This window comes from Halichoerus grypus, chromosome X (genome assembly GCF_964656455.1).
Source record: "Halichoerus grypus chromosome X, mHalGry1.hap1.1, whole genome shotgun sequence".
In the NCBI taxonomy this organism is placed as follows: domain Eukaryota; kingdom Metazoa; phylum Chordata; class Mammalia; order Carnivora; family Phocidae; genus Halichoerus; species Halichoerus grypus.
The window spans coordinates 87,446,083-87,590,261 of record NC_135727.1 but is presented as its reverse complement, the minus strand read 5'-3'; the positions used below and the strand labels follow the sequence as shown (position 1 = coordinate 87,590,261).

The 144,179-nt window shown below is 44.7% G+C and overlaps 1 protein-coding gene across 16 annotated transcripts; it reads left to right on the top strand.

Moving 5' to 3' along the window:
* Positions 1 to 80,627: 80,627 nt before the first annotated feature.
* On the top strand, positions 80,628 to 122,206 carry LOC144378686 (protein FAM156A/FAM156B-like). Of its 16 annotated transcripts, XM_078064525.1 has the most exons (8): positions 80,649 to 80,715; positions 88,892 to 89,066; positions 89,761 to 89,810; positions 93,493 to 93,557; positions 101,588 to 101,635; positions 102,152 to 102,331; positions 105,811 to 106,002; positions 120,748 to 122,206. In XM_078064525.1, the coding sequence occupies exon 8, from the start codon at positions 120,869 to 120,871 to the stop codon at positions 121,508 to 121,510; it is 642 nt and encodes a 213-aa protein (XP_077920651.1). In that variant the 5' UTR covers positions 80,649 to 80,715; positions 88,892 to 89,066; positions 89,761 to 89,810; positions 93,493 to 93,557; positions 101,588 to 101,635; positions 102,152 to 102,331; positions 105,811 to 106,002; positions 120,748 to 120,868; the 3' UTR covers positions 121,511 to 122,206. The 16 variants fall into 16 exon arrangements, with proteins under 16 accessions (XP_077920654.1, XP_077920651.1, XP_077920650.1 ...); XM_078064524.1 differs by lacking the exon at positions 89,761 to 89,810; XM_078064526.1 differs by lacking the exons at positions 80,649 to 80,715; positions 89,761 to 89,810 and adding an exon at positions 80,722 to 80,912.
* Positions 122,207 to 144,179: the final 21,973 nt, after the last annotated feature.

Genomic DNA, 144,179 nt, shown 5'->3' with positions numbered 1-144,179 from the left:
AGTGTGGAAAACACTAGCCTGTTTACTGGAAAATTCCCAATGACCAACAAATGCTGTTATAGAAGTACATGCAAATACATGTGAGAACCTCCATTTTGTCCTCATGGAATTCAGTGTTGTCAGACACAAAGGACATCTTTGATATGAGCCACAGGGCTACACAAATGTATAGTTGCTGATGGAATATAAGCTCCATCTGCCAAGTTTCACATTAGAATTCAGATACGGGGTTTAAGGAGTGCACTTGTCATGATGAACAGCGGGTGATGTATGAAATGGTTGAATCACTATATTGTACACCTGAAACTAATAAAACACTGTATGTTAACTAACTGGGATTAAAATAAAACTTTAAAACAATTCAGATAACAGTGTTTTGCAAATGTAGGTGTCAGTTGGTAAAGACGGGAACTCACAAGCAAAAGAGTCAGCAGGTGCATATGACTTCTTATACTGCCGGCATCCTGCGGAGAGCTGGGCTTGGGCTGGGGTGCAGCTGAATGCCATACATTGTTGGGTTGTAGCTAAGGGACCCCATTTCCCTACTGTGCTCCCATTTTATGAGGCAAGTGTGTGGTTTGCATTGCACATGGTGGGGAATAAATTTGACCTTAAGCACCAAGCAGGTTAAACTTAGATGTCAGCACTTTAGGGGCCTCTGGGAAATGCCACTGCCCAGAATCTGTGAACACTGCCCCTCAGTCCTGTAGGATTTTAAGCTTGTTCTTAGATTCTCTTGGTTGGATGAAAGGAAGCCTCTGCTCTTGTGGGAAGTTGCAGCTGTCCTGCAGAAAGAGGGCCTGCTGTCAGTCTCGGCGGTAGCTCCCTGCTTAGCAGCCAGAGAAAGTTCCTGGGTCACCTATCAGGCAATTTTTCTTATCTCCACAATGTCTTCTATACTTTCTGTGGCATCCAGTGTATCACAAGAGCTACCTCACAACTTCCTTTCATCCAAATTCAAATATGGACATATAAATTCATTGAGTTGGCCAGGGCTTAAAGTCCACAGGAGCAATACAGGAAGTTAAATATTGGCATCAGGTTGAAGTCTGCCCCTTGAAGTTGGAAGGGAACAATTTAGAAATCAACAAAGCCCAGGTTCTCATGACCCATAAGCCATCCAGGCATTGGATGAAATGAATTTTGCCATATGCTATTTAGGTGTGAGGAGAAAAAGTAACTATCTCCCAGTATTTTTTGTTACTTCCTGAGTGCACTGCACTAGGAATAGCGATTAGGATGGTAAGAAAGTAAAACTTGGTAGTAATGATAGTGTCTTTGCTGAGAAAAAAAAAAAAAAAAAAAATATATATATATATATATATATATATATATGATAGACTAAATGAAAGACTGGGAATTGTGACTGCTCTCATTTAAAAAAGAAGAACCACAACTCCTTTCCAAACTGTTTTTACAAACATACACACACACACACCCCTCCCTTTCAGAATTCAAGGTATTTCTTTAAGTTAGGCCTAGTTGAGTGGAATATGTGAGTCAGCTTAAAAATATATTCTAATTTAATTACAAAAACTACTTGCTCATCAGGGTATTCTTCCTTTCCTTCATTTCCATATACTACCTGAAACACTCAACTGATAAGTTACGTAGAAGCAAATAATAAGAGAAATCACACACACAACTTACTAGCTACATCAACGAGAGTTTATGATTCTGTGGGCTTCATCAACATAACTTAGCTATCACAAGAATCTGTTGCCTAGGAAGATAAAAGTTGAAAAATAACTTTATTGTCCATTGCAGGAACTACCTGAAGATCCATCAACGCTTCAATAAAAAGTGCAAAATGACATTTTTCAACCACAAGAAGCTTTGAAACTTTGTCTTAATGTTCTTGCCTTGCTGTATCCACCAAACCTAAACCGTCCTAACACTCTTTCCACCCAATCTTAATCACACCCTCCCCCAACATTGAATGACCTGTTCTACACCAACTTCGAAATCTGAATAAATATCTCTCCTGCTCTGCCACCTCAAATAATCTGCTAAGGCTCTGTCCAGGTAGTACTTTCCCCGACAGTGTTATTCAATAAAGTCAACTTTGCTTATCAAGTTGTTTGCATAACATTTGGGAAGTATAATATATGAGCAGCATAGTCACCACTACTGAACACCAACGTGACAGTGGACTGGGCTTAAATCTCAAGACCAGTATCTACAGAACTTTCTGAACCAAACACTGACTGAATGACTGCAGATACATACAAAAAATTAGTAACCAATCCAGTGATTTAAATGTGCAGTTACACAGCAAAAAAGCAAAAAGTTATTAATGTATTTTCAAGGTGAGCAAATACATTCAAGTATGACAGAAAATCCAGAGCATAAAAGGAAATGAATAATCAAAACGTATAAAATAGGTATTAAAAAATAATATCTATTTTCGTCACAGTTATCTTTCTGATAAACATTGGGCACTAATGGTGATTTGCGGCGCTCTGTCCAAAGTACCTGGCTCCATAGGAGAGATTGGGTGGGGTGAACAACAGACTGTTCAAGCCCCTTTTCTTCTCCTCGGCTGACCCGCGTGGCTGCGAGTCTCTGCAGCAGCACAGGCGGGAAAACCTCAACCCACCCTGCACGCGCCCAACGCTGTGCGCATGCTCATTGCTGTGAGCCAACAGTGCGCATGCTCCTTGCTGTGAGCCACTGCTGCTGGGCATGCGCATTGCTGCCCGCGGTCTGGGAGCCGAGTTGAGATCCATCCAGGCAGCGTGTTCTCTCTGCCGTGAGCTTTCTCGCTAGCTGAATTCAACTGGTAGGTCCCCAGATCAGTCCTTCCAGGAGTTTAAGTGTGAGCGAGGATGGGGAGGGAGGCAGTGGGCCGGGGGCAGGTGGGGACAGTAGATCTGTGGCGTCCTAGGTGGAAGTGCCGAGGAGCTAGCGCCCTTCTCCTCACAGGCGTCGCGGCCGCCGTGGCGCTCGTCCTCGTGGTGGGGCCAGGGCAAGTGAGGATGGTGGGTCGAGGAGGGGACGTGAAGACGGGCCGAGGCCTGGCGGGGCCGGGGCGGCTAGTTGAGATATCGGAGTCCTGGAGCACCTGCAACTGCCAGCAGAACGCGGAGGCCAGGATCCTCTGTGGGACCCGGGGCAGGGAGCAGACCAGGCGGTACAGAGAAGGCCAGGTAGCGGGGAATGCTGGGGGCTTGTGACTGGGTCCGCGAGATTTGTCGTGCACTGTGCAGTGTCGAGGCAGGAGCCGGCCCGTGGGTCTGGTTCGCGACTACACGCCTGCGCCCTTGGAGTGCCAACACAGCCAGAGGCCCTATGCAGAGGATTGTTTCTTTCTCTGCGTTCCAGCCAAACGTTATTGAAGGCGGTAAAATGAGCCTAGTGAATGGGAATGTGACCCAAAGCAGTAGTGACTCAGGTTTAAATGTCCAGCACTGTTTTCTCAAATGCCTTTGTATTGTAGTGGGGAATCCAGCTGTGAGACTAAGCCTCGTGTTTTAGCCTGTCCATAAGGCGATTTCATGGCCAGCCTGGCTGATGTAAATGATCTTGCAGCCCGTGTATTTGGTGTGACCACAGCTTGTACGCTATACTGATGCTAGGTTGGCTCTCAAAGTGTTTTCAAAGTAAAAAAAAAAGTCAAACCTTTGGCCTTGGACGTGGGATACCTCTCCATTAGAGTACATTTTCCAAATACCAATATTCTACTTTCAGGGTGAACTATGAGTGGCTGAGTCAGATCCAGGTCCAGATCCAAACAAAGAAAAGATGATCCAGGGTCTAACCAGCACGTGGCTGTGAGTACTTCCATATTGGATGTTTTCCATTACCGTCCATTTATTGCTCTGAAAATTTTGTTGAGCTGCAGACATAGAGATACAGTGATAAAAGCTTCTCTGCTGATAAAGGGAGGGAAACATTGAACCAGAAGGATTCCATATTTCTGTTGCCTATGGAAATACACCCCATGGCTTCTTTGTCATGCTTATTAACGACAGATTGTGCATATCCATCCCAGCATAGTTTACGGTAGACTCCAAAGTGCTTGTGGCTACCTTTTGTTGGAGTAGCTGCTCTGTGGGAAGAGTCACTTTTAAGAATAAGCGCATAGAATCCTGATGTGGGAGTGTCTTTATGCTTATTCATTATTTGATCTCAAAATGTATAATGTATATTTATACTGTTAGCATGTATTAACAACACAACTTTTTATTTGCGCACACACACACACACACACACACACACACCCTTAGGAGCAGCAGCCCAGTGGTGAGCAACTGAAACAAAAGGACGCACCTCCTGAGAGTCAAGATACTCTACCTGATCAAGGGAAGGAAGTTGAAGGAGGACCTGTGGCTCAAGGTGAAGGGAAAGGGAAGGAGAATGACTGTGGGGGCAGGGGGTGTACGTGTGCATCATGCATAGTTATGACAAACCGTTACAGGAGGAAAGAAAACATTGGAAGAGACTCTCAGTCATTTCCCAAAAATGGGTTGAAAATGTGAAGAGTGTATGGTGTGCAGTTTCATGTAGTCCTTCACCGTAATGAATTTCCCCTTTTTCCTCGAGAATGAATCGGTGTGCTTGAAAATGCTGTCTTTTCTAAATAAGAGGAGAATGTTTAACTACAAAACTATACATCATTTCACTAGTTTAATTTGTTCTTAGAACATTTTTGTGTGGCCTTTTCACTCATTTCAAAATATCAAAAGCGTAAGCACTATTCAACAGCATAGGCAGAGTGCCGAGTCAACATATCCTATAACATGAGGATAAAGCCGATTTGCATAGGGATGGGAGCCTCATTTTATAAATGAGAAAACTAAGGCTCAGGGATTGTGGCTTGCCAAAGACTGCTTGACACATGGAGATATACTTCATATTTCAGTACAAAGTTTGCGTTCTTGGGGAAGCTGGCTGGCTCAGTCGGTAGAGCATGTGACTCTCGGCGTCGGGGTTGAGAGTTCAAGGCCCATACTGAGTGTAGAGATTACTTAAAGTAAGAGTTTTTAAAGAGGTTTGTGTTCTTCCTGCCATTTGTGTTGTTGTACAAACAAGTGAATGGTTTTGTATGGAATGCTTAGTAGTCAAATGTGTCTGTACTGTAGAGTAGCTTATTACGGGCACAGGAATCAGTCCAGTTCAGTGGAGCAGGAGAGAAACTCCAGAAAAGAGCTCAGTGAATGATAGCCACTGTCTGATTAATCATTTGATACGGTACGTTTCGGAAGAGCTGCAAAATTCGGGAAACTGGCATTAGGGTGACTATGTTAATATGATTTTTAAGCGGCTTTAAAAGGTGTTTAAGTACTTTTACGATTAGGAAAATCTAAAGGATCTTAAAACGATCATGAAACAAGAAAGGAATGTCTTCCAAATTTAGCATTTTCATCAAGTACTTGTAGTGAATTATTGACACCGTTCAGGCCATGGAGTGTGTTAGGAATTCGCTGTTAAGAGGTTTCCACAATACGACTGACGACAAAGTCCATTAATTTCTTTCCACCCTACTTGTCCCTGCTGTCTCCCTGCAAGACAGATGTTGGACTGTTAATCACTAATGTTTTGCTGTTACTTTTGGAACTTTGCTCTATACGTGACTCCTTTATCCTAACTTATACATAGAGGGACTTTGCACTTAAATCTAACTAGTAAAATTTGACAAAATACCCTGCAGGTTGCCCTAATAGGGAATGGGTGTCACTAGTATAGGATTTGTTAGAGGCCCACGAATACACTCAGCTTATCCTTCAGAAAACTACATTGTACTTTTCCATAAAATCTTCTGCGTGGTGTAGACTTGATTTCGCAGGTCTAGTTGATGCTCTCTATTGTAAGAACACTATGGTAATATAAAGGAAATGAAGTGCAGTGGGCTTTATCTTTAGAATGTCACTTGAAATAAAGCAAATCGTACTACAGGAAAACAAGGGTGTGAAATGCGTTTTTCCATCCCATTTTTTTTTTTTTATCACCCTAGCCTATAGGCTTTTATTGACTTATATTTCATATTACTGCTTAAATCGATTACCTTTGTGTTTTAAGGATTGGACCTGGAAGCTGATCTCCAGGAGCTGCCTCAGGCAAAGGCCGGGGGTATAACTGAAGGTGACCCTGATGTCAAGGGGCCAAGTATGACCTTTTTAGAGCCCGTTAAAATGCCGGAAGCAGGTATGTTATCCATTGACAGTGCAAAGTATGAGGGTCTTTTCCCAAATATTATATTTTTACTTATGCAGATACAACTTTAATGATACATTTCTAACAGAGTTTACATATGAAGATACTTTCCCCAAGTAGTTCAAACCGGAACATCCTGACGGCCTGACTTATACACTAGTGGAGATAGGAACAAATTGGGTCAAAGCCTTATTAAATCATAAAATCTGAAACCATTTTCGTTTTTTGAGTATAAATACTTCAATGAACAGCTAATAATATTCAGATCCTTCTGTAAGTTCTGCTTTTATCAAACACAAAATTCATTTGGATTGAATATCAGTTTGTATGAAATATGCTGAGGCACTGAGGTAGGTTCTACCAGCAGCTCTAATATAACGTGTGTGATTTTCCGACAATCCCTTAACTTCTGAACCCATCTTTACTCATCTGTATATTGAATTGAATTCTGATATATTACAATCCTTTTTAAAGCTGCTATTTGTATTCTGTGGTTCTGTTGGATACATAGAATACAAAGATGTTCCATTTTGCATGCTTTTTTTGATCAGATAACATCTTTGGTCAAATTTTAACATGTGAATTGAGATGTGACTGCCACCGAGAACAACAAAACACAATGGTTGCTGTTTGTGTTTCTCTGTGGAGATCTGGACCCCTATTCCTGTTTTTGGTTTCAAATGTTTATTTAATTTCTATGTAGTTATTAACACATAGTGTAATACTGGTTTCAGGAGTAGAATTTAGGGATTCATCACTTACATATAATACCCAGTGCTCATCACAACCGGTGCCCTCCTTAACACCCATCACCCATTTAGCCCATCCCCGACCCATCTTCCTCCATCAACACTCAGTTTGTTCTCTATGGTTAAGAGTCTCATGGTCTGCCTCCCTCTCTCTTTTTTTCTGTCCCATATGTTCATCTGTTTTGTTTCTTAAATTCTACATATGAGTGAAATCATGTTATTTGTTTTTCTCTGACTGACTTATTTCCATTAGCATAATATACTCTGGGTCCTTCCACATCATTGCAAATGGCAAGATTTCATTCATTTTGATGGCTGAGTCATATTCCACTGCATACACACACGCGCGCGCGCGCACACACCCCACCTCTTCTTTATCCGTTCAGCAGTCGGTGGACACTTGGGCTCTTTGCATAGTTTGGCTATTGTTGAAAATGCTGCTATAAACATTGGGGTGTTTGTACCCCTTCCAGTCTGTAATTTTGTGTCTCTTGGGTAAAAACCTCCTAGTGTAACTGCTGGGTCACAGGTCGTTCTATTTTTAACTTTTTTAGGAACCTCTATACTGTTTTCCACAGTGACTGTCCCAGTTTGCATTCCCACCAACAGCGTAAGAGGGTTCCCCTTTCTCCACATCCTCACCTACATCTCTTGCTTCCTGCTTTGCTAATTTTACCCATTTGACAGGTGTGAAGTGTGTGACCATATAACCTATTCGACAGACTGGAACGTCGTTAAGGCAAACACTGTTAAGGCACACGGTTAGCCTACTTAATCAATGACATAAGGGACAAACTAGCTGACAAAAACAGATTTCCACTTAACCATAACAAAGAATAAATTACATGTGGTACTCGTTTCTCTACTACCATCACCTCAGCAGTAACCAACTCGGCATTATTCCTTCAGCAGCATATATTCACAATCCTATTTCACGTTGAGGCCTTTAAATGATACTTACATGTAAATTTTTGTTTTTCAGTTCTTTGCATGTTGTTTGGAGTTTTTGTAAAACTGCATTCGCTTTTGGCTCTCCATTTAAAACTACCTTTTAATAGGCTCATTTCATTTTGTGTGTTGTGAACCTGAACTGTCTTTTTGTATTGTTGTACCAATAGAAAGTGTGGTGTGTTCAAAAAATATTGGTAAAATATATGCTTGGAATTCTGTCTTATAAAATGAAAACTATAGTGTCCTTCCTGTACCATGAATTTACTCGACATACGATTCTGCTGAGTAATATTTCTAACTGTTACATCTACCTTACAGGTGAAGGACGACCCCAGATTTAAACAAGGACAAGCTGAAACATGCAAACTACTCTTATGTGGGGTACGTCACTGTTGAAATTCTCTCAATAAAGTTTTACAGACGTTCCACAAAGAATGTTTTGAAATCTGTGTTAAACTTATCCCAAGCAGGGGGCGCCTGGGTCTCAGTCCCTTCAGCAGCTGACTCTTGGTTTCAGCTCAGGTCATAATTCATTGGTCATGGGATGGACCCCGAGTCTGGCTCTATGCTCCTCGGGAAGTCAACTTGAAAGATTCTGTCCTTCTGCTCCTGTTCCCTCCCTCCCTCCCTCCCTCCCTCCCTCTCTCTCTCTCTCTCTCCCCCTCGCTCTCTCATTAATAAATAAACCTTTAAAGGAAAACTTATTCTAAGTAGTCGATGCTATCAAAATTAGGTCATTTTTTGAAATGTTATAGTCTGATTGAGCTGATATACACAGATATATCTGTACATTGAATTTCTGTCCAGCAACCGTGCTACGTATGCTTTAATAAGTGTACATCAACATCCCTTTTGAGTTTCAACTGCACAGTTATATCATCTTTGAACGCTGACAGTTTGTTTCTGCCATTTTAAACCTTTCCCCCTTTTTCCTCATTTTACAACATTGGACAGACCCACCCAGTACAATGTTGAAAAGAACTGGCCACAATGGACAGCCTTGTCTTATTCCTGATAAATTAGATAATATTTAACATTTTAGTCTATTTACTGTGAAGTAAAGGAAGTTCCATTCTTATTCTCATTTACCATGAATATTTGTATTGAAAATATGTTGACTTCCAATAAACACGTGTAGTACATTTATTCAGATGATTGTAGGATTTTTCCCTTCATTAATCTGTGAATGTGATGAATTACTTACATATTGTCCTGTGTTTAAACCATCCATACGTTACCGGGAGGGAATGGTCATTATATATTATCTTTCTGAATAATCTACTTCTTAATAATTTGTTTGTTTAGAATTTTTACGACTCTCCTCAGGAGTGTCATTAGCATACACTTTTATATCCTGCCTTGGATGTTGGAATCAAGGCCATACTAGCTTCATAAAATGAGTTGGTATGTAAAACGTCTTCTTCTGTTCTCTGGACCTGAAGACTCTGAAAGGCTGTGAGTAATGTAGGACTATGTTGCCCATGTTCAGCTGTGTCTGGATCGCATCTCTTTTTTGCAATCGGACCCTCCCTAAATGGCAGGTGACTGAAGGGGCACCTCCAGGTTCCCATCCTGTCAAATTTTGTGAGGGGCCCATCTTCCCTGCAAGACACCTCTAATGATGCTGTCACTCCAAAAGCTACCTGCTCCAGTTCCTATACTCTCACGAATCTTCTATAGCCAGAAAGCTAAAGGTCATGGCTCTGTTAACTGCGTGCTTTTGATCTGTGCTGTATGTTGTGAATAGCTGGCCAGCCTCGACTTGTCTACAGTTATGACCATAGGTCCATTTATTGGGCTTTTTAAAAAACAAGAGTTAGTATTAAAACTCTTATTTATGTTAGCCACTTCTTTCTCCTCCTGGGTTCCACACATTTATAACCTCATTTAATCTTCACAAAAAGGTGGGTCACAGTGTACCCAAAACTTACGTCTGACTCTAATAAGCAGTAGATTTTGGGATTTAGTTCCAAGTTAGAAGCCTTGCTCTTTCTCAAAGTAAATACTCCTGAACATGTTGGCCAGGAAAACTGACAGTGTACATGATGACGATACTGGTAATCTGATGTTTACATAAAAATTTATAGTGATTTCTTCTTATTGTTCGAGGTGAAGGGTTTTTTGTTTTTTTTTTTTACTTTAGGGATTTTATCCTTTTGAAGGAAAGGTTTTGCAAAATGTGGCAGACAGACGTCACATGGTTTTTCAGATGAAATCGCTGATTTGGAAATAAAGATTTAAATTTGTTTTAAGTATGGGGGACAGGTAATACAAACTTTTCAATTTTTAATATACTAGCACACTGAATTTACAGTGCTGTAGAAAAATATAACTCTAACCCTAAAGCAAATTGGAACAGTTTATAGAGAGAAAGATGAAGAACTCATGTCACAAGCCCCATGGCAAAAAAAAAAAAGAGATCTCCTGCAAAACTTCTGAACTTTCTTGAATAGCTTTTAAAGGCGGGATGCCTGGGTGGCTCAGTTGGTTAAGCCTGTGCCTTTGGCTCAGGTCATGATCCCAGGGTCCTGGGAAAGATTCGTGCATCAGGCTCCTAGCTCAGCATAGGGCTCCTTGCTCAGCATTCAGGCTCCTTGCTCAGCGTGGAGCCTGCTTTTCCCTCTGCCTGCCAATTCCCCTGCTTGTGTTCACTCTCTCTCTGACAAGTAACTAACTAAAATCTTTTTAAAAACTTTTAAAGGCAGGGACATAAGCCATTCTGATAGGGGTGATGTGATATCTCATTGTAGTTTTTCATTTGTCTTTCCCCAACGATCAGTGATGTTGAGCATATTTTCATGTGTCTGTTGGCCATCTGGATGTCTGCTTTGGAAAAATGTCTATTCATATCTTCTGCCTATTTTTTAACTGGATTCTTCATTTGGGGGCGTGTTGAGTTTTATAGGTACTTCATATGTTTTGGATAGTAACCGTTTATCAAATATGTCATTTGCAGATATCTTCTCCCATTCCACAGGTTGCCTTTTCGTTTTGTTGTTTGTTTCCTTTGCTGAGTAGAAGCTTGTTATTTTGATGAAGTCCCAATCGTTTATTTTTGCTTTTGTTTCCCTTGCCTCAGGAGACATATCTAGAAAGAATGTGCTAGGGCTACTGTCAAGGAGGTTGTGTTCTACTCTAGGATTTTGATGGCTTCAGGTCTCACATTTAGGTCTTTGATCCATGTTCATTTATTTTTGTGTATGGTGTAAGAAAGTGGTCCAATTTCATTCTTTTGCATGTTGCTGTCCAGTTTTCCCAACACCCTTTCTTAGAGAGACTGTCTTTTTGCCGCTGGATGGTCTTTCCTGCCTTGTCAAACATGAGTTGACCATATAGGTGTGGGTTCCTTTCTCGGTTTTCTGTTCTGTTCCATTGATCGATGTGGCTATTTTTGTGGCTGTGCCATCTTGTTCTGATCACTACACCTTTGTAATATAACATGAAGTCCAGAATTGTGATGCCGCCAGCTTTGCTTTTCTTATTCAAGGTTGCTTTGGCTATTCTGGGTCTTTGGTGGTTACATACCAATTTTAGGATTGTTTGTTCTAGCTCTGTGACAAATGCTGGTGGTATTTTGATAGGGATTGCATTAAATGTGTAGATTGCTTTGGGTAGTGTAGACATTTTACCAATATCTCTTCTTCTAATCCATGTGCATGGCATAGTTGTCCATTTCTTTGTGTCGTCTTCAGTTTCTTTCACCAGTGTTCTATAGTTTTCAGGGTACAGGGCTTTCACCTCTCTGTTAAGGTTTATAACTAGGTATTATATGGTTTTTGGTGCAATTGTAAATGGGATTGATTCCTTAATTTCTATTTCCATTGCTTCATTATTGGTGTATAGAAATGAAACAGATTTCTGTACCTTGACTTTGTATACTGTGCCTTGACTGAATGCGTGTAACAGTTCTAGCAATATTTTGGTGGAGTCTTTTGGGGTTTCCACATAGAGGATCATTGCCTTCTCCAAATACTGAAAGTTGGACTTCTTCCTTACCGATGTGGATGCCCTTGTTTCTTTTTGTTATCTGATTGCTGAGGCTAGGACGTCTAGTATTTTTTTATTTAAATTTCATTAATGAACATGTAGTGTATTATTGCTTTCAGAGGTAGAATTTAGTGATTCATCTGTTGCATAAAACACCCAGTGCTCTTTACAGCAAGTGTCCTCCTTAATGCCCCTCACCCAGATATCCCATTCCCCCCACACATCCCCTCCTGTAACCCTGTTTCCTATAGTCAAGAGTCTTTTATGGTTTGTCCCTCTCTCTGATTTCATCTTATTTTATTTGTCCCTCCCTTCCCCTATGATCCTCTGCTTTGTTTCTCAGTTTCCACATATGAGTGAAATCATATGATAATTGTCTTTCCCCAAAGGCCTTCTTTCATTTAGCATAATACCCTCTAGTTCCATCCATGTTGGGGCAAATGGTAAGATGTCAGTGTTTTGATGGCTGAGTAATATTCCATTGTATATATATATACACCACACTTCTTTATCCATTCATCCATCCATTGATGGACATCTGGGCTCTCTCAGTATTTTGGCTATTGTGGACTTTCCTCCTATAAACATTGTGGTGCAGGTGGCCCTTCAGATCACTACGGTTGTATCCTTTGGGTAATTACCTAGTAGTGTAATTGCTGGATCGTAGGGTAGATCTATTTTTAACTTTGTGAGGAGCCTCCATACTGTTTTCCAGAGTGGCTGTACCAGCTTGCATTCCCACTAGCAGTATAAGAGGGTTCCCCTATCTCCCCATCCTCACCAACATCTGTCACTTTCTGACTTGTTAAATTTAGCCGTTCTGACTGGTGTGAGGTGGTATCTCATTGTGCTTTTGAATTGTATTTCCCTGATACCGAGGGATGCTGAGCATTTTTTCATGTGTCTGTTGGCCATTTGTGTATGTCTTTTTTGGAGAAACGTCTGTTTACTTCTGCCTATTTCTTGACTGGATTATTTGTATTTTGGGTATTCTGTTTCATAAGTGCTTTAAAGATTTTGGATTCTAACCCTTTATCAGGTATGTCATTTGCAAATATCTTTTCCCTATCCATAGGTTGCCTTTTAATTTTCTTGATTACTTCCTTTGCTGTGGAGGAGCTTTTCATTTTGTTGAAGTCCAAATACTTTATTTTTGCTTTGGTTTCCATTGCTTTGGGAGACATATCTAGAAAAAGTTGTATGGCTGATGTCAAACAGGTTACTGCCTGTATTCTCCTGTAGGATTTTAATAGCTTCATGTCTCACATTTAGGTCTTTAGTCTATTTGGAATTTGTTTTTGTATATAGTGAAAAAAAATGGTCCAGTTTCATCCCTTTGCATGCTGCTGTCCAATTTTCCCAACACCATTTGTTGAAGAGACTATCTTTTTCCCATTGGCTATTCTTTTTTTTTTTAAAGATTTTATTTATTTATTTGACAGATCAGAGAGAGAGATAGCAAGAGCAGGAACACAAGCAGGGGGAGTGGGAGAGGGAGAAGCAGGCCTCCCGCCGAGCACGGAGCCCGATGTGGGGCTCAATCCCAGCATCCTGGGATCATGACCTGAGGCAAAGGCACACACTTAACCAACTGAGCCACCCCCGCACCCCGGATATTCTTTTTCAAAAGATTTTATTTGTTTATTTTAGAGAGAAAGAGAGAGAGCGAGCGAGCTTGCCCAAGTGGGGCGAGGGGCAGAGGGAGAGGGAGAAGATCTCAAGCAGACTCTATGCTGAGCGTGGAGCCTGTCGCTTGGCTTGATCTCAATAAACTGTGCCAAAACTATGAGTCAGATGCTTAACCAACTGAGCTACCCAGGCACTGATCATTGGATACCTTTTTTAATAGCTTCTTCCTTTTTTTTTTTTTTTTGGCGTAGAGGTTGGAGTCATTCATATCCACCCTTTCTTCTCTTGTTTATGCACTTTAGACTATACCTTATCCTCAAGCATGACTTCATCTCCATCTGGTACAAGTTGTGGGCCACCTTCATTAATATTGGATTAAAATTTTCAGTATGACTTCTTTCAGCATAAGGTAGTTACCAGAGTATTCCTTGGTCAGAGATTTTTCAGTTCTTTCTCATATGAAATTCTACATTATCTTTCCTCTTGTCAGACAACCGATTCTTATTTCCTTTGAAGCCTGTTAAGGCTTACTCGAGTGAGCAATTTTGTTAAATGTTAGTTTACATTACTAGTATACATTAAACAAAGTGTGTATTCTGTCATCATTGTGTTTCATGCCATGTTGTTGCTTCCTTATTCCAGGAACTTCCTGTGTGTAATCTAAACCTAACACCGCACCCCACCCCCATAAGAGGAGGGCAGGAATAAAACCGAGAAAGAGGTGGATCACCTCAGATTGGTGGGTTGCAGGTTAAGAAGCAGGAAATTTGTTTACGGTTCTTATTTAGTGTGTCCAAAAGACTAGTAGATATCCACGCCTGTCCATCAATTCTTAAAAGTTTATACAGAGAGACTATGGACTCTGAGAAACAAACTGAGGGTTCTAGAGGGGAGGGGGGTGGGGATTGGGTTAGCCTGGTGATGGGTATTAAAGAGGGTATGTACTGAATGGAGCACTGGGTGTTATACGCAAACAATGAATCACGGAACACTACATCAAAAACTAATGATGTAATGTATGGTGATTAACATAACATAAAAAAAAAGTTATACAGAGGATTTAAGGTGAGTTCAGCCATGTACAGCTTCCAAAGAGTCTTTTTTTTTTTTAATTTTATTATGTTACTTACCATACAATACATCATTAGTTTTTGATGTGGTGATCCACGATCCATTGTTTTCGTATAACACCCAGTGCTCCATGCAGTACGTGCCCTCCTTAATACCCACCGCCGGGCTAACCAATCCCCCCTCCCCCCTCCCCTCCAAAACCCTGTTTGTTTCTCAGAGTCCATAGTCTCTCATGGTTCATCTCTCCCTCTGATTCCCCCCCCCTCATTTTTCCCTTCCTTCTCCTAATGTCCTCCATGCTATTCCTTATGTTCCACAAATAAGTGAAACCATGTGATAATTGACTTTCTCTGCTTGACTTATTTCACTTAGCATAATCTCCTCCAGTCCCATCCATGTTGCTGTAAAAGTTGGGTATTCATCCTTTCTGATGGCTGGGTAATATTCCACTGTATATATGGACCACATCTTCTTTATCCATGCATCTGTTGAAGGGCATCTCGGCTCTTTCCACAGTTTGGCTATTGCGGACATTGCTGCTATGAACATTGGGGTGCCTATGGCTCTTCTTTTCACTGCATCTGTGTCTTTGGGGTAAATACCCAGGAGTGCAATTGCTGGGTCATAGGGTAGCTCTATTTTTAATATTTTGAGGCACTTCCACACTGTTTTCAAAGGGGCTATACCAACTTGCATTCCCACCAACAGTGTAAGAGGGTTCCCCTTTCTCCACAACCTCTCCAACGTTTGTTGTTTCTTTCCCTGTCCATTTTTGCCATTCTAACTGGTGTAAGGTGGTATCTCAATGTGGTTTTGATTTGCATTTCCCTGATGGCTAATGATGATGAACATTTTTTCATGTGTCTGTTAGCCATTTGTATGTCTTCTTTGGAGAAGTGTCTGTTCATGTCTTCTGCCCATTTTTTGACTTATTTGTTTTTTGGGTGTTGAGTTTGAGAAGTTCTTTATAGATCTTGGATACCAGCCCTTTATCTGTAGTGTCGTTTGCAAATATCTTCTCCCATTCTGTGGGGTGCCTCTTTGTTTTGTGGACTGTTTCCTTGGCTGTGCAGAAGCTTTTGATCTTGATGAAGTCCCCAAAGTTCATTTTTGCTTTTGTTTCACTAGCTTTTGGAGATGTATCTTGAAAGAAGTTGCTGTGGCCGATGTCAAAGAGGTTACTGCCTGTGTTCTCCTGTAGGATTTTGATGGATTCCTGTCTCACATTGAGGTCTTTCATCCAAAGAGTCTTCTCACCACATTTCTATGTCAAGACTGTATCCTTAGGGTATATTCGAAGAACGGGAAAGGAAAGCAGTATGCACGTTTCAAGAACACGGCACTAGGAGGGGGTGCCTGGGTGGCTCAGTCAGTTAAGCCCCTGACTCTTGATCTCAGCGTCGTGAGTTCAAGCCCCGTGTCGGGCTCCACAGTGGGCATGGAGCGAACTTTCAAAAACCAAAGTGAAAGAGGGGACCGGGTGGATGCATATATTTATTCATTTGTGTGTTCTATTCACACACCTAGAATTTAAACCCTGACCCATTTAAAATTATTTTCATATGTGCTATAAAAATAAGTAGATCCCCATAAGGGAAGTGAGGGACAAATAAAATAAGACAACATCAGAAAGGGAGAGAAACCATAAAAGACTGTTAACTATAGGAAACACACTGAGGGTTCCTGGAGGGGCAGTGGGTGGGGGGATGGGGTATCTGGGAGATGGGCATTAAGGAGCCACTTGATGTAATGAACACTGAGGGTTATATGTAACTGTTGAATCACTAAAGTCTACTCTGAAACTAATAATACACTATATGTTAATTACTTGAATTTAAATAAATAAATAATAATTAGATTCAACCTCATGGTAACATGGGAGTACAATACTTCTTACCGTCTTTTGATTCATACTTCTTATGGCCCTTTTTCTCTTTATGAAAACATTCCAATATTTTTTGTGATTCCACTTTTCTCTGTGAGGTTGTTAAGTCTGTATTTCCTTACTCTTTTATTGACTATCACACAGCTTACACTATGCAGCCCTGAGTTGATATAGTCTTAATAATTACTGACAGCAAATGCAAAGTATGAATTTTATAACTTCCCTTATACTGCTGGATTTGTGGAATACTTTAACTTCATTTCTCCCCTTGAACTTCTACCTTATATTTACATCATGTTAATTTTACGTATACTTGAAACGCCATAAAATATTATTTTTTGGATTCTACAATGATGATGCAGTCAATATTCTTTTATATTTACTCACATAATGACCTTTCTTTGCTCCTCCTTATTTCCTATACTATTGTTTCACTTTGGAGTTTTATTTTTTTCTGCCTGAAGAACTTTTAATATTATTTCTCTTAGTGCACACTTGCTGGCGATGAATTTCATCAGTGTGTGTGTGTTTGTGAGGGAGAGAGAACTCTTTTAATTCATCTTCTTCAAGAAGATGCTTTTTTACTGCTTATAGAATCCTACATTGACGCTTGGTTTCTTAGACTGTGAAAGATACCGTTTCATTTTCTCCTAGGTTTCATTATTCTGTGATATCGCTCAACTTTAAAGGTAAAGTATATTTTTTTACCTGCTTACTTTTAGGAATTTCTGTTTCCTTGTCAGCACTCTTTAAATCTGATGCTGTGGGGGTGACTATCTTTGTCATTATTTCTGGAGGGTCTACAGAGCTTGTGATATGTATGGTAGCCTTTCATCAGTTGTAAAAAATCTGGGCTATTGTTTGTTCACACCCTGCTTCTTTCCTCTTTTTTTCTCTCCTTGCCTGTCTTCACTTACACCTGTGTTAGACTTCTATCCTTACCTTTATTTCTCTCTGGCTTCATGTTGATATATATTCAGTTCCCTAATCCTGTTGTCTGCCTTGGTCCTGACCTTGCTTGTATGCAATCTTCTGCTAACCCGACAGAGTGGATTCTTAGTCTTAAAGGCTGGGTTTTCACCATTTGAAAATGTCCATTTGAATCATTTAAAGATAGTTTAGTTTTCTGTCGACATTTTTCATCTTTCAGGATGGGAATCATCTGCAGTGGTTCCTAGGAAGTACCATTGCTAAAAGTATAGGCAACATTTTTCTTTTACTGAAACCCATCCATTTAACATATGGACAGGTACATTTCTATTAATATTTATACTTAGTGGAACAGTAAGATTTCTGTATATTAAGGAATAGCAGTTTTGATAACACCCTATGCCTATTCAAAAATAACATGAAAAATCATGTGATGTGGACTGTAGCATGGAAGAACCTGGCACTCGATGAATTTCATATTATATAGTCTCTTGCATGACTCAGAGAGTAATAGAGGTTTAATAGCCGTTGGTTACATATTGATGAAGTATAGGATAATGTCTAGCTCCATCCACGCCATCGCAAATGGCAAGATTTCATTCTTGGGTGATATGGGTAAGTTCTCACTTTTGAAAGTACTAATCCGACTTTCATTATTCAGCACACTGAGGAAATAAGAATTAGACATAAGCTTTTATTTCGGGGATGTGCCAAAATTTATGAAAGAAGTGGAACTCTGCAAAACAAGGTATGACTTTTGGTCTGGACAAAATGACAGAGACTCATTTCTTCTTGGTCTTCTCTACGAAGCAAACCTATAGATTTTGAAATCAATGCAAGAGGCAACCAAATGAAAACTCTGAAAGAATGAAATCTTGCCATTTGCGATGGCGTGGATGGAGCTAGAGATTAATATGCTAAGCCAAATAAGTCGGTCAGAGAAAGAAAAAAACCATGTGATTTCACTCATGTGTGGAATATAAGAAACAAGAGATGAACATGGGGCGGGGGAAAGAAAGACAAACCAAGAAACAGACTCTTAAGTATACAGAACAAACTGAAGGTTACTAGAGGTGAGGTGGGTGGGGGAAATGTGTTAAATAGGTTATGGGGATTTAGGAGGGGATTTAAGATGAGCACTGGGAATTGTACATATGTGATAAATCACTAAATCCTACACCTGAAAGTAATATTACAAGGTAGGTAAACAGTTAATATCCAAAACATATAAAGTACATATAAAACTAAACACCCACAAAATGAAGAATCCAGTTAAAAAGTGGGCAGAAAGCATGAACACACATTTTTCCAAAGAAGACAGACAGGTGGCTAATAGACACATGAAAATATGCTCAACATCACTATCATCGGGGAAAAACAAATGAAAACTACAGTGAAATATCACCTCACACCTATCAAATGGCTAATGTCTCTGCCTTTAAAAGTTTTTTAAAAGATTTTGTCAGAGCGAAGGTGAGCACAAGCAGGTGGAGTGGCAGGCAGAGGGAGAAGCTCACTCCCCGCTGAGTAAGGAGCCTGATGCTGAACAAGGAGCCCTATGCTGAGCTACGAGCCTGATGCACGAATCTTTTCCAGGACCCTGGGATCATGACTTGAGCCAAAGGCACAGGCTTAACGAACTGAGCCACCCAGGCATCCCACCTTTAAAAGCTATTCTAGAAAGTTCAGAACTTTTGCAGATCTCTCTTTTTTTGCCACGGGGCTTGTGACATGAGTTATCTTTCTCTCTATAAACTGTTCCAATTTCCTTTAGTGTTAGAGTTATATTTTTCTACAGCACTGTAAATTCAGTGTGCTAGTATATTAAGAATTGAAAAGTTTGTATTAACTGTCTCCCATGTGACGTCTGTGTGCCACATTTTGCAAAACCTTTCCTTCAAAAGAAGGAGAAAACCCCTAAAGTCAAAACAACACGAAACAAAACAAAAAAAAACCCTTCACCTCGAACAATAAGAAGAAATCACTATAAATTTTTATGTAAACATCAGATTACCAGTATCGTCATCATGTACACTGTCAGTTTTCCTGGCCAACATGTTCAGGAGTATTTACTTTGAGAAAGAGCAAGGCTTCTAACTTGGAACTAAATCCCAAAATCTACTGCTTATTAGAGTCAGACGTAAGTTTTGGGTACACTGTGACCCACCTTTTTGTGAAGATTAAATGAGGTTATAAATGTGTGGAACCCAGGAGGAGAAAGAAGTGGCTAACATAAATAAGAGTTTTAATACTAACTCTTGTTTTTTAAAAAGCCCAATAAATGGACCTATGGTCATAACTGTAGACAAGTCGAGGCTGGCCAGCTATTCACAACATACAGCACAGATCAAAAGCACGCAGTTAACAGAGCCATGACCTTTAGCTTTCTGGCTATAGAAGATTCGTGAGAGTATAGGAACTGGAGCAGGTAGCTTTTGGAGTGACAGCATCATTAGAGGTGTCTTGCAGGGAAGATGGGCCCCTCACAAAATTTGACAGGATGGGAACCTGGAGGTGCCCCTTCAGTCACCTGCCATTTAGGGAGGGTCCGATTGCAAAAAAGAGATGCGATCCAGACACAGCTGAACATGGGCAACATAGTCCTACATTACTCACAGCCTTTCAGAGTCTTCAGGTCCAGAGAACAGAAGAAGACGTTTTACATACCAACTCATTTTATGAAGCTAGTATGGCCTTGATTCCAACATCCAAGGCAGGATATAAAAGTGTATGCTAATGACACTCCTGAGGAGAGTCGTAAAAATTCTAAACAAACAAATTATTAAGAAGTAGATTATTCAGAAAGATAATATATAATGACCATTCCCTCCCGGTAACGTATGGATGGTTTAAACACAGGACAATATGTAAGTAATTCATCACATTCACAGATTAATGAAGGGAAAAATCCTACAATCATCTGAATAAATGTACTACACGTGTTTATTGGAAGTCAACATATTTTCAATACAAATATTCATGGTAAATGAGAATAAGAATGGAACTTCCTTTACTTCACAGTAAATAGACTAAAATGTTAAATATTATCTAATTTATCAGGAATAAGACAAGGCTGTCCATTGTGGCCAGTTCTTTTCAACATTGTACTGGGTGGGTCTGTCCAATGTTGTAAAATGAGGAAAAAGGGGGAAAGGTTTAAAATGGCAGAAACAAACTGTCAGCGTTCAAAGATGATATAACTGTGCAGTTGAAACTCAAAAGGGATGTTGATGTACACTTATTAAAGCATACGTAGCACGGTTGCTGGACAGAAATTCAATGTACAGATATATCTGTGTATATCAGCTCAATCAGACTATAACATTTCAAAAAATGACCTAATTTTGATAGCATCGACTACTTAGAATAAGTTTTCCTTTAAAGGTTTATTTATTAATGAGAGAGCGAGGGGGAGAGAGAGAGAGAGAGAGGGAGGGAGGGAGGGAGGGAGGGAGGGAACAGGAGCAGAAGGACAGAATCTTTCAAGTTGACTTCCCGAGGAGCATAGAGCCAGACTCGGGGTCCATCCCATGACCAATGAATTATGACCTGAGCTGAAACCAAGAGTCAGCTGCTGAAGGGACTGAGACCCAGGCGCCCCCTGCTTGGGATAAGTTTAACACAGATTTCAAAACATTCTTTGTGGAACGTCTGTAAAACTTTATTGAGAGAATTTCAACAGTGACGTACCCCACATAAGAGTAGTTTGCATGTTTCAGCTTGTCCTTGTTTAAATCTGGGGTCGTCCTTCACCTGTAAGGTAGATGTAACAGTTAGAAATATTACTCAGCAGAATCGTATGTCGAGTAAATTCATGGTACAGGAAGGACACTATAGTTTTCATTTTATAAGACAGAATTCCAAGCATATATTTTACCAATATTTTTTGAACACACCACACTTTCTATTGGTACAACAATACAAAAAGACAGTTCAGGTTCACAACACACAAAATGAAATGAGCCTATTAAAAGGTAGTTTTAAATGGAGAGCCAAAAGCGAATGCAGTTTTACAAAAACTCCAAACAACATGCAAAGAACTGAAAAACAAAAATTTACATGTAAGTATCATTTAAAGGCCTCAACGTGAAATAGGATTGTGAATATATGCTGCTGAAGGAATAATGCCGAGTTGGTTACTGCTGAGGTGATGGTAGTAGAGAAACGAGTACCACATGTAATTTATTCTTTGTTATGGTTAAGTGGAAATCTGTTTTTGTCAGCTAGTTTGTCCCTTATGTCATTGATTAAGTAGGCTAACCGTGTGCCTTAACAGTGTTTGCCTTAACGACGTTCCAGTCTGTCGAATAGGTTATATGGTCACACACTTCACACCTGTCAAATGGGTAAAATTAGCAAAGCAGGAAGCAAGAGATGTAGGTGAGGATGTGGAGAAAGGGGAACCCTCTTACGCTGTTGGTGGGAATGCAAACTGGGACAGTCACTGTGGAAAACAGTATAGAGGTTCCTAAAAAAGTTAAAAATAGAACGACCTGTGACCCAGCAGTTACACTAGGAGGTTTTTACCCAAGAGACACAAAATTACAGACTGGAAGGGGTACAAACACCCCAATGTTTATAGCAGCATTTTCAACAATAGCCAAACTATGCAAAGAGCCCAAGTGTCCACCGACTGCTGAACGGATAAAGAAGAGGTGGGGTGTGTGCGCGCGCGCGCGTGTGTGTATGCAGTGGAATATGACTCAGCCATCAAAATGAATGAAATCTTGCCATTTGCAATGATGTGGAAGGACCCAGAGTATATTATGCTAATGGAAATAAGTCAGTCAGAGAAAAACAAATAACATGATTTCACTCATATGTAGAATTTAAGAAACAAAACAGATGAACATATGGGACAGAAAAAAAGAGAGAGGGAGGCAGACCATGAGACTCTTAACCATAGAGAACAAACTGAGTGTTGATGGAGGAAGATGGGTCGGGGATGGGCTAAATGGGTGATGGGTGTTAAGGAGGGCACCGGTTGTGATGAGCACTGGGTATTATATGTAAGTGATGAATCCCTAAATTCTACTCCTGAAACCAGTATTACACTATGTGTTAATAACTACATAGAAATTAAATAAACATTTGAAACCAAAAACAGGAATAGGGGTCCAGATCTCCACAGAGAAACACAAACAGCAACCATTGTGTTTTGTTGTTCTCGGTGGCAGTCACATCTCAATTCACATGTTAAAATTTGACCAAAGATGTTATCTGATCAAAAAAAGCATGCAAAATGGAACATCTTTGTATTCTATGTATCCAACAGAACCACAGAATACAAATAGCAGCTTTAAAAAGGATTGTAATATATCAGAATTCAATTCAATATACAGATGAGTAAAGATGGGTTCAGAAGTTAAGGGATTGTCGGAAAATCACACACGTTATATTAGAGCTGCTGGTAGAACCTACCTCAGTGCCTCAGCATATTTCATACAAACTGATATTCAATCCAAATGAATTTTGTGTTTGATAAAAGCAGAACTTACAGAAGGATCTGAATATTATTAGCTGTTCATTGAAGTATTTATACTCAAAAAACGAAAATGGTTTCAGATTTTATGATTTAATAAGGCTTTGACCCAATTTGTTCCTATCTCCACTAGTGTATAAGTCAGGCCGTCAGGATGTTCCGGTTTGAACTACTTGGGGAAAGTATCTTCATATGTAAACTCTGTTAGAAATGTATCATTAAAGTTGTATCTGCATAAGTAAAAATATAATATTTGGGAAAAGACCCTCATACTTTGCACTGTCAATGGATAACATACCTGCTTCCGGCATTTTAACGGGCTCTAAAAAGGTCATACTTGGCCCCTTGACATCAGGGTCACCTTCAGTTATACCCCCGGCCTTTGCCTGAGGCAGCTCCTGGAGATCAGCTTCCAGGTCCAATCCTTAAAACACAAAGGTAATCGATTTAAGCAGTAATATGAAATATAAGTCAATAAAAGCCTATAGGCTAGGGTGATAAAAAAAAAAAAATGGGATGGAAAAACGCATTTCACACCCTTGTTTTCCTGTAGTACGATTTGCTTTATTTCAAGTGACATTCTAAAGATAAAGCCCACTGCACTTCATTTCCTTTATATTACCATAGTGTTCTTACAATAGAGAGCATCAACTAGACCTGCGAAATCAAGTCTACACCACGCAGAAGATTTTATGGAAAAGTACAATGTAGTTTTCTGAAGGATAAGCTGAGTGTATTCGTGGGCCTCTAACAAATCCTATACTAGTGACACCCATTCCCTATTAGGGCAACCTGCAGGGTATTTTGTCAAATTTTACTAGTTAGATTTAAGTGCAAAGTCCCTCTATGTATAAGTTAGGATAAAGGAGTCACGTATAGAGCAAAGTTCCAAAAGTAACAGCAAAACATTAGTGATTAACAGTCCAACATCTGTCTTGCAGGGAGACAGCAGGGACAAGTAGGGTGGAAAGAAATTAATGGACTTTGTCGTCAGTCGTATTGTGGAAACCTCTTAACAGCGAATTCCTAACACACTCCATGGCCTGAACGGTGTCAATAATTCACTACAAGTACTTGATGAAAATGCTAAATTTGGAAGACATTCCTTTCTTGTTTCATGATCGTTTTAAGATCCTTTAGATTTTCCTAATCGTAAAAGTACTTAAACACCTTTTAAAGCCGCTTAAAAATCATATTAACATAGTCACCCTAATGCCAGTTTCCCGAATTTTGCAGCTCTTCCGAAACGTACCGTATCAAATGATTAATCAGACAGTGGCTATCATTCACTGAGCTCTTTTCTGGAGTTTCTCTCCTGCTCCACTGAACTGGACTGATTCCTGTGCCCGTAATAAGCTACTCTACAGTACAGACACATTTGACTACTAAGCATTCCATACAAAACCATTCACTTGTTTGTACAACAACACAAATGGCAGGAAGAACACAAACCTCTTTAAAAACTCTTACTTTAAGTAATCTCTACACTCAGTATGGGCCTTGAACTCTCAACCCCGACGCCGAGAGTCACATGCTCTACCGACTGAGCCAGCCAGCTTCCCCAAGAACGCAAACTTTGTACTGAAATATGAAGTATATCTCCATGTGTCAAGCAGTCTTTGGCAAGCCACAATCCCTGAGCCTTAGTTTTCTCATTTATAAAATGAGGCTCCCATCCCTATGCAAATCGGCTTTATCCTCATGTTATAGGATATGTTGACTCGGCACTCTGCCTATGCTGTTGAATAGTGCTTACGCTTTTGATATTTTGAAATGAGTGAAAAGGCCACACAAAAATGTTCTAAGAACAAATTAAACTAGTGAAATGATGTATAGTTTTGTAGTTAAACATTCTCCTCTTATTTAGAAAAGACAGCATTTTCAAGCACACCGATTCATTCTCGAGGAAAAAGGGGAAATTCATTACGGTGAAGGACTACATGAAACTGCACACCATACACTCTTCACATTTTCAACCCATTTTTGGGAAATGACTGAGAGTCTCTTCCAATGTTTTCTTTCCTCCTGTAACGGTTTGTCATAACTATGCATGATGCACACGTACACCCCCTGCCCCCACAGTCATTCTCCTTCCCTTTCCCTTCACCTTGAGCCACAGGTCCTCCTTCAACTTCCTTCCCTTGATCAGGTAGAGTATCTTGACTCTCAGGAGGTGCGTCCTTTTGTTTCAGTTGCTCACCACTGGGCTGCTGCTCCTAAGGGTGTGTGTGTGTGTGTGTGTGTGTGTGTGCGCAAATAAAAAGTTGTGTTGTTAATACATGCTAACAGTATAAATATACATTATACATTTTGAGATCAAATAATGAATAAGCATAAAGACACTCCCACATCAGGATTCTATGCGCTTATTCTTAAAAGTGACTCTTCCCACAGAGCAGCTACTCCAACAAAAGGTAGCCACAAGCACTTTGGAGTCTACCGTAAACTATGCTGGGATGGATATGCACAATCTGTCGTTAATAAGCATGACAAAGAAGCCATGGGGTGTATTTCCATAGGCAACAGAAATATGGAATCCTTCTGGTTCAATGTTTCCCTCCCTTTATCAGCAGAGAAGCTTTTATCACTGTATCTCTATGTCTGCAGCTCAACAAAATTTTCAGAGCAATAAATGGACGGTAATGGAAAACATCCAATATGGAAGTACTCACAGCCACGTGCTGGTTAGACCCTGGATCATCTTTTCTTTGTTTGGATCTGGACCTGGATCTGACTCAGCCACTCATAGTTCACCCTGAAAGTAGAATATTGGTATTTGGAAAATGTACTCTAATGGAGAGGTATCCCACGTCCAAGGCCAAAGGTTTGACTTTTTTTTTTACTTTGAAAACACTTTGAGAGCCAACCTAGCATCAGTATAGCGTACAAGCTGTGGTCACACCAAATACACGGGCTGCAAGATCATTTACATCAGCCAGGCTGGCCATGAAATCGCCTTATGGACAGGCTAAAACACGAGGCTTAGTCTCACAGCTGGATTCCCCACTACAATACAAAGGCATTTGAGAAAACAGTGCTGGACATTTAAACCTGAGTCACTACTGCTTTGGGTCACATTCCCATTCACTAGGCTCATTTTACCGCCTTCAATAACGTTTGGCTGGAACGCAGAGAAAGAAACAATCCTCTGCATAGGGCCTCTGGCTGTGTTGGCACTCCAAGGGCGCAGGCGTGTAGTCGCGAACCAGACCCACGGGCCGGCTCCTGCCTCGACACTGCACAGTGCACGACAAATCTCGCGGACCCAGTCACAAGCCCCCAGCATTCCCCGCTACCTGGCCTTCTCTGTACCGCCTGGTCTGCTCCCTGCCCCGGGTCCCACAGAGGATCCTGGCCTCCGCGTTCTGCTGGCAGTTGCAGGTGCTCCAGGACTCCGATATCTCAACTAGCCGCCCCGGCCCCGCCAGGCCTCGGCCCGTCTTCACGTCCCCTCCTCGACCCACCATCCTCACTTGCCCTGGCCCCACCACGAGGACGAGCGCCACGGCGGCCGCGACGCCTGTGAGGAGAAGGGCGCTAGCTCCTCGGCACTTCCACCTAGGACGCCACAGATCTACTGTCCCCACCTGCCCCCGGCCCACTGCCTCCCTCCCCATCCTCGCTCACACTTAAACTCCTGGAAGGACTGATCTGGGGACCTACCAGTTGAATTCAGCTAGCGAGAAAGCTCACGGCAGAGAGAACACGCTGCCTGGATGGATCTCAACTCGGCTCCCAGACCGCGGGCAGCAATGCGCATGCCCAGCAGCAGTGGCTCACAGCAAGGAGCATGCGCACTGTTGGCTCACAGCAATGAGCATGCGCACAGCGTTGGGCGCGTGCAGGGTGGGTTGAGGTTTTCCCGCCTGTGCTGCTGCAGAGACTCGCAGCCACGCGGGTCAGCCGAGGAGAAGAAAAGGGGCTTGAACAGTCTGTTGTTCACCCCACCCAATCTCTCCTATGGAGCCAGGTACTTTGGACAGAGCGCCGCAAATCACCATTAGTGCCCAATGTTTATCAGAAAGATAACTGTGACGAAAATAGATATTATTTTTTAATACCTATTTTATACGTTTTGATTATTCATTTCCTTTTATGCTCTGGATTTTCTGTCATACTTGAATGTATTTGCTCACCTTGAAAATACATTAATAACTTTTTGCTTTTTTGCTGTGTAACTGCACATTTAAATCACTGGATTGGTTACTAATTTTTTGTATGTATCTGCAGTCATTCAGTCAGTGTTTGGTTCAGAAAGTTCTGTAGATACTGGTCTTGAGATTTAAGCCCAGTCCACTGTCACGTTGGTGTTCAGTAGTGGTGACTATGCTGCTCATATATTATACTTCCCAAATGTTATGCAAACAACTTGATAAGCAAAGTTGACTTTATTGAATAACACTGTCGGGGAAAGTACTACCTGGACAGAGCCTTAGCAGATTATTTGAGGTGGCAGAGCAGGAGAGATATTTATTCAGATTTCGAAGTTGGTGTAGAACAGGTCATTCAATGTTGGGGGAGGGTGTGATTAAGATTGGGTGGAAAGAGTGTTAGGACGGTTTAGGTTTGGTGGATACAGCAAGGCAAGAACATTAAGACAAAGTTTCAAAGCTTCTTGTGGTTGAAAAATGTCATTTTGCACTTTTTATTGAAGCGTTGATGGATCTTCAGGTAGTTCCTGCAATGGACAATAAAGTTATTTTTCAACTTTTATCTTCCTAGGCAACAGATTCTTGTGATAGCTAAGTTATGTTGATGAAGCCCACAGAATCATAAACTCTCGTTGATGTAGCTAGTAAGTTGTGTGTGTGATTTCTCTTATTATTTGCTTCTACGTAACTTATCAGTTGAGTGTTTCAGGTAGTATATGGAAATGAAGGAAAGGAAGAATACCCTGATGAGCAAGTAGTTTTTGTAATTAAATTAGAATATATTTTTAAGCTGACTCACATATTCCACTCAACTAGGCCTAACTTAAAGAAATACCTTGAATTCTGAAAGGGAGGGGTGTGTGTGTGTGTATGTTTGTAAAAACAGTTTGGAAAGGAGTTGTGGTTCTTCTTTTTTAAATGAGAGCAGTCACAATTCCCAGTCTTTCATTTAGTCTATCATATATATATATATATATATATATATATATTTTTTTTTTTTTTTTTTTTTCTCAGCAAAGACACTATCATTACTACCAAGTTTTACTTTCTTACCATCCTAATCGCTATTCCTAGTGCAGTGCACTCAGGAAGTAACAAAAAATACTGGGAGATAGTTACTTTTTCTCCTCACACCTAAATAGCATATGGCAAAATTCATTTCATCCAATGCCTGGATGGCTTATGGGTCATGAGAACCTGGGCTTTGTTGATTTCTAAATTGTTCCCTTCCAACTTCAAGGGGCAGACTTCAACCTGATGCCAATATTTAACTTCCTGTATTGCTCCTGTGGACTTTAAGCCCTGGCCAACTCAATGAATTTATATGTCCATATTTGAATTTGGATGAAAGGAAGTTGTGAGGTAGCTCTTGTGATACACTGGATGCCACAGAAAGTATAGAAGACATTGTGGAGATAAGAAAAATTGCCTGATAGGTGACCCAGGAACTTTCTCTGGCTGCTAAGCAGGGAGCTACCGCCGAGACTGACAGCAGGCCCTCTTTCTGCAGGACAGCTGCAACTTCCCACAAGAGCAGAGGCTTCCTTTCATCCAACCAAGAGAATCTAAGAACAAGCTTAAAATCCTACAGGACTGAGGGGCAGTGTTCACAGATTCTGGGCAGTGGCATTTCCCAGAGGCCCCTAAAGTGCTGACATCTAAGTTTAACCTGCTTGGTGCTTAAGGTCAAATTTATTCCCCACCATGTGCAATGCAAACCACACACTTGCCTCATAAAATGGGAGCACAGTAGGGAAATGGGGTCCCTTAGCTACAACCCAACAATGTATGGCATTCAGCTGCACCCCAGCCCAAGCCCAGCTCTCCGCAGGATGCCGGCAGTATAAGAAGTCATATGCACCTGCTGACTCTTTTGCTTGTGAGTTCCCGTCTTTACCAACTGACACCTACATTTGCAAAACACTGTTATCTGAATTGTTTTAAAGTTTTATTTTAATCCCAGTTAGTTAACATACAGTGTTTTATTAGTTTCAGGTGTACAATATAGTGATTCAACCATTTCATACATCACCCGCTGTTCATCATGACAAGTGCACTCCTTAAACCCCGTATCTGAATTCTAATGTGAAACTTGGCAGATGGAGCTTATATTCCATCAGCAACTATACATTTGTGTAGCCCTGTGGCTCATATCAAAGATGTCCTTTGTGTCTGACAACACTGAATTCCATGAGGACAAAATGGAGGTTCTCACATGTATTTGCATGTACTTCTATAACAGCATTTGTTGGTCATTGGGAATTTTCCAGTAAACAGGCTAGTGTTTTCCACACTGTGATTTGTAATCGATAGTGGGTCATGAGATTAATGTTGTCAGTCATAAGCAGCATTTAAAGAAATGAGGTAAAATAAAACAGAAAATACCAGAATGGCCTGCATATACAATATACCCATAGACCACACATACACACACACATTTCTGTGCCTACTGAATTATATCGATATGCATATTGTTCATGCACTGGGATACAAAAGTTTGAAGGTCTCTACTTTAGAGGATATCAGACAAATGCCTAGAGGCCATTTCTTCAGACATACATGAGGATGATGGGTTAAGACCTGCTCAGAATAAATTCACTGTTTTCAGTAGCTTTCTATATAATGCTGGAAATTGCCAGTGTAGTTTAAGTTGGTTCAGATTTACTATAGGCATTTGACCCTAAGCAAACTCTCTTGTGGAATCCTGAGGTTATGAGAAGAAAGAGTGATGAGTGGTGAGGGTTTCTGATTCATTATCTCTGTCATTGCCCAATTTTCTGTTGTCTCTTTCTACAGCAGTGGGGTGTGTTCATGGGTGTGCTTCTGCTCTTGTCTGATGCTGCCTTGATCCATTCTCTTTTTTCCCTGCCTCTTTATTACACTATAATGTACTTCATTGGACATCCAGTGATGGTGTCATTTATGTTGTTCAGTGTTGAGTAGAGACACCAGCAAAAGCACCCACCCAAGACTGTCCCTGGGGTGTGACTCCAGATGGGGTTCTGACTGACTGAATTCCCTTGGTGCCTACCCATTTTCTGATTCTGGTTCTCTATATTTTCTGCGGATCCTGTGAGCTACTCAATTTTTCTTCCAATAAGTTTGTTTTCTGCAAAGCTAACGTTGGCTGCAACCAAGGACCTGAACTGCTTCAGACTTTAGTACAATGCGTGAGAAGTAGGTAACTGACATTTATAGACATGGTGTGGGTGCAGTGGGGAATCTGGGCTTGATTATGTGGCCTAACTGGGATTGAAAGCAGTACAAATCCAGTCAGTATTTAGGGATGAGAATTTTTCAGCCAGTGAGAGCAGTGTTTAAATAGTTTATTAAATAATCTCCTAATATACCAAACTCATGACAGTCCTCTTACCTCTGGGGAGAGAAGGGATGAGGTAAGTAATTCACCTGGGGATGTTGTTAATAGGGACTTTTAAACTAAAAGAGCCATTTCTTATAAAAAGACTCTAAGCAAAAATGACAAGAAGTTAGCTAATTGTAGAAGAAAAGTCAGTAGTCCATGGAATGAGGTTCCTTTTGAAGGCAGGGAGAGGGGGACTAAGTCGTTGCTGCTGGATAAGAGTAGTAGGAAGGGCCTGAAAATTTGAAGGACTGAAGTATAGACAGTTTAGTGAAAAATAACCATTGTAAATCTTTAAGCAATCAGCTCAAGATCCACCTGGAAACCTCCATAATCATGCTCCAAGTTTCTCTTTCAGCTGCAGGGCTGAGGTAATTGAACAAGTTGCAAGTTTGGCACTTGTAGGTTCCCAACTTACAATGGTGAGTTGAATTCACAACCTCACTAGCTTTTTTATGTTGATGTTAAGGTAAGCAGTGAATTCACATCTGGCCGTAGAGACAATTTTTATTGCAAATCTTACATTTGCTAATAATCTTATCATTTTCCTTTCCATCACATAAGTTTAAAGCTTCTCATGATTGGGTTTGTTCCTTGTGTTGATAACCAATTTAATTCCAAAACTTGGTTTTTAAAACTTCCTAACTCTTATTTTTAAAATATTTTATTTATTTGACAGAGAGAGAGAGACAGCCAGAGAGGGAACACAAGCAGGGGGAGTGGGAGAAGCAGGCTTCCCACAGAGCAGGGCCCGACGCGGGGCTTGATCCCAGGACCCCGGGATCATGACCTGAGCCGAGGTCAGACGCTTAACAACTGAGCCACCCAGGTGCCCCAAAAACTTCCTAACTCTTACTAGGAGAAATCTCATTATGATAAGAAAGTAGCTGCAGAAAGACAGAAACTAGTTTAATTCATAAACTGTCCATGTACTGGCAATTTTAAACAAAGGATTCTGAAAGACACCTGGACTTCAGAGATAGTAGGCAGAACCTGAGAAATTCATTTTTTTACTCAAAAAAGATCTGTAATTCTGATTGGCTGCCCTTCATAATAATTTTGTGCTCTGTTAGTTCCACTTAAGTCAATACCTCTCTTTTCTTTAAGGTGCACACTTGGGAGTTTTCTCCTTCAACCATAAGAGGAACATTGACTCTCGTGCTTACCTGCTTGGAGGTAAACAAAACAAAACAAAACAAAAACAGCCCATGACTTTGTTGAAGTGCTTATTTAAACCACGTTTGTGAATCAATGTCTCATTTAAATTATCAGGGTTGTATTATTGGAGGCTTTAGAAGATTCAAGTCCCTCCAACCCCAAACCCAAAGGAACCTTCCCTGGCAGACTGAACAGCCTCTCTTCCCTTGTCTCATGAGGTTATTTTCGTATTGGTTGAGGATGCTGATGCATCCCCTTGCAAGGAAATCTCAATTCTCCTCATGTCTTGACATTTCCTATTATTTCCAAACATATAACTATAGTGGATCCCACTCAGAGGAAATATGGTTATAAGGTTATATCCTGCAGTAGAGTGTTACATAAAAAAAGAACTAAAGGTATTTGCTAATTTGTATCTCATTGTCTGGATAACCTACTTGGGAAAGGATTCTGAAGAGTGTTTGCCAAAGAGGAAAAACGTGATTTAGATCAGGAGAATATTATCAATATGAGTGTCTTTAAAAGAGGTTCTAAATTCAATATAGTATGTCACCCAGCTGACTCCTTACATCCTCATAGAGTTGGAATATATCCTGCCTGGTCTGCACTTGGTTTTTCTTTCATTGCCTGTCATACTTCTTAACACACCATCAACTGTGATCTTACTGAATGTTTTATATAATGTAATAGTATCTTGTTTGATATTAGTTCTGAGCAAGAAAATTGTTTTATAGACCACATGGAATTACTGATCTGGTTTTACCATATACCTTATTATCCAAAAGCAGCTGGCTTTCTAGAATATTGGAATAATTTACCAAAGTCCCAGTGGTAGCATCTTATTAGCAACCGAGGGTTTTCTCCCTCTTGCATGGAATATAGTTACAGAACTATAGTTATTTTTGTGTTGTTTAGGCTCCATTGTTAGGCTCCATGGTTCAGTCTCTGTTCTTAGTCGCCTATGCTGCTCCCCTCTGATTCTTTGGACTATTTTCTCTTTCACCCTCCTTCCACCTCACCCCAGTCCCATATGATGTGCTGCTGTTGTTGGTTGCCTAGTGTTTACACCAACCCGGAGATCTTTGCTTCACCCCTTTTAGATCTGTTCAGTTTTGTTGTTGACTGTGCCAGTATGGGGTGCATAGTTCTCTAATACTCTTGCAAAAGGAGAACTGACTTAGAGAAACTCTGAGAAGCAAGTGTGGCTGCATCGCCTTCCAAGTCAAATGATCACAAGAATGGATTTGTAGGTGTCAGTGGTGATACTTTGGAATTAAGTGCTTAGCTGTATGCAAAGGGGGAGCAAAAGACCAACAGCAGAACACTGGAGTCCTCTATCAAGGAGCCTCCTCGGTGGCATAGAGCTGGAAGGCTTTGCCCGCAAAGACACAGAGAAGGAATCTGAGGAGCCAGCTTGGACCAGGGGCCCTCAGGTGAGGGAAGGCAAGAGCATAAATCCCAAGTCTATGTCCCCCACAAATCTGGAGGGAAAGGCTGCCTTAGCTTCCCCATCCTTTTCCTCATGGAAGGTCAAAATAGGGCAAATTTCTTGCCCAGAAAGGAGCCCCTTATCCCTCCACTCCAAAATTGGCTTTCCTTTGAAGAAGAATTCAGAAGGTGGTAAGAACTGTCAAGCCTAGAGCATGGTTGGAGTCTTCTAAGATGGTGGGAATGATGGGCGCCTGGGTGGCTCTGTCGGTTAATCATCTGCCTTCGGCTCAGGACATGATCCCAGGGTCCTGGGATGGAGTCCCACATTGGGCTCCCTGCTCAGTGGGGAGTCTGCTTCTCCTTTTCCCTCTGCCCCTCCCCCCTGCTCGTTCTCTCCCCCCCCCCCTCAAATAAGTAAATAAAATCTTTAAAAAAATAAAATAAAATGGCGAGAATGTGGAATCCACTGTGTGTGTGCCTATACCTAGCCCAGGCTTCCTGGAGGAAGGACTGAAGAATGTTAAGAATGTTACCACCTGGGGGAAGGGTTTGTTGGATCACAGCTGTTGGGAAGCCAAAGCCCAAGAGAGTAATGTCTCCAAATATCCCTTGACTGCTAGGGCTCATTAGCCCCCACAGAGCAGAGAGGAAAAATCCATGCTGTGGCAGCCTTGTCAGCTTCTACAACCTTTTCATTGGAGAGCCATTTGAAATAGAATAAATTGGCAAGAGTTTTTACTTCACCTTTTGCCTTACTGGAGTAGTGCCAGGGATGAGGTCATTGAGAAGTTATCATCTACAACCAGGGATCAATTTTAAAGATATCTGCTTCATTTTATTCCTTTTTTAAAAAAGATTTATTTATCTATTTGAGAGAGAGAGAGAGAGAGAGAGAGAAGGGGCAGAGGAGAGAATCTTCAAGCCGACTCCCTGCTGAGCAAGGAGCCCAATGCAGGGCTCAGTCTCACAACCCATGAGATCATGACCTGAGTTGAAACCGAGAGTTGGATGCTTAAATGACTGAGCCACCCAGGCGCCCCCATTTTAATCTTTAAAGTCAAGTTTAATTTTTGTTTTCTTTTCTACACATTTTATTTAAAATTATTGTTATCCCCTTTCCAACAGTGTTCCACTATTCATCAGGCTGTGGTGATGGCAATGCACAATACAATGATACCTAGATAGATGAAAGACAGAACTCTTTATTACATTAAGCTCCAAAAGAGAAAAGGCTGCTACACAGGGCCACACAGGGGATTGCTCCCAGAAAAAAGGTAAGAGCAAGCTGGAACTGTAGAAAGCAGCTTATATATGGCAAGGAGAGTGGGGTTAGTTAAGTTTCACGGGTTTCCTGTGGATTGGGTATTTTAAATAATTCTGTGGGCCCACGGAAGAAGGGGATGTCTCTGGATATTTGGCATCTGACAGTAAGTGTTGTAATTCAGGAGTGTTAGAGCCAGATAAGGGAAGGGGTTGGACTTAGCAAACTGTCCTTGAAGCGGAATTGAGAATTTTTAGCCATGATCTCTTAACTGGGACAAGATAGAACTTGTGAAATATATTACAAACAGGTAGGGAAGCAATTAAAACCTTTCCCCTGCCTTGTTTCACTTTTATTTGTTGAACATTATTAATGTTTTTATATATTTTGCATCTTTTTTCAAAATGTCAATCTGTAGATAATACCATATGTGAAGGCTATGGGTGGGTCAATAAGGGATAGGAAATCAAGTGATAAGAGCCACAGTAGGGGATTTAACTGTTAATTACAATTGCCAAAGCAATGTGCCACAAGAAATGACTTTGTAAAGGAGTCAGTCTTTTTCTTTTTTAGTTCATGTAAAATATATTTTGTGAAACCAGGCTCATTTATGGCATAAAACACTACTTATCTTGTCCAAAAAGGAAAGAAAAGAAATCCAGTAACCTGGTTTAAAAAAAGAAAGTTATTGAATTAGGTGATTTAAACAACAGGAACTTTTCATTTCTGTTATGTTACCAGTAGCACAGATTACAAAGATTTTCTCCTATGTTTCCTTTTCTTTTTATAGTTTTATGTCCTACACTTAGATTTATGACCCACTTTGAGTTCTGTATATCTATGTAGATATAGATATATATAAATATGGTGCAAGGTATAAATCAAAGCTTTTTTTTTTTTTTCATTTATGGATATCCAACCATTCTATAGCCATTTGTTCAGAAAACTACTTTCTCCACTGCATTGCTTTTGCACTGTTGTCACAAATCAGTTTTCCATATATCTTTGGGCCTATTCTGGTCTCTGTTATGTTCCATTGATCTATCTGTCTATCACGGTGCTAGCACAGCAATGTCTTGATTATTGTTGTTTTGAAATCAGGTAGGATTAGTCCTCCAACATTATTCTACATTTCTGAAATTGTTTTGAATGTTCTAGGTCCTTTGCATTGCATATGAATTTTTTAATCAGCATGTAAATTTCTATAAAACATTTATAGGGATTTTGATAGAGATTTCACTGAATAGATGAATTTGGGAAGAATTGATCTCTTTAAAAGATTGAGTCTTCTGACTCATGAACACAGTATGGCTTTACATTTTATTTAGGTCTGCTTTAATTCCTCTCACTGATGTTTTGTTGTTTTCAGTATGTAGGTATTGCACTTCTTTTGTCAGATACATTCTTGAGATGTTCACATTCTTTGATGCTATTGGTACATGACATTTAAAAAATTCTATTCACCATATTTATATCTATGTACCCACAGAAGGTATCTTTTTATCATTTAATTGTCCTGAGATTATTTAAAATTTTATAAAATAGAGTTTAGAAAGTATTTTAGAAATGTATTCTCAGACTATCTCTTTTGTTAAAATTGAGTCATAGGGGCACCTGGGTGGCTCAGTCGGTTAAGCGTCTGCCTTTGGCCCAGGTCATGATCTCAGCGTCCTGGGATCGAGCCCCACATCAGGCTCCCTGCTGAGCGGGGAGCCTGCTTCTCCCTCTCCCTCTACCTGCCGCTCCCCCTGCTTGTACTCTCTCTCTCTCTCTCTAATAAAAAATAAATAAATAAAATAAAATAAAATAAAATTGAATCATAAAGATTTTTGAGCATTTAGAGCATATACTGAAAATGCTACTTAAGCCTTTTGTAGAACTATGTAAGCAAAACGAAATAAAAGCAAAACGAAATAAATTTGGGTAAGGAGTTATACAAATATATCTATTTGTAAGTGATAATAATAATAATTACAATAATACCAACATTTCCTACAATCTGCTGAAACAGTACTATATATTCACTTACAATTATTAAGATTTTTATTCATATGAGTAGCTAAGAAAAATCATAGACGGAACTCACAAAAGTATTTAGATGTGGATATTTGTATTTAGGGTACTTAATGGTATTAGAAGGTACCGCTAAGGGGTAAAATCATATACTGAAATACATTCCTTGAACACATGAAGTTATTTCAGCATCCCTCAGGTTCTGGTTTCTCAACAGACTCATCCCCCTCCAATTCCTTAGCTAAGACCAGGGAATTCATGGTCCCATTAAGCCTTGGGGTATAGCCCCCTGGTTTCTCTACAGTTGGCCACAACATCCTCTAGGCTTCTGATTTTCTTGGAGAAAAATATAGCACACACCAGTAGTTAAAAAAATAGAATAAAAAAATACCCAAACATTCTCATCCCTTTGTACTTGCCTCTAAACCTCTGAAACCAAAGTAAGCTTCAGAATGGTTTGTTAAACTACTAGAAACCGTCTATGCCTTATTTTCTGCTCCATAGGGTCTGACAAATTTTAGAAATTATTTTGCCTAATAATCTCTTGTCAATACTAGGGAGTAAGATAGTCCATGAAAATTTGACATATATATATACAACGGAATAAAAGCATACAAACACATATTGAAGACGTGTATTCTGTGGTTTTTACAATAGGCAGTGGTAAAAACTGATTTTTCCCCCTGCTAGGGCCTAGACACCAAAAAAGGAACGATTTACTCCTTAAAGTCATTTTAATAAATAGAATGCAAATTATGAAAGATTATAATTTTTGGTGTTGTATCTTAAATTAGAGACTACAATCCTAGCCACATCTTCAGTTGGCACTACTCTTTCTAGTAAAATATGATTGGGTTTTAAGTATATAGCTTGCATCAATAAAATTCTTCTCTATCTTATCATACTTATTGTCTATTACTCTAAAATGTATATAATATCAAACTTATTTAATATGTTAAAATTTTCTGGTTTCTTTTATTTTCAAACGTGTGTGTCTCTGTGTGTATTTTCCATCCCATTATCTATTGGATGTTACTGTTGCTATTTTGGCTTTTTATTTTCATTGTGATGAGTAAATATTTACTTTATACTGTTAGCTTGACTCTTGAAAATGTTGCAGTTAATATATTATTGGAAAAAAAAAACCCAAAATATTTTCCACTTTCTTACATTGGAAATTTTCTGGTATTTTTATTTTTAAAAAGTAGTACCCTAAATTAACATGTCATCACAGTTAAAAATTAGATAACTAATAAATACAATAAAACCTATTTCCAGTAATATGAACTTATACAGACATAGATATAACCAACATATTGCAAACTTATATTTGGCAACTGCCAGTGAGAAATAGAATAAAGGAAGTTCATTAAAAAAAAAAAAAAAAATAGAGGCACCGGGTGGCTCAGTTGGTAAGGCAGCTGGCTCTTGATTTTGGCTAAGGTCATGATCTCAGGGTCCTGGGATCAAGGCCTGCATTGGTGAATCTCTCTTGCTCTCCTTCTGCCCCTCCCCATGCGTGTGCTCTCTCTCTCTCTCTAAAACAAATAAGTAAATCTTTAAAAAAATAAAAATAAAAATCTCAATTCAATTGTTCAATGCTGGTGTATAGAAATACAATTAAATTTTGTATGTGGATCTTGTATCCTGCAATTCACTTATTGGTTTTAGGGATTTTTATTTTTTTGCAAATTTAATATGACTTTTTATGTAGAAGACCATGTCATCTGTGAATTTTACAGTTTAACTTCTTTTCCTATCTGGGTGCCTTTTATTTCTTTTTATTGCTTACTGCATTGGCTAGAAACTTTAGTAAAATGTTGAAGAGAAATGGGGAGAGAAAATCTTGCCTTTATATCTGATCTTAGAGTGAAATATTTTGCCTTTTTCCCTCAAGAATTATGTAGTTGTTGGGGTGCCTGAGTGGCTCAGTCTGTTGAGCCTCCAGCTATTGCTTTTGGCTCAGGTCATGATCTCATGGGTCGTGGGACTGAGCCCTGTGTCGGACTCTGCACTCAGCGGGGGTCTGCTTGAAGATTCTCTCCCTCTGCTCCTCCCCCTACTTGTGTGCATGCCCTTTCTCTCTCTCAAATAAATAAATCTTTAAAAAAAGGATTATGTAGTTGTTGGTTTTCCATGGATAACCTATATAAAGTTGAAGAAATTTTCTTATATTGCAGGTTTGGTGAGAATTTTTTAAAATTAGGGATGGATGTTGGATTTAAAAAAAATTTTTTTTATTATGTTATGTTAGTCACCATACAGTGCTTCACTAGTTTCTGATTTAGTGTTCCATGATTCATTGTTTGCAGATGTTGGATTTTTTAAACGAATTTTTCAGCATCTATTGAGATGATCGTATGGTTTTTTTCTTTTACTGTTTATCGATAGAGTAAATTTTATTGGTTGATTTTAAAATGTGAAGTAACCACTTTGCATTTCTAGGTTAAATCCCCCTTGGTTATGATATGTTATTCTTTCTACATATTCTTGGATTGTATTTCCTAAAGTTTTGTTAATAATTTTCACATCTCTGTCTAGGAGCATATGGGTCTAACATTTTATTTTTTTGTAATGTCTTTTTTTCTGGTTTTGATTTCAGAATAATTTTGTCTTCATTAAATGAGTTTGGAACTATTCCCTGCTTTTTAAAAAAAATTTCTTTGTTTATTCATTTGAGACACAGAGATAGAGAGAGAGAGCATGAGCAGGGGGAGAGGCAGAGGGAGAGGGAGAAGCAGGCTCCCCGCTGAGCCAGGAGCCCGATGCAGGGCTTGATCCCAGAAGGCTGGGATCATGACCTGAGCCAAAGGCAGACGCTTAACCATCTGAGCCACCGAGGCGCCCCTGCTTTTTTTTTTTTTTTTTTTTTTTTTATGTTATGTTAGTCACCATACAATACATGGCCAGTTTCTGATGCAGTGATCCACGATTCATTGCTTTTGTACAACACCCAGTGCTCCACGCAGTATATGCCCTCCTTAATACCCATCACTGGGCTAACACATCCCCCATGCCCCTCCCCTCTAAAACCCTCAGTTTCTTTCTCAGAGTACATGGTCTCTCATGGTTCATCTCTCCTTCCAATTCTCCCACCCTTCATTTTTCCCTTCCTTCTCCTAATGTCCTCCATGCTATTTCTTATGTTCCACAAATAAGGGAAACCATATGATAATTGACTTTCTCTGCTTGACTTATATCTTTTTTTTTTTTTTTTTTAGATTTTTATTTATCTATTTCACAGAGAGAGACACAGTGAGAGAGGGAACACAAGCAGGCGGAATGGGAGAGGGAGAAGCAGGCTTCCCGCAGAGCAGGGAGCCCGATGTGGGGCTTGATCCCAGCACCCTGGGATCATGACCTGAGCCGAAGGCAGACGCTTAACGACTGAGCCACCCAGGTGCCCCTTGACTTATTTCACTTAGCATGATCTCTCCTCCAGTCCCATCCATGTTGATGTAAAAGTTGGGTATTCATCCTTTCTCATGGCTGAGTAGTATTCCATTGTGTATATGGACCACATCTCTTTATCCATTCATCTGTTGAAGGGCATCTTGGCTCTTTCCACAGTTTGGCCATTGTGGACATTGCTCCTATGAACATTGGGGTGCAGATGGCCCTTCTTTTCACTACATCTGTGTCTTTGGGGTCAATACCCAGGAGTGCAATTGCTGGGTCATAGGGTAGCTCTATTTTTAATTTTTTCAGGAATCTCCACACCGTTTTCCAAAGTGGCTGTACCAACTTGCATTCCCACCAACACTGTAAGAGGGTTCCCCTTTCTTCACAACCTCTCCAACATTTGTTGTTTCTTGCCTTGTCAATTTTTGCCATTCTAACTGGTGTAAGGTGGTATCTCAATGTGGTTTTGATTTGCATTTCCCTGATGGCTAATGATGATGAACATTTTTTCATGTGTCTGTTAACCATTTGTATGTCTTCTTTGGAGAAGTGTCTGTTCATGACTTCTGCCCATTTTTTGACTTGATCATTTGTTTTTTGGGTGTTGAGTTTGAGAAGTTCTTTATAGATCTTGGATACCAGCCCTTTATCTGTAGTGTCGTTTGCAAATATCTTCTCCCATTCTGTGGGGTGCCTCTTTGTTTTGTGGACTGTTTCCTTGGCTGTGCAGAAGCTTTTGATCTTGATGAAGTCCCCAAAGTTCATTTTTGCTTTTGTTTCACTAGCTTTTGGAGATGTATCTTGAAAGAAGTTGCTGTAGCTGATGTCAGAGGTTACTGCCTATGTTCTCCTTTAGGATTTTGATGGATTCCTGTCTCACATTGAGGTCTTTCATCCATTTTGAGTTTATCTTTGTGTATGGTGTTAGAGAATGGTCGAGTTGCATTCTTCTGCATGTGGCTGTCCAATTTTCCCAGCACCAATTATTGAAGAGACTGTGTTTTTTCCATTGCATATTTTTTCCTGCTTTGTCAAAGATTATTTGACATAGAGTTGAGGGTCCATACTGGGCTCTCTATTCTGTTCCATTGGTCTATATGTCTGTTTTTGTGCCAGTACCGTGTTGTCTTGGTGATCACTGCTTTGTAATATAGCTTGAAATCGGCCAACGTGATGCCCCCAGCTTTGGTTTTTGTTTTTTTTTTCAACATTTCCTTGGCGATTCGGGGTCTTTTCTGATTCCATACAAATTTTAGGATTGTTTGTTCCAGCACTTTGAAAAATGTCATTGGAATTTTGAGCGGGATAGCGTTGAACGTATAGATTGCTCTGGGTAGCATAGACATTTTAACAATGTTTATTCTTCTGATCAATGAGCATGGAAATTTTTTCCATCTTTTTGTGTCTTCTTCAATTTTTTTCATGAGTGTTCTGTAGTTCCTGGACTATAGATCCTTTACCTCTTTGGTTAGGTTTATTCCGAGATATCTTATGGTTTTTGGTGCTATTGTAAATGGAATCGTTTCTCTAATTTCCCTTTCTACAGTTGCACTAGTAGTGTATAAGAAAGCAACTGATTTCTGAGCATTTATTTTGTATCCTGCCACATTACTGAATTGCTGGATGAGTTCTAGTAGTTTGGGGGTGGAGTCTTTTGGATTTTCCACATAAAGGATCATGTCATCTGTGAAGAGAGAGAGTTTGACTTCTTCTTTGCCAATTTGAATACATTTTGTTTCTTTTTGTTTTCTGATTGCTGTCACTAGGACTTCTCGTAGTATGTTGAACAATAGTGGCGAGAGTGGGCATCCTTGTCGTGTTTCTGATCTTAAGGGAAAGGCTCTCAGCTTTTCCCCATTGAGGATGATATTCACTGTGGGTTTTTCATAGATAGATTTTACTGGCTTGAGGAATGTTCCCTGTATCCCTATACTCTGAAGAGTTAATCAGGAAAGGATTCTGTATTTTGTCAAATGCTTTTTCTGCATCAATTGAGAGGACCATATGGTTCTCTCTCCTCTTATTAATGCGTTCTATCACATTGATTGGTTTGTGAATGTTGAACCACCCTTGCATCCCAGGGATAAATCCCACTTGGTCGTGGTGGATGATCCTTTTAATGTATTGTTGGATCCTATTAGCCAGGATTTTGTTGAGGATTTTGGAGTCCATATTCATCAGGGATATCAGCCTGAAATCCTCCTTTTTGATGGGGCCTTTGTCTGGTTTGGGGATTAGTGTAATGCTGGCCTCATAGAATGAGTCTGGAAGCTTTCCTTCTGTTTCTATTTTTTGAATCAGCCTCAGGAGTATAGGTATTATTTCTTCTTTGAATGTTTGGTAGAATTCCCCAGGGAATCCATCAAGCCCTGGACTCTTGTTTTTTGGGAGGTTTTTGATCACTGCTTCAATCTCGTTACTGGTTATTGGCCTAGTCAGGTTGTCAATTTCTTCCTGTTTCAGTCTTGGCAGCTTATAGGTTTCCAAGAAGGCATCCATTTCATCCAGATTGCTCAGTTTATTGGCATAGAGTTGTTGATAATAATTTCTAATAATTGTTTCTATTTCCTTGGTGTTAGTCGTGATCTCGCCCCTTTCAGTCATAATTTTATTAATTTGGGTCCCTTCTCTTTTCTTTTGGATAAGTCTGGCCAGTGGTTTATCAATCTTATTAATTCTTTCAAAGAACCAGCTTCTAGTTTCATTGATCTGATCTACTGTGTTTTTGGTTTCTAATTCATTGATCTCTGCTCTAATCTTAATTATTTCTCTTCTAATGCATGGCTTAGGCCTCGTTTGTTGCTTTTGCTCTAGTTCTTTAAGGTGCAGAGTTAGTTGGTGAATTGGGGATTTTTCTATTTTTTTGAGTGAGGCTTGGATGGCTATGTATTTCCCCCTTAGGACTGCCTTTGCAGTATCCCATAGGTTTTGGACTGATTTTTTTTTTTGTTCTCCTTGGTTTCCATGAATTGTTTAAGTTCTTCTTTGATTTCCTGATTGACCCAAACATTCTTGAGCAGAGTGGTCTTTAGCTTCCAAGTGTTTGAATTTCTGCCAAATTTTTTCTCATGATTGAGTTCCAGTTTTAAAGCATTATGGTCTGAGATTATGCAGGGAATTATCTCAATCTTTTGGTATTGGTTGAGACCTGATTTGTGACCCAGTATGTGGTCTATTCTGGAGAAAGTTCCATGTGTGCTGGAGAAGAATGAAATGAGTATTCTGTTGTTCTTGGGTGGAATGTTCTCGGTGGAATGGTCCATCTTGTCCAGCGTGTCATTCAAAGCTCTTGTTTCTTTGTTGATTTTCTGCTTAGATGATCTGTCTATTGCTGAGAGTGGAGTATTGAGGTCTCCTACAATTAACGTGTTGTTATCAATATGACTCTTTATTTTGGTTAACAGTTGGCTTATGTAGGGGCGCCTGTGTGGCTCAGTCGTTAAGCATCTGACTTCGGCTCAGGTCATGATCCTAGGGTCCTGGGATCAAGCCCCGCATCGGGCTCCGTGCTCATCAGGAAGCCTGCTTCTCTCTCTCCCACTCCCCCTGCTTGTGTTCCCTCTCTCGCTGTGTCTCTCTCTGTCAAATAAATAAATAAAAATCTTATAAAACAAAACAAAACAAAAAAAACAGTTGGCTTATGTAGATGCTTTCTCCCATGTTGGGGGCATAGATATTTACAATTGTTAGGTCTTCTTGTTGGATAGACCCTTTGAGAATGATATAGTGTCCTTCTGTGTCTCTAACTACAGTCTTTAGGTTAAAATCTAATTTGTCTGATAAAAGAATTGCTACCCCAGCTTTCTTTTGAGGTCCGCTGGCATGGAAGATGGATCTCCATCCCTTCACTTTCAGTCGGGATGTATCTTTAGGTTCAGAATGAGTCTCTTGTAGACAGCATATGGATGGGTCCTGTCTTTTTATCCAATCTGCAACCCTGTGCCCTTCTATGGGAACATTTAGGCTGTTCATGTTGAGAGTGATTATTGAAAGACATGAATTTATTGTCATCATATTGCCTGTGAAGACCTTGTTTTTATAGATTGTCCCTGTAAATTTCTGTTGTATATCACTCTTGGGGTCTTTCTCCTTCTATAGAACCCCCCTTAATATTTCTTGCAGGGCCGGCTTAGTGGTCACATATTCTTTCAGTTTCTGCCAGTCTTGGAAGCTCTGCATTTCTCCATCCATTCTAAATGACAGCCATGCCGGATAAAGTATTCTTGGCTGCATGTTCTTCTCATTTAGTACTCTGAATATGTCTTGCCAGGCCTTTCTGGCCTGCCAAGTCTCTGTGGGGAGGTCTGACGTTATTCTGATGTTCCTCCCTCTGTACGAAAGGAGTCTTTTCCCCCAACTGCCCTTAAGGTGATTTCCTTGTTTCTAAGATTTGCGAGTTTTACTATTACATGCCGGGGTGTTGACCTGTTTTTCTTGATCTTGGGAGGGGTCCTCTTTGCCTCTAGGACACGAATCTTTGTTTCATTTCCCAGATTAGGTAAGTTCTCAGCAACGATTTGCTCAAATATATCTTCTAGTCCTCTCTCTCTCTCCACCCCCTTAGCGATTCCAATAATTCTGACATTGGAACATTTCATGGTGTCACTTATTTCTCTGATTCTATTTTCATGGATTCTGAGTTGTTTTTCCCTGGCCTCCTCTTTTCCCTTTATCTCTATTATTTGGTCTTCTAGATCACTAATTTGTTCTTCTGCCTCGTTTACCCTACCTGTTAGATTATCTAGGTCAGATTGGATCTCATTGATAGCATTTTTAAGTTCTGCAAATTCAGCTTTCATTTCTGCCCTTAGAGACTCTGTGTTACCATTAATTGATTGATTAATTGATTCTAGCTATTGTCTTCACAATTCCTAGCCTGAATTCCATCTCTGACATCTCGGTTATATCTGAATCCATTTGTAAATCTGTGGCATAAGTCATAGTCTCTGAGTCTTTCCTATTTGGGGGGTTCCTCCTCCTAGTCATTCTATTGAGGGGTGGTTGAGGGAATGTATAGAGTCCAATTTACTGACCACAACCCAAGCAAGATGCACCTGTATTCTAGGGACCTTAGGGTTGCTGGCCTCTTGTTTTCCCAGCCTGTCTTCTGGGGGAGGGGCCTGCCGTGCTGTTACTCAGGCAACCCTGTTTGGGCAGAGTTGCCCTGCCCCTCTGGCAGAGGATGGGCTCAGTGGAAACCAGTTTTTTGTGGCTTTTGTTCCCTGACATCTTTCCCTGTTGGATTTCTGTGTCTCTTTTGAGAGTCAAAGCAGAAGAGACCATGTCCAACCCTCTGCCTCAGAGCAGAGAGATTGCAATCTGTTCTTCAGTGAGCTCTCCATGACACACTATCTCCGTTTCCGTCTGCAGCTATAAGCTGCAGTCCTGGGTTGTGCGCCCCTCAGCAGCGCTCCAAGTCCTCGCCTCCAGGTCGGGGCACGTCTCTGCCCTTTGTGCTTCTAAAACCGCCAGCTGCCCCCAGTTTGCATGCACAGCCCCACCACTCCGGGTTTCTGTCTGGGGGGCTGCCCTAAAGTCCTTTCCTTGTCCTTACCGGTCTGCGACCTGTGCCTGTCCCCAGCGCGGGAGGCTATCGCTCACCAGTGGTGTATGATCCCCATGACCAGGCTCCCTCCCCCTTCCGTTTATCCTCCAATACCTGCCGGTGGAATAACGGCTCCCTGCTTCATACCTTGAAACCAACCGCCTGCAATATTCTGTTTGTAGAGATCCAGATTTATCGTTTTACTTCTCAGGCTGTTTTCGTGGGTGTTCAGAGTGGTCTGGTAGATACCAGCTCAATTCCAGGGGCCGGTTGGATTATGGTCCCCACTCCTCCACCATCTTTTCCCTGAAACTCTGACTTTTTTTAAAAAATATTTTATTTATTTAATTAACAGAGTGATAGCAAGAGCAGGAACACAAGCAGGGGGAGTGGGAGAGGGAGAAGCAGGCTTCCTGCTGAACAGAGAACCTGATGTGGGAATCAATCCCAGGACCCTGGGATCATGACCTGAGTGAAGGCAGACGCTTAAGGACTGAGCCACCCAGGCTCCCTATTTCCTGGTTTTTAATTCTTCTGGAAGAGTTTATGTAGAATTGGTATTCCTTCTTCCTTAAATGTTTCATAGAATTCACTAATGAAGTCATCTGAGCTTGAAGTGTTCTTTTGGAAATATTTTAACATGATTTCAATTTCTTTAGTACATAGTAAGACATTGCAGGTTATCTGTTTCTTCTTGAGTAAGCTTTAGTAGTTTTATTTTTCAAGCAACTTTCCAAAACTTAATCTAGAGGCGCCTGGGTGGCTCAGTCAGTTGAGCGTCTGCCTTCACAGGTCATGATCCCAGGGTCCTGCAATCGAGCCCCGCATCAGGCTCCCTGCTCAGCGGAAAGCCTGCTTCTCCCTCTGCCTCTGCCTGCTGTTCTGCCTACTTGTGCTCTCTCTCTATCTCTCTGTCAAATGAATAAATAAAATCTTTAAAAAGAACCATAATCTAAATGGTCAAAACTATCAACATTAGTTTGGTAATAATATTTCTGTATTATCCTTCTGGTATCTGTACACACATTAGTGATATCCCTCACTTATTCCTGATATTGATATTTGTATATTCGCTCTCCTTTCCTGATCAGTCTACCTAGAGATCTATGAGTTTATTGAGTTAAATACATCTGCTTTTGGTTTCACTGATTTTTTTTATTGTTTTCATTTTGTAGTTCATTGATTTCTGCTTTTATCTTTATTTTTTTCTTTTATTTACTTTGGATTTAATTTGCTTTTCTTATCCTAGTTTAAGGTGGAAATATTTAGTTATTGCTATGAGAACTTTTTAATGCAGTTCTTATCAAAATTCCAATGGCATTCTTTTACAGAAATAGTAAAAACAGTCCAAAATTCCAAAAGACCCTAACAGCCAAAGTGATTCTGACAAAGAAAAACTAGGCAAGAGGCACCACACTTCTTGATTTCAAACTATATTAACAAACTATAGTAATCAAAACAATATGGTAGTGGCATAAATATAAACACACAGACCAATGGAACAAAATCAGGAGTCAGAAATAAAATCATGCAAGAGGGGGGAAAGATGGCGGAGGAGTAGGGGACCCTATTTCAGCTGGTCCCCAGAATTGAGCTGGATATCTACTAGACCACTCTGAGCACCCACGAAACCAGCCAGAGATGTAAGAAGATCTGGATCTCTACAGACAGAATATCGCAGGTGGTTGGTTTTGAGGTATGAAGCGGAGAGCCGTGATTCTGCGGGCAGATATCAGAGGATAAATGGCAGCGGGAGGGTGCCTGGCCGTGGGGATCCTACACCACCGGTGAGTGACAGCCTCGCGCGCTGCGGACGGGGCACAGACTCGCAGACCGGTAGCGTCAGGGAAAGGACTTTAGGGCACCCCGGGGTGGAAAACCAGAGCGGCGGGGATCGCGCACACCCGAACTGCAGCCCCACTGGACGGAAACCCGGAGCAACGGAGTCGCGCGCACGTGAACTGCAGTCCCCTGGACGGAAACCCGGAGCAGCAGAGTCGCGCACGCGAGAACAGGGAGCGGCTGGCGGTTTTAGAAGCACAAAGGGCAGAGACGTGCCCTGACCTGGAGGCAGGACTGGGAGCGCTGTGGAGGGGCGCACAACCCAGGACGCTGCAGTTTATAGCAGCACGGACAGAAACGGAGACAGTGTGGCCTGGAGAGCTCACTGAAGAACAGACTGAGGTCTCTCTGCTCTGAGGCAGAGGGTTGGAAACGGTCTCTTCTGCTCTGACTTGCGTAAGAGACGCGGAAAGCCGCCAGGGAAAGGCGCCAGAGAACAAAAGCCCCAAAGACTGATTCCCACTGAGCCCATCCCCCGCCACAGGGGTGCAGGGCAACTCCGCCCAAACAGGGTTGCATGAGTAACAGCGTGGCAGGCCCCTCCCGCAGAAGACAGGCTGGGAAAACAAGAGGCCAGCAACCCTAAGGTCCCAAGAAAACAGGTGCATCTTGCTTGGGTTCTGGTCAATAATTTCGACTCTATACATTTCCTCAAACACCCATCAACAGAATGACTAGGAGGAGGAGCCCCCAAAACAGAAAAGACTCAGAGATTATGACTTACGCTGCAGATTTACAAATGGATGCAGATATAACCAAGATGTCGGAGATGGAATTCAGGCTAGCAATTGTGAAGACAATGGCTAGAATGGAGAAATCAATTAATGGCAACATAGAGTCTCTAAGGGCAGAAGTAAAAGGTGAATTGGCAGAATTTAAAAATGCTATCAATGAGATCCAATCCAATCTAGATAATCTAACAGCTAGGGTAACTGAGACAGAAGAGAGAATAAGTGACCTGGAAGACAATATAATAGATAAAAAGGGAAAAGAGGAGGCCAGGGAAAAACAACTCAGAATCCATGAAAATAGAATCAGAAAAATAAGTGACACCATAAAGCGTTCCAATGTCAGAATAATTGGAATCCCAGAGGGAGTGGAGAGAGAGAGAGGACTAGAAGATGTATTTGAGGAAATCGTAGCTGAGAACTTCCCTAATCTGGGGAATGAAACAAAAATTCGAGTCCTAAAGGCAGAGAGGACCCCTCCTAAGATCAAGGGAAACAGGCCAACACCCCAGCATGTAATAGTAAAACTTGCAAATCTTAGAACCGAGGAAACCATCTTAAGAGCAGTTAGGGGGAAGAGATTCCTTATGTACAGAGGGAGGAACATCAGAATAACGTCAGACCTATCCACAGACACCTGGCAAGCCAGAAACACCTGGCAAGACATATTCAGGGTACTAAATGGGAAGAACATGCAGCCAAGAATACTTTATCCGGCAAGGCTTTCATTTAGAATGGATGGAGAGATGCAGAGCTTCCACGACCGGCAGAAGCTGAAAGAATATGTGACCACTAAGCTGGCCCTGCAAGAAATATTAAGGGAGGTTCTATAAAAGGAGAAAGACCCCAAGAGTGATATACAACAGAAATTTACAGGGACAATCTATAAAAACAACATCTTCACAGGCAACATGATGACAATTAATTCATATCTTTCAATAATCACTCTCAACGTGAATGGCCTAAACACTCCCATAAAAGTGCACAGGGTTGCAGATTGGATAAAAAGACAGGACCCATCCATATGCTGTCTACAAGAGACTCATTTTGAACCTAAAGATACATCCCGACTGAAAGTGAAGGGATGGAGATCCATCTTCCATGCCAGCGGACCTCAAAAGAAAGCTGGGGTAGCAATTCTTATATCAGACAAATTAGATTTTAAACTAAAGTCTGTAATAAGAGACACAGAAGGACACTATATCATTCTTAAAGGGTCTATCCAAAAAGAAGATCTAACAATTGTAAATATCTATGCCCCCAACATGGGAGCAGCCATCTACTTAAGCCAACTGTTAACCAAAATAAAGAGTCATATTGATAACAATACGTTAATTGTAGGAGACCTCAATACTCCACTCTCAGCAATAGACAGATCATCTAAGCAGAAAATCAACAAGGAAACAAGAGCTTTGAATGATACATTGGACCAGATGGACCTCATAGATATTTACAGAACATTCCACCCTAAAACAACAGAATACTCATTCTTCTCGAGCGCACATGGAACTTTCTCCAGAATAGGCCATATCCTGGGTCACAAATCAGGTCTAAACCGATACCAAAAGATTGAGATTATTCCCTGCATATTCTCAGACCACAATGCTCTAAAACTGGAACTCAATCACAAGAAAAAATTTGGCAGAAATTCAAACACTTGGAAGCTAAAGACCACTCTGCTCAAGAATGTTTGGGTCAACCAAGAAATCAAAGAAGAAGTTAAACAATTCATGGAAATCAATGAGAACGAAAACACATCGGTCCAAAACCTATGGGATACTGCAAAGGCGGTCCTAAGGGGGAAATACATAGCCATCCAAGCCTCACTCAAAAAAATAGAAAAATCCCGAATTCACCAACTAACTCTACACCTTAAAGAACTAGAGAAAAAGCAACAAACGACGCCTAAGCCACGCATTAGAAGAGAAATAATTAAAATTAGAGCAGAAATCAATGAATTAGAAACCAGAAACACAGTAGATCAGATCAATGAAACTATAAGTTGGTTCTTTGAAAGAATTAACAAGATTGATAAACCACTGGCCAGACTTATCCAAAAGAAAAGGGACCCAAATTAATAAAATTATGACTGAAAGGGGAGAGATCACGACTAACACCAAGGCAATAGAAACAATTATTAGAAATTATTATCAACAACTCTATGCCAATAAACTGAGCAATCTGGATGAAATGGATGCCTTCTTGGAAACCTATAAACTGCCAAGACTGAAACAGGAAGAAATTGACAACCTGAATAGGCCAATAACCAGTAACGAGATTGAAGCAGTGATCAAAAACCTCCCAAAAAACAAGAGTCCAGGGCCTGATGGATTCCCTGGGGAATTCTACCAAACATTCAAAGAAGAAATAATACCTATTCTACTGAAGCTGTTTCAAAAAATAGAAACAGAAGGGAAACTTCCAAACTCATTCTATGAGGCCAGCATTACCTTAATCCCCAAACCAGGCAAAGACTCCATCAAAAAGGAGCATTTCAGACCAATATCCCTGATGAATATGGATTCCAAAATCCTCAACAAAATCCTAGCTAATAGGATCCAACAATACATTAAAAGGATCATCCACCACGACCAAGTGGGATTTGTCCCCGGGATGCAAGGGTGGTTCAAAATTCGCAAATCAATGTGATAGAACACATTAATAAGAGGAGGGAGAAGAACCATATGGTCCTCTCAATTGATGCAGAAAAAGCATTTGACAAAATACAACATCCTTTCCTGATTAAAACTCTCCAGAATATAGGGATAGAGGGAACATTCCTCAAGCTCATAAAATCCATCTATGAAGAACCCACAGTGAATATCATCCTCAATGGGGAAAAGCTGAGAGCCTTTCCCTTAAGATCAGGAACACGTCAAGGGTGCCCACTCTCACCACTGTTGTTCAACATAGTACTAGAAGTCCTAGCAACAGCAATGAGACAACAAAAAGAAATAAAAGGTATTCAAATTGGCAAAGAAGAAGTCAAACTCTCTCTTTTCGCAGACGACATGATACTTTATGTGGAAAACCCAAAAGACTCCACCCCCAAATTACTAGAACTCATCCAGCAATTCAGTAATGTGGCAGGATAAAAAATCAATGCACAGAAATCAGTTGCTTTCTTATACACTAACAACACAACTGTAGAAAGAGAAATTAAAGAAACCATTCCATTTACAATAGCACCAAAAACCATAAGATATCTCGGAATAAACCTAACCAAAGAGGTAAACGATCTATACTCTAGGAACTACAAAACACTCATGAAAGAAATTGAAGAAGACACAAAAAGATGGAAAAATATTCCATGCTCATGGATCGGAAGAATAAACATTGTTAAAATGTCTATGCTACCCAGAGCAATCTATACCTTCAATGCCATCCCGATCAAAATTCCAATGACATTTTTCAAAGTGCTGGAACAAACAATCCTAAAATTTGTATGGAATCAGAAAAGACCCCGAATCGCCAAGGAAATCTTGAAAAAGAAAAACAAAGCTGGGGGCATCATGTTGCCCGATTTCAAGCTATATTACAAAGCTGTGATCACCAAGACAGCATGGTACTGGCACAAAAACAGACATACAGACCAATGGAACAGAATAGAGAACCCAGATATGGACCCTCAACTCTATGGTCAAATAATCTTTGACAAAGCAGGAAAAAACATGCAATGGAAAAAAGACAGTCTCTTCAATAAATGGTGCTGGGAAAATTGGACAGCCACATGCAGAAGAATGCAACTCGACCATTCTCTAACACCATACACCAAGATAAACTCAAACTGGATGAAAGACCTCAATGTGACACAGGAATCCATCAAAATCCTAGAGGAGAACACAGGCAGTAACCTCTCTGACATCGGCCACAGCAACTTCTTTCAAGATACATCTCCAAAAGCTAGTGAAACAAAAGCAAAAATGAACTTTTGGGACTTCATCAAGATAAAAAGCTTCTGCACAGCCAAGGAAACAGTCCACAAAACAAAGAGGCAACCCACAGAATGGGAGAAGATATTTGCAAATGACACTACAGATAAAGGGCTGGTATCCAAGATCTATAAAGAACTTCTCAAACTCAACACCCAAAAAACAAATAAGTCAAAAAGTGAGGAGAAGATATGAAAAGACACTTCTCTGAAGAAGACATACAAATGGCTAACAGACACATGAAAAAATGTTCATCATCATTAGCCATCAGGGATATCCAAATCAAAACCACACTGAGATACCACCTTACACCAGTTAGAATGGCAAAAATGGACAGGGAAAGAAACAACAAATGTTGGAGAGGTTGTGGAGAAAGGGGAACCCTCTTACACTGTTGGTGGGAATGCAAGTTGGTACAGCCACTTTGGAAAACAGTGTGGAGATTCCTCAAAAATATAAAAATAGAGCTACCCTATGACCCAGCAATTGCACTACTGGGTATTTACCCCAAAGACACAGATGTAGTGAAAAGAAGGGCCATATGCACCCCAATGTTCATAGCAGCAATGTCCGCAATAGCCAAACTGTGGAAAGAGCCGAGATGCCCTTCAACAGATGAATGGATAAAGAAGATGTGGTCCATATATACAATGGAATATTACTCAGCCATCAGAAAAGATGAATACCCAAGTTTTACAGCAACATGGATGGGACTGGAGGAGATTATGCTAAGTGAAATAAGTCAAGCAGAGAAAGTCAATTATCATATGGTTTCACTTATTTGTGGAACATAGGGAATAGCATGGAGGTCATTAGGAGAAGGAAGGGAAAAATGGGGGGGGGAATTGGAGGGAGAGATGAACCATGAGAGACTATGGACCTGAGAAACAAACAGGGTTTTAGAGGGGAGGGGGGAGGGGGGATTGGTTAGCCCGGTGATGGGTATTACGGAGGGCACATACTGCATGGAGCACTGGGTGTTATACGAAAACAATGGATCGTGGATCACTACATCAAAAACTAATGATGTATTGTATGGTGACTAACATAACATAATAAAATTTAAAAAAAAAGAAATAAAATCATGCATATATGGTCAACTAATACTTGACAAGGGAACGAAGAATACTCAGTGGAGAGAAGACAGTCTCTTCAATAAATAGTGCTGGAAAATTGGACATTCACATGCTAAATAATAAAATTGGACCCCTATCTTATACCTTTCAACATGTAAGACCTGAAACTATAAAACTCCTAATAAAAGGCATAGGGAAATAGCTTCTGGACATGGGTCTTAGAAATAATTTTGGGGGTAGGACACTTAAAGCACAAACAACAAAAGCAAAAATCAACAGGTAGAGCTACATCAAGCTAAAAAGCTTCTGCATGACAAAGGAAACAATCAATAAAATGAAAAGGCAACCTATGGGATCAGAGAAAATATTTGCAAGCCACACATCTGACAACTCAATAGCAAAAATACAAATAATCCAGTTTAAAAATATGGGCAAGGGACCTGGATAGACATTTTTTCAAAAAGATATTCAAATGACTGACATGCACATGAAAAGATGCTTAATATCACGAATCATTAGGAGAATGCTAATCAAAACCACAATGAGATATCACCTCACACCTGTTAGGATGGCTATTATAAAAAAAAACAACCCCAAAAGGTAACAAATGCTGGCAAGGATGTGGAGAAAAGGGAACCCTTGTGCACCGTTGGTGGGAATGTAAATTGGTACAGCTACTGTGGAAAACAGTATGGAGGGTCCTGAAAAAATTAAAAATAAAACTACCATATGATCCAGCAATTCCACTTCTGGGTATATATTCAAAGGAAATGAAACCACTGTCTTGAAGACATATCTGTACCCCATGTTCATTGCAGCACTACTCATAATAGCCAAGATATGGAAACAACTTAAGTGTTCATTAATGGATGAATGTATAAAGAAAATAATGTATATATATGTGTGTGTATATATATATATTTAATATTACTATTCCGTCATAAAAAATGAAAAAATCCTGCCATTTGCAACACCATGGATGGACCTTGATGGCATTACGCTAAGTGAAATAAGTCAGAGAAGAATAAATGCTGTATAATCTCACTTATATGGGAATCAAAAAAAATCAAGCTCATAGAAACAGAGATCCTCAGGGATAGGAAACAGACATCCAAATGCAGGAGGCACAGAGAACTCCCATGAAAATCAACAAAAGCAGGCGACCACCAAGACATATCATAGTAACACTTGCAAAATACAGAGAGAAGTAAAAAATCCTGAGAGCAGCAAGGGAAAAGAAATCCCTGGGAGCCTTGGTGGCTCAGTTGATTAAGTGTCAGACTCTTGATTTCAGCTCAGGTCATGATCTCAGGGTCATGAGATTGAGCCCCATGTTGGGTTCTGTGTTGAGCATGGAGCCTGCTTAAGATTCTCTCTTCCTCTCCCTCTGCCCCTTCCCCCTGCTCACACTCTCTCTCTCTGAAAACAAAACAAAACAAAACAAAACAAAAACCAAAAACCCAAAACCATAAGATACCTAGGAATAAAACTAACCAAAGAGGTAAAAGATCTGTACTTTGAAAACTATAAAATTCTTATGAAAGAGATTGAAGATGACACAAAGAAATGGAAAAACATTCCATGCTCATGGATTGGAATAACAAATATTATTAAAATACCTATACTACCCAAAGCAATCTATACATTTAAGGCAATCTCTTTCAAAATAACACCAGAATTTTTCACGGAGCTAGAACAAACAACCCTAAAATTTGTATGGAACCACAAAGACCGTGAATAGCCAGAACGATCTTGAAAAAGAAAGCAAAGCTGGAGACATCACAATTCTGAACTTCAAGCTATATTACACAGCTGTAGCGATCAGGACAGTATGGTACTGGCACAAAAACGGACTTAATGATCAATGGAACAGAATAGAGAACCCAGAAATGGACCCACAACTATATGGTTGACTAATCTTTGACAAAGCAGGGAAGAATATCCAATGGAAAAAAGACAGTCTCTTCAACAAATGGTTTTGGGAAAGCTGGACAGCAACATGCAGAAGAATGAAACTGGACCATTTTCTTTTTCTTTTTTTTTTTTAGAGAGGGAGGGAGGGAGCCAGGAAGGGGGAAAAGGGAGAGGGAGACAAAATTTTGAGCAGGCTCCATACCCAGCATGGAGCCCAATGTAGGGCTTGATCTCACAACCCTGAGATCATGACCTGAGCTGAAATCAAGAGCCTGACACTTAACTGACTGAGCCACTGAGGTGCCCCACTAACTTAAATTTAAATAAAAGCTTGAAACATTAAAAAAAAAGATAAAACTGTTTCCAAATTAATGTGTGAAAGCGTATGGAAAGTACAATATACTTAACTGTTTGAAACTAAAAACATTAATTAGATTATTGCTGAAGGTATGTTTGAGTCTATTAATTTGCTATTTAATTTCTATTTGGCTCATAGTTACTTTGTTCCTTTTTCCTCTTTTTCTAAGGACTTTTGCATTAATTGAGTTCTTTTTTTATGGTTGTGTTTTATCTCCTTTAGTCTTGGCTTATTAGCCAGAAGTTTTTGGTTTGTTTTGTTTTTCAGTGGTTGCTTTAGGTTTTATGAAGTACATCTTTATTACTATCTACTTGAAGTGTTATTATTTTGTATGAATTTTAGGGATTTGGGGACTGAGCCAGGAAATAGACATAACCACGAGGTGGCAGTAGCATGCAATAAACTTTATTTGGGCAAGACACATGTTTGCATGGAAGGGATTCCCTGACAGCAAGGAAACTCTTAGGGGAGAGAGAAATCAGAGAGGGAGCTTACTTGTCTAAGTCATATAAATTAGCAACCTGACAAGGAGACTCTGGATCAGAGAGTTCTGAAGAGCAGTGGTCACTTAGGGTCTTTTATAGCTACAGGGCTTATCTAATCTATGGCTAACAGATGTTAGGCAGTTTTGTGGGGTATGCAAAAGAGGTAGGCTCTGAATGGCTAAAAATCTGCTTATTTGGGCTATGTTTAAAACAACTGGATGTATAGGCATTTGAGTTTAGAGCCAGTGGCTTTTGAGTTAACATGGGCAAATAAATAAACAACCTAGAGACCAGTATACAGGAGTCATCTTTAACCTGTTTGTATAACAATCCATTCCCTGTTTTTATGTTCTTTTATAATCTAAGTTGTATGTTATCTTCTAATGCCTGAGTTTGGAGCCAGAGATAAAGCATTTTGAAGACCCAGAATCCTATAGGGGCAAAAACCAGGATTTCAAAGCCCCTTCACAGCCAGTCTTTCCATTTAGGGGGGAAAGCTTGGAGAATAGATCACAAAAGAAGTTTTTATTTGTTCAATTGATCAGTTCGTAGAGTAATATGGTCACTTTGGTGAATCTGTCTAGTTATCTGTAAAATTTGGTGCAAATTATCTGCCCGCATGCAACAAGATGTGTTAAGAAGTCCATAGATCCCTCACTCAGCAGCCAATAAATAATTTATGACTATGGGGTTATCTAATATCAAGGTCCCCAAAGTATGGCAAAATTTGACCAGGAGTTCTGGTCCTTAGACTGTTCATTTAATTTGTGTGGATAAGTCCTTAGACATGACTATCTATGTTTAATTGTTGTATGGTGTCCCACACACATGCTGTTTCTACTGCTTACAAAATTAGTGATCCTAAGGTATTTAGTACTAGGAAGACTATTTGGAAAGCTTGTTTGTGGCATTGGAGAGTTGTGGCTAGTGTGGTTTGTGAGGGAAAGTCCTTGGGGATTCTGCTCTTGAGTTAAAACCTACTGGAACTTTGAGGAAAATTCAAGTGAAGGAAATATTATTCAGGGTCAAATGAGAAAAACCTTGTGAGATTCACTTAGAAGGTTGACTCCCTTACAGATTTACCAGGCTCCTTCTGCTGCCTGTATTCTCTGTGTTCTTTTTTTTTTTTTTTAAGATTTATTTATTTATTTGTCAGAGAGAGAGAACGAGAGCTTATAGCTTTGCCATAAGACTTCTCATTATTGTTTCTATCTCTTGTAAAGTGTGGGTATGTATTTTTTAGTATCCCCCAGAAGAGTAACACTGGGTGGCAATCACCGTCAAATATTTCCCATGTCTTTATTAATGGTGGCCTTCATAAACCCAGCATATTTTGTAACAGCTGTAAGCAAGTAGTTGTCAACTGGAGTGGAGAAAGTCCCATGTAGAGAGTAGTTGGATTTCTCCATAGGATCAAATATATTCTTCAGAAGAATCATCTTTACTGAAACACCCAAGAGCTATGATCATCCACTGTGGGCAGCCAGCATTACAATCGTTGTACAGTCTGTTCCCATGGAGTGTTATGTAAAACTTGCAGTTGGTACTGTGATAAGATTAGGTTAGGGGAGAATTCCCAAACCAGTTGTAGTCCCTGGTTTTTTAGACATGACTTGGCCCAGATAATATTATATAATACATATTGCCTTTCTTGTACATATTGATTAGCATCCAGGAAGGAGGTCTGTGGTAAGGTGCCCTGGCCACTTGGTTAATGCAATTTCTTTCTGCCTTAATAAATGGGATGTGTGCTAGAGAAAGAGATCATTATCATCAACAGGAAAAGAGGCCAATGGTTGTAAGGGCATACATTGTAGGCAGAGTTTTACATTTAATCATCATCTGGGAATTAGTGAGAACTATAATTTTATCTCTGTAATCCCATAGGGTTTGTTGATATTGACTCTAGATTAGAGTGTTTTCAATTTGATTGCACCAATCACTAGCATCCTGGTTGTATTACTGGGTGCATACCATCTCTGGGGATGCCTTAAATGAGTCTCATAGGTAGTGGCCCATTGCTCTATTTGTTTGATGGCCCTAGTTGGTAATAATCACTTTCATCTGATTTGAAGTAAAAGTTGGCCCATGAGGTTAGAAGGTACCTTAAGTCACAAGCCGTATTTTAGTGTCTGGCTTAACCCAAATGGGTATTTGCTGGTAGTAGAGATAGAAGAAGTGCTAGCTTCAGCATTGGTGTCTGTGGTAATATTAGTAGGACTGACCAACCTGAATAGCCAACAGTGTGGTTCCTGTGGTCCTCATCCTGACCCATATTGTGTGTCACCCTGTGCTGTGCATGTGGCATGTTGTTTCAAGACAGAACTTGTCAGCAGTAGGGTATAGATTGCCAGGGTAGGGTGATCCATCAACAGGTGTGTATTCAACACTGACAAGTGTAGGAACTTCTCAGGTAAGAAAGGGGCACAGAAGGAGAGTAGGAGTGAAATTCGGAGGTTGTCTGTGAGCAGCGGTAGGAGATCTGATTGTCCCTTGGGTATCACCCAAATGGTGTTACTTGTCTGGGGGTGATTAGTTCTACCTCCTGGGTGTCAGGAACAGGTCCAGGATTGTTCCTTGGTACTTTTAGTGGAGTATATGGGCAGCAAATGAGGATACCTTTCTCTCCATAGTGGTCAGTGGCTTGCTCAGCTTACACTGCATGAAGAGGAGAAGCAGGCTGAATATTGTCCCATAGCTGGTGGTCTGCAGAAGGTCCCCTTTGGAATGTAGATATTCATAGTACCATCTGTCATCAGTGAGGTAGGAAAACCAGCCATGCTCATTGCCTTACTGCACTGAAGTTTTGTTTTCATGTTTATTTCCCTCACCAGACTCTTAACTCCTTCCTGGAAGGTTAGAAACACGCAGCTCAACCTGGTGTCCTCAGGACAGAGTAGAGGACCTGACACACGACAAGAGGCCAGTCCACATTTGTGGAATTAAAGTAAACTCTAAAAAGTAAGATGACCACACCCTGTGTCATAATAGTGAGCCAAATAGTGAGTCTGCAGAGGGTGAGAGGGAAATGCCACTGGTAGCTCTGTCTTAGAACCCATGCAACAGGCTGAGACCAGCCCACACTGTGATATTGATCTCAGTGATGCCCTTTAAGAGTCCTGGACTGAGCCGGTATACTAGTCAGGATTCTCCAGAGAAAGGGTACCACAAGGAGGTGTATATTGCCATGAATATATGTGTGTGTGTGTGTGTGTGTGTGTATATATATATCCATGCATGTATGTGTGTATGTGTGTGTGTATATATATATATTTAAAATTTAGATTTAAAAGAGAAATTTTAATTTTAGATGTAAGAACATGAATTTCATCTGAAAAGTAGTTTTGTGTCAACATCAGAATACAGTTTGAACAGTTATCTGTGTAGTGTGGCCTAACCAAATAAGCACATAGAAGTGACCATCCCAGCCAGCTAAACAAATCCCATTAATTATGAAAGACTATTTTAGAAATGCAGGTACACATGTCTGTAAGTTTCTGAGTGAACCTTTTTAAGCTGACCCATCACCAATTCAGGCAGAGCCTACTCTGGTGAGGAAATGGATGCTGACAAGAAAGGCTTCCAGGATGGGGCAGTGTTGGGCTAGTCAGGGCACACACACAGGAAGTGTAGTCTCACAGGACACAGGTGGTACTCCTGAAGCAGTGTTTACAATTGATAGGGAGCCAAGAGCCGGACATACATGAATCAGGCGATACAGGTTGCCGGGGTCCTCGTGTGACCTCCAGCAATGGGACCTTCCCCTCTAGGACTCCCTGCCCAGTTGGAATATTCATTTGAGCCCTTGGTTTCAGAGGGGCTGTAGGAAGCAGTCAGTTCCCAGCAGTTTCATCTGTCCATGACATCTGTCCATCCACTTTGTGAGGGTGGAAGGCATGTGAAGGTGCTAGAGTTTACTTTAATTCCACAAATGTGGACTGGCCTCTTGTCGTCTTGTGCAAGTCCGGGAGCTGGGGTCACGCCTCTTGTCCCATAGTCAGAGCTCTGGCAGGTGTGGCTGGAGACTCAGCAGTCTGTTGGCACTCAAAGTGCTCACAGCAGATTGGAAAGGCTGCACTGGGAATATTTGTTCAGGAAGAGAGGTTTCCAAGAATCACTTTGGAAAAACAGAGGTCATTAATGTCCTTGCTTTCTGCCTTTGCTTCTCCCCAGCTGCCATGTTTTATGTTTGCTTTATTGTTAGAAAATCATTGTGGCTTACCCTGAAATCAATATTTGACATCTCTTTAATTATCTCCTATGTTTTGTAGGAAAGGGTTGTATGAAAGAGGGGCAAGAGCATTCTTATAAAATTTTTTTCTGTAACTCAACCGGAAAGACTCATCATGTTTAGGGATTGATAAAGATAAAAATCCTAATTTGAAAGCCAATTTGAATGAGTTACATAACTTCATGTCCCTCTTGTCTCTAGCAATTATTTAGTGATTAGGCTGTAAAAGGTTAATCCATTGCTGGAGGCATCTGCATTGAATAAACAAACTTCCTTACTAAGGTGTATGCAGCAAGAAAAAGTTGAGGAAAGTAGAGTCAGGCTAATCAGTCCATTTTTGCAAACCACCATTGTTGTGGAAAAATAAAAGTCAGACCGGTGTGAGACCAAGCGACGCTCAGAGAAGTAAGAGCACTCGGGTTTATTTTACGCTGCTGGACCCAGAGGAGCTCGCACTCCGGGACAGCAGGGTTATAGAGCTTTTAAAGGGAGTGCGCAGGGGGTCAGGTTCCAAGGGCTATGCTGACAGCTGGTAGGTGGGTTTAAACTGGGGGGGTGGGGGACTGCTTTAGCAGGAACAGCAGTGCAGGAAGGCTGTGGCGGGAAGCCTGTTCACAGAAGCAGAAACGGCTGGTTATCTCTTGCTCCCAGCGGGCCTTCTGGTTATCTTTTTTTTTTTTTTTTAAGATTTTATTTATTTATTTATTTATTTATTTATTTATTTATTTATTTGACAGAGAGAGACACAGCAAGAGAGGGAACACAAGCAGGGGGAGTGGGAGAGGGAGAAGCAGGCTTCCCGCTGAGCAGGGAGCCCGATACGGGGCTCAATTCCAGGACCCTGGGATCACGACCTGAGCCAAAGGCAGACGCTTAACGCCTGAGCCACCCAGGTGCCCCTTCTGGTTATCTCTTGCTCTACCACTGAGCTAGTAACTTTCCATCTTCTGGGGCTTGCTCACCTGGGCCTGCTCTGGTTAATTTTCGTCTTCATTCCCCACTTTTGACGTCTTTTCTAACTTAGAATGGGTATTGACCATTACCATTGGGTTTCTTGTTGGTCTAGAGGTCTGTATTGAGTTACCAGCAGTAGATTCCACCAGATGCACTCTACCTATATAGACTATGGCTAGAGCGATTTTCTGTGTCCAATTTCAGTTGCCTGGGGCTGACTGAGCTAAACCCACAGAGAACACTAGGGTCACAAGTACCACTATCATTACTGGTATAGGGTGGCACTGAGACTTTAGTGTCCAAATGTCCCCCCTTGAGCTCCTCAAGCTTCCGTCATGCGTTGACCAGTCAGCCTTCAGGTTTGTGACTGGAGCAAGGTTGTGGACTCCTCAAGTGGGGGATCTGCGGGTTTCCTCGGGGCGTCAAGTCGAGCCGGAGGCCCTCTTGGCAGTTATGGGCTGCTGGGTTGTCTTCCGGATCTTTACCTTGAGGAGGTCTGTCGGGTCCCAGGTTGTCTGCCAATCATCTGGGTCTGTGGGGGCTGCTGCCTTCTTTACTCGGGAATGATGGATCCAGGGAGTGTTATCTGCAACTTTAACTGCAGTGGGAGTTGCTAGATGGGGGCCCATCCAAGTGGGTTGGAGCAGCTCCTTCTTCCAACCTTTTACTCATATCATGTCCCCTGGTTAGTGGGGATGGGCCCAATTACCCATGGGGATAGGGGTCCTTTCTAAAACTTCTTGGAAGATGTGGCATAGTTTTTTTTTTTTTTTCCCCAGGGCTTGGAGGTGTTGGGACATTTCTAGGTCTCCAATCTGTTTGAGGTCTCCTCCAAGCCTGCTTATTATGAGGGGTGGCCTGTCATAAAACCTTTGAGGTGAATTATAGCCAGGTAGGTGTACGTCCTTAAGAAGAGTAATAATTTCCAAATTGCTCTGTAAGCATGTTGGACTAGGAAAGCATATTTGGAGTCAGTATAAATATTAATTTTTAAGGCTTTGGCAATTGCCAAGCATGAGTGAACACTATAGCATACCCAGCTTTTCTTATTCCCTTTTCAATAAAACTATTGCCATCAGTAAACCAACTGTCATCTGTATTTTTGATAGGGGAATCTTTTAAATCTAGTTGACTAGCATAAACAAGATCAATAACCTCTGAACAGTTATGCTCTATAGAAGTACAGTAGTCAGGTCCAGGCATAAGGGTAGCTGGGTTTAAAGTCAAAAGGTTTTAACTATTATTTCAGGAATATCTTAAGCATTGCCTGGTATTTAATAAGTCTGCCTCCCATCATCTGTTGGTGGCCTTTGGCCTCTAAGACACTCTGGACCTGATGTGAAGTCGTTCCAGTCAGGGACTGTGCCATAGTGAGCTTTGAGGCTCTTTTTACCAGGAGCGCTGTTATGTGCTTGGCTAAAGCCTTTGTTTACAATTGTACCTCAATAGGATAAATATGACTATGAGGGATGAAATCCATCAAGAAGCCTTTTTTGTTTTAGGTTTAGACTTAACAATATCCTAATTATAAGGAATCGCTGGCAAGTGGGAGAAGACTTGTCAAGAGATAAGGGCATCCCCAAGTGCATCATCCAATCCAATCATAAAGAAAGTGGGTCATCCATTATCTTCACATGCCCATAGTTAACCCTATGGAGTGGGGTATTCTCTGGCTTTTAAGGAGTGATTTCACTGTCCCAGCCACATAGAATTGGCAAGGTACTAGTTGAGTTATATAATTGTTGGGGAATCAATCCCACTTTCCAGTTTTTTAAATAATCATATGCCAATGGGGTCCTGTTATTATCACTACAGAATAAAAAGCACAAAGATTGTCTATATGAGCTATTGTGCAATTTTCTCTGAAGTTTACCTCAAGTTGTCTAGCTTAGGTAAACATCATTAAAAGACAATCAGAACTAGGATTCAACATCCACAAAGGTGCATTATTGAAACACAATTTTTTCTCTAAAATAACCCTCATTTCAATCAGAGACAGCCAAATCAGGACTGATTTATTTGAAAAACAAGTCCAGTTTCAACAAACCTGGCCCGATCATTATATAAGCTCAGCAAAAATAATGATTAATCATGTAGATCTTTTAGAATTCACTTTGCTGGAACATTTATAAGGAATCTTTAGGTTGAACTTTTAGAAGCCTCTCCAGGCCAGAAGCCAAGCCAAGTACTTGCCATCAGACATGCCTGCAATACCTGTAGATATAGGTGGATTCCTCTCCACGAGGTCCCCAAAGTATCTTGAGGTTCCATTACCTGCCAGAAGTGACATTTTTTACTCACCTGGTGAAGCTGCTGGGAACTCTGTAAGCAAAATCTCAACCAGCAAACAGTGTGAGCTTAGTTACTAGCCGCCTACAGTACACTGGAAAATGGCAGCCGCCCCGAATCTGTAGAACTTGCCCCATGCCCACTCATCCTCAGTTCTGTGGGAATTTCAATTGCTTCCTAGATTCTCCTGCTTGCAAGAAGAGAAGCTCTGGTCCTGCAGAAAACTGAAGCCCTCCCCCACCCAGGTAGAGGAGTTTCTGGCACTCTCAGCCCTAGCTCCTTGCTTAGCAGCCCAGACACAACTCCTGGAGGCAAGAATCAGGCAATTCTTCCCGCCTCTACAGTGTCCTTGATACTTGCCGCTGCTTCCTGGGGGTCCCCGGAGCAGCTTCACAACTGGCTTTCACCTGAATCCAATTATGGCCCTATAACGAGCTGCCCAACACTTATCTCCAACAGGAATGGTGGGAGAAAGCCAAATGTTTGTACCAGGTTGAAGTCAGCCCTGTGAAGTGGACTGGAGCAGTTCGGGCATCATCAGGTCCTCAGAACCCACAACTAACTGTCCAGGCATCCGATGGCAGGAATTTGAATGTTTGCAATTTAGGTGCTCACAGAAAGTGTAAATTCAGAAATCACCGTGTCCCAACCTTTGAGCCCTTCTTGAGTGCTACGCACACCCAGAAACGGGGGCTAAAAGAGAAAGGGCCAGAAAAATTCGGTAATGATAGTCTCCTTGCTGACAATGATTTTAAGAGATAAAAAATAAAACTCTGAGGACTGTGACTACTCTCACTCTTAAAAATTCTTTTTGAAGAATCACATTTCCTATTCAGTCTGCTTCTTAGGGAGAAAGAGGCAGAGAGACTGAGAGACCTCCCTTGCTATACTGAAGCGACTTCCTTCAAAGAAGTCCAGCTAGATGGAACACATCAGAGTCACTTAAGCTCAGCAGCATATCCTAACTTATTTAGAAAAAGATACTTTCTGACCAGGGTCCCCCTCTTGTTCTCTCTTCCATGTGCACCTCCCACACAAAACTACTAAGTTATCTAAAAGTAATCAAAATGGACACCTGCACACAGCTGACTGTCTACATTAGCAAGGGTTCATATTCCCCTGGTTTCATCAACTGTCATGACCCCTCTATGAAAGCACACACAGGGGTTGTGTCTTTCCCCAGTGTCAGCTTTATGCAATCATAGAACAAAGTAAATCACCATTATAAAGCAGGTTCAGGATTCTAAACTCAATGACAATTCCCCCCTGCGATTAAGCTTGGCTTCTCAAACAGCACACAGAGCGGGACGTAAGACAAACCACACAACAAGCGAGATAACACAAGGGTGCAGGAAGTTAGTGAACCAAAGGGGAAGTCCGTCTGTGGGCATGCAGTTGAAACAAGGCCTGGGTCCGGTCCGTTCTGGTCCGGGGCAGCTCTGGGCATTACCGCTTATTACGTTCAAGCAGTGAAGGATCTCAGTTCTGTTCAGAGATCCGTCGGGCACAGCTGTCGGAGGCAGTGGCCTTTTCTAAGCGGTCAGTCATAGAGGGGTCCTGTCTGAAGAGTCTGGCAGTTTGCTGCAAAATTCTTCCCCTTTCTAAAGGGATTTAGTCGGGACTTAAAGGTCTGCCCCTGCAGACCTCCTCTGGTTCTGCTTGTTATCAGTTCTGGGGTGTCGGCTGATGCTGGTCCCGGCCATCCCTCCTAGCAGCAGTACCGTTACCTACTTGGGTCATTGCTTGACACAGGCCCCTGCTTGACATGACAGACTCCACTTTGCTCTCTACATCAACATAAATTTACTAATCCAGCAAGGCCTCGCCTAAGAACACAAGAGTCGCAAATAACCTTCTTCGTTCTGGGAACTACCTGAAAAACCCATTAACTCATCAGTAAGAAGTGTGAAAGGACATTTTTCAACCACAAGAAACTTTGAACTTTTGGTCTTAAAATTCTTGCCTTGTGGGGCTCCTGAGTGGCTCAGATGGTTAAGCATCTGCCTTCCGCTCAGGTCAGGATCTCCAGGTCCTGGGATCCAGCCCCAGGTCAGGCTCCCAGCTCAATGGGGAGTCTGCTTCTCCCTCTCCCTCTGCCTCTCCCCCTGCTTGTGCTCTCTCTCTCTGTGTCAAATAAATAATCTTAAAAAAAATACTGGCCCAGGAATCAATCGAATGGAGCAGGAGAGGGACTCCAGAAAAGAGCTCAATGAATGATAGCCACTGTCTGATTAATCATTTTATATGGTATGTTTTGTAAGAACTGGATAATTTGGGAAACTGGCATTAGGGTCACTATATTAGTATGATTTTTAAGCTGCTTTAAAAGGTGTTTAAATACCTTTATGATTAGGAAAATCAAAAGTATGTTAATATGATCATGAAACGGGGCGCCTAGGTGGCTCAGTCATTAGGCGTCTGCCTTCGGCTCGGGTCATGATCCCAGGGTCCTGGGATCGAGCCCCGCATCGGCTCCCTGCTTGGCGGGAAGTCTGCTTCTCCCTCTCCCACTCCCCCTGCTTGTGTTCCCTCTCTGGCTGTGTCTCTCTCTGTCAAGTAAATAAATAAAATCTTTAAAAAATATATGATCATGAAACAAGAAATGAATGTCTTCTAAATATAATATTTTCATCAAATACTTGTAGTGTTTTATTGACATCATTCAGACCATGGATTATTTTCAGAATTCGCTGTTAAGAGGTTTCCACAATACAACTGACAACAAAGTCCATTAATTTCTTTCCACCCTACTTCCTTTATTCTCACTGTAATACAAAAGTTTGACTATTAGTCACTAATGTTTTGCTATTATTTTTTATTTTTTGTTCTATACATGACTCATTTATCGTAAGTTACATAGAGGGATTTTGCACTGAAATCTAACTAGTTAATTTGTCAAAAAACTTAAAGGTTGCCCCAGTAGGGGATGGATCTCACTAGTATAGGATTTGTCATGGTCCCACAAATACAATCAGCTAATCGTTCAGTAAATTACAATTTTTTTTAAAAGGGACTTTTTTTAAAGATTTTATTTATTTATTTGACAGAGAGAGAGACAGCGAGAGAGGGAACACAAGCAGAAACCAAACTGGGGCTCAATCCCAGGACCCTGGGTTCATGACCTGAGCCAAAGGCAGAGGCTTAACCAACTGAACCACCCAGGCACCCCAGGATATTATGTTTTCATTATAATCATATCTATAGTATAGACTTCAGATTTCTTAGATAGCTGATGCTCTCTACTCTTAGTACACTATGGTAATATGAAGGAAATGTAGATTTAGTATGGTTTATCTTTAGAATGTCGTTTGAAATAAAGTATCATAATACAGAAAAGAAAAGATGTGAAGTCCATCTTCCCTCGCATTTTTTTTCACACTAGCCTACACGCTTCTATTTCATATAACTGAAAGAATGAATATTATCACTTCTTTATGTTTATGTTTACTGCTTAAATTGATAACCTTTCTTTTCTAAGGGCCTGAAATGAAAGCTGATCTCCGGAAACTGGTTCAGTTAACGACTGGGGATAAAAGCAAAGATGCTCCTAATATGAAGGGGGCAAGTTTACCAAGTCTAGAGTTCATTAAAATGCCAGAAGCAGGTATGTGATCCACTAAGAATGTAAAGTATGTGCTTTTCTGTTTTCTTGACTATTATATCTTTAATAATATAGGTGTTATATTACTGTTACTTTAGTAACAGAATTCACATATAAAGATACTTTGACAGGTAGTTTAAACCCTAAATGCCTAACTGCCTGACTTCTAGATGATCAGATATAGAAACAAATTGGGTCAAAGCCATGTTGATGAAGACAGGGGCGCCTGAGTGGCTCAGTCTGTTACGTATCCAACTCTTGATTTTTGCTCGGTTTATGATCTCACAGTCATGAGAATAAGCCTTGTGTCAGACTCTTGTGTTCAGTGTGGAGTTGGCTTGGGATTCTCTGTCTCCCTCTGCCCACCCTCCCCGAAGCCCGCTAGTGCGCTTGCACTCTTTCTTTAAAAATAAATAAATAAAACGAAAACATTTGGGGCACCTGGGTGGCTCAGTCGGTTGAGCGTCTGCCTTCGGCTCAGGTCATGATCCCAGGGTCCTGGGATCGAGCCCCGCATCGGGCTCCCTGCTCAGTGGGAGCCTGCTTCTCCCTCTCCTCCCTGCTCATGCTCTTTCTCACTATCTCTGTCTCTCTCTCAAACAAATAATAAATAAAATCTTTTTAAAAAATGAGAATATTTTCTTATTTTTGAGTATCAGTATTTTAACTAGCTAATAATTTTCGGAGTTTTTTAATAATTTCTGCATTTTAACAAATACAAAATGTATTTGGAATAAATATCAGTTTGTATAAAGTAGCAGCTCTAACATAAATTGTGTGATTCTTGGAGAACCACTTAATTCTAAATCCCACCCTTAATCTTACAATAATTAGTGAATTCAAATCAGATATATTACAATCCTTTTTAATGCTGATTGTTGCATTCTGTGGTTCTGTTCAAAGAATAACAAAATACTCCATTTTACATGACTTATTTGTTACAAATAACATCTTGAGTCAAATTTTATCATCTTGCTTGATGTTTTTGTGTATGGAGACCTGGATACCCATTCTTAGATTCTGTCAAATTCTGGATTATTCTGTCTATTCAAAAAAAACCTATTGCATTTCAAATTCTGTCCCCAAAGAAGGCTCAAATGACTGAATAATAAAATGGGAAGAGATAGTCAAGTTTCTAGTTTCCGTGTCTGATCAAGTAGAGAGAGTGCACGTAGTCACTAATGCTCAAGGCAGCTGTAAGATACCTATGCTAAGCACACTCCTTGTCCCCACTGTCAGTCTTCATGAGCTATGGATGGTATGATATAATCACCTCTAACCATCTCAAACATGGCATATTATTAAATTTTTGCCTTGAGGCATAAATTAATAAGATTTGAAGTCCAAAGACCAATATCTTAATAATTCCTGACAAACCAACTTAAGTATGTTTTACATGTATCTTCCAAATTGCTGAACGTTAATTATAAGAGCTTCTGAGTTTAAAGGAAGCACTTGATGTTTAGGGAATAAATTACCATGTATTAGTGTACTTAAACTTTTTGCTCTAAATTGTTGAACCATTCCTTTAGACTATTTACATTAAGAGACAGTTTTCAGACTGCTTCCAGGAGCCTATTTTACATGGCTAGAATATACTCATAGGAGGATCACAGGCTTTAAATGCATGTTTTTAAATAGATAATACATTGCATGACCATCCAATATAAAAAAAAGCAACAGAATAATCCTAATGGAAAAAGAAAGAGGTACTTAATAAACGGTATGTATCATTAGTAAAAAGAAAATACAACTAATAAATTGAAAAAGTTGCTCTTTTTAAAAATACTTATGAAGAGTATCCACTAGTGTACATAATCTTGAGGAAAATGGAAAAAGCCCAAATATATACACCCAAGTGTATGTAATATTGAAAATGAACAAGACACTGACATTGAGTATTTTATGTAATTGAAAGTGAATACATTTTTGAACTCTAATGTTTTCAAAATATGGAAGCTATTAATAAACTACTTCTGACCAGAATCCTAACCAGTAAAACAGTCAACACATACTTTTTATTCTTACATATTATATACTGTATTCTTAGAATAAAGTAATCTAGAGAAAAGAAAATGTTATTAAGGAAATCATAACTCTAATGTTTGAACTCTAATGTTTTCAAAATATGGAAAACATATTATTTAATAAATCCCAGCAGCACCTAATTATTTAAACATCACAGAGACCATAGGAAAGCTTATGAAATTTGTCAGAGTTGTCCCTCACAAGTATTTACTTTTAGTAGATAAGATGGTATTGTATACTTGAAAGGTGATGAGAATACATCTTAAGCATTCTCACCACAAAAAAAAAAAAAAAGAAAAAAAGAGTTAACTACATGAGGTGATAGGTGTGTTAATTACTTATGTTTATCTGGTAGTCACTCCATAATGTAAATGTGGAACAAATCATCATGTTGTACACTTTAAATATATACAATTATATTTGTGAATTATTCCTTAATAAAGGTTTTTAAAAAGTACTGTTTTAGAAACAAATGTCTGACTTTTCTAGGTATCTTTTTATCCCCCTCTCTCTCCCTTTTCTTCTCCCTCCCTGTCTCCATTCATTTCTTCCTTTCTTTTTTTTTACCATGCTCTAAGACAAAGTATATATGAGCTTCACATTTTCATATCAGAAATGAAGGCAATGACTCAAAACTAGTGTGATTATATAATTTATTATACAAACTCAACACTGTCAAGTGTGAAAAAAGACATTATTCATAATCACACTAGGACTACAGGTAGAAATGGGGACAAAATGGTTATCCTACTTAGCCATTCACATTAGCACTAAAGTAAACCAAAGAAACATTTTTGCACTTCTGCATAATAAAGAAAAAACAATTGTAGTACTGGAATTCCTATTTACTCAAGCAGTAACAAATGTGACATTACTGTTTTAATATCTTATATTCAGAATATTTTTCAAGTTGTTTTACTTAAATAATACTGATTTATAAATTTCTTTTATGTCAAGTTGATTTGTGTGTTACTTGGATTTTTAGTAAAAGTACACACAATTTTTGCCTTCATTTATAACTACCTTTTAATAGGTTCATTTCATTTAATATGTTCTGAACATGAACAACCTTTTTGTTTCCTTATACCAATAGAAAGAGTGGTGTGTTTAAAATACATTAGTAAAATATGTTTGGAAGTCTATCTTATAAAACAAAAACTGTGGTGTCCTTTGTATAACATTAATGTCATCTAAATAAAATTCTACTAAGTAAAGTTCCCAAATCTTATTTTGTCTTACAGGTGAAGGGCAACCACACGTTTAAATAAAGACAAGCTGAAACCATGCAAGCTGTTCTTTGTTAGATATTTGACGATAAAATTCTCTTAATAAAGTTTTAAACTATCATCAAAAAAATCTTGTAAATATTTTATTAAACTTATTATAAATATTTGGTGCTATTGAAAATTATATAACTTTTTAAAATTTTATATTCTGATTGAACTAGTAAACACAAATATATCTGTATATCGATATTCTTTCCAGAAACCTTGCTAAATATGACTTAATTCCACAAGTTTATATCTAGATTGTTTTTTATTTCAAAAATTAAGCTATAAATAAACTACTTCTGACCAGAATCCTAACCAGGAAAACAGTCAACACATACTTTTTATTCTTACATATTATATACTGTATTCTTAGAATAAAGTAATCTAGAGAAAAGAAAATGTTATTAAGGAAATCATAAGGATTTCAATTTCCCTGATGGCTAATGATGATGAACATTTTTTCATGTGTCTGGGAGCCATTTGTATGTCTTCTTCGGAGAAGTGTCTGTTCATGTCTTCTGCCCATTTTTTGACTTGATTATTTGTTTTTTGGGTGTTGAGTTTAGAAGTTCTTTATAGATCTTGGATACCAGCCCTTTATCTGTAGTGTCACTTGCAAATATCTTCTCCCATTCTGTGGGTTGCCTCTTTGTTTTGTGGACTGTTTCCTTGGCTGTGCAGAAGCTTTTTATCTTGATGAAGTCCCCAAAGTTCGTTTTTGCTTTTGTTTCACTAGCTTTTGGAGATGTATCTTGAAAGAAGTTGCTGTGGCCGATGTCAAAGAGGTTACTGCCTATGTTCTCCTGTAGGATTTTGATGGATTCCTGTCTCACATTGAGGTCTTTCATCCATTTTGAGTTTATCTTTGTGTATGGTGTTAGAGAATGGTCGAATTTCATTCTTTTGTATAGAGCTGTCCAATTTTCCCAGCACCTTTTATTGAAGAGACTGTCTTTTTCCATTGCATATTTTTTCCTGCTTTGTCAAAGATTATTTGACCATAGAGTTGAGGGTCCATATCTGGGCTCTCTATTCTGTTCCATTGGTTTATATGTCTGTTTTTGTGCCAGTACCATGTTGTCTTGGTGATCACTGCTTTGTAATACAGCTTGTGGAGAAAGGGGAACCCTCTTACACTGTTGGTGGGAATGCAAGTTGGTACAGCCACTTTGGAAAACAGTGTGGAGGTGCCCAAAAAATTAAAAATAGAGCTACCCTATGACCCAGCAATTGCACTCCTGGGTATTTACCCCAAAGACACAGATGTAATGAAAAGAAGGGCCATATGCACCCCAATGTTCATAGCAGCAGTGTCCGCAATAGCTAAACTGTGGAAAGAGCCGAGATGCCCTTCAACAGATGAATGGATAAAGAAGATGTGGTCCATATATACAATGGAATATTACTCAGCCATCAGAAAAGATGAATACCCAACTTTTACATCAACATGGATGGGACTGGAGGAGATTATGCTAAGTGAAATAAGTCAAGCAGAGAAAGTCAATTATCATATGGTTTCACTTATTTGTGGAACATAAGGAATAGCATGGAGGATATTAGGAGAAGGAAGGGAAAAATGAAGGGGGGGAATCGGAGGGAGAGATGAACCATGAGAGACTATGGACTCTGAGAAACAAACTGAGGGTTTTAGAGGGGAGGAGGGTGAGGGGATGGGTTAGCCCGGCGATGGGTATTAAGGAGGGCATGTACTGCGTGGAGCCCTGAGTGTTATATGAAAACAATGAATCATGGATCACTACATCAAAAACTAATGATGTATTGTATGGTGACTAACATAACATAATAAAATAAAATTTAAAAAAAGAAAGAAAATCTTTTAAAAATTAAAAAAAAGGAAATCATAAGGAAGAGAAAATATATTTACATTACTGTATTATCAAAAAAATCGGGGTGCCTGGGTGGCTCAGTCAGTTAAGCATCTGCCTTCAGCTCAGGTCATGATCCCAGGGTCCTGGGATCAAGCCCCATGTTGGGCTCCCTGTTCAGCAGGAAGTCTGCTTCTCCCTCTGCTCTCCCCCCACCCCCGGCTTGTGCTCTCTCTCTCTCTCTCTCTCAAATAAATAAATCTTTTAAAAAATCTGCTATATAAGTGGACCCACATAGTTCAAACACATGTTGTTCACAGGCCAGCTGTAATCAGAATAGCCCCTTTTCCTTAAAAAAATATATATCTATCCATTCAGTTATTTCCATTTTATTAAGGAGATAACAGAATAAAAGAAGATAGTATCTTATTCAAGGTCAACACATTAGTCTTTATAATTTCCTTAATCAGTGTTATGATTTTCACTGTAAAGTCTTTTGCCTCTCTGGTTAATTTTTTTATTTATTTTTGCTGTGAAAGTTTGATGGAGTATGCTTTTTTCCAAATGTTTATTTAAATTCTAGTTAGCATATAGTGTAATATTGGTTTTAGGAGTAGAATTTAGTGATTCATCACTTACGTATAATACCCAGTGCACATCATAACAACTACCCTCCTTAATACCCATCACCTATTTGGCCCATCCCTCACCCACCTCCTTCCATCAACCCTGTTTGTTCTCAGTAGTAGTCTCTTATGGTTTCCCTCTCTATTTTTCTCCTTCCCATATGTTCATCTGTATTGTTTCTTAAATTCCACATATGAGCAAAATCATATGGTATTTGTCTTTTTCCAACTGACTTATTTCACTTAACATCAAATGCTCTAGCTCCATCCACATTGTTGCACATGGCAAGATTTTGTTCCTTTTGATAGTTGAGTAATATTTCATTGTATTTATATATGCCACGTCTTCTTTATCCATTCATCTCTTGATGGACATTTGGGCTCTTTCCATAGTTTGGCTATTGATAATGCTACTATAAGCATCAGAGTGCAAGTACCTCTTCAAGTCTGTATTTTTATATCCTTTCAGTAAGTACCTAATAGTGCAATTGCTGCATCCCAACTTTTTAACTTTTTGTGAAACCTCCATACTGTTCTCCAGAGTGGCTACACCAGTTTGCATTCCCATCAACAGTGCAAGAGGGCTCCCCTTTCTCCACATCCTCACCAACACTTGTTGTTTCTTGTGTTGTTAATTTTACCCATTCTGGGGGCGCCTGGGTGGCTCAGTCGTTAAGTGTCTGCCTTCGGCTCAGGTCATGATCCCAGAGTCCTGGGATCAAGCCCCACATCAGGCTCCCTGCTCCACGGGAAGCCTGCTTCTCCCTCTCCCACTCCCCTTGCTTGTGTTCCCTCTCTCGCTGTGTCTCTCTCTGTCAAATAAATAAAATCTTTAAAAAAAAATTTAAAAAAATTTCTACCCATTCTGAGATGTGTGAGGTGGTATCTCATCATGGTTTTGATTTGTATTTCCCCTGATGATGAGTGATGATAAGCATTTTTTCATGTGTCTGTTAGCCATCTGGATGTCTTCGTTGGAAAAAAAAAAATGTCAATTCATGTCTTCTGCCCATTTCTTAACTGGATTATTTATTTTTGGGGTGTTGAGTTTCATAAGTTCTTTATAAATTTTGGATACTAACCCTTTCTCAGATATGTCATTTGCAAATATCTTCTCCCATTCTGTAGGCTTACTTTTCATTTTGTTCGTTGTTTCCTTTGCTGTGCAGAAGTTTTTATCTTGATGAATTCCCAATAGTTCATTTTTGCTTTTGTTTCCCTTGCCTCCAGAGAGATGTGTAGAAAAAGTTGCTACAGCCGATGCCAAGAGTTTGCTGCCTGTGTTCTCCTCAAGGATTTTGATGGATTCCTGTCTCACATTTAGTTCTTTCATCCATTTTGAGTTTATTTTTGTGTATGGCGTAATAAAGTGGTCCAGTTTTCCCAACACCATTTGTTGAAGAGACTTTTTCTCATTGGATGCTCTTCCCTGCTTTGTCAAAGATTAGTTGACCATTTAGCTGTAGGTCCATTTCTGGGTTTTCTATTCTGATCCATTGATCTATGGGTCTATTTCTGTGCCGCTACCATACTGTCTTGATGACTACAATTTTGAAATATAGCTTGAAGTCCAGAATCATGATGCCTCCAGCTTTGCTCTTCTTTTTCAGGATGACTTTGGCTCTTCAGGGTCTTTTGTGGTTCCATACAAATTTTAGGATTTTTTGTACTTGCTCTCTGAAAAATGCTGGTGGTGTTTCTATAGGGATTGCATTAAGTGTGTAGATACTTTGGGTAGTACAGACATTTTAACAATGTGTGTTTTTTGAATCCATGCACATGGAATTTTTTCCATTTCTTTGTGTCCTCTTCAATTTCATTCATAAGTGTTCTGTAGTTTTCGGAGTACAGATATTTTACCTCTTTGATTAGGTTTATTCCTAGGTATCCTTTTTTTTCTTTTTCTTTTTTTTTTTTTTTTTGGTGCAATTGTAAATGGGTCGATTCCTTGATTTCTGCTACTTCATTATTAGTATATAGAAATGCTACAGATATCTTTTTTCTTTTTTTTAAATTAAATTAAGTAACATATAGTGTATTATTAGTTTCAGAGGTAGAGTTCAGTGATTCATCAGTCTTATATAATATCCAGGGCTGATTACATTACATGCCCTCCTTAATGTTCATCACCCAGTTACCCCATCCCCTCACCCCCTTCCCCTCCAGCAACCTTCAGTTTGTTTCCTATGATTAAGAGTCTCTTATGGTTTGTCTCCATCTTTGATTTCATTGTTTTACTTTTTCCCCTCTTCCCCAATGATCCTCTGTTTTGTTTCTTAAATTCCACGTATGAGTGAGATCATATGATAATTTTCTTTCTCTGATTGACTTATTTTGCTTAGCATAATACCCTCTAGTTCCATCCATTATATATATATACCACATCTTTATCCATTCATCTGTCGATGGACATCTTGGCTCTTTCTGTAGTTTGGCTATTGTGGACATTGCTGCTATAAACATTGGGGTGCATGTGCCCCTTCGGATCACTACATTTCTATCTTTGGGGTAAATACCTAGTAGTGCAATTGCTGGGTTGTAGGGTAGCTCTATTTTCAACTTTTTGAGGAAACTCCATACTGTTTTCCAGCGTGGCTGCACCAGCTATTGCAAGAGATTTCTGTACATTGATTTTATATCCTGCAACTTTGCTGAATTCATTTATCAGTTCTAGCAATTTTTTGATGGAGTCTTTCAGGTTTTCTTTTTTTAAGATTTTATTTATTCATTTGACAGAGAGAAAGAGAGAGCACAAGCAGGGGAGCGGCAGGCAGAGGCAGAGGGAGAAACAGGCTCCCTGCTAAGCAAGGAGCCCATTGTGGGGCTTGATCCCAGGACCCTGGGATCATGACCTGAGCTGAAGGCAGATGCTTAACCAACTAAGTCATCCAGGAGCCCCTTAGGTTTTCTGCATAGAGAATCATGTCATCTACAGATAGTGGAAGTTCAACTTCTTCCTTGGCAAATTGGATGCCTTTTATTTCTTTTTGTTGTCTCATTGCTAAGGCTAAGATTTCTAGTACTGTATTAAATAGTAATGGTGAGAATGGACATCACTGTCTTTTTCCTGACAGTAGAGGAATAGCTCTCAGTTATTCCCCATTGAGGATGATATTAGCTGTGGGACGTTTGTATAAGGCTTTTGTGATATTGAGGAATTTTCCATCTATACATACTTTGTTGAGGGTTTCTACCAAGACTTGATGCTGTATATTTCTCCTCATTTATGTCATTTATTTCCTTCCTTAAGTTAACTTTGGACTTTCTTTATTCTTCTTTTTCTAATTCCTTCAGATATAAAGTTACATTGTTTATTTGAGATCTTTCATCTACACCCCGAATTCATGGACTGGAAGATTTTATATAGTTAAACGAACCAAAATGACTAAAGCCATCACACACACACACACACACACACACACACAATTCACCCCAGGTCCTACTATGACCATCTCCCATTTGTTCACTGCCCCCTCTCCACCACTAACAGCATGTCCTGAAGAAGAACCTTGTGATCAGTATAGACTAGTCCCGTCATTTGGTTCCAAACTCAGTGGGTCCTCCATGGTAAAAGATGAACCCTTCATCTTTCAGTTACCATCCAATGATCACTATTAATGGACAGTTAGAGGTTGTTCCTGATTGAATTCTACTACCTTCCTTGAATATACAGCTCTGTTCATGTGGGGGTTGATTATACATTCTTTTAAGAGGAATTATTGGGTCAAAGATCAGTAATTCAATGAGCATTCAGTCAGCGCCCATTATGTGCTAGGCACTACAGAGACTAAGGATATTGAACAAAAACAGTCCTTGTCCTCACGAGCCTAGCTTTGCAAGGTTTTTTCAGGTTGATAGATGGTGCCATGATACTGTTCATCACTGGTCCAGGAGAAGAAAAGCTTGTTGACTGGTATCCTCACATCTTTCTTGGGGCAGGAGCTCTGATGTACTAGACACTTACAAATTTGACTTCATCAAGATCTTCAGGGTCTAGGGATAAGACTCTTCATCTGGGTGTGTTATGGGGTGAGGAGGGAGAGAGACAGGAAAGGACTGGTCCACTAGTAATGAGGTGGAGGGAGATGGGAATCCGAGTCCACTCAGTCGTATGAGAGGAAGGCTGAGCCTGGTTAGAAATGAAAATTCCTGGACCCCACCCCTGACATAATGAATCAGAAACTCTGGGGGTAGGGCCCAGCAGTCATGTTTGAACAAGACCAACAGGTGATCTTGAAGTTTCACCTTAGCATTAGAACCACGAGAATGATCCACAGGACTTAAGTGAGAAACAGCCCCTCTGAGGTCTCACCTCCTCGGGGTGTACCGGGGATGAGGTATGAGGATGAAACTGTCCCCTGCGAGACTTAGCACTGTGGGTACAGAGATGGACCACAACCACTACAAATACTGTGTATGCAGGGGCAGGAAAGTCCACCCCACCCCAGGGTGATTAGCCCCAGCTTCTGACAGAGGTGACGATGATGCTATCTTGCACCCCAGACTGCTAGCCCAGCTGCGGGCAGACACCCATTCTAGGACATCGCCACGGGGCCACTCCAGTCCCATTTTGGCCATGCCACCTCCTACACGTCTGAATGACCTGGGAGGCGGCCAAGGGGAAGGTGGCTGGTGGTGGGATGAGGCAGACAGGTGTCTGCAGAGAGAGGGTATAGCCGCTGCCAGCAGAAGAGGGGGTTTGGGGAAAGGACGGGGCTGTTCAGAGGGACTTAAGGGGGGGAGTGCCAGAGGCAGTGAGAAGGAAAGGCCTCTCCACTCTGCAGGATACAGTATCCTACGGTGCGTGCTAAGAGATGGCAGAGACGACAGGCTCCCCAGGTCTCCTTTTATGGATCTCAGATCACCCTAAGACCCCGAGGGGCAGGATGCAGAAGTCACTATGGCCAGAGGTGAGCAGGGTGGGTCAGATAACAGGCATCCCCAGGATCCAGACCTGAGAGGTCACTCTCAGAACCCTTCGGTCCCAGAGAACTCCCCAGCCCCGGGGTGAACCTGACTTCCAGATGACATGGTGTGACTGCAGACAGCGAGGACGGCAAGACACCAGGCCTCTCGCCCACAGGGTGGACGGAACAGAGACTCCCTGTCACTGCCCTCACAGCAGCCCCGAGCTCAAGATCTGTGGCACTGTGTCACAGGGTGCAGCCTGTAGGCTCTGGGAGTGGGTGTGCGAGGCCTCTGAGCGGAAGGGCAGCTGTTACTGGGACTAGGAAACCTCTCAGCCAGTTGGCACTCTGTTGTCAGGTGTGACATCTTTGAGCTGTTTGTGGCTGGTGTCTAGGATGAGAGATGACTGAACGATCTGTGAGTCTCTATCCCAGGGTCTGAGGTCTCTGAACTATTCGGTGGGGGGGAGGGGGGGTCTTTGTCCAGAGGGCTGGGCCTCTGAGCTGTTCGTGTATCTGCATCTGAGAACGTGGTTGCGAGGAAGGCAGGATGGACCTCACCCTCACAGGGCTCAGCACTAGGCCTGGGAGCTCACATTTGCCGTGCTGTCTCCCACACCTGCCCCGCTAGCACAGGAATGAACGTTTAGTGTCCCCATCCTGGGGGGGGGGGGGGGAACCTTTCCTCAGTCCCATGCAGCTCCTAGGAGCCCGTGGTAACAATACAGATAAAAGGAATATCTGCTAACGTTACCCCCACCCCTGCTAGGGGCCAACCGCTGTCACAAACCTATGTACATGTATTAACTCAGTTAACTGACAAACCCCTAAGGAGAAGGTCATCATCTGCACGTAAGGGGGCTGAGGCCCAGGGAGGAAGGGCCCTCTCAGCTCTTGAGGAGGGAGGAACTGGATGTGACTTAAGCTCTTTGAAGGAGGCAGGCAGAACTCAGCACAGCAAGGCCTGGTAGGGGGTGACCAGGAAGGGGGAAGGGCGAGGGCTGCCCAGGGCCACAAGGACCCTGTAGCCGACTCACTTTCAGGATGTCTGTCTCTCTGTCTCTCACGCACACACCCTGTTCCCCGGCTCAGTACTTGAGGTATGAAATGCGGAGGTGGTGGTGGAAGGTAGAGAGGTGAGGGAAGCACCTCGGTGCATCAATTTGCACAAAGCCTCAAGCAAACCTAGAGACTCCTGCCTTCGCTTCCCTCCTTGCAGCATTTTTGGGCACTGAGATCAGCAGGAGGGCAGTCAAGGGCATGAGGGGTTGTGAGGAACCGTGTGTACAGCATATGCCTCCCCATAACTGAAACGTGTCCTTGTCCTGAGGGGCAGAGGGTCCCGATGTAGGACAAGGCGGTGTGACTGAGGCCCAGACCACAGGCAGCTGAATTATTACGTCAGGTGCCTCTTTCGCTCTGGAGAGACAGGCACATACATCATCCAGTAGCAGAGCTGGGGGCCCACGGGTGGGTACTAATTCAGTGGGGACAGCGTGCGGCCAGAGGGTCTCTCTGTCCTGGTCTCTCTAATGCTCTTCTTTCTCTGACTTCTCTGTGCCTGTAACTTTGTCTCTGTTGCCCACCCACCTGGGTGGGACCTCACTCATGCCAGAGGGCCCTTGCTTGGCCTTTCCTGAGGCTATCATCCTTTGACAGGGATGTTCATGGGGAACCGTGGGGGGTTGCTCATGAGTCTATGGAACTGCCCAAGGAAGGTATGTTCAGCTGCAGAGGGGTAGAAGGGAAGTTCTCCCTTGGGGCAAGCAGAGAGCTGCTCCCCATACACTGGGTGGCCTGGGCCTCTGGCCTCTGAAAGAACCTGAGGGGCTTTTCTACTACAAACAACAACAAAACAAACAAAACAAAACCAACCACCACCACCAACAAAAACCCCAAACCAAAACCTCCGGGGCTCAAACAGAGTATATCAAAGTCCTCACCAAGGCCCTGAAGGTGCTACAGGGTCTGGCCCCTCCCACCTCATCTCCTACCTCTCTCCCTCAGCCTTGCTGAGCCAGCCACACTGGCCTCCTCACTGTACCTCATACACCCTGGACGAATTTCCACTCCTGCACTTTTCCATTGGCTCTACCTCTGTCTGGGATACTTGTCTTGCAGATATTCATGTCCTCTAGGTGTCTGCTCAAGGATCACATGCTTTGAAAGACTTTCCTTGACCTGTTTCTAGAAATTGACCTCTCTATTTCGTTTTTCTGATTTAATTTTCATCGCAGCAGTTGCCAAAACCTGACAATTTCCTTACATTTTTGTGCTGTATGATCCCAATAGAATGTAAGCTCTGTGAGAGCAAGGTTTTCTTTTTTTTTCCTATGTCTGTACGATTGTATTCCTAACAGCCACAATATTGCCTGACACCTAATTTGGAGGGAATTAATGAATGAATGAGAGAATGAGTAAATAAATGCAAGGCTGTGATGAGACACATAGCTACACAGGCTAAAGGATCCTCCTAGGGAACATGTTCAGGGGTGACAGGCTGGTGACGAAGTCGGCGGTCTTTATCTCACTTTCTCAGTGTCCTTGGGGCTCCTGGGAGATGGCCCCGTCCCTAACAGAACCAAAGACCCCGCCATCCCTCTGACCTATTACTCATAGTCAACCACAGAGGCCTGCCCCACACCAGGCCTCTAACACCAGTCCGGTGCTCTAGCCTTCCTGCCCCTGCTCCCCCACCAGACCCATGCTGCATTGCCCAGGGAGACACAAGCCAGCACAACGCCCAGCACTTGAAAAACGCTTGCAACGCTCCCTGGTACAATGGTGGCCACTGGAGGGAGGTAAATTTCAGCTCAGGAAGATTTTTTCCCCCGAGTCCAAGACTGCAGCGAGCTGTCAGGTTTGCCTCCTGGCTTTGCCCTCCCTCCCTCTGGGGCCAGCCTGGAAGGCCCCTGGGCATCGGCTTCGACCAGCCATTCCAGGTTCGCACCACCAAGGGGCGCTCGAGATGGAACAGGAAGAGTCTCTGGAAGTACCTCTCAGGGGCACGGAGGTAGGACCGTCCTCGCCAGGAGGTACCATTAGGGAGGGGGCGTCCGATCTTGGAACAATCCATTGTGTAGGTGACAACACCGAAGGTCTGCATCAGCCACGGTTCCCAGCGGAGGCGCTAATAGCGCCGCCGGGTCCTTCCCCGCCCGCTGCACTCCATTCTCCTGGCCCATCTGAGCCCGAGTGGACAGCCGGTGTGAGGCCTCCGCCTTCCCTTCACTTCGCCGATTCCACCCCTCCGTCTCTACATGGTCACGTCCAGCTGAGCAACAACCGGGCGAGGGATTGGCTCTCCACTGTGGGGGGGCGGGGTCAGAGACTTTCTACGCGGTGATTGGTTCCGGTGAGATGGCCGGCGTAAACCCTTCCGGGGCGCACAGTGCCTACTAGTCCCCGCCTCCGTCCTCGCCTGCCCAGTTCCTATTGGTCGTCTGGCTGGGGTGGGCAAGACGCTGGCGGAGCTGGAACTCGGGGTGAGGGGTGTGTGTGGTGTTTGTGTGTGCGTGCGTGTGTGTGTGTGGCCTTTCAGAGTGTAGAATTTTTCTCCGAGTTGAACTGCTCACCGACCGACTGCCCCGAGGGGCTGAAGATGCTGCCCTAGTCGGTGGCGAGGTTCCGCGCAACAGCTGTGTCTGGCGGCGGACGCGCGCGGTGACCGTGCCGTCTTCACGTGAGCTCTTTCAGTCTTGTTCAGCCGGGCGCGTCTGGCGCGGTGCCGTCAGTCCTCCAGGTGCAATCAATTAATGTCCAGGGCGAGGTCTGTGCGCTTGGTTGGCGTCCCTGCCTAGGAAGAAGTGGAGTGTGTCAGGCAGTTTGGGGATGTGTATCGCTACAGGTAGGTCAGTACAGATGCAGTTTGGGTACATTTGATCTTTCTGAGGCTTTGGGGGGATTGTGAGTGAATGGGCTATGCTGTCTGAGTGGATTGTGTACGCCATGGGATAAGGTGTTTTAGGCTGTGTGTGTCTGTATATCTGGGGGTGCACTTTCTGAGCGTTTTGTGCATTGGTGTCCCTGGGTTTGAGATCTCTGTGTTGGCAGCTGCACCCTAGGGTGTGAGGTCTCTGAGCTGTGTGTGATTCTGGGTTTCAAGTTGTGATGTCTCTGAGCTGCCTGGGGTGGGGGGCACTGTCTTAAGGTGTAAAGGATCTGAGCTGTTGGGGAGTCTGTGTGCGAGGTACGTGTAGGTTCTCTCATTTGTCTGGGGGCTTTCTCTGAAGGTTCTGTGATGTTTCCGAGTTATTTGAGCTTAAATGTCTTTCTGTTTTTGGAGGTCTTTGTATTAGCTTGGGAGGTGTCTGCATGGTTTGGGAGTCTCTCTAGGATGTGACGTAGCTGAGCAGATTTAATTTGTGTCCTTAGAGTGAAGACGTTGGTCTGTTGGCGTGTGGGAGTTGTCTCAGTGTGTATGATCTCTGTTGCTTTGGGGAGTCTGTGACTCAAGTTGTGAGCTCGTTGTGCAGGGATTTTGGGGATCTTTTTTAGGTTGTGTTCAGTGATCTGTTTTTGTTGTCTCTGGGTATCTGAGCTGTTTGGGCTCTGTGTCTCAGAAGTAAAATCTTTGACCTTTGTGGTTGTGAGGTCTCTGTCCAGGAACCGAGGGTTTTGGAACGTGGCAGATATGATTCCAAAGCCCAGAGCCCCAAATCCTGTTTGTGTCATTGGGCAAGTCACCTGTCTCCTGAAGCCTGAATATGGATCACAATCAATAAAATGGGGCCAGTGCCTGTCTTGGAGGGTACCTGTGCAACTTAGAAGTGTGTGTCAGGGTCCTGACTCCCAGCCATCGTTCCCCAAGAATTTTCTGATCACCTGCTGTGTGCCTGAGTACTTTTCTAGGAGTTGGAATACAACACAGGACAAAACTGACAAAGTCTCGCATTTCATAGAGTTAGCCAGTGAGTATATGTTGATTATCAGAGGGTGGCAAGTGCTCCATAGAAAGATAAGGCGGTTAGAGGAAAGAGTATGTGGGGAGCATGTTGTTACTGATTCAGGGTGATGAGGGAAGGACTCCCTCAGACGGTAATGACTGAGCAGAGGCCTGAGGAAGTGAAGGAGCAGGCCGTGGAACCACCTGCATTGTTAGAACACTGGAGGCAGAAGGTACAGCAGCAGGTGCAACAGTGCTGAGGGGAAATCCACTGGGTGTGTTCCTGGATATCAAGGAGTCCTGTGATGCTGGTCAAAGCCCTCGTCGCTGGGTTTGACACATAGAGCTCATCGAAAGGTGTCTGGTGTTGCTGTCTCTGTTTCTCCCACAACCTGTGAGGGAGGTGGGCTTCATCCCCATTTTACAGACAGAGGACCCAAGGCTCCGAGAAGTGCACGGAATCTGCTCTCCTGCTTACACCTGAAATTGCTAAAAGAGGGGGAAACCTTGTGCTCCGCCACGAGAGACAGAGGGCTTGAGTGTCAGAGCTGCAGGGTGGATGCCGTCCACACTGGATGTCAGCCAGCCAGCTGATGTAAATGATCATACGGGAATCATGACCCTCATTACCTTTCTACATTTGATGGAGGTCAGGACTGAGAAAGAACAGGGGTAGAGAAGAGAGGCAGGAAGAGGAAGCTGGAGAGCAGGGAGGGGAAAAAAAGCACTGGCTTCATGATATTGCCCAGATTTAGCCCAGTTCACCTTAATTAACTGATTGTACTGAGGTATATTCACCTCTTCCCCTCCCCTTTCTTTCCCTTCTCTTCTCTTCTGTGCCTGAGCAGTTCAGCGCTAAAGCCCTTCGGTGCTACAGAGCAAGGCAAGTGTATGTGTGGAGGGGCATCCCCTACTTGAGGAGTCAGAGCCCAGGCACAGTGGCAAGGGCATCCATACATAGGAGCAGGCTGCACTGGGGACAGAGCCCAAGGTGGTGAGGAGGATGTCCCTGGGGGTTGGATGGGGAGAAGGCCAACTGGCTCAAGGATTCTAACTCGAGTGGTGTATGGAGGTCAAGGTCAGGGAGTGGTTCAGCAGAGCATGTGAGGGTGGGCCTCTGTCGTGCAGGAGGGATGGCTTATATACAGTGGGATTCATCAACTCAGTAAATGTGTAAAAAGATACTGGGAGACATGACTCTCGCTCTTGGAAAACGGAGTTTCAGATACAGAAGGGAAGAAAACAAACAAATTCTGAGGTGTTACATTGCGATTGGAGGTCTCCATGTGAACTCACGCTTTTCGGTATGTATGTGTGCATATAGGCATAGATCGATAGATACAGATGTTCATACGCGTGTGTGTTGGGATGGCAGAGGGAAAGGAGAAATGAGCCTGGCTCAACTTGTGGTACCAGTAATAAGGGACAGGTCAAGGAAGGATTGGCTGCTGTCAGAAGGACACACAAAATTGCTTGAAGGGGCTCCCACTGGAACATGCTGGGGATAATTCTGTTTTTTCCGCTTTATTGAGATACTATTGATACATAACATAAGTAAACGTAAGGTATACAAGGTGATGATGTGATACATGTATACACTGTGAAATATTTACTATGTAAAGTTAGCTAACACTCTGTTCTTTCACATAATGACCATTTTTTGTGTGCTGATAACATGTAAGATCTACTCTCTTAACTTTCCATATCTAATACAGTATTGTGAGTGATAGTCACCGTGCTGTCTATATACATTAGATCCCCATAACTTATTCATCTTCGGGCTGGAATTTTGTACCGAAGACCAGCGTTTCCCCCCAACCTCTGGCAAACACCATTCTCATCTCTATTTCTATGAGTTTGCTTTTTAAATTTCCACATATGTGACAACGTAAGGTATTTATCTTTGTCTGTCTGACTTACCTCAGTATAAAGCCTTCAGGGTCCATCCATGTAGTTGCAAAAGGCAGGATTTTCTTCTTTTTTTGTGGCCAAATAATATTCCATCGTGTATCTATAGCACATTTTCGTGATCCATTGATCCCTCCATGGACACTGATGTTGTTTCCGTATCTTGGCTGTTGCTGCGTAGTAAATCATAAAATTGGTGTTACTCCTCCAATTTCCTTTTTCTTTTTCAAAATTATTTGACTATTCTACTTCCTTTGCCTTTCCACCTAAACTTCGTAATCAGTGTATATTTCCAAAAAAGTCCTACTGGGATTTTTGATTGGAATTGTATTAATATGATGGATCCCTTTGGGACCTGTTGACATCTAAATTATACTGACTTTATCAACCCATGAACACAGTATGTGTCTCCATTTGTCCAGGCCTTCTTGTACTTCTTTCCTCCTCTTTTTGTAGTTTAGGGCATACGGATCCTGTGTATGTTTCGCTAGGTTTGAGGGGGGAAGCTATTTTAAGTGGTATGTGCCAGTGATTTCTGCTTTTTGTTTTGTTAGGTAATTGTTCATTGCTAGCATGTAGAAATTTGCTTGACTTTTTGTGTTGAGCTTGTATGCTGCAACAGCGTTGGATGCACTTACTGGTTCTAGGAGGTTTTTTGTTTAATTTCATGGGATTATCTGTGTACATAATCATGTCATCTGTGAATTGGAACAGTTTTATTTCCTCCTTCCTGATCTTTCTTTTTTCTTTCCTTTCTGGAATGGCTAGGATTTCCAGCAAATATTGAATAACAGAGGGGAGAGTGGATATCCTAGCCTCATTCCTGGTCTTAGGGAGAAAACATGTAGTCTTTCTCCATTAAGTAGGATGGGAGGTGTAGGTATTTTTGTAAGATGTTTTAAATCCAGGTTAAGAAAACTCCCTTCTGTTCCTGGTTTGCGGACTTGTTCTATCATGAATGGCGGTTGAATTTTGTCAAATGCTTTCTCTGCATGAATTGATATGATCATGTGGTTCTTTTTTTGATACGCTAATATAATTGATTTATTAATTGACTTTTTAAAAGATTTATTTACTTATTTTTAGAGAGAGCGAGAGTGCCTGGGAGTGTGGGGGGGGGGGAGGAGCAGGGGGAGAGGGACAAGCAGGCTCCCTGCTGAGCATGGAGCCCAAGGCAAGGCTTCACCCTAGGACCCTGAGATCATGACCTGAGCCAAAACCAACAGTGGGACACTTCACCAACTGAGCCACCCAGGTGCCCCTATTCATTGATTTTTGAATACTGCACTGCCTTTGCATTTCTAGGATAAACCCAACTGGGTCGTGTTGTATTATTCTTTTTATATATTATTGAATTGGATTTGCTAGTACTGTCTTTGTCTGATTTTGGTGTCAGGGTAATGGTGATCTGATAAAATGATTCAAGAAATGTTCCCTGTCTTCTATTTACTTGAAGGGGTTGTATAGAATTGCTGTTGTTTCTTCTTAAATGTGTGGTAGGATTTTCCAGAGAAACCGTCAGGGCCTGGAGATTTCTTTCCTGAAAGTTTTTAAAAGATAACATTTTTAAAATAATGTGTATGTTTTTCAGATAATCTGGGTGGTGTTTTGTTTTGTGTGTTTTTTTGTGTTTTTTTTTTTTTTTGGTTGAGTTTTAATAGTCGGTGTCTTTCAAGCAATTGATTGTTTCATCTAAGTTGCCAAATGTAGGTACATAGTTATTTGTTAGAATCTTTTCGCTGTAGAGTCTGTAACCTATTTCTTTCCTCATAGTGTTAAGTTGTATCTTTCCTTATCTTTCTTTCTGTGTCAGTCTGGATAGAAATTTATGAATTTTACTGACCTTTTCAAAGAACCAGCTTTTGGTTTCAATGACTATTCTTTTCCTGATAACTGTTCTAATGTCTGTTTCCCTTATTTACTTGCTTTGAGTTTATTTTCTTTTTCTAGTTTCTTAAGGGGGAAGCTTTCATTATTGATTTGGGTCCTTGATTCTTTCTAATGCAAACATTTGATGCTGTACATTTACTGCCCAACGCTGCTGTAGCTGCATCCTGCAAATTTGGATATGTTGTATTTTCATTTCCATTCAGTTCATCTGATAAGGGGTTAGTATCCAGAATATTCTCTAATTTCCCTTGAGACTTGCCCTTTGCGCGCCCCATGGATTATTTAGAAGCGTGTGGTGTAATTTCCTTGTGTTTGGAGATTTTCCTCTTCACTTTTTCTTACATACTCGTAGTTTTTCTCTTCTGCTCAGGCAACATTCTCCGTATGATTTCAACTATTTTATAACTTGTGATATTTGGCCTTCGGCTCAGGTCATGATCCCAGGGTCCTGGGATCGAGCCCCGCATCGGGCTGTTCGCTCAGCGGGAAGCCTGCTTCTCCCTCTCCCACTCCCCCTGCTTGTGTTCCCTCTCCCGCTGTGTTTCTCTCTGTCAAATAAATAAATAAAATCTTAAAAAAAAAAAACCTGTAATATTTGTTTTATGACCCAGGATGCAGGGTACCTTGGTAAAACTCCCATATGCCCTTGAAAAGAATGTATATTCTGCCGCTGCTATGGGAAGGGTTCTGTACTTGTCGCTTACATCCAGGTAGTTCACGGTGTTGTTCAGTTCATCCACATATTGCTGATTTTCTCCTGTTCCTTCTGCATATTACTGAGAGAGTGTTGAGCTCTACAGCTATCATTTGTAGATTTGTTCATTTATCCTTCCCTTCTGTCTGACTTGGTGATGCATCTCGAAGCATTGTTGTTGGGTGTTGTGCAGAGAAGAGTTAACATAGCAGGCCCGAAACCGCTATCCTTGCAGAGATCAGCATGCTGGCCCTTACCTTGCATCCGGGAACTTGAATTTCGGAAGGCTTCCCACCATTCCCTACCCGAGCAGGATGCTTTACTCTTCCTAAACTGTCCAAACAATATGTTTCATGCTAAACACCTGCTTTCCTTCTGGAAATCTGAAATCTCTGTACGTGCTAGGCAGAGAGTGCCTCTGTGTCCAGCCCCCAAAACAAACCTCAGACACGGTGTTAGTCATGAGCTTCCCTGGTAGACAGCGTTTCGTGTGACTTACCATGATTTGTTGCTGGAGGTACAAATAGCATGACTCTACTGGGAAAGGACTCTTGGAAGCTTGCACTGGTTTCCTCCAGATGTTACCCAGGGGCCCTTTTCCCCTGGGTAATTTTGCTTTGTATCCTTTTGCTGTAATAAATCTTAACCCTGAGGATGACTGTGTGCTGAGTCCTTTGGGCCCTCCTGGGGATTCACCGAAAGCAAGGGTGGTCTTGGGACGTCGGAAACAGCGGTGGTAGCCGTGGGACTCACTAGCGAGAAGACCCTGCCTCACTAAAATGTGCTGAAAGACTTCTCTGAGTAAGGGAAGGCTGACGCGGTAGAGGGGATGAACCGTTTGTGCCCAGTGACTGTGGATATACCCATGGTATGAAGCAGCAGCTCAACTGTTGTAGCCACCTTAGGACTTGGGGCTTGATTTTCTCAGGGCCAGGCAAGAGGATACAGACCTTCCCAAAGGTGAGCTTTGGGTCAGCCAAAAATGTTGAAAGTTTAACACGCTCTCTCCTCCCAAGTGGGAGGAAACAGATTTAATCAGTTCCCTGAGCCAGAAAAAGCTTTCCGTAAACTAGAGGCAAAGACGGGGTGGGGGGGAAAGCACTCCAGCCTTTTCCTCACCTTGCTTACTGCCGCTGTGGCTGGCCCTCCCCCCATTCCAACCAGGAAGCCCCCTGGCCCCTGTGTGGTCACCGGCAAGTGTCCGTTTACTGCTAGCAGTTTCCATAAACTTTCAGTGAGAGGGGAAAAGGGAGGATTTCAAAATGGCTTCGAACATTGTGGCTGTTGGCGTCTGGATGCATTGAGAAAATTGATTCAAGATGTGAGGCAGGGCCGCTGTTCAATGCAGCTGCGCCCAGCAAGGGAACGACCTTTTCTAGCCTGGTCGCTGCATGAATGAGAGAGACAAAAAGGGCAGGAGGTGATGTAAACCCATTTTGAAAATGTTGAAAATTCAGGATTTCATCCTGACAGTCCCTAATGATCACGAGTCTTTGTCGTTATGCAATAGGTTTTTCTATGCAAACGCTTTTGTCCCTTTTGAGAACAGCCCCTCCATACAAAAGGTTTAGAGGAGAGGAGGGGATAAGTAAAGAAATGTGAAAGTTCGATTTCAGAATTGTACACGCTGATTTTGTAACAGTGGAGAAAACGCAAACCTGGCACCTGGGGAGAGGCAGCGGGAGGAAGCAAAGACATTAATGACCTCTGTTTGTCCAAACTGTTCCTGGAAACTGTCTATTTTTTGTTAAGATTAAATTTATTTATTTGACAGAGAGAGCACAAGCAGGGGGAGCAGCAGAGGGAGAGGGAGATGCTCCATCCCTGGACCCTGGGATCACGCACGACCTGAGCCAAAGGCAGACGCTTCACCCACTGAGCCACCCAGGCGCCCCCTGTCTGTTTTGTTTTGAAGAAATACTCGCAGTGCAGTCTTTCCCAGTGGCTGTGAGCACTTTGATGCAAACTGGCTGCTGAGCCTGCAGCCACGCCTGCCAGAGCTCTGACTGTGGGACAGCAGGCGTGGCCCCAGCTCTGGGGCTCTGCCTGCGCCGCACTTCCACATGACCTCCTCCCTCGGAAGGAGGTGAACTGGTGTGTGGACAGGCCACACTTTTGGAACTGACTGCCTCCAGGCAGCCCTCTGAAAGCAAGGGCTCAGACGGGGAGTCCTGGAGGGGAAGGTCCCGTGGTGGGAGGCCACAGCGAGGCCCTGGTGAGCTGTATCGCCTGATTCGTGTGTGTCCAGCTCTGGGCTCCCTAACAGTTGTAAACTCTGTTCCAGGAGTGTCGCGTGTGCCCTCTGCGATTACACTTCGTGTGTGCGCGCTCTGCCTAGCCTGCCGCTGCCTCAGCCTGGAAGACTTTCAGGTCCGCTTCTGCTTCCCGCCCAGAGTATGCTGTGCCTGAATTTGTGCCTCAGGCCAGCTAAAAACAAGGTTCAGACAGACACTTAAGCAGTAAGTTATCTCTTTTACTACGTTAGACTTTTATGGTTGGTGAGAATTGTTTGAACTGGTCAAATCTGGGACCCCTGAGGGATGTAGTGGGAGATGAGTACCGCAGGCTGCTGGGACCCTGCTGCAGGGGTCCTAAGACAGGCCTGTGGCACTCGCGTCCCGCCCTCTGCAGCCTGACATGCTTCAGTCTGGACATGGTTCTGTCGTGTGGTTCGTCATTATGACGCGGGGTCCAGCCATTCCCAGTTTCCTTCAGTTCCACAGGTGTGGACTGGCCTTCTGCTAAGTGTCGGGGCCTCCGGCCTGAGGACACCACGATGAACTGGGTGTGTGTCCAACCTTCCAAGAAGGAGGTAGGAGTCTGGTGAGGGAGACAGACATGGAAGCAAAGTGGCAGTGGTTAAGCTGGTTTTGTTCGGCCGCTCCTGGCAGATCACACGATGAACATCTCCCACTGAATTCTTCCCGTCCTTTCCCAGCATATCGTGCAGAAGCTGCATCTGGTCCGTACACTTGGGTTCCCCTCATCCTGTCTCCTCCATGCACAGCCGCAGCTACCGAGCCAGAACTGGCATGTGGTCGCAGACTCAAAGCCAAGAAGGGAATGGCTTTCGCCGATGTGTTTGCCAAAACGGTCAAGGGTTATTGGTACCTTTCCGGGTAAAACAACATGCCAGTTTCCCTCCGTTTACAGGGAAGTTACATTCATGGAGAATCCAGTGCATTGAAGTCTCTGCAAAAAAGGTTTGCATCCCTGCAACTTTCCCTTCCTAAATGCCGGGACCTCCCTTCCATCATTTCAACAATCAAAATTGCCCTCTGAACTTTTCAAAATGCGCCAGTATTTTGGTTTAAATATTAAGTATTATTATTGCAGGTACCCTCCCCCCAAAGCCTCGTATTCACAACGGAAGGATAGGAATGTTGTGGTCCTTGCCTGCATTTGGTCAGAGGAAATAGTGTGGCAGCGTGGAGGAGGGCACAGTGCCCCCCAGGAAGGATTCCGGGCACCTTCCTCTTCTGTCTGCTTACTGTGATGAGAAAATGTTTCTGGGACAGCTAGGGTGTGAGGTAAAGCTTTGTTTCGGGGGTCACCACTGCCATGGGATGTCAGTGCCCAGGATGGTTTTGTGGTAGTCATGGCTCTTAGCTCCTGGACCTGGGCTTCTCCTCGTTGATGAGAAGCCTTTCCACGTGCGGACAGCAGAGGGGGGGCTGGGCTAGGGCTTGAAGCTACTGTCCTGTTTGGGCCAGCAGGTGAGATCACAGACGGACAGCTGCAAGGAGAAGAGGGAGACGATCTTCTAAGGTCAGGGGCAGGTTTCTGGCAGGGGAAGGGAAGACATTGGCCCCAAGTTCTGGTTGCTCCAGGCTGATGTGGAATGGAGCGTGGGTGCGAGAATGAACCGAAGGCTGAGAGGAGGTGGGGATAATAGATCGCATAACCTCACATCATACGGGATGCATGGTCCTCGAGAAAAGCCCATGCCGTCGTGGGATCTAAATGTCATCTCCTGTCACCATCCCCATCCACTGGCCTTGAAGAAAATGTGGTTTTGTTTTGTTTTTAAGATTTTATTTATTTATCTGACAGAGAGAGACACAGCGAGAGAGGGAACACAAGCAGGGGGAGTGGGAGACGGAGAAGCAGGCCTCCCGCTGAGCAGGGAGCCCGATGCGGGGCTCGATCCCAGGACCCTGGGATCGTGACCTGAGCTGAAGGCAGACACCCAACGACTGAGCCACCCAGGCGCCCCAAAGAAAATGGTTTTGAGATAAGACAGACGGAAGCCTTCAGGAAGAAAGGCCAGCGGGGTCATGATGTCTTCTCAGAACATGCACTGCCCTGCCCTTGCTTTGCCTCTCGCGCCGTGTTCATTATGTCCTTTCTTCTTGCCTGCTTTCACGCTGGTCTTCTCATGTGCGTGTCTGTCCAGAAAGTCAGTACCTTGGAGACAGGCTTGCTCCCAAAGGGGCCTAATAAAGTTCTTGAGTGTTTCCTAGGCAGAGTTAAAAATCCCAGATTCTAGGGCACCGTCGTAGCCACACTAAATGAGATTCACTGGGTGTGGATCAGAGTGTGTGCATTTTTTTTAAAGATTTTATTTATTCGTTTGAGACAGAGATACGGAGAGAGAGAGCATGAGCAGGGGGAGAGACAGAGGGGGAGGGAGAAGCAGACTCCCCGCTGAGCCAGGAGCCCGACGTGGGGCCCGATCCCAGGACCCTGGGATCATGACTTGAGCCGAAGGCAGACGCTTAACCATCTGCGCCACCCAGGCGCCCCAGCATGTGCATTTTTTCAGTGTTCCTGGGTTCTGACTCATGTGGGCAGCTTGTCTGGGAACTACTGGAGCAGGAGAATGGTCCTCTGTTTTTCCTGCCACCAGGCTTCTCTCTCCACTGTGAGGGTGCAGAAGCGACACCAGTTTGGTGCCTTCTCTGGTGCACAAACCCAACGCCTTTGGCTAGGAGACTGACGTCCTGTCTGCTGTTCTTAAGGAGGCTCTGAGAGTACTGTTTCCAGAAAGTCTCCTGAATCCAGTCCTGTCGAGCTTCCATCTACGTGATTGCTGTTGAAATCACATTTCTGTGTCCTGCGCGGTTCCATGCTATAAAACCAGTCTGGTCTGTGTTAGCCGTTATTCTAAATATTTTGCGGTGGCCATTGGAGCTTACCATTGATTGAAGAAATACACAGCAGGGTGAGTTTTCCACAACGCCTTCAGACCTGTGCCTCCACCACTTACAGCTGGGCGACACTGAGCACGTTCCGTAACATCCGTGAGCCTCGTTTCCTGTAGCAACATGGAAATACTAGTTAGTGGGGCAGTTTAGAGCACCTTCTGTGTTAAGACAAGGAAAGTTGTCAGGACAGCGCCTGGCATGTGGAGAGCTGTCAGTCAGTTCTAGCTGCTGTTCCTCTTGTCCTTCCCACATCTCCCCGAAGCGTGTTCCGGACAGATGGTGTCGAGACTACTTCTGACTCACTGGAGGGACTTGGCGCGATCACGTCAGCTCCTCAGGGACTCCAGAATTGAGTCGGGGGCGGGGGCACAGGGGACGGCGTATGTTTCTTAGCATAGTGAGTATTCAGCTCTCCTTATGGGTGATTATGAAGTCCGAGTGGAAACTTCTCTAGGGAATTAGACCAAGTGACCCGTTCATACGTCTTGTACGGTGGTTGGAAAAGTAAGTGGTCACTGGATAAGGATAGAACACGAGTCTGTGAATTTGCATAATCATGTCAAAGAGTGAAGTGTAAAGGCCAAAGAACCTCATCACGTGGCTTCTTTTCTTGCTGTTAGTTCTATCGAATCCACTTCTCCTGCATCAGATGGTCACAGGTGAATCCGGGAACGCTATGAAACTGTTACTAGGTCAGATTGTCATCGGTAAGACTTTATTTCTCATGGAGTTTTCACATGGCCAGTTTTATCGTGTGGATTTTTCTCTTCCACTAATATTCATTATTGATTGAACAAAAGGCCGATGTATTAATATGTTCTGAGCTCCAGCATGAGGAGATGGTAAACAGTGTTTTTGGAGAGTCTGAGGAAAGGGGCGGTGGGGAGGGAAAGGGAGAGGGCGAGGTGAAGGTATACTGGGGGCAGGAAGAGAGAAGTCGTGGCAAACAGGAGGGAAGGATGAGGGGCACAAGCAGAAAGCAGAAGTAAAGAGACACAGGAATAGAAGCTCACACGTCAGGAGGCTTACTATAGGCCTGGCATTGTTTTTAGCTCTTTCCCTACAGATAGACTTTTTTTTAAAGTCATTGACTAGTCACTGCAACACTGGGAGGTAAGTATTTTTAAGGTTGACATGCCCTGTTTACAGACCAGGAAACTGAGACACGTGGAGGTTAAGAGGGGAAGTAACTTACCCAAAGCCACCTAGCCAGCAAGGGCAGAGTCAGGGTGGTACCCAGGTCAGAGAGAAGCATAAAGAGACGTGGGATTTGGCCCTAAACTGCAGTGCACCTCCATGTCCAGTGTCCTCTGGCTCAAAAGACAGGTGAACGTGTGCAGTAGCTTAATCTGATTACACTGGATCTGGGTATGGATTGAACATGTTGTCTCTTCAGTGCATGAGACACTGTGGGGTGACAAGTCACTCTAGGCACATCACTAAGTGGGTGTCTGGTTCATATCAAGGTCTATACATGCGGACGTCAGCATCAGTATCCTCATCGTCATTATCATGATGGACAGTAGTTTATGGTATAATGTGAGGAAACAAAACAGCAGATGAAAGAGTGTAGAGGACCTCCCCACTCCAATCTCATGATTTAAAAAATGCATAGCATGAAGCCTGGAAGAGAGTACACCACATTAAGTCATTTACCCTAAGTGTGAGACGCTAGATAATTTGCAAATAACATTTTGTTCACTGTTTGATTTGCTGTATCTTCATTCTTGTTGCACAGCCAGTGTCTCTGGTACGAGTTTCCAGTCGTTTTTATGAAGACTGCGGCTTTGATACCCTTGCCAGGTGAACACCCAGTCCGGGCATTTAATGCAGAGAGGAGCGATGTGGTACAGTAGAGAGGAGCAGCGGGGGAAGCAGAGAGCTTTGGATGGAAGGTTAGCTAAGTCTGCAAGTGCTATGAAATCGCCCCAGAGGATGCAGGTCGAAACCAAACCAGACCAGACAGCAGCTTGCATGTCCCTGAGAGGAGACGGTTGTGCCGTTGACATGAGGATCTGCACTGAGGTTTCTTAGGCTTTCATTCTCTTTGGGCCCCTGCGGTGCAGCGGGGCAGCGTGTGGTTCTTATGAGGCAGCACTGCTTTGCGCCCTGCGGTGCATGAGAGTGGCAGCCTCACCTGAAGCATTCTCCTCCTGTGGGCCAGCTGGAGTACTTTTCTTGACGTCTGGAAGCTTACAGATTCAGACGAGAAAGCAGAAAGAAAATACACCGCCCCGTAGTTAGATCCAGCTCTCCTCCAGTAGACGCCTACATCGCCAGTGAGCCGCATGCACAGGTGTTGTAGACACTGGTTGGGAATTAGCAGGTTGGGTTGGGAGACTCCAAGGAGAACCATGGAAGTGAATAAAAGGTGAGAAAACACGTCAAGAGGGGACGAACAGCAGAAAACCGATTTTCTGGCCTTGCTTTTCTGCTAAGAGAGTAGCGTGCTCCATTATTGTGGGGAGAGGGCGCCCTGGCCCGAGGTCTGGGAGGGAATCACTGCACGTGGTGATGAGCATTCTGAGGACCCACCATCGGCGGTAACAAGGGGACACCGAGTGTGTGCAGGCACAAAGGTCCCAGCCTTGACCTTAGACTCAGAAAGCTTCTTAGCCCCGCTGACAGTCATGCTGCTTCACCTTACAGAAGCTCAGAGCCACCATCTAGCAAAACTGCTGGTGCTCCTCCACCTCCTGATCCCCTCAGGGTGTCTGCCCAGGCACTGCTCACTGATCTGCATGGGTATGATGGTGACTGTGTGTGTGTGTGTGTGTGTGTGTGTGTGTGTGTGTGTGTGTAACAAACACAGGGAGAGAGACTCCATTCATTTAACTGTGATTCACCAAGTCCCCAGCCACTGTCTAGACACTGTGTTGGGTGCCTGGGGGATAGAATGAATAAAGACACTTCCCTGTTTTCGTGGCGTTTGTGCCAAATCACAAGAGAATAGTTCCTCTAACCATCATACACAGAAACATAAAAATTACGCCTGTGATTAGTGGTGCCAAAGAGGTGCATTTTATGGAGGTATGATTGATAGGTAGAGCTGCATGTATTTCGTGTGTACAACTTGATGAGTGTGTATGCAGATGTCTGCCATCACTGCCATCAAGGACGTAGATGTAGCCATCACCTCCCACAGTTTCCTCCCACCCCCTTTGTTCTTGTGGGTGTGGTTGTTACTATATTACCATCATTAGTGGTAAGAACACTTAACATAAGATCATCTCTTAGCGATTTTAAGTCTACAACACGGTATCATCAGCTAAAGGCACTGCGCTGTAGAGTAGATCTCCAGAACCTATTTTTCTGGCATAATTAGAACTTTGGACCTTTGACCATCACATCCCCACTTACCCCTGCCCCAACCCCTGGCAACCATCGTTCTATGCTCTGCTTCTAAGAGTCTATTTTAGATTGCGTGTATAAGTGAGATCACGCAGTGTTTGTCTTTCTGTGTCTGGTTTATTTTACTTAAGCCATCATGCCCACCGGGTTCGGACGACATGCTCTTATCCGTAGAAAACCCTGAAGACTCTGACAAAGACCAGACCAAACCAAAACAACCGTTAGAACTAAGGAACAAATTCAGTAGTGTTGCTTTCATTTGTAAAAAGAGTTTACTGGATATGAGATTCTTGGTTGTTGAGCATTTTCAATGATTATCCCACTTCCTTCTGGCCTCCATTGTTTCTGCTGAGAAGTCTGCTGTTAATCTGATTGGATTGCCCCCGTAAGTGAGAGGTCATTTTCTCTTGTTGTTTTCAAGAGTTTCTCCTTGCCTTTGGCTTTCAGCATTTTTCCTATGATATGTCTGAATCTCTTCTCGTTTCTCCTGTCTGGAGTTCCTTCAGTTTCTTTCAGGCAGTTTCCTTTTGAATATTTTTTCTGCTCCTTTCTGTCTGTGTTGTGGCATTCTCATGCTCTCTGTGGGCGTTCCTAAGAGTGTCCCACATTCCTGTGCAGCTCAATTTATTTTCCTCATTTGTTTTCCTCTCTTTCTTCAGATTCAGTGATCTCTGTATGTCTGTCTTCAAGATGGCTAAATCTTTCTCTGGTAGTTCAACAACTGTCGATCCCCTTGAGTGAGTTTTTGACTTCAGTTATTGCACTTTTCAACTCCAGAACTTCTATTTGGTTCTTTTTGATAATTGTTCTCTCTTTATTGTTATTCTCTATTTGATGGGACATTTTCATCATACCTTCCTTTACTTCTTTGATTGAGGTTTCCTTTTGTTCTCTGGACCTATTTATAACAGCAACTTTGAATTCCTTGTCAAATCTGACATCTGGTTGCAACCACAGGCAGTTTCTGTTGCTCGCTTATTCATACCTTCCTGTTTCTTTGCATGTATCCTAAGTGTTTTTTCTTGTCTGGAAACCTGACAATCTAAAATAGTCCGGTTGCTACACTATCTAAAATATTATAGCAATTCTGGGTACTGGACCGTCACACCCCTTCCTGGGTTTGTTATTGCTGTTAGCTTGTTTAGTTGTTTAGTGTCTGGCTGGTTTATTTAGAGTCTCTTTTCACTCCTCACTCTCCCCCTAGCCTCGCCCCCCATCCTAGCTGTGTTATGCTTCAGGTTTGACTCCTCAGGGAGAGCCGACACGGGTATGCCCGCTGTCACCTTGGGATGACTGGTTTGGGCGGGGCTGTCTTTGATTGTCTCTTTCCCTGACCAAACCCAGCTATCCAGGTCCACTAACTGGGGGCTGCTTCTACTGTTTTCAACAGTGCCCTGGCTGTCTTGCTTCATAATATGAACCTGTGAAATCCCCACTCCTTTGAAGGGCCAGCTGTCAAGGTTAGTGTCTGAGATTTTGTTCTGACCCTAGGCAGGCTCCTTCCAGCTGTCTCTTCTCCCTGATTGTGTCAGGTAATCCAGCCAGCCTACAGTTGATCCTCTGTGTCCAGGAATTCCACCAGTCTCCTCCGGGTTGCCTTTTACCACAGCCTCCACTGTTTTGAAAGTGCCCCTAGGCCTAACCTTCGAAACACTCCATTGCAAATGGAATTCATTCCTCTGAGAGGAGCTCTCTGCTTCAAAACCTCTGAGCCACAATTCTGTAGTTGGGGAGTGGGGACGATGGTGGCACACTTCCCTTTCCTGGTTTTTAGTAGTATACTATGTAGTGTTGCTTTTTACAATGTCCGTTTTTGATTGTTTATGGCCGGTATATACAAACAATTGACTTTTGCATACTGATTTTGTATCTTGTTACTTTGCTAAACTGGCCTCTTAATTCAAGTAACTTTTCTGTGGATTCTTTTTATGGAGTCAGGTTTTGCCTGTGAATAATGCCTGTGTTACTTCTTTCTTTCTTCTTGACCTTTTTATTGGCTAGAACAGCCAGTAAACTATCGACTAGAAGTGGCAAAAGTACACATACTTGCCGTGTTCGCTGTCTTAGAAGGGAAGCATTCAGACCTTGACGATTCACGATTACATTAGCTTTCGATCTTTTTGTAGGTGCCAATTATCCGTTTAAGGATGTTGCCATAGACTGAACGAATATTGCCGTCTCCCCAACATTCATGGTGAAGCCTTTCTCCAGTATGATGGTAATTGGAGGTGGGGCCTTTGGGAGATGATCAGGTCATGAGCATGGAGCCCACACGAACAGCATTAGCACCCTTATAAAAGAGACCCCTGAGAGCTCCCTCAGCCCCCCTGCCATGTGAGGAGAAGAAGTCAGCAGTCTGTGTGGCAGGACGCAGGGCCTCGCCTGATGCCGAATCTGCTGGCACCTTGATCTTGGGCTTCCCGGCATCCGAAAGTGTAAGAAATACATTTCTCTTATTTCTGTAACTCATCCAGTCTATGGTAGCTTTGTTACATCCCCCCCTAAGAGACTAAGATGGAAACCCCTCTCTATTCCTGATTTGCTAGGAGTTTTTCTCAGGTACATTTTATCAAATGCTTTTTATGCATCTGTTGAGATGCTCATATATTTTTAGTCTGTTATTATGGTCGGTTAGAGTGATTGATTATCAAACACTCAACCCGTCTTGAAGCCGTAGAGCAAATGCCATTTCACTATGGTATTTTATCTTTTGTATATATCGTTGGTTTCAAACAGCTAATTTATTTTGGATTACTGCATCTGTGCTCATGAGTTACATTGCTCTTGTTAGCCTTAAAAGTAAAACAGCCAGTTATTTTACCAGCCAAAAAAAAAATGGGTCTATTCAGGAATAGTGGAGAATTAGAAATTGGAACAAGCAACCTAAGGCAAAATCCTAGGCAAGTCCAACAAACAAAGGAGAGGAATGTTATTTTATGGAGAAGGAGGAAGTCGGAAGGGGTTGTTTTGAACAAAAGTCCATTGGAGAAAAAGCAAGAGTTCAGAATGATGACAGGTTCTCATTGGCTGCGTTGCAGGGGTAATTGCTATCTTGTAGGCGATGCTGTGTTGGGGCCTGGAATTGAGGTTCTTTCATGTTGATTAGTCTTCTGTTGGGTCTGTAATGGACAGCCCTTCCTGTAATTGATGTTGAGCAGTATGGCTCTCCCTTCTAGGCTCTGAACTCTATAGTGATATTTCCCTTTATGTTTTTTCACAGTCTGTAATTTATAACAAACGTCTTGTCTTGCTTTGATGTCGGGATGTTGCTGGCTCTATAACATGCTTTAGGACGTGTAACATCATCTTCAGTTACCTGGAAGATTTTGTACAAAACTGGCATTATTTCTTCCATCTGTGTTTAACAGAATTTATTTTTTTTTTATAGATTTTGTTTATTTGACAGAGAGAGAGAGCACAAGTAGGCAGAGGGGCAGGCAGAGGGAGAGGGAGAAGCAGGCTCCCCGCTGAGCAGGGAGCCCATGTGGGACTCGATCCCAGGACCCTGGGATGACGACCCGAGCCGAAGGCAGCCGCCTAACTGACTGAGCCACCCAGGCGCCCCTGATAGAATTTAAACAATGAAGCCACTTAAGCCTTGAGTTTTTTGTGAGAGAATGGTTTTTTGTGTTTGATTTATTGAATTCATTCTCTTTGACAGGTATAGGGCCGTTCGTGTTAACTATGTCTTTTTTTTTTTTTTTTTAAAGATTTTATTTATTAATTTGAGAGAGAGCACAAGCAGGGAGAGAGGCAGAGGGAGAGGGAGAAGCAGACTTCCCCGCTGAGCTGGGAGCCCGACGTGGGGCTCAGTCTCAGAACCCTGAGATCATGGCCTGAGCCAAAGGCAGACAGACACTCAACCATCTGAGCCACCCAGGCGTCCCCGTGTTAACGACTTCTTGACTGAGGTTTGCTAGCTAGTGTCTTTCAAGGAGTTTTCCCATTTCATCTTTGTTCGGATAATATTTTTAATAATATTTTCTTATCCAATTCATCTCTAAAGGATCTTTATTGATGTCCCCTCTGGCAAAACTGATATTAGTCATCTGTGTCACTCTGCCCTCATTCATTTTTTTAACGATTTTATCTGTTTCTTTGACAGAGCCACAAGCAGGGGGAGCGGCAGAGGGAGACAGAGAAGCAGGCTTCCCACTGAGCAGGGAACCCGACACGGGGCTCGATCCGGACCCTGGGATCATGACCTGAGCCAAAGGCAGACTCTTAATCGGGCCAAGCCACCCAGGCGCCCCTGCCCTCGTTCATTTTTATCACTCTGGCTAAACCTATTAGATTTACTGATCTTGTCAAAGAACCCATTCTTAGTTTCATTGATTCCTTTGTGTCGATTTTATGATTTCTACTAAGTTGATTTCTGTTCAGACCTCCGTTACACTTTTTCCACTTGCCTTAGGTTTAAATTGATTTTGCTTTTTTAATTTCTTAAGGTGACAGCTTAGATAATTGATTTGAGACAATTCTTCTTTTCTAATACAAGTATTTAATGATAGAAATTTCCCTCAGTGCATTGTTTTAGATTCACCTCACAAATTTTGATATACTGTGTTTTCCTTTTCAACTTCTTGCGGTTTCTTCTTTGATCCCCGCGTTATTTAGAAATGTCATTTAATTTCAAAATATTTTGTGGTTTTCCAGATACCTCGCGGCAACCCATTGCTATTTTAATTCTTTGTGGTCAGAGAACCTAGTTTATATGATTTCAGTCCTTTAGAAGTTGAGATTTGCTCTGTGGCACAGCATGTGGTCTATCTTGGTGAGCTCTGTATGTGCACCTCAGAAGAATGTGTATTCCGCTGTCCTTCTGTAAGTATCAGTTAGGTCATGTCTGTGGATAGTGATGCTCCGGTGTTCCATAGGGGTCTGATTGTACTGTCCACTTGTACTGTCAGTTGTGGGCAGCAGAATGCTGAAGGCTCTCGCTATAACTGCTTTGTCTGTTTTTCTTCTTAGTTTTATTACTTTTCAGCTCTTGTGCTTTAAAAAATGCATGCGCGTTCGTGATTTTTATATCTTCTCGATGGCTAGACCTCCCTTTTCTTATGTAAATCTGTCTTTTCCCTTGTGATAATCCTCGTTCTGCAGTGTATTTGTGCAATATTAATTTAGCCCCTCCAGCTACTCATTTGATTCACGTTTGCTGGGTGTGTCTTAGTGTGGTCGGGATGCAGGAACAAAATACCGCAGACGAGGTGGCTTATGCACAAACTTATTTCTCACGGTTATGGAGGTTGGAGAACCAAGATCAAGGGCCAGCTTGGTTGGGCTCTAGTGAAGGCCCTGTTCTAGGTCACGGATTTGTGGTCGTGTGACCTGGATCTCTCTGGAGCCTCTTTTATAAGGGCCCTTGTCCCGTTCATGAGGGCTCTGCCCGAGGACCTACCCCTCCCAAAGGCCAGCCTCCTAATACTGTCATCTTTGAGGGTTATACTTAACATGAGAGTTTGGGAGGAGACACCTTCAGACCATAGCATTACCATTTTCCATTCACTTACTTTTAACTTATATATGTATTTATACTTAAAGTGGGATTCTTTTGACACTATGTAGTTGGGTCTTGCTATTTTTATCTAAAGTGTCAAATTAGGTCTTTTAATTGACGTGTAGGCAATGTACATTTAGCGTGTTAACACTTTACATGTACAGGTACCATCTGGCTGGCTGTATATTTCTATCATATGTATTTTTTATTCAGATGTTCCTATTCCCTCCATAATTTTGGATCAGTTGAACATTTGCTGTTACTGCAGTTTATCTCCACTGTTGGCTTACTAGTTATACACCTTAAAGGTTCTTTTCACATGGTTGCTCTAGGGTTTACAGTATATATTGGTGCTTGTCACAGCATGCATTCAAATGATATTCTACCACTTCATGTACACTGTAAGAATCATACGACTGTACCCCCACTTCCTTTCTCCCATCCTTGGTGCTGTGGTGGCCTTGCATTTTATTTCTACCAGTGTCTTAAACCCCATAATACATTGTTACTATTATTACTTTAGATACTTCTCTTTTAAGGAGATTAAATATAAGAGACAAAATTCCTATTCAGCCACAACTTTACCATGCCCAGCACTATTCAGTTCTTTGTATAGATCCTGATTTTTCTTTTTTTTTTTTTTTTTTAAGATTCTATTTATTGATTTGACAGAGAGAGAGGGAGAGAGCACAAGCAGGGGGAGCGGCAGGCAGAGGGAGAGGGAGAAGCAGGCTTCCCCACCGAGCAGGGAGCCCGAGGCGGGGCCCGATCCCAGGACCCCGGGACCATGACCCGAGCCGAAGGCAGACGCCTAATCGACTGAGCCACCCAGGTGCCCCAGGATCCCTGATTTTCTTTGGATATCATTTGCCTCTTCCCGAAGTACTTCCTTTAACATGTTTCGTAGGGCAGATCTGCTGGCTGTGCGTTTCCTCAGCTTTTTTGTTTGTTTTGAAGTTTTTGTTTCACCTTCATTTTTCAGAAGCATTTGCATGAATCCGAAAATTCTGGGTCGCATGGCTTCTGAGGAGTAAGTAGCCTGCCATCCTGTTTGTTCCCTTGTATGTAATGTGTCCCTCTTGTTTGCTTTTTCATCAGAGGGTGTCGGTGTTTGAGTCGATCTTTTCGTTAGTCAAGTTGGACTTCAGTTCTGTTGTGGCTATAGTTAGTTTAACCCTAGCATAGACTAGATTGATACACAAAAATCAATTCTGTTTCTATACATTAGCAGTGAACAATCCAAATAAGTAAGAAGAGAAAGCAGTTTCAGTTACAGTAGAGTCAAAAGAATGACAGATTTAGGAATTAATTTAACCGAACAGGTGTGAGAGTTAGGCACCGAAAATTACAAAACACAGTTGAAAGAGATCAAAGCATACTTAAATAAATGGAAAGACCTCCTGTGTTCATGGATTGGGACACCTGATGTTAAGTTAGCAACGTTCCCCGAATTGATCCAAGCATTCAGTATAATCCCTATCGATATTCTAACTGCAGTGTTTTAGAAATTGAGAGACTGATCCTGAAATTCATGTGGAAATTTCAGGGCCCCAGAATAGCTTAAACGATCTCGCAGAAGACAACCAAAGGTGGAAGACTCATGCATTCTGATTTCAACCATTATTTCAAAGCTCCAGTAATCAATACGATGTAGTACTGATGTAAGGATGGACATAGAGATCAACGGAATAGAACCGAGAGCCCAGAAATAACCCATACAACCACGGTGAGTTAATTGTTGGCAGCAGTGCCAAGACAATTACATGTCCCAAATGGTGCTGGGACAACTAGATACTCACATTTAAAAAATGAATTTGAATCCAAACTTCCTAGCATAGATAGAAATTAAGCCAAAGGGGACCAAAACTCAAATGTAAGTGCTACAACTATAAAACTTCTATAAGAGAGCATAGGAGTAAATCTTTGTGACATTGGGTTAGGTGATGGATTCTTAGCTATGACACCAAAGCACAGATAATAAATGCCAAATGGATGAAAATGACTTCCTCAAAATTAGAAAAAATTTTTGCTTTAAAGGACACCATAAGAATGTGAAAAAAAACGGGGCGCCTGGGTGGCTCAGTTGGTTAAGCGACTGCCTTCGGCTCAGGTCATGATCCTGGAGTCCCGGGATCGAGTCCCACATCAGGCTCCCTGCTCAGTGGGGAGTCTGCTTCTCCCTCTGACCCTCCTCCCTCTCATGCTCTCTGTCTCTCATTCTCTCTCTCACAAATAAATAAAATCTTAAAAAAAAAAAAAAAAGAATGTGAAAAAAAACAAAAACAAAGAATGGAAGAAAATATATGTGTATTAATAAGGGTCCCGTATTCAGAATGTAAAAAGATTTCTTACAAATTAACAGTAAAAAGACAACCCAATTAAAAATGGGCTAAGCATTTGAATAGACATTTCTATAAAAAAGATACACAAATATCCAATAAGGACATGAAAAGATGTTCAAAAATATTAGTCGTTAGGGAAACAAAACTTGAAAGCACAATGAATTACAACTTCCCACCCACTAGTATGGATAGAATTTCAAAAATGAAAATAAGAAGGGTTGGGGAGGATGTGCAAAACTTGAAATCCTCATACATTGCTGGTGGGGATGCAAAATGGAACATCTGCTGTGGAAAACAGTTTGGCAGCTCCTCAAAAAGTTAAACAGAATTGCTGTGTGACCCAGTTATCCCACTCCTAGGTATCTATCGAAGACAAGTGAGGACATAAGCTCTCACAAAAATTTGCATACGAATGTTCCTAGCAACATTAATCACCACAGTCGAAGAGTGCAAACAACCCAAATGCCAACCGTGTCATGAATATATCACATGCGGTGACCTATACATACAGTAGAATAATATTCAGCCAAAAAAGAATGGAGTCGTGATACTTGCTACAACATGGATGAGTCCTGAACATATTATGCTAAGTGAAAGAAGCCAGACTCAAAGGCCACATAACGTATGATCCTGTTTAGTTGAAATATCCAGAATGGACAAATCTGTGGAGACATGAAGCCGATGAGTGAATATCCAGGGTTCCTGGGACAGGGGATTGGGGAGGGACTGCTAATGGTACAGGGTTTGTTCTGGAATTAGATATTGGTGACGGTTTGCACAACCTTGTGCATATACGGCTAAAAAGGGTGCATTTGATGGTACACGACTTACAGCTCAATAAATTGAACAAAAAAAATTAAAGGATAGCATGGACCTTTGGATAGGTTTTTGGCCATTTTTAGAAATACAGTTGGCTACACCCGAAGACATAGTAAGCTGTCCAAATCTTGCCTTCGTCAGTTTGGTCATCAGAGGTGACCACCGTAGCCGGATTAGGTGTTTTCCTCTTGTCCCTGTTACCCGTATTTACAAACTGCATGTCACATACATACACACATACAGACACTGGTTGACTTAGGGGTAGTTATTACATGCTACTCCCCGTTTAAAAATATATATAAAAATAAAATAAAACTCCTGGCCAGTACAGATTTGCTCCTCTCATTCTGTTTCAAGGCCAGTGGGTGGTCCATGGTATGATCTGAACACTTCATCTCTCATTTCCCCTTCCAAAGGTTGTTGACCGCTAATGGCCATTTAGAGTTTCTTTCCCCCAGAAATTTGTCTTGTCATTGTACACAAAGCCTGTGCAGATATTTCTCGTTTTTTGTTAAGATTTTATTTATCCATTTGACACAGAGAGAGGACAAGCACGGGGAGTGGCAGAGGGAGAGGGAGAAGCAGGCTCCCCAGTGAGCAGGGAGCCCGATGCAGGGCTCGATCCCAGGACCCCGGGATCATGACCTGAGCCGAAGGCAGACGCTTAACCGACTGAGCCACCCAGGTGCCCCTCAGCCTGTGTAAATATTTCTTTAAGACAAGTTGGCAGCAGTGGAAATTGCTGGATCCAAGGTTCCTTTGGCTACTACAGAAACATCTCTGGAGTACCTACTTGTGTACCTGATACTGTTCTAAATGCTGGGGAGACATCACAGAAGACCCACATGTGCTCCTCTTCTCATGAAGCTGAAATCATACTGAGGGTGGGGACAGGGTAGAATCAGATTTTGATAGATGCCGCCACAGAGCCCTGCAAAGTTGTTATACCAATTCATGCTTCCCTCGGTGTGGCTGGGGTAACAGATGCCCCTTTGCTGGCCTCCTCAGCACCCCATTCATGAAGTAGGGGCTGTTGACAGGAGGCTGAGCTCTTTATCCCAGGCTGTCTACACGATCTTGGAGTCTGCAGCTGGAATGATCCCTGAGGGGATTTTAAGAGTAGCGAGACCGAGATGGAACAATCCACTACCCATTTAAGTGTATTCCCGGGCAGGAGGGGAGCTGGAGGGTGTTGTGACCCTGTCTGGGCAAATTACCAGAGTGTGCAGTGACAGGAGAGGGTGAAAGGTTGGTAGAGGAGCAGTGGGAGGTACCTTCCCATGCTAGGATGTACCACTGAGAGGCCCAGAAGAAGCAGTCCGCTCTGGGAGGTACAACCGGGAGTGAGGGAGGCTTGTGTTCCCAAAGAAACCATTGTGTGCATGGCGCGGGGAGCTCACCACCATGCAAGGACCTCCACTTCCCCTGAGGTCAACATCATCCCACCTTTTTTTTTTTTAAAGATTTTATTTTTGACACAGAGAGAGACAACGAGAGAGGGAACACAAGCAGGGAGAGTGGGAGAGGGAGAAGCAGGCTTCCCGCTGAGCAGGGAGCCCGATGCGGGGCCCGATCCCAGGACCCCGGGACCGTGACCTGAGCCGAAGGCAGACGCTTAACGACTGAGCCACCCAGGCGCCCCTCCATCATCCCACTTCCGACCCCACCCCGTCAGCTCTACAGATTCTAATCAAATGGGGACTAGGGAAGATGGCAGTGGAGCTCGTGGATGGTTCCCTGATAGGTGAGCAGGGCAGAGATGAAGGACACCACTGGATCTGACTGGTCTAGATGCGATTGCCTACCAGGATCTTCCAGGGGAGAGAGCTCCCGTTGGCTGGAAGTGGGGGTGTCCTCAGAGAGATTGTGGGTGCAGAGGTGGGGCTTTGAAGAGTGGAGGTAGATGTGGGGGGGGGGTTGCAATCCTTCTCTGGAACCTCAGGCTGCTAATCTGCAGAAGAGGCTGAAGATACTAGCCAGCTCAGTGGGATCACTGGCTTTTATTCTGTCCTCTAGTCTATTTCCCTGTTATGTTTTTTAACAGTGGGTACTGGATCCCACGATATGGACATCAGCGCCCAATAACCGATCACTGAATCTTACTCCAGTGTCCCGTTATGTGCCCACCAGACTACATGGAGGTCTTGGATGGGCAGAGAGCTTTCAGAGAGCTCATGACCTACTCCAGGCCAGGTTTCTCCAGGGAACCCGACGGTGACCTACTCAACCCAAAGAGGTGAATGCTTAAATGATGGGATTTTAAAGCGTTAGACAGGGGAGATGTTTGGCTGAGGGTAGGTAAGTAGGACATAGGTGGGTTCTCAAGTCAGTGAACTTCTCCCCAGTCAGGCATTAAGCCCTGACTGTATTCACACCTGAGTCCGAAAGGCTGCAGATGCAAGACTGGGTTCCTGGGTTCCTGGGTTCGTGAAAATCCACCATGGCCTCAGAGGTGGGCCAGTGTGTGTGTCCCCTGAGGAGGACAAGGTGCACCAATCGGGCCCACATCAGCCTCTGTCCCCAAATTCCACACCTTACAGTAGATACTGCCCTTGTGCAAATAGCCCTGCTCTGGTGTTGGCCTCATGGTGTGAGAAGAGAGGGGAAATGCGCGTGCCTCCCTATTTGCACAAAGCACGGCAGGAACTGGAGACCCTCATGCCACCTTTCCTTTAAAGCAGAATTAGGCATTGAGAGGAGGGGACAGGCTTCCTCTTTGGGGAGAGGTTAAGGTGGAGCAGTGGGTGGAACAGGGGTGCGCCTCGGTGGTCAGGCACGTGGTCTGTGGCATATCTACCTGGCAGGGCAATGCGAACCCCTTCCCCATCTCCTTCCCCCGCTCACGTTCACTGGCTTGCAAAGGATCTGCTGGCTGAAGGTGTCCTTCTGGTTCGGGGCTCAGATGGACCCTGGGAAAACCAGGTGGCTGCAGTGCCTCCAGGGTTTAGGAGCTGAGAAGGCTGAAGGAAGCACTGTGTTCAGGGTGAGTGGGATGTGGGCCAGGCCTTCCACAAGGCTGGGCGGGGGGGGGGCCCTGGATCCACCCTGAGCAGCATGGGATGTGCTGCTCCACCTTCCACAGCTTCCACTCCTCAGCAGGAGGGCTCTGGGGCCTTAAGGACAGTGTGAGTCTCCTGAGGATGTTATGAACACTTCCAACCTAGAAGATATCCCCATTTTGATGGGCGGAGGGCTCTACTGTGTGTCCAGCCTGGCGGAGGGCCGGCTGCCCTCCTGGGTGTGGCCTGGGCCTAGTGCAGCTGTGTCTTTGTCCGGAAAACAGGCAATGACGGCAACACCTGGGGGTCATCCTTCGCCTGGAAAAGGACGTTCCTCAGGTGCCTGGACGGGCACACTGGGATAGGGGCTAATGCCCTGGAGACAGCTGTGTTCCAGAAAGGCTCTCTGTAATTCTGTCTTTCAGTCTCTGTGTCTCACTCATGGGGCTGGGTGAGACCTCACTGTGGCTCTCATTGGCATGTGTCCTGTGTGGGGTGACTTTTTGTGGTCGGAAGCAAGATGTCATTTCTCTGAGCTGGTTTGGGGTCTGTCCAAGTTTTGAGGTGTCTGAGCTGTGTGAGGGTGTGTCCGGTGTGTGAGATCACTGAGCTGTGGAGTGTTGTGTGTCCCAAGTGAGAGTTCTCTGGTCTATTTAGGGCTCTCTCCCAGTGTGTGAGGTATCTGACCCGTTTTGGGTGCAGTGTGCAGAATGTAAGGTGACTGGGGCTGTTGCCATGATGTATTTCGGGAATTAGGGTTTGAGCTCTCCTGAGCGACTCTGTCGAGGTTGACATATTTGAGCTCCTGGGGGCCCATACTGTAGGTTGTGAGATCACAAAGGTTATTGGTCACAGGACAGGAGGTGTCCGAGCAAGCTCTGTGTTCACAGTACAGGTGCTCTGTGCTGTTTGTGTGTCTGCATGCAGGGTTGTGAGCTCTGTGATTGTGTGGCATCTACGTGCAGGGTGTGAGCTCTGTGATTGTGTGGCATCTACGTGCAGGGTGTGAGCTCTGTGAGCTGTTACGTCTCTGTGTTGCAGGTTGTCAGGTTCCTAAAGTGCATGTGGGTCTGTATTTTAGAATTTATTGTCTCTGAGCTGTTTCGTGTCTCTCTCCTCATTTCTTGAGATCCCAGATTTGAGTTTGAGTTCTGTGCGTTGTTTAATCTTGTATGTCCAGTGCATTGAGGTCTCCTAGCTGCCCTTTCCTGGGTCTGGAGCTCATCCCCTCCAGCTCCCAACACCCGGGCTTCCTTGTCTGGGCCAGTGAGTCTGTGTGGTTGGCTTCCCTCAGTGTGTTATTGGGATACAAGTCTGTGTCCAGGGTGTGATGCTTCTGAGCTGGGGGCGATCCGGGTCCCAGGGTGAGGCCTCCTCTGTTTGTGGTGCTGTGTTGCAGGCATTGAAACTTCTGAGCCACATGGCTGTTTATATCGCCATTGAGAGACTTTGCCACATACCGAGTTCAGACATGAGGTGTTTGTGACCTCTACCCAATGTTTCAGTCTGACAACTGTCCAGAAAGACAGAGCTTGATCTGAGTTGCCCACCGGGACTCATGCATTCCAGCTCCCAATAACCTGGCTCCTCGACCACGGACTCTGTGGTGTGCTTCCCTCAGACCCTTCCCTAGGGTTGGGTTCTCCCAATCCAGAGCTGTAACTTACCTATTTCACGCAAATCTCAAGTACAGTTTGAAATGTAGTCAATATCCAACTAAAACACCAGACCCAGTGCTTCCCTAAAAAAACTATTCACAAAACATTTTACTGAATCCCAAGAGGTTCCATCCAGGTAAGAGCCCCTGCCCTTTTGATAGGGAGTTGTTGCAAATCTCCTTAAAATATGGAATCTTTTTTTAAAATCCTTTCTCTCTCTGTTGCTGGTACCTTGAGAGGCTCAGACAGGAAAGGCCATTCAATTTTACGTTTTTGACAAAACAAGCAAAGCAACCCCCACACACACACACCACCCAGTACATCCAGTAGTAGTCAACATAAGGAAATTGTATTGGAAATGTAAATGGAATCCTGTGATTAATTACAAAGCCAAATTTCTGATCACACTAGCCCTATGTCTACTGTCAGGATCGGCTGCATTCCAGCACACTGGATAACCAAAGATGCCTTCTTTCTCCAAACCTCATACACTGCGGCTTGTAATCTGATTACAACGGTCTAAATAACTGTAACCAGTGTAGGAATCACAGCCTGTTAAAAGCATATCTTTTCCTATGTCACATTATGACCTCTCTCTCTCTCCCTCTCTCTCTCCCCTCCTAGACAGAATTCTCAGGAAATACAGGAGGCACTGCCTAGGAAACAGACTCTTTCTGACCCCGTGGATCACTGACTGGAGCCCAGTGATGCCCCGGGGTCTAGCAGTGCCCACCAGAAGTCTCAATCTCGTGTCCGCTAAGAATGGCAACCCTTTTAGAGAAAGAGAAATACGCCATACGCAGGTTCCCAAATCGCAATCCTGATACTGCTGAGATAGGGCTTGTGAGAGAAAGAGCTATTCTTTCAGACAGCACCGGTCGCGCGTGGCCCAGGGAGAATGCCGGTCCTGCGACACTAATGCGCACACGGCCTGTTTAGGGAGATTCTCCTTCTCTCACTCTCAGACCCTCGCTTTCGCTCGTTCTTTCCCGGGATCAGGTTCCCGTCATCCCGCCGCCGGCGCACCCCCTCGGTTCCTCAGCGCAGTGCGGTGAAGCGCGGCTCCAAAAATAGAAGGGTTAAGACCACCGAGAGGAGAAGACCTCCCGGCTTCCTAGAGAGGCGGGGCTCCGTGACAGCCGTGACGTCATAGGGATGGGACCACGTGCCCAAGCCGGGTGCTTTTGAGCCTTCCTCGGGCTGGACGGGGCCGGGAGGGAGACGGGAACGTCCCGGGGCACAGTGGCTCCTCTCCGTGGGCTTCGGCGTGGGTGCATGGGACGCGCGACGTAGGCACCCGGCGAGTTGGGAAGGTTGAGCCCGCCCCCACGGCGGCGCAGCGGACTGCACGGGACGAATGCTTCCTGAGGCCGCAGTGAGAGTTTCCGGGCGCTGCGGGTGACGTCACAGACGGTGCACCTGGTGCTGAGCCGGGTGGGGTGGGAAGGGAGGGGCTTCTCCGTGACAGCCTGGTTACGTCCCTCGCAGAGCGCACGCGTGAGAAGTACCTGTTAATAATTTTTGTTTTCTTACTAGGAGTTTTTGCGTAGGCTCTACATACACGCTAGGAAAGGCAAAAGCAAAACTAGTAGAGAGCTTGTCTATTCAAGCTCTTGCAATCCGGAGAGCACCGAGATCTGAGGATCAGAGTGTCTCTCGACAGGGTGGTTTTGCCTTTTGTTCATAGGGATGCGTAGACACGTTATAGTGGGGGAGATTTAAGGTAGGGGTGTTTCTGCATTCAGGATTAGTCTCAGTCAGCCGGACACGAAATGTTTCTCTCTGTGTCTAGCTAGTTTCAGGAGGACTGACTTTTAACCTCAGTTGCTGTTCCTGAGACAGCAGGGAGCTGGAGGGACTGTGTCTGGCCCTTCAGCCAAAGGAGGAAGGTCTGTGTTTGGCCTTGTCACAAGTAAACCCAAGAGTCCCCCGAGAGGCTGATGGCAGGTATGACAAAGAGTGAACAGCAAGCCTTCCCAGAGTTATAAGGGGATGAGTGGTCCTTTGGGGGAAGCCATTTCTGGAACGGGAAAGCCTGTAGAGATTGCTTTCCTGTGGCTTTTTTCAGGGCTCAGGTGAAGTTCAGCGTTGTCTACAGGGTAAAAATGTGCTTGGCCTCTTCTGTGCCTGTCCAAGCGGATATCCAGACAAGCAGAGATTCTCTTTTTAGCCGTGGAAGTAATTGATACTTGAAGAGCACTTTGTGGTTTTTAAGAGGTACTATTCTCCTGATCTAAATTAGGCAGGCGAGAATTCTACCACTGAACCACCAGTGCTCTCCTGATCTAAATGAAGGAAGCAAAAGTGAGTCATTATCCCAGAATAAGGTCATCGTCCTCATCTTACAAGTGGGGAAACTGACCACAGAGAGGTGAAGTCACCCGCCCAAAGGCACACAGGGAATAAGGGGTGGGGCCCTGATTTCAGATCTTGGTATGGATGGCTTCGTCACCTGTCGGCTGTGCAGGAACACAGTGTTGGTTTCCAGATCCACACATCTGGCTCTGTCCTCCCCGAAGCTACACACCTCCTGAGACAACTGACAGGCCCACAGACACATTGCACTCAACAAGTGCTAGCCACTCTGTGAGACGCTGGAGATGACTTTCCAGGGAAGAGAAGTGTTGGAGAAAGTAGGTCCCAAAGGCTCACCACCATCCCTGAGGGATGAGGGAGTGAGGCTACAGGAGGAAGACTGGAGGGCCTGAAGGGGGGCTGTGTCTCTGAGAGACAGGCTGATGGGCTGACCTATGGCACACATGTGTTAAACACATCGCTTTGAATTAATATTTTTTCTTTTGGCACTGCCAATGCGTGCTGCATGTTGAAGACACAAAAGGCAGTTAAGTAAGACCAACCACTATGTGGATAAGTAGAGAGACTCCCATTTTACCTAGGGAGTGCCTGACTGTCAAACAGCACTGTGCTGTGCAAAGGGAGAGCATTATCCTAGACTAAATGAAACAGAAATTAGGTATTTTTCCTAATTTTTAGTATCCTTCATTCCAGGTGAGGCATCTCAGGCACAGAGAGGCTGGGTCAGCTCCCCCGAGTCGCTGAGGTACTAGGTGGTTGAGTGCCACAGGCAGAGAATACACAACGCGTCCCAAACTGACCACGCCCACCCCCACTCCCCATACATCTGCATCTGCTCCGGTGTTGCCTAACTCAGTGAGAAGCAACCTTCCACCCAGCTGCTTAGGCCAGCGGTCCTTCAAGCCATCCTTCCTTGGGCGCCTGGGTGGCTCAGTCAGTTAAGCGCTGCCGTCGGCCCAGGTCATGATCCCAGGGTCCTGGGATGGAGTCCCGCATCGGGCTCTCTGCTCAGCGGGGAGTCTGCTTCTCCCTCTACCCTTCCCTCTGCTCGTGATCTCACTCTCTCTCACGCGCTCCCTCTCTCTCAAATAAATAAATAAAATCTTTGAAAAAAAGAAGCCATCCTTCCTTGCTGCCTCGCTCACCACCCCCTCAGTCACCAAGGCCGGCCAATCCAACCTCCTCCGTCCTTCTGAATAAGCTCTTGACACTTCTTCCATCACTAGGGTTAGTTCCCTAGGCCAGATGACCCTCGTCTCTGCTTGATAATCACCACCAATCTTGACCCTTGGCCACAGATGTTTTCATCCCACTGCCTGACGGACTGTTCTTAAATCCTGACCTGGTCTTGTCTACCCTGCTCAAAACTCGGCAGGGGCTTTCTGCTGTCCTTAAAATAACGTCCGGCCTCTTGGACTAGGCACAGCGGGCCTCGCCTACCCTCAACTGCCTCATCTTCAGCACACCGCCTCCTGCCCTACGCCCACGCCACATTCCAGCCCCCTTCCACCTCTTTCTGTTCAGTAGATGGCCAGTGCACCCAGACACACTCTCTTCTCCCTGCCTCTCATTTCCCCAGCCCCACGCATTGCCATCCCCTGTCGATCGAGGATTCACTTCATTTGCCTGATTCCTACGTATGTTCAGCTGTCAGGTTCAGTAGAGAGCAATTTCCATTTAACCTGAGGAGTACCTGGGCGAGAAGGCACTGTTCACAGAACTTTGTACTGAAAAGAAGTGATGGAGATTTCATTATAAATTCCCCCAAATGGACAGGTGTTTTACTCTGGTTCACAGTGAGCTAATTGGAAATGCAATCTGACCGCAGAGTTTTTCTGGAAAAGGCTTCCTTGCTTAGAATAGGATTACACCCGGCAAAGATCTCACCTCATTTTACATGGAGCCTTGGATCCATTTGAACTCGGGGTTTGGAATGTGGCACAAATTTTCCTAATGTGAAGGGGTCCTGCCTTCCACTGAGGAGGGATAAGCAGAAACATGGACAGAATATGTTACTTTAGGGCACCTGTGACTCAGGAAATTAAGCAGGCCTTCAGCCACCACCCCCCCCACCCTTGGACTTTGTTTTAATGAGCTCACTTTTCACCGTAAGTTGCAGTCTGGGTTTTCCGTTAGGACAAGAGAAAGTATACTAAGTGGTGTTCCCTTTACAAGGGGTTTGACTAATTCGTCCCTGTGGCCCTCGAGGTGGCAAGGATCAGCTGCCTGCTCCTATGGGAACCCTCCAAGGGAATCTGACAGTGCCTCCGTATGACTCCCTAGGGGCCCCCACCAGGTGCCAGCAAGCCCTGCAGGAAACTATGTCAGTTCCTCCAGCATCCAGTGGAGAGTGTGAACCCACTGCTGGTTCTCCCTGCCATAGACTAGCCTCAACCGTGGGGATTACCCTCATTCACTACAACCCCTCTAGGAACAGCACAGCTCGGTGTGAAACGAAGTGTGTGCCTTGGACAAGGGAAAAGATGGAACCACCAGTCCAACCACCACTGCCCCAACCCCCAACCCTGGCCAGAGGGTGGGACTAGACTCCCAGGGGCCTGGCATACCACGCTCCGTTGCTGACGTGTCCCTAACACAGGGCACAGTGTGACTGCCTTTTTCTGCAGCCTAGCTCTTGAGGAGCTAAGGTGTGCGTGGTATATACGGTTTGATTACCCAAAGGCTCAGGTGGGTCTCAAAGCCCAACGTCTGTAGACAGGGAAGCAAACTGAAAGGGGTTGTTAGGTGGCTGACGCAGGAGAGGGTGGACCTGGGAATCCCGCCTCCATTTTGCCCGCCTCCAAAGCCAGTCTTTGCGCTCACAATGACACACCTGGATTGTGTTTCAGTTGCTGAAATGCAGATACCGTTGGACGATTGCATGGTCATCATGGTCCCAACTCCATGTCCCACCTTGAAACGCAGGTACCCTGCAGGGTAAAGCAACCCCGAAAGGTCCTAAGACTCTGCGTCTGCCCTCTGAGGAGCGGCCCCGAAGCAACAGCCCCGGGGTCCCTTGGCGTGGAAGGCTTGCCTCAGAGCCAACCGCCAAGCAGGACTTCAGCTTCCAGGGTGCCCCGTCGAGAGGTCCTTTGCCATATTACAGAGACTTTTGCAGTCCACCCCACCCCCCAAACTAGGTCTGCACCAGGCTCACTCTATTCACCAGCGATTATGAATTGAGAGGCAAGCAGAGGCCGACCAAGTGCTTTTAGTGGCTGCGTCACAGCCGTGGGGCTGGCCAAACGGCAGTGGTGCTCGGAGCTCGGTAGACCAGGGACGGAAATCTGGCTCTCCCTGTGGGGATCTCCCGGTTCCTCAGCTTGCAGGTCTGTAAAATGTGGGTGATCAAGAGTGCCTACCTCATCACGCTCCCCACCCCTGAGAAGTGTGTCCTGACCAAACACACACACGGACGCTTAGGTAGGGGTAGGATGCCCTCCTCTGTGCTCCTAAGGTCCCGTGACTTAAATTCCGCCATCACTCTTCTCACGCGACATGTGGTGGTCATCTGCTGGCCGACTGCAGCCTAAATCATCCCTGCATCCCCAAACCACGTCCAGGAAACTGACGCATGGTATTCAGGTGGTGCTGAGGACATGTTTCTTCAATGAAGGAAGGACCCTGACCCAAGGTGTTGTTATGACTTCATCATAAAGGGTAGCTAGCGTACCAGCTGTTTCGGGATTACAAATGGAGGAAACAGGACATCTCTGTGCTCAAGATTCTCTTTGGGAGGAGGAGGAAGGTTGCATCTTTTGTACCATCTCCGATTGCAGATACTTAAAAAAAGAAAAAAAAACGAGGCTATAAAGATATTTTAATTGTGTGGGACATTCTGTCGCCCCATCAGCCACAGTTCTGGTCTCGCGGTGGAACTTGGATCGAGATCTTTGGAGCACCAGTCAGCTCAGAGAATGTTTTCCAAGTACCAAGTGGCCGGTGCACATAGCAGGTGCCCACAGTGATCTGTCCAACAGGTGGACTGTTGCGTGAATTCGGGCTGCTAATTAAGGGTGTGATGCTATGGCTAGGGCACAAATGCCCTCGGGGACGGGGACATGGGCACCCAGGTGGAGGGTGTGTCGGTCCAGGTGAGTGCTGTCAGCCTCCCAAGGAGGCGCTCCTCCTCACTGTCCTTCCAGCGCTTTGCCCAAACCTGCGTCTTCTCTGAGTGGCTGCGTGGTCTTCTCCGTGTCCCTCCTCTGCCTACCTTACAGCCTGATACAGGCTGTCACTCAGCATCTGTGATCCGTGGGTGTCCTTCGTGGTCCAGCTGACTGAGTAGAAGCTTACTCACCCAGCCAGATCCAGGGCCCGTCACCCTCTGCTGTCCCCGCTTTCTGTGAGGCTCTCACTCCCTGCCCCTTCCCCAGTGGCTCCAACCTCCCGGCAGGATCTGCACTGTGTCCAGCAGCCTCTGCTTCAGACACTTCTTCCCGAGTGTGCCCCCTTGTCTGGAAAGTCCTGACCCCAGATATCTGCCTCTCAGACTCCTCTCCCTGTTCACGTCATTGGTGAAAGGGCACCTCCTCGAGAAGCCCGAACTCACTCCCTTGGGGTTACTTTTCTAGGCTAGGCTTTGGGGCTTACAGATAACCCAGAGAGGCGTTGCCACCAAGGGTGCGTACGTCCGGAGTCAGGACGCGCCTGGGCTGCAGTTCTGTCTCTTACTGGAGGTGAGCTTCTGTGATGTCACTTACCCTCCCCGCACAGGCATTTGCTCCTTTGGGACCCGAAAACAGGGAGTGTGCAGGGTTGATACACCAAACGAGATGTTTAGAAAGGGCCTCACATTCTCCTTTATTCCATTCGGTAGATAGTTGTGAATGCCCACTGGGGTTGAGGCTCTGATGGGTGAACGAGTCAAAGTGCCCGGCCTCTGTCAGCTCCTGGGCTGGTTAGTGAGTGAGACAAATAGTCCGCCTCTGACAGCTGGGTGGGATTGGGGCTGGGCTAGGGGAAACGCAGGGTCTGTGGAAGTCCAGAGGAAGGTCCGCTGTCCAGGGTGAAGGAAAGAGGGCGAAGAAGGCTCGCTCTTAGAAACGCTGCCTGAGTCTCCAGAGGTGAGTAAGAGGCGAAGGGCTTCCTCAGAGCCGTTACATTCCCAAACCTTGCGTGCAGGACAGATGTGGCGTCACGTTCTAGTCCCTCCTGACCGACTGAGGGATGGGGGTGTGAGCCCGTGCTTTACGGTGAGAAAGGAAGAGACTGTTTGCTGGAAGGCTTCTGGGAAACTTCCTTGTTCATAGGAAAGATACAGGACTCGAAAGTCTCTTTCTGCCCCGGACACTGCCGTATCTGGCTGTTGGTCCTGGAACATGTGTTCCAGAAAAGGCCAGATCAGAGCTAGAAAGAACCTACGTCCCCGATGGCATCACTGGATCCCCGAGTGTGTCCCCGCCTGCGCCCACCCTTCCTTCTGATTTCGTTTGTGTGATTGTGAGTTACCTTTGTGCCCAGGCCTGTTTGCGGAGGGGTCTCCTCCTCAACTCAGCACAAAGCTGACTTCCTGATCTGGTGAGCATCGTGGGGTCTGGTTCTCTGTTGTTTTGTGGGAGCCACGCCCTCTAATGGCTAAGGACACAAACTCTGATCCTAGACACCCTTCCCTCCAACCCGGTTCTGCCACTCGCTGTCATGTCCTCTGGAGAAATTGACTTGGCCCTGTGTGCCTCACTCTCCTCGCCTGTGAAATGGGTTTACTCTTCTTCCTAATGACATCACCAAACAGAGAGGGTTGCGTTTCTGAGTGTATAATGAGGTAATGCAAGGATGGTTCACAGAATTGTGCCTGGCACGTTCCCTGTCTTTGCAACCACTGAGGCTGCCCCCGGGTAGGTGGCAGGTCACACTTCACATTGATGAGCCACAGCCAAGACCATGAAGACGGCATCCGACGTGTCCGTTCAGCCCCAGAGACTCTCTTGCTGTGCCACTCTCTTCTCATCCTTTGCGTCACGCACGGATGACCCTCACCGGAAGGCTGGCTTCCCCGCTGTGGGTCTCCCACCTGGGAGAACACAAATACACGTCATCTTCCATCGTGTGCCTGAATTCCAGTCACTCCAGTTCTGTCCTCGGACAGCTAGGGGCTGCTTCTGGTGCGGAGGCTGGGGGGGTTGCAGGGCAGGTAACAGAGCACGTGACAGTCCGTTACTGCCACATGGCATCGGAAGCTCTCTGTGTCCCGGTGCCTGCCTTTATCTCCAGACTCCCCTCCCTGCACCCCAGCATTCGGTTGACACTCTCGCCGGATTCCAGGGCAGACCCTGCCATTCAGTCTCTCTCTCTCCTACAGCCTCAAATTCCTCCTGGTGAAAGGGCAGTCACTCTGCCTCCCCGAGGTTTGTTGGGAGACCTGCAGGAGACGACAGATGTGAAACACGGAGCTGACATTACCTGGCCCGTGGAAGGCACAGAGTGAGAGGCGGCATCATCTGTCCCCCTTCTTTAATCCACAGCAGCTGGCCTGCAAATGGCACGATCTCCTTCTCTCTGGTGCGGCCGCTCATGTCCCATTGTGTACACGTGCCACACTTCCTTCATCCACTTCTCTGTTGACTGACAGTTGGGTGGTTCCCATTATCTTGGCTCGGGGGGGGGGGGGTGAAAGCTGCAGTAAATACGGGAGTGCGGACAGCTCTTTGAGATGCCGATTTCAGTTCTTTTGGACATAGACCCAGGGGTGGGATTGCTGGGTCATATGGTAGGTTTTTTGGTTTTTAGTTTTTGTTGTTTTGGAGGGGGGCACCCCGATATGAGCAAGAACCTGTGACAGTTTTAGTTTTAACTTTCTGAGGAACCTCCATAGTGCTTTCCGTTGTGGCTGCGCCAGGTTGCGTCCCACCGACAGGGCACGAGGGTTCCCGTGTTCCGCATGCCCAGCGACACTTGGGACCTGCTGTGTTTGGTAGTTGCTCTGACGAGAAGCTTCCTCACGTGTGCGGCCCGATAGCTCATTGTGATGTTGACTGGCCTTTCCCTGGTGATTAGGGATGTGGAGCCACTTTCCATATGCCCTTTGGCCATTTGTATGGCTTCTTTGGAGAAATGTCTATTCGAATCCGTTGCCCATTTTCACATTGGGTTGTTTGTTTTCTTGCTATTGAGTTAGGAAAGTTTGTTATACGTAGTGAAAATCAACTCCTTGTCAGATACGTGGTTTGCAAATGTTTTTGCCCATTTTGCAGATTGCCTTTGCGCCTTGTTGGTGGTTTCCTTTTCTGTGCTGAAGCTTTTAAGTCTGATGTAGTCGCACTTGTCTATTTTTGCTTTTCTTGCCTGTGCCGTGGGTGTTGATTCCACGAGATCATTGCCAAGACCAACGTCATGCAGCTTTACTCTACGTTTTCTTTCAGGAGTTTCACAGTATCGGGTCTTTTATTGAACCTTCAATCCCCTTTGGGTTGATTGTCGTGTGTGGTGTAACAGAGGGTCCAGTGTCATCCTTCTGCACGTGGGCATCCGGTTTTCCCAGCGCCATTTGTCAAAGAGAGTGTCCTTTCCCCGCCGGGTATTATTGGCATCCTCGTCAAGATCAGTTGACTGTACATGCCTTGGGTTTATTTCTGGGTTCTATTCTGTTCCATTGGTCTGTGTCTGTCTTTCTGCCAGTACCATACTGATCTCCTTACTGTAGCCTTGGACTGTGTTTTGAAATGAAGGACTTTGGTACCTCCAGCTGTGTTCTTCCTCAAGGTGGCCTTGGCCGTTCTGGGTCTTGTGTTGTTCCAGATGCATTTTAGGATTGTTTTTCTGTTACTGAGAGATGCCGTTGGGATTTTGATAGGCATAGCATTGAGTCTTTCATTTTTCTTTGTAATCAGATGACGTTGCTTAATCAGTTATATGCTAAATCTGAGGATTGCCTTAGTTGGTTTCCAGTTACTGAACCACCCTTGCTTTCCTGGACTAACCCACTTGATCATGGTGTATTTTCTCTGAATGGATTGCTGGATTCCACTGCTGGTATTTTGGTGGGGAATTTTGTGCTTGTGCTAAGAAAGAACATTGGTCAGTGGTTTTCTTTTCGTAGTATCAGTGAAATGCTGGCCTCCTAAATCACTTGCAAGTGTTTCCTCCACTTAGTTTTCTGGAGGAAATTGTGTAGAATATCTGCGTGTGTCTGTTTCTCCTGTCGATATTTGGTAGAATTCACTGGCGATACCATCTGGGATTGTCGTCAGAGGTTTTAGACAACTGAGTCAGTTTCTGTAAATGATACTGAACTGTGCATGTTATTTCGCCTTGGGTAAGTTTTGATGGTTTATGGGTTTCGGGTAATCAATCCATTTCCTAGCTGTTGCATTTATATATGTCGATTTGAACGTAATATTGCCGCCTAGTTTCTTTCATATTTGCTGGGTCTCTAGCAAAATCTCCTCTTTCATCCCTGCTATTGGTAACTTATTTCTCCCTCCCTAAATCGCCACCTCTGATAACCACAAATCTGATTATCTTTTCACACCCTGAGCCGAAACCAAGAGTCAGACGCTCAACCAACTGCACCACCCAGGCGCCCCGTGATTTCTTTATTCTCCACATCCCAGCGAGCATTTTTATCTCTTGTCTTTTTGATGCTAGCCATTCTAACAGGTGTGAGGTGATACCTCATTGTGGTTTTGATTCGCATTTCTCCGATGATTAGCGGTTTGGAGCCGCTTTTCATGTCCCTGTTGGCCATTTGTACGTCTCCTTTAGAAAATTCTCTAAGCACAGCCTTTATCCGTCTTTAAATTGGACGATTAGCCCTTTTGCCGTGGAGTTGTATGAGTTCTTTCTATATTTTGGATATGAACCCCTTGACAGATACACGGTTTGCACATATTTTTTCCCATCCTATAAGTTGTCTTGTCACCTCGTTGGTGGTTTCTTTGGTGTGCAGCAGCTGTTTAGTTACACGTAACCCCACTTGTTTCTTTTTGATTTTGTTGCCTGTGCTTCGGGGGTCATATCCAGGAATTTGCGGCCAAGACCCAGTGTCAAGGAGCTTTTCTGTCATGTAGCCTTCCAGCAGTTTTATGGTTTCCGGTCTTACACTGAAGTCTCTAATCGACTTCAAGTACATTTTTGTGTGTATAAGCCAGGAGTCCAGCTTTCTTCTTTGACGTGTGACTATCCCATTCTCCCAGCACCATTTATCGAAGACACTGTCTTTTCTCCGCTGCGTATTCTTGATTCCTATGTCAAATACTGGTTGACGGTATATGCATGGGGTCATCTCTGGGCTCTCGATTCTGTCCCATTGGTCTGTGTGTCGGTTTTTATGCCAGTGCCACACTGTTCTGATTTCCCTGGCTTTGTCGTATGGCTAGAAAGCAGGAAGTGGGATGTATCTTGCTCTGCTCTGCTCTCTGTTTTTCTTCTTTTCCTTCCTCAGTCCCGTGAGAGGTGTATCGATTTTATGGATCATTTCAAAGAAGCAACTTTTGATTTGAGTTCCTCTAATGTGTCTTGTTAGAAACCTCATTGATTTCTGTTCTTATGCATTGGTAAATTCTTATTTATTCTTACGGGGAATTTTCAAATGATGTCCATAGGCTTGAATATCCTTTCTAAAGAGATGAAAGCCAGTGAAACTTGAAAAGAATGTGTCCCTCCCCATGGTGAAATGCTTAGATTTTAGCAAATGTCTGCTTCTCGAAAGTACATGAACACCTAGGAGGAGAGCACAAGCCGGTCACACATGGATTGTTCTTAAAGCGATGCTTGAGAACGGTTATAAAACGTCCGCAGGAATTACCGTGGTTGACTGCAGGACATCATTTTGCATGGCGGGTCACGTGGGCGGACGCGATAATGGCTGTCACTTCTGAGACCCTGGTTATATGCCGTCAGTGTTCTGAGCTCTTGGAACTGTATTATCTCACTGAGAGCACAGAACAGCCCTCGCGACTAGGGCTCATTGTCGTCCCCATCTCACAGATAGGAGACAGAGGCCCGGAAAGCTGAAGTCAGAGGAATAATAACGGGTTTTCTTTCTTCTTTTATCACCACGTGTTGCAGTCTGGGTTCTTCCGGCCGTGCCCGTCCCTCCGCTACCTTCCAGCTCTTTGAGAACCTTCATCTTCACCGTCCTGTCTAGACCCAAGGGCCGGGCGGAGCTGTGAGCACCGACGACGCCTCCATGGATCCAGTCCAGAAATGTAACTCAACACTGATTCCCGAATCTTCCCCGATGAGCTCTGAAGAGACCTCCCGGGAAGTCACAGCAGCCTCCCCTCCTTCCTTCTCAGAACTGCTAATGATGGGCCTCGGTGACCTCAAAACCAGTCCGGGCACCAGATACCCTGCCCCTCTGCCAGACGGGCTGCTCCAGCAGCGGTACAGGGATGAGAAAACCCTCCAAGAGAGGCGGTGGGAAAGGGCAGCGTCCCCTCAGAGGAAGAGAACACTTCTGGGGCACGTGAGACGGCGACACCTCGATCACGTGGCACCTTACCGGGTCGAGAGGAAGGCCAGGATCTCTTCCTCGGGGGATAGGGATCCGAACAGATTCCGATGTGAATGTCGATACTGCCAGAGCCATAGGCCCAGCGTCTCCGGGATGCCCACAGAGAGGAAAGGGGCCCCGCATCCTTCCTCCTGGGACACGCTGGTGCAGGGCCTCAGTGGCTTGACCCTCAGCCTGGGGACCAGCCGGCCCGGCCTTCTGCCCGAAGGGGTGCTCCAACAGCAGGAGAGAGAGGAGAAGCTCCAACTGGAGATGCAGCAGGAAAGCAAAAGAATGTTCCAGAGGCTCCTGAAGCAGTGGTTGAAAGAAAACTGAGGCTCTCGTCCTCACGTGACAGAGATCTGAACGGATTCAGACGTGGAGGCTGGTGTGGCCAGATCCTGAGCGTGGGTTCCTTTTGGGGACCGAACAGTAAGCAGTCAGAGAAGTCAGAGAAGGAGCAAAAGCAGCGTGAGGACTGGACACTCGGTCCGTGTGAGCGTGGAGCCAGTCCCGGGAAGGGCCTACCCTTTCCTGCCTGGAATTTCTGGGTCACCGTGGGGCTTTCTGTGGTTCACTGCGCACCAGAGGTCCTTAACTTCCGTGTTTCGGCTCCCATGATGCATGTTGTCACTTCCCCACCCCGGATGTCTGTCTCTCCTCCCTGCCTCGTCGTCAGTAAGATACAGGGTTTCTCTGTGGCATGAACACCCTGGTGATGGCCGTGTGCTTCCGTGCCGTGTCACTGACCGCCTCCCAGAAGCAGCACTAGGTCTGCTGGGATGCCCGTGCGCTCAGCTGAGCCCCACTTCCGAGAATCTGACGCTAAATCGAGAATCTGGCGGAAAGGGACGTGGAACTGGAACATGGGGGTTCACCGTGGTGTTCTCTGTGTAAGCCGTTATGAATACGCTGAGCTAAACGTAGGTCAACGCTTCCCTGCTTCGTGGCATTGATGGTATTCCCCTGGGCGGAATTTCTGGTGGGTTGCCTCGTCGTGCGTACCAAATAAATCTGCGTATGAAAGGAAAATAGCTTTTGAGTTCTGGTTTCTTGATCCCTGTTGCTTTGTTCTTTGTTAGATCTGAGATGACGACATTTAAATCCTAGAGCAGCAGATCACGGTTGATCGGGCGGAGCTGTAAACTGTGCGGATTTGGGGCAGGGGACGGGGAGGGCACCAGGGAGCAGCATCACGTCACCGTCTGTGGCCCTGCAGCAGGACCGGCCTTCACATGATCCAGGAGCAAGGGGAGGAGAGTCTTCCTGCCCACAGAGAATTGGAAGCAGAGTCCGCTGCGCACGGTAGGAGCTCCCGCGGGATGGTGCCGGTTCCCCTGGCCTTAGGATCTTCGGGGGCCATTCCTCGTTCGTTGCCTGGTGGCCCTGGGTTGGTGCACGGGAACGGCAGTTTCATGCCTGCTGCGGGACAACCAGAGCGTCGTTGAGTTATTGGAGAGTCGTTTGGGGATTTAGGCCCGTGCCTTTTCATTTCAGGATTCACTGAATGAATTGGTCTCCCCCCCGCCCCGCACCTCCCCTCCTCCCCACACACCAACACAGGATCCAATGCTGTGTACCCACGAAATGCCCATGCGATTCCTCTAAACTGACAATAAATTCTGCTTTCTGTCAGGCTCTATTTTTAGGTAGTCCCCAGGGCTGTGTTGCTGCCAAGATCTACGAGTCTGCCGCAGAGGGAAGTGGCTTGAGCACAGGTATGTTGATTATGTTCTCAACTTGTGATCTCATCTGAGAGCTTAGGAGCTCACCTGACCCCGCCAGGCTTGTCTCCCACTTGAAGGAGAGGGTCAATAAAGCAGGACTTTTCTTTTTTCTTTTTAGATTATTTATTTTCTTTTTAGATCATTTATTTATTTATTTGAGAGAGAAAGAACCTGAGCAGGGGGAGGGGCAGAGGGAGAGGGAGAAGCAGACTCCCCGCTGAGCAGGGAGCCCGACGTGGGGCTTGAACTCGGGACCCTGAGATCATGACCTGAGCCGAAGGCAGACGCTTAACGGACCGAGCCACCCAGGCGCCCTAAAGCAGGACTTCTCTTTCTTGAAACTCCGAGGCCTCAATTCAAACTGGTCATTTGGGGTGTGGGGAGCAGGAGTAACATGGCATTTCAGTCTCTTGATTGTGTACTAGCTGTCAGACCCTATGCTGCATATTTGCAAATATCAGCTTATGGAATCCGCTCCCAGAGACCCCTCGTGGAGCAAGACCTCAGTCTCAATGGGTAGGTGGGGAAGCGGAGCACAGAGAGGTTAGGTGACTTGCTGGGTGTCGCGTAGGCACCGGAGCGGGACGTGGCACACAGACCTAGGCGGGCTGCATTCAGAGCGGGCATCTCAACCAGCTCACTACCTGTAACCTCCCCGAAGGCTGTGGGTGAAGTGCGGAGAACCGGTGACTTTGGTGGACGTTTCCCAGCTGGAAGCACCAAGTCTTATGAGCTACCTCCTTGAATCCTCTGCAGAATGCCCTGGGGCAGGGCCAGTCTTCCCCACGGGGCAGAGTTCACAGAGACGGGAAGGAGGTGGCCTCACCTCTGCAGCCACGCCAACCACCATCAAATGCATAGCCACTCGTGAAGGTTTCCTTGTCTCCCTCGCCTCCCCCACGCCGTGCTAGGCTGGCTGCCGGGGCGGGGCAGTTTGGAGTAATGGCGAGACGGTCCCGGGCCTCGGGACTTGAGCCTTCAATCAGGGAGAGTTGGGACACCCAGACGTGTGGCAGGGAGCCGTCACAGATCCCCTGTGAGGCTGTCTCGCCAGGAGACGAGAGGAGCGGGCAGGACCCGGGCGGGGCAGCGCGGACCGGGGGCTTGCTGAGGGCGCTCCTAGCCACAGACTTACGGCCTACCTGGGGGCCCATGGAGAATGGCTGGGTGGGTGTACCCGAGGGACTCACTGGTGCCACCCCACCCACCCCCCCCTCGAGGGCATGGGCCCCTTGCCTACGTATGGAGCGCATGAGCATATCTGGGGGTCCCATCTGACACAGCACACGCTCCCAAGTTCCGGACTGGGAGCCAGGATCCAGTGAGGTCTAGAGATGTTCCGCATGCCGGGTTCCAGACCAGAGACCCGGAGGCAGAGCCACCAGGAGGCAAGAAATTACAGGGAGAGAATGGGGGTAAAATGGAATATGCTCAAAGAGAAAACTCTGAATGGACCTATCGCAAGTAAAGACATTGAAGTTGGGAATTAAAAACCTTCCCACAGAGGAAGGGCCTGGGCCTGCTGGCCTCATTGGTGAATTCTGGTAAACTGTGGGAAGAGACAGTAGCCGTCCTTCATAGACTCTTCCAGAATAGACAGGAGGAGGGAAGACTTCCTTACTCAGCCTATGAGGACAATATTACCCGGCTACCGAAGCCACACAGGACAACACAAGACATCTATAAACCAATATCTATTACGACTATCCACCCGTAAACCCTCCCCAAAACGGCACACCAGATCCAACACCATTCACAAGGGAGTATGCAGCTAACCAAGTGAGACTTATCCCAGGGTTGCAATATTGCTTTAGCATTCAAAATGCAGTTAAGGTAAACACCATCATCATAGAGTGAGGACGGGAACCATGTAGTTGATCATCCCGATAGAGAGAGAACAGACATTTGACAAAATTCAAGACCCATTCACGCTAAAAAAAAACCTCTCAGCCGCCTGGGGCTAGAAGGGCACGTCCTCATTCTGATAAAGGGTATCTAGAAGAAAAATGAGTCTCATGTCACATCCCATTGAGTAGTGCAAGAATGAATGCTTTCCTCCTGAGAGGCGGACCAAGGTGAGGATGCCGGGGCCCACCGTTTCCGTCCAACACTGACTGAAGGGTCCGGCCGGCGCAATCATGCAAGACAAAGAATGAGGACATGGAGAAACCGGAAACGAAACCTATGTTCAAGCAAAGACTTGTACTCAGACGTTCACGGCAAAAAAGGGGAAGCCGTCTAAAAGTCTGTCAACGGCTAAAAGGATAATCAAACTGTGGCAGTGGATGCCACTGGTCTACGAAGACGGATGACCTTGTGGTGTCTGCAGCAACACGGATGAGCCCCCACAGTGTTACACTAAGTGAAAGAACACGGACACACAAGTGCGCCTGAAGCATGAGCCCGTTTACAGGAAATGCCCAGAAAGGGCAAACCTACAAGAGATAGAAATTACCTTAGATGTTGCCTCGGCCTGGAGGTAGGAGTGGGACTTGAGTGCCGCCGGGTACACGGGGTCCTTCTGGAGGGATGAAATGTTGTACAGCTGAATCCTGCTGAAGGCTGCGCAACTCCGTAAATCTACTACAAGTCACTGCATTGCAGCCTTTAACTGGGTGAACTTTGTGAGAGGTAAATCATAGGCTTTATTTACTTTTTTTTTTTTTTTTTTAAAGATTTTATTATTTGGAGAGAGGGTATGAGTGGGGAAGAGGGGTGGAGGGAGAAACAGCCCCCCCCCCCACTACACAAGGAGCCCAACGCGGGGCTCGATCCCAGGACCCCAGGATCATGACCTGAGCTGAGGGCAGATGCTTAACCGACTGAGCAACCCGGGTGCCCCAAATTACAGCCTTTAGAAAATGTAATGCAGATGTCTAAGTAAGTCCTGGAGGAAGAGGTATGCCATTGACTTTATAACACTAAGAAACTGCCCCATCTCTCGTTCCATGTTCTCTGGGTCCTGCCTGTGTGACCCATCATCACTGCCTCCTCCATGTGAGCTAGCAGCTCCCGCCAGCCCAAGCCCTGTGCACAACAGAACGAGCCCTGGGCACAACGGAACGGAGTGCTGGTGAGTGCAACGTCTGCGCGTGTCTGCGTGTCCGCGTGTCCGCGTGTGCGGGCAGCCACTGGGTGAACAGAGTGGTTGTCTCAGAAATCTGTGGCTGGGGCCAAGTTCCCATAGTCCATGCTGCATCTGAAACCCACTTAGGACTTTTCCATTCTTCAGGAATCCCATGGAACTGGCCACGGTGTCCCTGGTAACCAGCCTCACCCTTCGCTTCAACCTCTGGCCACAGGAAGACATGTGTAGACTGGGGAAGGATGTTGTCCCCCGCCCCCCCCCCACACACAGGGGCCCCTGCCTCGCTCAGCAAGCCAGTGGGGATCCACGGCAGAGGGGTAACCAGGACGATGGAACTCCCGCTGCCTTTCCATCCTTGAGGCCCTTCTCCCTCCCCTCCGCCTGCCTGAGTGTCCTGTAGAGAAGGGGACAGTGGCGCATAAACACAGCCCTGAGTCCTTGAAATTATTCTCAATATGGCTGTAAAGTAAATACGTCACGAATAGCTCCTGACCTATGAATACAGAAAGCAAACCGATGGCTGCCAGAGGGAAGGGGGTGGGTGGATGGGGAAGTTGAGTGAGTGGGGCGGGGGGCGGGGGGGAGATATAGGCTTCCGGTGAAGGAATGAAAAAGTCACGGGATGGAAGGCACAGCCCAGGGAATATCGTCAGTGATACTGTACTAGCATTGTCTGGGGCCAGGTGGTAGCTACGCTACTGGGGAGCAGAGCAGCTAGACATGATGAATCACTGTGACATACGCCTGCAGCGGATGTAACATTGTGTGTCAACTAAACTCAAATTAAAAAAAAAAAAAAAAAGTAGCTCCTGCAAGAGAAGACACAGAAGGGATTTTTTAAAATTTCAGTATTAGTACACATGGCTGTAGATTCCGAGATCCTCTTTAAACCAGGACCGGGAAAGCTCAGCGATGCTTCTCAACCTCAGCTGCCCATCGAATCTTTCCTGGAGCAGCTCAAAGAGGACTCAACACCTGAAAAACAAATAATCCAGTTTAAAAATGGGCAGAAGACATGAACAGACATTTCTCCAAAGAAGACATCCAGGCGGTCAACAACAGACACATGAAAGGATGCTCAGCATCACATACCATCAGGGAAATGCAAATCACAGCCACAGTGAGCTATCACCTCACACCAGTCAGAACGTCTAAAGTCAAAAATACAAGAAACGACAGGTGTTGGCGAGGATGTGGAGAAAGGGGAACCCTCCTACACTGTTGGTGGGAAGGCAGACTGGTGCAGCCACTCTGGAAGAGAGTATGGAGTTTCCGCAAAGAGCTAAAAATAGAACTGCCTATAGTCCAGCAATCACACTGCTGGGTATTTAACCAAAAATACAAAAACACTAATTCGGGGGGGTACATGCACCCCTATGTTTATAGCAGCATTGTTTACAATAGCCAAAGCATGGAAGCAGCCCACGCGTCCATGGAGAGATGAATGGATAAAGAAGATGTGGTATATATACAATGGAATATTACTCAGCCATAAAAAAGAATGACATCTTCCCATTTGCAATAACACAGGTAGAGCTAGAGAGGATTATGCTAAGCCAAATATGTCAGAAGACAAGTGCCATATGATTTCACTCGTGGAATTTAACAGCCACAAAGGAGCAAAGGAAAAAGAGAGAGAGAGAGGGAGAGAGAGAGAGAGAGACAAACCAAGAAACAAACTCTTAGCTATAGAGAACAAACTGATGGTAAGCGGAGGGGAGGTGGGTGAGGGGATCAGCGAACTAGGTGATGGGGATTAATTAGTGCCCCCCTCCTAATGAGAACCGGGTGGTGTATGGAATTGTTGAGTCACGGTACTCTACACCTGAAACTTATATAACACTATCTTAACTATACTGGAAGTAACATAAAAAAATTAATAAAAAAAAAGAGGGACAGATGCAGGTGCTCCATCCCCAGGGAGTCTGAGGTAGGGAGTCTGGAATGTGGCCCCAGCAAGAGCATTATTTGGAAACTTCTATGAAAACCTAGTTTGCAGCCGTGGAAACAGAACCATCCTTAAGGCGAAAACCTCAAGTCAGAAATTTAAAAATAGAGCTACCCCGTGACCCAGCAATTGCACTCCTGGGTATTTACCCCAAAGACACAGATGTAGTGAAAAGAAGGGCCATATGCACCCCAATGTTCATAGCAGCAATGTCCGCAATAGCCAAACTGTGGAAAGAGCCGAGATGCCCTTCAACAGATGAATGGATAAAGAAGATGTGGTCCATATATACAATGGAATATTACTCAGCCATCAGAAAGGATGAATACCCAACTTTTGCATCAACATGGATGGGACTGGAGGAGATTATGCTAAGTGAAATAAGTCAAGCAGAGAAAGTCAATTATCATATGGTTTCACTTATTTGTGGAACACAGGGAATAGCATGGAGGACACTAGGAGAAGGAAGGGAAAAATGAGGCGGGGGGGGGGGAATCGGAGGGAGAGATGAACCATGAGAGACTATGGACTCTGAGAAACAAACAGGGTTTTGGAGGGGAGGGGGGTGGGAGGATGGGTTAGCCCGGTGATGGGTATTGAGGAGGGCACGTACCGCATGGAGCACTGGGTGTTATACGGAAACAATGGATCGTGGATCACCACATCAAAAACCAATGATGTATTGTATGGTGACTAACATAACATAATAAAATTTAAAAAAAAAGAGAAATTTGAGACTCGCCTTACAAGGCCCGCAGGTTTTCACCATTACCTGCTGTGGCTGGCCGATCTCATAGGCTGTGAGGAAAGGAAAAACAGGTCAGAGTAAACGCGGGCTTTAAAACTGCCATTGTACTGGCTGCTCTCAATGTTCCCGAAAACCAGAGTTTGAAGTTAAAACCCTGCATTTGCTCACGAAACGTAAGACTTTTTATTTCCTGTCCAGATCCCTTGTGCTTAGCTACTTTAAGATCGGAGAAAACATTGTATTGACCACTTCATCAGACAGATCCCAATAATTCTATGAAAACGCGTTGGCTGAGATTCGTATCCGTTGATGGCGATGGCTCGGCTGTCAGGCTTATCTGCCAAGTTTACTGAGTTGTGTTTTTTAACTTTCTCTTATACTTTATGTTCTCAAACTCATTCCCATGCTCAGATAAGAGCCCAAACAGGTCGAGGTACTGATGATGAAAAGTAAAATTGAGCAGTCCCTTGTTTCATGCTCACCCAAGGACACGTGCCTCCCCAAACTTTCTCTTTGAGAGATTGCTTCCAGATACTCAACTCCATATTCCAAATCCCAGGCTTACTGCTGTGCCTCATTCATCGAGTTTACACGGGGGGTTCTTACAGAAGATGAGGATTTCAACCTCCCAGGTGTATTGCAGGGCCCGGGTGTCCTCAGGAATTCCTGTGGGGAACGCACCCGAACCGGGAGCTTTGTGAGGATGTGCTCAGAGTGTATCTGTGGAGAAGGAGCCCTCACAGGCGACTTTGCAAACACCTGTGGCAACGTGAGGATCATGGTGTAGCCTTTTCCTGAGCAGGTCCCAGAGAGTCGGGGGGGGGGGGCGCGGTGGAGAGCACACCTAGCAACCTCCCCAGGATATTGCCTTAAGGCATTGGGTGGATGGTGGTGTCCACCCGAGAGGAGGGAATGGAGGTCTGGGGTCGTCTGCAGATTGGCAAGGCTTGTGGGACCTCTGAGTGCAGATGCCCCATAGGTTCAGCCCATGGGGATCTGGGGCCCAGCAGGCATTTCTTAGGTAGACTCGTTGACGGGAGAAGCCACAGGGATACATGGGGATACAGATGGAAGCGAGTCAGGGGGGTAGAGCTCTGGGTGGCGATGTAGTCGCCCACGGATCGTGTACAGGTAATGAGAAGAGCGCAGAGCAGAGGTTGGAACCCTGGGAGGAAAAAAGAAAACAAGATTTAGGATGGGATCAAATGAAACGGGCCAACAGGGAGACTTAGAAGTGAAGATCTGAGAAGCAGGAGGAAAGCCAGGGTGGGCTGCGGTCCCAGCAGCTGAGGAACCACAGCATTGTGAAACCGAGGGCTGTTACTGTGGCCGAGACGGCGCTGGGTACTTTGGTTTGGCAACATGGAGCTCTTTGGAGAATTTAGCAAAGGGATGATCCGCGGGTGGGGGACATCGCGGAGGGATCCAGAGGTAGCCAAGTAAGTCCACTCTGCGGTCTACACGATCAAGAAACCTGGCTTGACACAGGGCGGTAGTAGAAGCAGGTGGCTGTGTGCTTTCAGAGGATGTTAGTTTCTGTCCCCAAGAGGAGGTCCGAAAAGCAACTGGTTGCAGGTTCCAGAAACCCCTGCGGATGGTGCGGGCTGTTGACTCGATGACAGAGCCTCACCGGTGTTTCTTTCAGTTGCGGGCAGAGCGGTGGGGTCCGTGCAGCGGTGGGGTTCGTGCAGCGGTGGGGTTGGAGCAAGTCTTCCATCACCTCTCTCCCGCCCCATTCCTGCCTCTGTGACCCACGGAGAAGCGGCTTCATCTTCCGGGCAGACGCCTCAACGGCCGGTGTCCCGGCAGAGCCCCACACTGAGTTGTCAGATGAGAGTGAAACAGAGGGGGACCGAATGGGAAGTTGTGGCAGAGGTGGCATCTGAGGACAGGAGTCCTGCTGGGGACGCTCAGAGCAGCGCCGCCATTGAGGGCCCTGGGTGTCGGGGCCGGGGGTTGGGGCGATGGCAGGTCTGGGGACGTGGGCATCTGGCCACGACATTCAGACCAAGTGTCTCCGACAAACATGTTTCTTGGTTCGGGGCAACCTCGTCTGCGGCCGGGGCCTGGATAGACTAGAATGCTCTGTAAAACTAAGTCCTGGTCATGAGATTGGCCTCGGCATGTCCTCTCTGGTGGTGAGGAGCCTGGGCTTTCGGGTCCTTCCAATGAGGAACAGAGAGGCTGGGCCATGGAGCCGCAGGACAGAAGCGCCATGTGATTCTGCCCCTGCAAAGCTGGGGTCAGAGTGCCGTCCTCAGATCACCGTGAAGAGGATGCAGGGCGCAGGCTCCGGCGGGTGGCTGCAAGTCAGGGAGTGGCCCAGGTCCAGACTGTTCTAAGATCTCACACAGGGGCCACTGGTCAGACGCCGAGCGGTAACGCAGGCGAACGCTCTCAGGAGAAGGACCAAGGTCCGGTCCGAAAGCCACTTCAGCCATTGCTTTGTGGCCACAGAGTCCACGCCTTTCTGAAGGAAACCCCATCTTTCCAAAGCTCCTTATCCCTGCTGGAGGAGGGAGGGAGGGATAGGTCATTATCCGAGAGGAGGCCAGATGAGAAAGGGAGGCCCGGTGAACCACGACTGTAAGAAGAGACCAAGCCCTGGCTCCAGGTCGACCCCTTCCTTCCCCAGAGTGACACGAGAGCGTGGTGGCTTCTTCAGGACTAGACCCTGGTTTCCATCTGAGAGACTCCAGGGCCTCAGGGCACCACTGTCTGTTTCAGACGGAGGGGGGTAGAAAGCATGACCTTCTGAGCTTCAGGAACCAAGTGGGGCAGCGGGCATAAGCGAGTACGTTCTAAGTCCTCTAGCTTCCTATAAAGAAAGCCCGTCGAACACCGTTCGTGCTGCATGACTGTGTTGTGGCCAGAACCTAATGGGCTCTCACCACGGAGAACACACTCACGGGGCCAGTGACAGCAGCTGGAGACCTGAGACTTGTCCTTTACTGGGCGCCTGATTGCTGGTCTCTGCAAACAAAAGCCTGGGTCCCTACTTGCGGATGTGACAGCTCTAGGCGGACCTGGGGAGGCTCTCCCTCGAAGATTAGATGTTCTGAGCACCCAGTGGGGGGGGGGGGGAAGATCTTGGGGGGGGGGATAGTGCTGGCTCTGTCAGCAACTACTGAGGTCCTCACTTGGGCCCCTCAGCTCCATGGAGGAAACTCACATGCTTTACCTTCAAACGAATTAAGAAGGGAAAACCTCTCCTTCTTCTAATAAAAACCACTGGCTTTAGGTACGATCCTCCAGGCATCCTCCTCTGGCTCTGGACACATTTTCTGAAGCCCAGATCCAGAACTCAGGCCCTGAAGTGAGCGTCTGGGTTGTTCAAGGAGAAATTGCCTGGGGAGGGCAGGGGCACGGTGGCCACGGGGAGGCCCAGCTCAGCTCTGTGACAACCCTTGTCAACTACTCCACTGTGTCTGTGTGGGCCTCTCTTCTCTCTGTCCTCTGTCCTGGGGTCCGTCTGTGGATGGTAAAAGCTTCTTGAGTTAAAGGAGAGGACAAGGCAAGGACCCCCAATCTCCTTTAACATGACTGCTTGGACAGACCGCAGGCAGAGGAAAAGCCGGTGGGGATGGTGAGCTCGGATCACAGACTCACTCGTGCTCCTCACATCACCCAGGCGCTTTGGTTCCGTTAGTCTCCTGACTGAGTGAGGCCCCGCATCTGGACTGGAAGGCAAGGGGGGAGAGAAGCCATGCATTTACACTGAATGTGGTAGGTAAGCGTGGTCCGATGCAATCGCTGAATGGTCCCTATCTACAAATGCTCAGTCTCACGTTTCCACCACCCCTCGCCCCTCACTCCTCCCCGATATGAGGAAGGGTATGTGTGGCTTACAGGTGTGTGTGATGATGTGGAAAGGGGGGTTCTATGACACACCTATGTGGCTCACAGTGCCCTCGGTGGTCTCTGAGGGAAGGATGACTCTTGTCCCCCCCAGGTCCAGCTGCTGATGCCATGCAGGGAGGCGGGTGTAACTTGCACTTCTGTCTCCCTCCTCTTGGTGGGGACCTGGTGCTCCCTGGCTGCCTCAGCCTCACCTCACTCAGCTGGCATCTGCAAATACCTCCGCATCTGGGTCTCATCCTCCATCCCACCCCTGGGCAGGACTGTGCCCTCCACAGGTGCAGCTGCAGAGTCATCTAAGCCTCTGCCGGGTTAAAGCTTCCATCATGAACCTCTGGTTATGAACCCAGCCACGTTCTACGTCCCCCATAGGGGAATCCAGCCCCCCCCCCCCCATCTCATCTACAACATAGCAGGAACTAAGATCAGCTCCAGAAAGCTATATATCTCAACTCCAGTTATCCCTTTACTCAAAGAGAACGCTTGGGTCATTGTACGGAGTGTATCCTGTGAGTCCCACGTGTGGATGAGGGGAAACCCTCCTGTACCTGGAGCTCCCCCTCACTTCTCGAACACCTGTCCCTTGTCTGAGCTGTTTCACCTCTGCCGCCACTTCCTCTGGGGGCCTTTGCCCCCTCTGTGACTGAAAAGGATACTCCTTCTTTGGCTTGTCTTTCATATTGACCCGAATTCCCATATATCCAGGTCAAAGGGGGCATAATGTGAAATTCGCACGTTGTCAAATACAATAGAAATTGAGTTTATATACACCTCCCAACTCAAATCTATATTAAAAAAGTAGGTGGAGAAATGAATGGTCACAGCGCCAAAGGTTGTTCCCTCGCATGTGCACAGAGTGTGAGTGGTGTCGGGCAATATGGATGTTAAGGGAGGCCTTGACGAGAACAGTCGCAGTGGAGAGATAGGGACGAAAGCTCTATCGAAGCGGGTGCAGGAGCTAACGGCCTCGGGAGAAGTTGAAGCAGTTTTGCTTTGAAAGGTACAGATTGGGGGCCAGTATCTGCAGGATGACTTGGGGGAAGGCAGTGGGGTTCCCCCCCCCCCATTGTGGAATGCTCCCATGTAGAGAGAACAGGAGAGAGGAGACACTGCAGGAGCCAAGTCTCTGAGAAGCTGGGAGGCGCGGGATCCTGAGCAGAGCTGAGGGGCTGGTTGCCCTGTAGAGCATGTATGCAGAGGGGCGGCAGAGAATGCCAGGACAGGGCTTGGGAAGCTGTGGCAAGTCCCACCTGATTGCTACTGTCCTCTCCATGAATCAGTAGGCAGTTGCAACAGACCGGAAGAGAGCTGTAATAAATAGTGTGGGAAGGGTGAGTGGAAATGAAAGGCAGTTCTCTGCTGGCCATGGAACTAACATAAAAGAATTCACTAAGACTTTAAAATTTCGTCATCAATGTTCTGGTGCTCACATACAAAAAGGGAGTGTTTGTTATTGGGGTGAACCTTGAGGTGGCCCTGGGGTCTGGACTGGAGGCCCCCAAGAGGCTGTATACTGTGGATGCAGAGGCATTAGAGGGAGGGAGCTGGAGAACCAGGGCATCCGGCTCAGAGCGCTGAGTGAGAGGAAAGCTACTCGGGACGCCAGGGAGGGGCGCGGCGTTTCCCGACGCCCAGGGCCTGTCCGCGGGCAGGGCGATACTCCGCTTGGGGAGCAGGAGAACATCCCTGGGGCGGAGAGGCCAGGGGGCGGCGGGTCATCTTCGTGAGGCTTGAGGGGGGCCCGGAGGCATCGGAGGAGTGAGGGCTGAGAGGGCGGACAGCGAGTGTGTTACGGGACCGGCGTGTTCGCTGGCTAGGGTGGGGAGGAGAACAATAAACAGGGGACCCGTACAGGTGCCGCCCGTGGGGCGTGGGAGCTCCTGGGAACCTGGTGACAGTACCGGGATATCCCCGTCTCCCCGGAACCTCTGACAGGTCCGCAGACCCCTAAGGAACCCGGGCCCAGAGCCTGGCGCCGACGTCATTCCACTCCGGCGCGCATGCCCAGAAAGCGCCAATCGGGTCGCAGCGCTCACGATTCTCCCTCCCTGGTGCCGGGACTTCCGGGCGCGGGCTTCCGGCCGCTGTTGGCAAACTTCCGGGGCAGGACGACGAGAAGGGTTTTGTGCGGCGGCCGATTCCGCCGGGCCTCTTGGGCCGTTCTCTGGCTTCCTCTGCTCTTCGGCGGCATTCCACGTAGCTCCCACAGCCTCGATCTGCACGTCGCCTCCCAGGGGAATGGTAGAAAAGATGGATTTTCTTTCGCAACGTGTGGCGCTCAGTTTCTATGGCCGCTAGGTGGCAGTGGTGCGCCGTGCAGGTTTTCTGCCGGCTTCCTCCCCCGCCCTTCGTGCTTGAAAAAAGCAGCAGCGGCTTGTTTCCTCTAAAATGGAGCCGCCTTTCTGCGCCTGCGCGGGCAGGCCGCCTGGCGCCGGATCTGCCCGGTTCCCTGCGGGGGGCGGGGGAGCTGCGAAAACGCACCGCCCACGGACGAAACCCTTCTGCTTCGCCGCCGGGCCTCTCCTCAGTGGCTGCCTGTCGTTCCGCGTCTCCGAGTCGCCTGCTCGGTGGCTTTCCCTAAGCCCCAGCCGTTAGCGGGCGCGGAGGGGAACCTGCACTGGGGAGTGTTTAATTAAAGGCCACAAAGCTAGAGTTCGGGCTCAGGGAGAACTCTGCAGGTGGGGGACGCCGCTGAAGGTGGCGCAAGGGCGCGCGCCAACTTGCTGATGCGACTGTCCCTTCACGTAAACATGCTTGAAATGGTCACTTTTATGTTCTACCGATTTCCCCGCCCCAAGGGTGAGAGAAAAACCTCTTTCTGGTGAAGCTGACACCGCGTGGGAGTTGCTCGAACTAAGGCGGTGCACAAACGGGTCGAACTGGAAGGCAGGTGTCAGATAAGCCTTGAGAGAACAGGGAGGTAACCTGCGGCAGGAGGTGTGTGCGGTCCCTCGGGCCTTCCTCGGTCTGGTTTCTGCCTCCATCCCCTCCTCGTGGTCTCCGCCCCTGTGTCCCCCTGGGGTCCCTCACGCCGCAGGCGCGGCGCTGCACGGAGTGCTGCCGAGCACACGACGCCCGGGACCCTTGTGACGGGCACGCTTACCGACAGTCCCAGTGCCTGTCTGCGTGGCCTCCCACGCAATCCGTCCGGTGTCTGAGTTTCCGCTCCTTTGTCTTCTGGGCGGGGCGGGGGGGGGGCGGTTTCTCTTGAGTCAGATGGATGAAGCTTCAGTCGCCTAGTAACCAGTGTTGGTCTGTTTGTGGTGGTTATTGTTGTTTTAATTATTTCAACATCTGTTCCCAGAAAGAGAGCGAGGTGGAGACAAGTGCTTTCTCATCAGTCCTGGACCTTTAGCTGGGCTGATGCCTGAGCTGAGTGACCCAGTGAGGAGGACCAGAAGGATGTTGCCATGACAGCAGACTCCCACACTCCCTTCCAGCGCACAGGCCCTTCTCCCTCCCTCTCCCTGCCTGCTAGGATCTCCCCTGAGAATGGGAATGTGCTTTGGGCAGCAGGGAAGGGATCCATGTATGGTCGAGGATGCAGGGGGAGAGGCGTCATCTTGGGATGTCTGCAGAAGGGACCAGAGCCCCAAAGAAAGCAGTCTGTACAACACTGAGGCCCCAGGAGACCACGAAGCCTGTGAAAGCATAGTGGCCTCTAAATGCGGTTCTGGGATTTTCTCCAGCAGTCCACGCTGCTACACCGTTTTCTGAAGCCAAGCTCCATGGCTCAGACCCTGGAAAATGGGGCCTGTGTTGTAAAGGAGAATGGAGCCTGGCATGGCTTGTGGAGGCCATGACAGACTGGAGAAGGACCTGCTCCCCTTCGTGACAGCTCTCCTGAGTGACGGTGGCACTCTGTGTGTCTGTCTGGTCTGCTCATCCTGCTGTGCTCCGCGTTGGGGTCCGCTTACACGGGACGCGAAACATGGGCCTAGTTCAAGGAGAGGACAAGGCGGAGATGCCCCCGTCTCCTCTAACGTGGACTGATTGGAGGGTGGACGGAGGACGAGCTGCCCGGGGTGGTGAGGTGAGATCACACATTCACTAGGGCTCCTCAGACCATAAGGCCACATTGGTTAATTTCTTCTCAATGGCTGACGTGATCTTCGTGATTGTTCACTGTCTGGACCCACTAGAAACGGAGCAAAACACCCAGTGGAATCATTGCTGATCCGGTCAGGGGGCTGGGATGCAATCATGTGAATGGTCTAGTTCAATAAATGCGCAGGCTCTCAAGATTTCCACCCCAGCTCCCTACTTTTCCCAAGCTGGGGAAGGAGAATGTGTGGTTTACACGTCTCCTGGGTGATGCTGGAAGGGGGGCATCTAGGAAATTCTTACGGTGCTCACCGAATGCTCCCTGGTCTCTGAGGGGAGGAGGACTCTTGTCTCCCGGGTCCAGCTGGTGAGGCTGACCTGCACCACCCATGCATGTGGCTGGTGAAACTTGCATTTTCCTCTCTCTCCTCTTGGTCGGGACCTGGTGCTGCCTGGCTGAGCCAGCCTCAGCTCACCTTTGCTGGCATCTGTAGACCCCTCTGAATCTTGGTCTCAGCCTCCATCCCCACTCTGGGCAGGGCTGTCGCCCCAAGGCTCAGCTGCAGGGTCACCTAGTCCCTCGCCTACTTAGGCTTCCTTCCCCAACCCCTGGCTGTGGACTCAGTCACTTTCCACATTTCCCCCTCAGGGAATGCAGCCTCTGGGGTCTGGCCCATAGCACAGCAGGAGCCAAGATCAGCCCCAGAAAGCTAAGTTCCTAACCTCAGCCATCCCTCTGCCCAAGGAGGCTGCTGGGTCATCCCGCAAAGTGAACTGACTCCTCTGAGTCCCAAACGTGAATGGGGGCAAAATGCTGTCCTCCACTTCTCTGCTGTAGCTCGCTTGTCCCCTCGCATAGAGGGGAGACTGAGCCTTGAGAGCCTTCCCTCCATCTGCCACCTCCTGTGTGTGTCTTCTACGCCTCTGAGGCTGGGACAGAACATTCTTCTTTTGCTTGACCTTCATGCTGACGAGGCTCCCCACAGTATGTCCAGATCCCAAAGGGAAAGCTTTAGGATTTGCTTGCTTTTTTTTTTTTTTTTAAAGAGATTGGCTAACTGATAAAGAAACATAAAATGGAAGGGATTACCAAACGTGAATGCTTGTGCCATCATCAGCAGGGCAAGACCTGTAAAAGTAAACTCAGAGCTCAAAGACAGACACCATGTTTTAAAAGGGCCGTAGGAGATGCCGTGTCACCAATTTTAATGTCAGTGCCCAGAGAGCTTCACTCCTCAGGCCTCTGCTCCCACCAGCGCCTGGCAACCATCCAAGAGAGTTGGGCAGCAGAGATGAACTTACCCAGAGCTTGTGATGTCTCCCAGGGGTTACGGAGCAAGCCTGGGAGCGTGTGCACATCTGTCTAGTCCAGGAATGTCCTGGAGGGCCGGCAAACTTTCTTCCGGTGTCCTGTTTACCGCATAATAAATTAGAAGGGCAGCACTGAGATAGGCTCAATAGTTTCACCTTTAGAAGAAATACTTTTCTGATTACCGGGAGGAGCCCGGCGGACATTACTGGAGAACACAATGAAACCACAACTGTCTAATTCTAAAAATCCCTGAAACGAAAACGTTTGCTTGACAGCTTCCCATTCTTCGGCGGCCCTCTTCCTGAAGTTTGAATACAGGTTCCTGGCTCAGTCCTAAACCAGGCATGTTTTCCCCAGGTGTTTATGGGTGTGGGTCCCCTCAAGACAGGACACACGGGGGCGCTCTGGCCCCCAGCAGCTTTTCTCGGGCTCCTGAGTTCTCCAGCTGGCGGCTGCTCAGCAAGATCTATCAGACGCATTTTGAGAGCTCCAGGTGCCTGCCCCGTTCTGAGAACGGACAGTCTCGGTCGCCCTATGGGCTCACGCCCTGCCTGCCTGCCCTCTGGGCACATGGAGAAGCCAAGGCACAGGGAGACCGAGGAACGTGCCTGCCGCCATACAGCCAGAGAGCTTACTAGATGGGAGTCCTGGCATCACTGCTGCCCACCCTGGGTGACCTTAGGATCATATGCTAACATCTTCTCTTTTCCCCTCTCACTCACTATGGGCATGTCATTTTAAGGAGCAGTGAACGAATTTAATCCCTTAGAAGGAAATGAAGGCAGGGCAAGGTATCCCTCGTGCCTTTAAACACAGACCCCTCAAAACCTGCAGGGGCTAGTGGGGGGCACACGTGTGTTCCTGTGGACGTAAAGGGAGATTCTCCACTAACCCTCCCCCACCCCCCACCACCCCTTCCATAACCTGCAAAAAACATAACAGGTCTCAGGTGGCCTTTTATTCAGCATCCAACAACACGAATGAGAGCCTCTCTTATTAGGTGTTTGCTACTCTTGTACAAGGTGGTCATCTAGCGCTTATCTGGGGAGCAAGAGAATACCAACCAACCAACCAACGAACCAATGCATGAAGAAGTTAGTGTGGTAAGCGTTAGGAAGAAAATAGCCCAGGTCCTAGGCCAGGAACAATCTACTTACACAGAGTGGTCAGGCAGAGCCTCTCTGAGAAGGCAATGATGGAGCAGAAACCCTACGGCTGAGAAGGAACCAACCATGTAAAGATCCGGGCCTGGACTCTGCCGGGCAAAGAGCACCGTGATGACCAATGTCCTGACCAGGGAATAAGCTTGGCATGTTCGAGGAACAGAGAAGTAGGCCAGAGTTATCGTCGTGGAGGCAAGAGCTGATGGGATTGTTTGGATATTAAAACAGTAGCAGTAGATAAGCACAGAAGGGGATGGATACAGGATATAGTCAGAAGGTCGGATCTAGAGGACTTGCTGGCTGGACTGCGGTGGAGACCAACAAGATGCAACACGCGAAGAGGCGTGCTTGGGGCACGTGAAGTGTATGCTTCCTCCTGGCCATCCAACAAAGACAGACAAATCTGGATCTCTGGGCACAGGTTGCTGCGTGAGGTAGGAGTGCAGGAGGTCACATTGTGTACATGCTCTGTGTTCTGCTGGCAAAAAGGATGAAACAACCCACGGAGAGAGTGTAGCATGAGAAGGGCCCTGTTAAAACTAAAAGCCAGTGGAAAGGGAGGAGTAAGCACTACATACTGACAAGGAGCAGAGTGGCCACTGGGGTTGGAGGAACAACACCCAGACAGTAAATTGTCAAATATGCAAAAATAAAAATTCAAAGAAAGGGTGGGGGAGGGACAGTGTCAAAAACGAGGCAATTGGGAAATGAACCAAAGGCATCTGAGAGGTACAGTGAGTCGAGGAGAGGACATCATCACAGGGGTTGGTGATACGTGAAGGCCACTGGCGCCCTTGACAAAATCGGTGCTTTTGGGGGGCAGGCTGATAGAAGCACGACTGAAGTGGGTTAGCAAGGAAAGGGGTTACAGAACAAGGGGAGACTTGCTGTCGGGAGCACCAGGGAAATGTGGCAGTATCGCAGAAATACAGGGGATAAGTGATGGCTTTATGTTTTACTTCATCTGGTGTCAGGGGCGAGAAATATGAGCAGGTTCGGAGTGAACAGAATGACGGGGATACAAATGGGACAGGCGACCATTCAGGAGCACTGCAAAGGCCTACTCCCCCTGCAAGGAGATGGGCATGGAAGCTGATTGCTGTGGATGCAGGGGCATTAGAGGGAGGGAGCTGGAGAACCAGGACAAGTGTTCGTGTCCGGAGTGCAATGCTAGACACCACACCAGTGAGGCGCGCGGGGGTTCCTGAAGCCCAGGGCAAGTCCGTGGGCAGGGGGATGCTCCGCTTGGGGAGAAAGAGAACACCCCTGTGGACCGAGATGCCCCGGAGCGGCCGGTCATCTTCTTGAGACTTGAGGTGGCTCCGGAGGCATCAAAGGAGCGAGATTGAGATGGGGAGAGAGAGTGTCCCGCCGCATTGGCGTGTTCAAAGGCCTGGGTCGGCAGGACAATGACCAAGGCACGGTACAGGTGCGGTCGAGGCGCCCCTGAAGTCAGACGACAGGACCCGCATTTACCAGTACTGTGGTTTAGCAAGAATGGGAAATTCTATTAGATGTGGGGAAGAAGGCTGGTTCCGGGGCGCCTGGGTGGCTCAGTTGATTAAGCGACTGCCTTCGGCTCAGGTCATGATCCTGGAGTCCCTGGATCGAGTCCCGCATCGGGCTCCCTGCTCGGCAGGGAGTCTGCTTCTCCCTCTGACCCTCCCCCCTCTCATGTGTTCTCTGTCATTCTCTCTCTCTCAAATAAATAAATAAAATCTTAAAAAAAAAAAAAAAAAAAGAAGGCTGGTTCCGACATCATGCACTTCCGGCGCGCTGGCCCAGACTCAACCAATCGGAACCTAGCCTCGCTCCAGCCCTGCCGGTTAGCGTCCTCCAGGGACAGGACTTCCTGCACCGGTTGCTCTGTTTCTGGGTGCGGGAATAGGGAAGGCTTCCTCGTTCGAGAGGGGTCGGTAGGGTCACTTTGATAGCATTTCCTCCTGTCCCTGGTCCTCAGCGTCATCCCTTTTGGGTTCCTCAAGTACTATATTTATGGTCTTTCTTGGAAAATACGGCGGAAATTTGTGTTTTTGTTTTGCGGGTTTATTGTCTTCGGTTTCTGTGGACTCTAGGTGGCAGTGTTGCTCCGCCTGCTCTTTTGCTCCCCTCTTCCCCGCCCTTTTTGTTCGAAAAAAAGTCATCATCCTGAAAAGAAGTGACTCTTTTATTGCGACTGCGCAGGGTTGGCTGCTTGGGCTGGATTTGTTCTTTTCAGTCAGGTCTTTTTTGAAAGCACCCCGCCCGCGGACAAAATAGTTTTGCTATTTCAGTGTGCTGCTTTTCAGCTGGGCTGACAGGGTTGCTTAGCAACTCTTCTTTCTGCGTCTCTGGTCTGGTGTTTGTGTTTTATGGGCATTTATTAATATATTCTTCAGTTATGCTGGTCACTCCATCCCACTGAGAAGAGTTGGAGCACAGATAAAATATAATAAAATAATATATATTGCATTTCCATCACGCCGCGCTGACGATTAATATTATTTTTGAAAAATTCCTAAGGGTTTTTCATTAAGAAGGTGCATTTTAAATATATTAAGCTTCATTTTTGCATCATAATTTCAATCTCCTTTTAAAATTCAATTGTACATATTTGATAATTGCACCTCCCACTTAGTGTGTGCCCAATAAATACTGTGAAACTAGAAAATTTATTTTTCTTGTCATTTTTCTTTATGTATATAAAATCATTATTTTCCTAGCCTTGGATTATAGCAAGCGTTTTCTACATGATTTTTTTTCATTTGGCCGTTTGTTATCAGCATTAGTGTATGTAATTAACATTTGAGCAATCAATTTTTTTTTGTTTTTTTCTTTTTTAAATCACAGTAAGAGCTGTTGCTTTGGAGCAAAAGAAATCTAAGCATGTAGTGACAAAAAATGGTATGTACATATTCACGGTTATGCAAGAAGTTGTATGAACTTCATCTGTAAATCTTTTTTTTTAATTAAAAAAAAGATTTTAAGTAATCTCTACACCCACCTTGGGGCTTGAACTCACAACCGGAGATAAAGAGCGGCATGCTCCACCAGCTGAGCCAGCCAGGCACCCCCAGAACTCTTTTTATCTTGCAAAGCTGAAACTCTACCAGTTAAACAGTAATTCCCCATTCTCTCCTACCTGCTTGCCCTGAAACCCACCATTCTACTTTCTGTCTCTATCAACTGGACTACTCTAGGCATCTGATGTAAGCAGGACCATACTATATTTGTCCATTTGTAACTGACTTATTTCACTTAGCATGACGTTTTGTTTTTTTAAGATTTTATTTATTTATTTGTCAGAGAGAGATAGGGTACAAGCGGGGCAGCGGCAGGCAGAGGGAAAAACGGACTCCTCGCTGAGCAAGGAGCCCGATGTGAGACTGGATCCCAGAACACTGGGATCAAGACCTGAGCTGAAGGTAGTCATTTAACCGACTGAGCCACCCAGGCGTCCCTGGAAAACTATTTTAAAAATCAGAGATGTTGAACATAGGCACATACAAAAATATTTTTCTCATTTTATGATGGCATAATCTTTGAGGAATGAACCAATGTGTTCATCCTATGTATTTACTTGACTGAATTTCCCGAGAAATTACTAGTGTGAGTTTTCCACTGAAAGCAGAAATGGGTAGTTGAAGAATAGATATGTGCTCCAAGTACATTTATTATTTTTTTTATTTTAAAGATTTTTATTTATTTATTTGTCAGAGAGAGAGAGCACAAGCAGGGGGAGCAGCAGGCAGAGGGAGAGGCAGAAGCAGGCTCCCTTCTGAGCAGAGAGCCCCTATGTAGGACTCAATCCCAGGACCCCGGGATCATGACCTGAGCTGAAGGCAGACGCTTAACGACTGAGCCACTCAGGCGCCCCTGTAAGTAAATTTAAAGTACATTTTATCACACTTAGTCTTGTGGCTTGAAGATCTGTACCTTCTACACACATTATAGCGAATATTAGAGATAGCACCAACAATATTAACATGATCTCTAGGAGTGCAGGTTCAAGCTAAGAACCTGTTCGGTTATTTATGCTGGCCACCACCCCATACAGCAGATGCTGCCCTCATTTTATGCCTATGGAAAGTGTGGCACACAGAGGAAAAGTCAATTTTCAAGGGTCTCAGGGCTCCTCAAAGAGGGCCTCAACATTCAGGTCTGAGGTCTGTCAGGTCTTACATTGCACACTGGTTTGCAGGATGTTCTCCTGCCCCTAATACAAGAATGAAATAAAAGACTCACTGGGGAAGAGGGTAAAACAGCCAGCAAAACTTTTTAAAAGTGTAATAACATAGTTATTGCCCACAGTAAAGTGCTAAATGGAAGAGGGGAAAAAAGCAATATAGGTATCAGTATCAGTATTATGAAAACGTAAATTATATTTACAAAAAAAATCAGAAAGAAATACTTGTTCAATTATTCAACAAATAATATGAGAATACACTGCTAAGCATCGTTTTGCTGGTGTGCTGAAAATACAGTGCTTAGCAAAACAAAGCAAAATGAACATAACCCCTACCTTAGGAAGGTTCCATTATGATAATGGCCTTTGAGATGGGGGTCACAAGTTATTCCTGCTTTCCATCTCAGATATTAATTTTTTCACTCTTAAATTGTGTATGGTTTTAGGAAGACAAATGAGTAAGAAATTTAAATGTCTTTTTCAAATGACTTTACGATAGGGGTAATAGGCTAAAAATGTGTTTAAAAAGTGAGATGTTCAAGTTATGATGCTACACAAACCGGTTTAAATGCACTTTTATGAATGAATTAATCTCTAGGGAAATTTATCACGAAGTGTTATTAATGGTCATCGCGTGGGTGATGGGACTGTGGATACTATTAGCTTAATTACACTTCATCTGTCCTCCAAATAATCTCTACTGACGCTGGCTGACTTCTATGAGAAAATATATTTTATCATATGTAGAACCCAGGTCCACAAAACCCAGGATACGGTGGGGAAACACCACGAAAAGAAACCTCAAAACCCAAAATGCAAGTTGCTAAGAAACCTTGCAGCTTCATAAAGAATCCAACATTAAAAGCTAAAGGTTTTTTTTCCTTAAGCTTAGTTTTCACTAAAGGAAGCGGATCCGGTTCCAACCAGCCTTTCCCGCCCTTGGGCAGTAGAA

Coding starts and splice junctions, on each gene's coding strand:
- LOC144378686 (XM_078064528.1), top strand. CDS start 120,869: ATGGATCCAGTCCAGAAATGTAACTCAACACTGATTCCCGAATCTTCC.